Raw genomic sequence first — 127610 nt, 5'->3', positions numbered from 1 at the left:
CTCATCTCTTTGACATGTGATGGGATGGTGTTCCACAGAGTGGTTGCCACTACCGAGAAGGCCCTCTGCCTGGTTCCCTGTAACTTCACTTCTCGTAGTGAGGGAACCACCAGAAGGCCCTCGGAGCTGGAACTCAGTGTCTGGGTTGAGCGATGGAGGTGGCAACGCTTCTTCAGGGCCAAACTCCAGGCAGTGTCAGAAACTGTATGCGTAGCACCTTTTTGGCATGCACAATTCCTCATCCATCTAGGCCCAGGGGTAGTCAACACACCATCAATGCCCTTCAAATGCTGTTGGACTCCAACTTCTGTCAGCTCCAGCCGGTATGGCTAATTATCAAGGGATAAGGGGCACTGGAATGCACCATCTGGAGAGAACTGTGTTGGCTACCACTGATCCAGACATACGTGTAAGGAAGATCTTTCTTACTTACCTTTGAGTCTCCTTTATGCTCCATTGATTCCAATTGGATTTAAATAGTGTATTAATTTTATGAAATAAACAGCCAAACTGTGTTTAGCTTTGCCACCTACAACTTCATATGTAAGACCAAGAGCTAACCTAGACGAAACATGAATTGTGTAAATGCAATTGATGTGCACAGTTTTTAAAGTTTCGAGAGCAGGACAGGGTGTGGAGACTGACCAAGGTTCCATGAAAGCTTGGCTGCCACTTATTGAGTGGTCATGTACGCTGTTTCATGAACAACAACCCTCTGTTTGAAGGGCTCTTCAAGTACCATAATAACAGAGAGCAGAGGCCTTGAAGTTGCCCATCAACATTCAGCACCTGAACAGCAGATAGGTTCACTGCAACACAGTCTTCCCCACTATACTGAGATGTATTGTACTTCTATTCAAATTATAAAGTAATTATTTCTAAATCCGCACATAAATCATTATGCAAACTTTATGCAAACAAATCAGTGTCCTCTTTTTTTGGTAATGCATGGGTGATCATCCTAATGCCAATGGAAGCTTCCCTTCTAGAGTGATGAGTAAGGAATGATTTTGACTGGGATCACAGCTTTGCATTACTGATTCATCCCCCATGGCTATTTTTGATGTCAAAACCAGTGCTTTTCTTTGAGAAAAAGGGTGCCGGTACTCACCATGAAATTGTTACAGCAAGTGCCACACTTGTAATCACACACACACACACAACCACACACCCCGCATACCTGTATATCCCAAAAATTCATATAAAATTCCAATGCATATTTTTTAAAAATATATTTTATATTGTCGACTTCCCTTCCCATTTTCTGTTATGTTTTTCTTATCCCTCATTTTGCTGCACCCTGTCTTTCCTCTTTTTTTAGCATTGTCATAACACAATAATCTTTAGTTCTTTGTGATGCTCATAGTGTGAAACCTGCCCATGGATTCTTCATGCTATAGTACCGGTATTTCTTAAAATAAACAAAAAAGGCTTCCATTCCTCAAAAACAAAAAAACAACACCCAGTGCTTTTCTTCTAGAAAAATGGTGCTGGTACAGCATACCCCTGAGTACCCCCAGAAAAAAGCACTGGTTAAAACATATACTAAAAGCAAATAAAAATTATATATACTTAATATATACTAATTACATCCATACAATTAACATCTTGGCCTGTTCGGCCCTTAGTGCCTCATCTAGATCATTCCCCATCACTGTAATAATAAAATTTAAGGTCTTATATATATAATAAAGGTTCATAAATGTACCAACCAAGCACGTACATAGAGCAGCACAGGAAGACCGACCTGAACCCATTTTGACTCCCCAACTGACCAAACGTTTTCTCTGCAAGGAGGGAGGGGGTCAGGGAGCCTTCCCATTGTCTCAGGAAGTGGGTAATCACCATCTCACAGGAATGGCCGGACTACCAGGAAAGGCAATCAGATAAGGCCTTATCAGATAACCTGACAGACAGGAAAAACTACAACATTCAAATTTCTGTTGTAGACCACCTTTTCTGTGATGTAGGTATGATGTTTGTGGGGGGTGGTCTTGGGTTACACCCCTTCTGTGATGTATGTATGATGTATGGAGGGGTGGTCTTGAGCTCCAGGGCAGGGAATTTAAAATGTCTATATAAGAATAGGCGAACCTTTGTTCTGGGTCCTCCTCCTTTCCTGCGTGTGAAGGGGGCACCCTGTTGCAACAGCTTTAATAAAGATCAGGCTTACTAGCTGCTTTGCTTCTCAATATTCTCTGGTTGGCTTCTGCTATTTTCTCCTACCAATAGGGAACCCACGTAAGGACTCTATACGGGTTCTTGGATACCCCATCAGGGAAAAAGGGCAGAATTTGTTTACAACACCGCCATCCTTCCCCAAGAAGTAAGTACTGCTTGTTTTCAGGACTGCAGTCGGAGATTGAATTTTAAGGACAAGCTGAATTGTATTATTGACATCTAGAAGAGAAATCTTCAGCTCTATGGGATTGCTTGTATGGTCAGGAGTTGACCAGCTTATCTAGACCAGCTTTACCACCAGTCATGCCTTCATGACACACCGACTCTTCCCGCCATGCTTGTTCCAGTAAACAGTGCAAAGTCAACAAAGGGATTAACTGTATCCAACCAGCTTCTGTCAGTGGATGTGCATACGAGGTCTTTCAAGCTGCATAAACTCTAAATCAAGCAGCTAATTGTTAAGAGGACAAGAAGGCTTTGCTAATGCACATGCTTTGGCTATCGCACACAAGGGACTTGCTTGTAAAGTTGTTTGTCTTCCCGGTCAGTTGCCAGAACAGGAAACTGAAAAGTTGGGGAGGGGAGTTGCATGTGCTGTTTTCGTTTTGTTTTGACTTGCTTTAGGTCGTACCCACTGCTCATGCTCGGAGACACTCTGTCTTTGCATTAAACCGATTATGCAAAGAAGTTGCTTGCCCATCAGAGTGGAGGAACCTTACACACACACAGGGAGAAGATATCACATGTACCGAAATGGTGCCCCTGAAGAACAGGGGAGGGGGAGGCAGAAGAAGAGAAGATCCATTGGAGAAAAGTTAATAATAAGCAGCTTTCTAGTTAAAAATCAACTCGTTATTATGGAGGGAGGATTGATTATTGATCTCTGTCCACTTCTTTCATGTTTGCATTGGCAGAGCTCGATACCTTACACTGGGCAGCTGGTGGAGCATGGTAGAATTAATTAGTCAATTAATACCCCACCCTTCCTCCCAAAGGAGCCCAATGTGGCCAACATCAAAGTGATAAAACAAGAATAGAATAAAAGCATTTTAAAAAACAATTTAAAACATCTAAAATCATATTTAAAACAAAAGTTCAAACATCTTTCAAACAACTTAAAATATCTTTCAAACACAGATCCTCACAGCTAATAATTTCAAGGGTGCCAGGAACAGTATCTTTCCACCATTCAATGCCTGGGCAAACAATATTTTTTCCCCAATTCCTCCTGCAAGTTTATAATGAGAGAGAGAGACAGATGCAAGTCACCAGATAAGAGTTTTGGACTTGGATCAGAGAGGGCTGGATTCACATCTCCACCCAAACTACATGTTACATTACATCTGTCTACTCTTACTAAAAAAGTAGCTTAACCCCTTCCTCCCCATGCCATTTTTTTGGGGAAATGAAGGGTACTCAGTAATTGTAAGCATGTGTTCTGAAGCACATGTTTAATGTAATGCATAGTTTCACTTTCAGTCATAAAGCTCACTTGGTGATCCAAAGGGCTGCTTCCACACTTACCTTGAAGGGAGGATGGGATGCATATAGACTAATAATAATAATATTTATTCTGTTTATTGTATTTATATCTAATCTCTCCTCCACAGAAATCAAGGTGGTGTACATGGATGTTCTCATCTTTCCCCTTTTATCCTCACCACAACCCTGTGAGGTAGGCTAGGCTGAGAGACAGTGACTGGCCCAAGGTTACCCAGTGAGCTGAGCAGAGATTTGGACCCTGGTCTCCCAAACCCTAGTCTAACCACTGCACCACACCAGCACCTAGCTCTTTGGCATCCCTTGTCCCACTATGTAGATAGGTGGTTTATCATTGTGCAGATTATTGTTCAACTCCAACAATCAATAAAGACATGCAGTTATATATAAAAACAGTAACCATGTTATACCAAAATAGAGGTACCACTGTACTTAGAGAAAGTTCTTTATCAGATTCCAGTTCACATCAATAAGACGATGATGCCTCCTCAAATAGGTGCGATTCTTCAAACTTGCTGTATTATTATTTATAATAACCTGTTTCCTTACAAAAATATAATTCTCACCTTGATAATACAGTGATACCTCGGGTTAAGTACTTAATTCGTTCCGGAGGTCTGTTCTTAAACCTGAAACTGTTCTTAACCTGAAGCACCACTTTAGCTAATGGGGCCTCCCGCTGCTGCTGCACCGCCGTGGCGCAATTTCTATTCTCATCCTGAAGCAAAGTTCTTAACCCAAGGTACTATTTCTGGGTTAGCGGAGTTTGTAACCTGAAGCGTATGTAACCTGAAGCGTAGGTAACCTGAGGTACCACTGTATGCTATATAATGAGAGGGGGGGTCTTGTCGTGTGGGCAGCCCAGGACCTCCATATACTCTGCCCAGGCTTGTACCCCGGAGAGGTCACTATGTAGTTTGATTTCATTCCTGGAGGTGCACTCCATTGTCTCTTGAGACAGACAGATGCCAACCACAACATTAGAATTTGAAATATCAAAACAGAGTTAGATGAACTTGATAGTTGAAACAGACTTTTTACCGCTGATCTGTAAATGGTGCATCATATTAGTCCCTGTACTGGGATTTTGTATGTGTTTAAAAAACAGTCATGTTGTTGATCTTTTATGCGAGGATCATATTGTTACAAATGTTGGGTGCCACCAACTTCCAGGGGGTTCCGCGTCCTCACCCAAGCTCTCAATTCCTTTGGAGACTTGAGACACAGCGGAGACTGTCATAACTTTAAGAAATATGGTTTATTCGCCTATTTACACCTTTAGTCTGCATGGAGGAAGCCCAGATCTTACAGCATAATCATTTCAAGAGGGGCTTGTACCCCACAGCAGTGCAGCCCTGGAGTCCAAGGCATCTCTCCCAGCCAGCCTGCAGCCATCCTGCCCAAGATGGATCCCAATCTTTCTTCTTCCTCCTCCTTCCCAGAGCACCCTGTTAAAAACACTCTTTTCCTGTCACCACACATCTAGTTACCCTGGCAACCTTCCAAACCCCTAGTTTCTGTTCACACCTCAGGGAAAAGGGGGTGACAGTTCTCTTGCATTGCCAATGGCCCTCAGTGGCTCTGTATTGTCTCTTAATGGCCCTTGCTTGGCCAGGTCGTTTTGTGCATAGGCTATCCCAGGAATTCCTCTGCAGCTTGTATTTCTCCCTTCACGTCCCAAATAATCAAAATCCTGATCAAACCTATCCATTCGTAAGGTAATCAGCCCTGAGTGCTCACCGGAAGGACAGATCCTGAAGCTGAGGCTCCAATACTTTGGCCACCTCATGAGAAGAGAAGACTCCCTGGAAAAGACCCTGATGTTGGGAAAGATTGAGGGCACAAGGAAAAAGGAACGATAGAGGACGAGATGGTGGGACAGTGTTCTCGAAGCTACCAGCATGAGTTTGACCAAACTGCGGGAGGCAGTGGAAGACAGGAGTGCCTGGCGTGCTCTGGTCCATGGGGTCACGAAGAGCTGGACACGACTAAACGACTAAACAACAACAAAAACCATTTATTTATTTCAAATCTATAGAATCATAGATACTCTCTGTATACGTTTTTAGCCTCTTTATTGTGCAGCTAGGCTAATGGCTGATGTGGGATCACAGGGCAAAATATATTTATCTCTGCGGAAATCTGGTTAGCGCCTACAGAAGCCATAGCAGAGAGATGGCGGAACTGTAGTCTTGTATTTCCCCCCAGCATTCCTTTTCACTCCCTCGGCCTGTTAGCTCTTTTATTTGTTTTGTTTTCTTCCTTCGCATTGATGTCTGGGTTGTAAAAAGCTTTTCCTTCGAGATTAGATTATAGATCCAAAATGGCCATGGGACTTGTGAGTTCAGGAAATTGTGACTTGAGGAACTCTCCCTTGTCGTCAGAGGGCTGGGGATATGTTCTCCTCCTGGAGGAGTGTCCTGTTCCTAGGGGAGGAGGGCGAATCAGAAGGGGCCCATTTGCTTTCCCATCTGTGGAAAGGAAGTCTGACTTGGCATTCCTCCACAGAGTCCCTGGCACTGCTATTGTTTCCCAGAAAAGTGGGTGGGTGTTGCTGCTGCTTTGGAAACAGGCTGGAGCTGGCTCGAGACTGCACAATCTATGCCTATGTTGTACGTATTTTTTAAGAACAAAAAAGGAAACTGAGACAGATGGGAAGCTATTTGGTTGTTGCTTTTTGCTTTTTTACATTTTGGACCTTGGATGTGAATATTATATTCACCAAAAGTGGAGGGGACGGGTCTCTCCATGCCCGCCATTGATAAATATATACCAGTTTACGGGAGCTCCTTAAAAGCAAATCAGCGATTCTTTTGCAAAAATAAGCAGGCGGATTAGTTCAAGGTTCATTGTAGCAAACCCACCATTGTAGCAAACCTGTACAGTGATACCTCGGGTTAAGTACTTAATTCGTTCCGGAGGTCCGTTCTTAACCTGAAACTGTTCTTAACCTGAAGCACCACTTTAGCTAATGGGGCCTCTTGCTGCCGCCGCGCCGCCGGAGCATGATTTCTGTTCTCATCCTGAAGTAAAGTTCTTAAACTGAAGCACTATTTCTGGGTTAGCAGAGTCTGTAACCTGAAGTGTATGTAACCTGAAGCGTATGTAACCTGAAGCATATGTAACCTGAGGTACCACTGTAAGCGCAAGAGAGAATGTGGTGTGTGTCTCCCCCCAAAAAACCTATGGGCTTCTGCTATTGCTTGATCTGTAAACACAACTGTAGTAGAAGCCATGGATTCCTTCAGATTTTTCTGCATTCCAAATCCAGGTGTGGAGATAGAAAATGGCTCCTAGGCTAACACACCCATGAAACAATACGAGATACAGTACATGCCAGAGTGAGCAGAGCGCCATTCTTTATCCAGCGAGGGTGGGGTTTGGGCTGCTGTCTTTTGAAAACAGTAGGCCTTTTGCATATGCTCCTTCAGTCAGAGGAAAAAGAGGCCCAGCAAACGCATAATATGGTGATCCTATCTTAATACTAAAATTTGCATAGTGATTTCAAGCGTTCAAAAGATCATATGCATTACCGTATGTACTTGTAACCGTTACATCAACTCCGTAATATAAGTTCAGAATTTCTGTTCTCCATTTTGGAGACCGAGGCTGAGAGAAAGTGGTTAATAAATTTGGTAGCATTTGCGGTGCTACAAGAATCTTCATTGTTTTCTCTTGCCTGGTTTCATGGTAGAAGCAAGGTTCAAACCAGGAACTTCTCTTAGCCACTTTGTGAACTGCTGGCTATGAGTTGATGCAGATTTTAATGTATGATTTGTTGTTGTTGTTGTTGTTGTGTTTCTGTATATTATGCTGGAAGCCACCCAGAGTGGCTGAGGCAACACAGTCAGATGGGTTGGGTAAAAATTATTATTATTATTATTATTATTATTATTATTATTATTATTATTATTATTTAATCTATATTTCCAAGATAGCCCTGCAAAATGGAGACAACTTCTGGAGATGTTTTTCCTTCACCTGCAAATGCCAGTACAGTGGTACCTCGGGTTACATACGCTTCAGGTTACAGACTCCACTAAGCCAGAAATATTACCTTGGGTTAAGAACTTTGATTCAGGATGAGAACAGAAATCGTGCTCTGGTGGCACAGCAGCAGCAGGAGGCCCCATTAGTTAAAGTGGTACCTCAGGTTAAGAACAGTTTCAGGTTAAGAACGGACCTTCAGAACAAATTAAGTACTTAACCCGAGGTACCACTGTACCTTCAAAGCCCACTCAAGGCATTTACTAAAGATACATTCTGGTACTCAGATTTAATGAGCTCTGGCATAAACTGAGGGTGGATATTTGGGGAAAATCAAATATTCAGCATCTCTTCACATAGCAAATCTGCTGATGGACAGCATTCTGCAGTCAGTAAATTTCTCAGTGTGCCAGTTGGCAAATACATCGGGGAAATAATTTGAAGGATATCATTGCGTGCTCTTTGCTTTATGTCCTCTTCATATAGCAAATTTTGTAAAAGCAGGTAGATAAAATGGAAAAAGTTATCCGTCAGTTAATGTCATGGTTTGCCAAGTATATCATTAATGTTGGCCAAACTCTCCTCATGTCTGGGTGTACGTATTTGATTCCCAAAGCAACGTTTGCTAGAATGGCTCAAACATTTCCCCAGCTATTCCAAAGCATTGACAAACATGCCAATTCAATTTATTTACAGAAACCTGCCGATGATATTTATAGCTGAGTGTATTTTCAGACAAGTTGGCCGCTGCTGAATAATTTAACAAAGAATTAGCTAAAACCAAATGCCTGAAAAATATCCTCAGCCATCCTCATGGCTGGAGACAATTCACCTTCTCATTTATGACGTGGTATATTCATTATCAGTTTCTCATTTCTTCTCCTCTGCCCTGTGACGTTGATGTTTTGAATCCTCCAAAACATGAATGGGGCAGGAAACCTAAATACGTGAAGGAGGGAGAGCCATTGAACATAGTGGGACTTAATTCTAAGGAAATCTGTTGAGGATGACGCAGTAAAACTGTGTGGTGTCATTCACTGCCTGATAAACCTTTCAGGTCAGATACACAGTGCATCTCTGGAATCCATGTTTAAAACATTCCTTATGTATCTAAGAAGTGACAACCTTGTAATAATTGAGCTAATTTTCAGATGAGAACAATACAAGCGGACCTTGGGGTGGCGTTGAGGTTTCCAAGTAGACATCTGGAAGGAAAGGCGAGGTCAGCATGGTGCTGTTGGAATCAAAATACCGACCGGCTATGTAAACAAATCTGAGGGCACATGTCAGAAGTATATTGAAATGTCATAATGACGTATTGGAAAGTGTGTCTGCAATAAGGGCAATGATGATGCTTTTGCGCAGACCTGTTTTGCTTTATCAGTTGAATGATCTCAGATCACTTTGTGCCTCTGACGCAGTAGGTCACTGATTACGAAAGCACAGGTCCTCTTAAACCAGTTTAGGGTATGGTTACCAGATGTCCCCGTTTCCTGGAGACAATCCCCGGATTTACAAATCTGTCCCCGGACAAAATCCGTCCCTGGAATGTCCCCGGATTTCATTTAATGTCCCCGGATTTATATTTTAAGTGTTGTAGATTTATTAGTAGGGGATGAATGTTGTGTGATTGGTTCAATGGCACAAGACACATCATATGGGGACCAGCCGGCTGACTGCCCAGCAGCGCTCCGGGGCCAGGAAAACCCCGGAGCCGACACAGGGAGAAAGAAGAGAGGAGAAGGAGAAGGAATAGAGAGAAAGATGAAGGAGAAAAAAGAGGGGAGCCCTGGCCTTGCCGCGCCACTGCTGCCACTGAGGAGGAGAGGTAGGAGAGCATCGGGCGGGCAAGGACACATGGCCGAGCCCAAGTCCGACCCAAGCCTACTCCACAGCAGCTAGCGTTCCAAGAGAGCAGGCCGGGGCCCAGAGGAAGGCTGCACGACAGAGGAGACCACAGAAGAGAAGATATTACTTCTTTAAAGAAATAAAAAAAACATTTTTAGTAACTTTTTTTTCTCTTTTCAAAAAAAAGAAGTGTCCCTGGATTCTTTGAAAAAAATCTGGTATCCTTAGTTTAGGGTCTGTGATGCCTCAGCTAGCCCATAGCTCTGATCAAGAGAACTCTACTGCCAATGCAAATGGCTAATGCTTGAGATGGTTATGTATGACCTATAGTCATCCAGCACTGGGCATGAGCAGTAGGGTCTCTCTGCCCCACCTGAGCATTACTTAGGAAGGTGATGAGTGCTATTAAGGCCAACAAGGTTGATTGCCTGTTTGGATGGTGGAAGAGAAGGAAGTGTGATATATATTTTTAACATTTGTAAAGGTAAAGGACCCCTGACAGTTAAGTCCAGTTGCGAATGACTCTGGGGTTGTGGCGCTCATCTCGTTTTACTGGCTGAGAGAGCCGACATTGCCTGCAGACAGTTTTTCTGGGTCATGTGGCTAGCATGACTAAGCTGCTTCTGGCGAAACCAGAGCAGCGCATGGAAACGCTGTTTACCTTCCCACCGGAGCGGTACCTATTTATCTACTTGCACTGGTATGCTTTTGAACTGCTAGGTTAGCAGGAGCTGGGACAGAGCAACGGGAGCTCACTCCATTGCAGGGCTGTGAACTGCCGACCTTCCAATTGGCAAGTCCAAGAGGCTCAGTGGTTTAGACCACAGCGCCACCAGTGTCCTCTTTTTAACATTTATTTAGCAGAATTTGAATACTGCTTAATTGTTTAAAAGGGAAAAATGGCTTAAGCAGTTTACAGAAAATATAAAACATGCATTAAAATTATCCATAAAAAGTCAGACATGAAAAACAAGTAGACCTTAAAAAAATCTAAATATAAATAGTATCAGCAATTAAAAACATACATTATATAAAAGAATATTAAAATGCATGTCAGCTTTACATATCTGGGTATGCTTGCCTAAACATGAAGGTTTTAAGCAATTATTGAAAACAGCACAGCGAAGGTGTCTACCTAATGTCAATGGACAGAGAGTTCCAGACTGGAGGCGATGGCATCTAATTAAAAACTTTGGAGGAAATACTTTTAATCTGGAGCCTAAAATTTAGAAGAATGTGCACCGCTTTACAGTCCCTGGCAGACACCCCATATCATCATCTCCTCTGCCTGGTTGCCATTTACCTCACCTCGGAAGCAGGACAGTTCTGAAACAGGGGTAGCAAATTATTATTATTATTATTATTATTATTATTATTATTATTATTATTATTAATTATTTATACCCGCCTGTCAGGGAACTGCCATCGGAGCTAGAGGCGGAGGCAAGGCTCCACAGCGACGCTGGAGAAGGGCCCAGCAGGGAGAGAGGCAGCTCTTCGGCTGGGGAAGAAAATCAGCATAACACCAGGGATACAGGGGGGCCGATGGGGGAAGCGGAGAGGGGGCTCCAGGACTCCTCGCCGGAGACCAGCGGGGAGAGCACGGGTCCTCCGCTGCCTACACCCACCCTGCGCAGAATACTTCCGCGCAGGGAGAGTAGGCAGCGACTTGGCGTCAAAGAACTTCTTTGCTGGAAGAGGTTCAAGAAACGCCCACTGACGGATTCTGCTAGTGACTGAAACAGCCACGAAGTGAATGGCTGTCCAGACAGAAAAGGTTTAACCAGGCAACCTAGCCTAGAGTGGCGGTAACTTATGCACAAGCAACCCCTAAAACCATTACACCGCCCATCTGGCTGGGTTTCCCCAACCACTCTGGGTGGCTCCTGACAGAATATTTAAATATTTCAGATGTCTTCTAAGGGTCAGATAGCTGTTTATTTCCTTGACATCTGATGGGAGGGCTTTCCACAGGGCGGGCACCACTACTGAGAAGGCCCTCTGCCTGGTTCCCTGTAACCTCACTTCTCACAGTGAGGGAACCGCCAGAAGGCCCTCAGAGCTGGACCTCAGCGTCTGGGCTGAACGAAGGGGTGGAGACGCTCCTTCAGGTATACTGGGCTGAGGCCCTTTAGGGCTTTACAGGTCAGCACCAGCACTCTGAATTGTGTTCGGAAACGTGTTGGGAGCCAATGTAGTTATTTAAGGACCAGTGTTATATGTAATGGATCACAGCAATCAAGACTGGCTTTTACCAAGACATGCATAACTTTTGCAAGTCTGTCTTTGCTTAGGAGAAGTTGCATCTGGCACACCAAGCTAAGCTGTTGAACGGTACTTTGTGCCATGGAAGCCGCTTGGGCCTCAACAATAATGGCCAAATCTATAACAGAATCCCCAGGCTACAATCTTGATGCATTAGAAGAAAGTGCAGTTATATCCGGAACAGATGGAACGCCACCATTACCTACCAACAGTATCTGTCGTGTGTGAACATAAATTAGGTTGATAACTAAATAAATGCAAAGGAACACTGTTCTCATCAGAACACTACAACTTAATGATCTGTTAAATGGGGACTACAATGACTTGCCACGTTAAAGAGAATGATTAATCAAAGAACATCTGTGCATGTTATAGCATTTCCCCAACATGCAAACTACATTCACGTAACATAGTCCTGCAAGATGGCCAACTGTTTTGTCTGAGCACCATCCAGCCAAGGTTAAGTTCAGGTCTCAGTGCAACAAGTCCGTGCACTTGACACCTGAAAAATTATCCAGTGGAAACTCTCCACGTACAGAAGCAAGGCTGAAAAACTCTGTATCTGGAACGGATATAATAAACACATGAACTGCAGTACTGTGAATTTGTTTCGCAGGAAAAGACTGCTATCTTGTGGTGTATAACAATGCACAACTTTCTTCACGAAAGCGAAATGGGTCGCCTCCTAAAACAGGAAACCACCAAATGCGCAACACATGTGCTTGCAAACAATCTTTCAAGTACCCGGGTTACGATTTGCTTGCTTCTTTCAGTTCCAAAAGCATTTGTTTTCACCATGCACCAAGCAACACTGAAAATTGCTACTTGCAAGGGCTGGGGAGAGAACACAACTAGCTTCTTAGATTCATATGCATCTTCCTTTGTAGAAGACAAGTTAGAAGCAGCTAACCTTTGGCTGTTAAGCAAGGGATACAAACCCTGGGTACATCTTCACTTCAGCTGCCTTCAACACGAATATCAACTGTCTGTTCACTAATGGTTCCTCATCATCCTGGAAAAAAGTGACAAGTATAGTTTCCGGATCAAGAGAAGTAATAATCCTGTTCTATTCTGCCTTGGTATGACCACACCTCGAGTACTGTGTCCAGTCCTGGGCACCACAATAAGGAGGATATTGACAAGTTGAAACATGCGCAGAGGAGGGTCTGGAAAGCAAGCCTTATGAGGAATGGTTGAAGGAGCTGGGTAAGTTTAGCCTGGTAGACTGAAAGAAAATGTGATGGCCATCTTCTAACATCTGAAAGGCTGTCTCATGGAAGATGGAGGGGCCTTGTTTTCTCCATCTCCAGAGGCTACGACCAGAACCAATGGATTCAACTTGCAAGGAGATTCCGATTAATCATAAGGAACAGAATTGTGGACACTAGTTTGTTAAGGGTTTCTGGGAATTGCAACTACATTGCCCAGAATTCTTAAAATGACAGAATGCACTTTGTAGGTACCGTATATTGTTGACACAGTCATGCTGATCTTCTATAATTGGGACTGCACACACACACATTCAAATAAGTCACCGAGGATTCATTGGGTTCCCTGGAAAACTACTATCCAATACTCTTTCAGCAGAAACTTTGTTCACACAGGCATTATCAGATTCAAAATATTTGGCTATTTGATGCACAGAACACGGAGATGAAAACCACCCAGCTGGGTAAATTCAGAATGTTCAGAAGAGGGGCATAGCAAGATGATGTGTCCTTCTCCACTCAGTCACTGCCAAGGAGAAAACACTGGTGGCCTTTGGCCTCCCATATTTATAATTCATTTGTTTCTCCAGACTACAATTTGACCTCAGACTCGCATAAATTAAAGATGGCTGTTCAGGTTTTGCTTGAAGCTATTCTAGACAAAACACAATTCTACCTGGGGGAGAAACTTTGAACATCGCATTGCAGTGGCGTAGCATGGGGGGTGCAGGGGGGCCGGCCGCACCGGGCGCAACATCTGGGGTTAGGGTGAATCCACGGGTTAAGGGGCGCAAATCCATGGGTTAGGGGGCACAAATCCACGGGTTAGGGGGCGCAAATTACTTGCCTTGCCCCGGGTGCTGACAACCCATGCTACGCCACTGTGGCATTGACAGCACTGGCTTTGTTATCCACAATTATGGCAAGGCACCATAAAACAAGACAGTGGGAAATGTTGGCGTAATTAATTTGGAAATGTTCTCTGGGGTGTTGTGTTCATTAGTATTCCAAGCCATTTTAATCCCCTCTAGAGGAAAATATGTAAACAGCAATAGTTGCTGCTGAAAACCAAGGTGCCTGCAAAAAAGGTTATGACTTTAGGGAAGTCACTAGGAAACCAGAATTGATGGGCCTCAACTCTGCTTTTATGTGGCATTGACAATCCGAACAGTTTGTTTTTTTCTGGTATATTATTTAATTCTAGTATTATTATTTAGATTTCTATACCTCCCTTCATCGCAGGATCACAGGGCGGTTTACAATAAAAAAACATAAAAATGCATAACATAGTAAGAAACAAAAATATTACCCTCTCCCAGTTAAAGGCCATAGATTTAATTAATTAGCCAAAGGCAATTAATTAGCCAAAGGCAATGATAGGTGCTAGTTCATGGACTATATGCCTTCATGGATATGGAATTAAGAACAGGTTAGGGGGCTGGTGCTGTGTGTGTTATCATCCCCATCCCGATTTGCTGAAGGACAGTTCGATTTGCAGAACAGGGCTGGGGGACCTTCAGATGTTGTCAAAGACTCCAGCTGCCATCAGCCCCAGCCAGTGGGGCCAATGGTAACAAATGATGGGTGTTACGGGATAGCATGAAACTCTCAGCATCGTGAGTTTGAGTGCCACGTTGGGCAAAGATTCCTGCACTGCAGGGAAACCAAAATGCTTGTTTACAAAGCTATTGTACTACCAACCTTACAGTATGCTTGTGAAACATGGACCACTTATAAACGCCATCTCCAACTCCTCGAAGATTCCATCAATGGTGTCTCTGAAAAATTTTACCCTCCCTTGGGAAGACAGGCGAACTAATGCCAGTGTTCTAGAAAAAGCAAAGATCACCAGTGTAGAATCAATGATTCTTCAACATCAACTTAGTTGAACTGGTCATGTTGTTCAGATCCCTGATTATCATCTTCCAAAGCAACTAATCTATTCCAAACTTAAAAATGGAAAGCGTAATGCTGATGGTCAACAAAAGAGGTTTAAAGACTCTCTCAAGGCAAATCTTTAAAAAAAATGTACTGGGAAACACTGGCCTGCAAGTGCTCCAATTGGAGAACAGCCTTCACCAAAGGTGCCATGGGCTTTGAAGACGCTCAAACTCAGGACGAAAGAGAGAAATGCGCTAAGGGGAAGGCACGCTTGGCAAATCCTCACCGTGATCAACTCCCATCTGGAAACCTATGTCCCCACTGTGGAAGGACGTGTGGATCCAGAAGTGGCCTCCACAGTCACTGACAGACTCACTGTTAAAACCGTGTTTATGGAAGACAATCTTACTCGGCTACAAGTGATCGCCAAAGAAGAAGAAGGAACTATATGACCCTGCTGCAGGGCTGGATTTAGGTTTGATGAGGCCCTAAGCTACTGAAGCTAATGGGGCCCTTTATATGTACAGCTGTCCTTTGTCAACAACAAATTGTTGCTGTTTTTTTGTTGAATACAGTCGTACTTCATGTTACGTTTGCTTCATGATACGTTTTTTCAGGTTGCGTCCCACAGCGACCTGGAAGTACCGGAAAGGGTTACGTCTGGGTTTCGCCACTCGGCTTGCACATGTGCAAACACGCAAAATGACATCACGTACATGAGCAGACGTGGCGAATCGTGACCCGCGTGTGTGCAGACGCGGGTTGCATTCTTTTCAGGCTGCGAACAGGTCTCTGGAACAGATCCCGTTTGCAACCAGAGGTACCACTGTGTATGCTATATGATAACTTATGGACCTAATAGGTATCTAAAGCCATTTGCACATAACAAAGTGTGTATTTTATCAAAGTAATTGTTGAAACGTCCATGCAGAATGCAAAGTCCATGCAGAATGTAGGCACCCTCTATATAGAAATAAGCAAACCGGTGGTATTTTAGGGAGCAGGCTAGCAGGCGGAGCCCATTACAGTAGTTACATCACAGGAGCCTACACAACACAAAACACTGTTGCTGTATGTAGGTTTTATTTTATTTGCTTTTTATCTTATATTTTTATCCATTCTTATATTTATATCCCATCCATTCTTAAGGAAATCAGCCCTGAGTGCTCACTAGAAGGACAGATCGTGAAGCTGAGGCTCCAATACTTTGGCCACCTCATGAGAAGAGAAGACTCCCTGGAAAAGACCCTGATGTTGGGAACGATGGAGGGCACAAGGAGAAGGGGACGACAGAGGACGAGATGGTTGGACAGTGTTCTCGAAGATACAAACATGAGTTTGACCAAACTGCGGGAGGCAGTGGAAGACAGGAGTGCCTGGCGTGCTCTGGGGGTCACGAAGAGTCGGACACGAATAAACGACTAAACAACAACAACAATAACATCTTATATTTTGGAAATGTACATCCATTTTTTTTCCTTTTTTGGGGGGGGGGCAAGAGAGTGGGTCCCTAAGCTATAGCTTGTTTAGCTTATAAGTAAATCCGGCACTGTATATGACCCTGCGGGTCCCTTTCAAGAGGTTCCAGTCGCAGCACTACCTGGCGGTCCACCTGGAGCTTCCTGGCCTAAGGCGCGCCAGCACATCTACTTTAATGGCCGGAGTTCCCTTCCACCAACCTTTAGTTACAATGCTAGGGGCCGGCAGCTCGTTCTGATCAGCCGGGAGCCCCCTTTTCGAGGGGAGATCCCGCCCCTCGGCTCCTTCTCCCTTTCCCTCGACTTCATTCATCCTGTCCCTCCTCCTCCTCCCTTTTCCCCTCCCCCTAGCCGCCTCCTCCCTGCCGGCGGTGGCTTCCTGGCTGGCTGGCTAGCTGGCTCTGCAACTTCCAGCTGGAGCTGCCTGGCTGGGTCTCCGCCTCTGCCTCTGCTTGTGCTGCCGGCGCTGCCGGCTGGGGGAAAATGTCCGAGCGAGGCGGCTTCTACAAGCAGGAGCTGAACAAGACGGTGTGGGAGGTGCCCCAGCGCTACCAGCACCTGACCCCGGTGGGCTCGGGGGCGTACGGCTCCGTATGGTAGGTGGAGGCTGCTCCGGAAAGGGGGGCTGCTTTGCTGCGCATAAGCAGCAGCAGAAGGTGTGCGGTGAGCCTCGGGCAAAAAGGCTCCGCTCCAGCCGTGCAAAAGGTTTTTCCCCTCGCCGGAGCTGCGGGAAGCAAACAATGCCAGCCAGCAGCTGGGCGCTGGAGCCGCTAGGCCTGCCTGGTGCATGGAGAGCCAGCGCGCACAATGGGTGCGCCCATAGACAAGGCGTCCCCGGGATCTGCATGCGTCCAGGGTTTTGTGTTTGGCTTTTTTTTTGCGGGGGGGGGCGACACCTGCGCGGATTGTACGCACAGGCAGGTTCTACGCAGCTGCCCTAGTTAAGCCCCCCCCCTCCCGGATGTATGGGCGAAAGCCAGCCACCCTAGGCTTGTATACCCACCGGGGAGGTGGGTGCGGAGACCACCTGGGATGTTAGGTACACGTAGGGGAAGGTACGCTGGGAGGCAGGTGCGAACCCGCCCCTGGTAGCTGCTTGGTTCGAAAGCAGGTGCACAGGTGATGGATTGACATGTGTGCCTTAGTAGGCCAGGCGAAGGGGGTGGACGTTGGGTGTGCATACAGGAAAATGTGCATATGCAATGTGCAAACCGATCATATTTCACCCAGGATAATAATTTTGGGGTAGAGAACAAGAGATTCAAGGTGGGTTAGGTGCTCTGAACAGGAGCGCGTCCATAGGTGTACACACACACACACACACACACACACACACAAACACCTATATAGAATAGTAAGAAAATGCTGCTTTTTTGTCTTGCGTTTTGTGTGTGCAGAGCCTGAGTGTGTATTTGCGGTCAGCTGCGTGCAAGGTGCATAGTATAACAATAGGTAGGACCCCTTCCCATGGAGTGCATGTGTGCGTTGACCTATAGCCCTGTGCTGTGTGTCACGGGTGGGGGTGGGCTGTGCTCATTTTCCTGCCTTTTCCCTGCCCCCACCGGGAGTTCGGAGAACACACAGAGAGAGGCAAAGCTGAGCTGCGCTCTCACAATGCCATTCAGCCTGGAATTCCTCGTGGGTTGCTAAGGGTAACCCTGGGCCATGCCAGCCATTGAAAGAGGTTTCCCCAGACTATTTTTAAGACCTCCTCCTCCACCACCGAACTGCACTGCTGAATGGGACTGTGGCAGGGCAGTGCTTTTATTCGCACAGCCATTGTGGTCAAGTCCTAAGTGTGCTTTTAGGAACTGGGAGCAGCGCATGAAAATACAGACTGATTTCCCCTCCGGATGAGCGAAATATTAGACCCGGTTCTCTGCCACCACCTTTGAGTAGCTTTAAAAGCATTGCATGGCAGCTTAAGATAACCTTCCTCTGAAACGGTGTTTCCCAAACTTGAGTCTCAAGCTGCTTTCAGACAACAGTTCCCATCATCCCTGACTACTGGCCCTGCTAGCTATGGATGATGGGTGTTGTAGTCTGAAAACAGTTTGAGAAACTCTGAAATATTTTTATCCTTTTTCCAGTGACTCATGACATTGCATGCAACATTGGGGGTGGGGGCTGGCCTTGTGTTGGCTCTGTTGTGCAAGCCAGAAGCATTGATTTAGCAATAGTTATGATGTTAGCTGTCACTTGTTTAGGGCATGGTCAGAAGCAACCAAAGTTGTGGAAACTAGGCAGCGTCTCTGGGCCTGGTGAGTGCCTGGGTAAGTGATCGGTACTCACCATGAGTCCATCTATCTCAGTATTGTCTTCACTGACTGGCAACAGTTATCCAGGTTTCAGGCACGGTTCTCTCCCAATTTTATGTGGAGATGCTGGGAATTGAAGCTGTGAACTTCTGCAGCCAAGCTCTACCACTAAGCTATGGCCCTTCCCTAAAAAAAGAATCCTATGTATAGTCCACGGAGGAAAAGGATGTGTGGAGGACAGAAATGCAATAAAGACAAGAATATATAAATACTGTCTTCTTTAGCGATCACTCGTAGCCGAGTAAGATTGTCTTCCATAAACACGGTTTTATCAATGAGTCCATAAGTGACTGTGGAGGCCAATTCTGGATCCACACATCCTTCCACAGTGGGGACATTGGTTTCCGGGCGGGAGTTGATCACGGTGTGGATTTGCCAAGCGTGTCTTCCTCCTAGCATGTTTCTTCCTTGCGTTCTGAGTTCAAGTGTCTTCAAAGCCCATGATACCTTTGGTAAAGGCTGTTCTCCAACTGGAGCGCTCGCAGGCCAGTATTTCCCAGTTGTCAGTGTTTATACTACATTTTTTTGGATTTGCGTTGAGACAGTCTTTAAACCTCTTTAAATACTGTAAGGTTTTCATCACAAGCTCCTGCTTTTGTGTGGTCAGTAGAAAGCAGAGAATGGGAGTGAATTGACCGTTTCCATAATGGAGGGAAATAAGCACTGGTGTTTCCCCAAAGATGCATTGGGACTGCTGCTGTTTTGCTTCTTCATGAACACATTTGGAGCAGTGAAGTGTGTGGATGATGCCAGTTCATTCATAAGGGTGAAACCCGAAGCTGTCTATGGGGAAAACGGCCAAAGGATCTGTCCAAACTTTGCGGTTTGACAGCAAAAACGGCAAAGAGGATAGTCAGGTAACAAAGGGCCCAAAACACTGAGTCATAAACAATTTGCAGCGTTACCTGTGCACCCTGACGGGGTCCTGTGAGTGTACAGGAAATGTGCCTTGAGGTTGTGGTAAACACCTAGCCGGAGGTATCAACTCAGCGTGCAGTGATAGGAAATACTCTTGCGTTTCAAATTTCTTGGAAAGGGACTGAGTGCCGGCCTCATAATGCTTTTATGTAAGTCTTTGCTGCGGCCACATTAGGAATATGTGAGCAGCATAGAATCAGGGCCGTCTTAAGCATATCTGGCGCCGTGGTGCAAAGATCCCTCCACCACACACACACACACCCTGTTTCCCAGAGTTGTCAACCTTTTCCCAAGCCTCTGAGGGGATCACTCTCCTCCCGCGGAGGCTTGGGAGACAAGCTGCATGCCCGCCGGTCATATGGTTGATGGGGCGCAGCTGGGAGGCCTGCACGGAAAGGGGAGGCCGCCAGCGAAGCCACACAGCTCCCCCATTCACTGGGGCACCCCGAGAGGCCGGCGCCCTGGCGCAACACACCACTAAACCCAATGGGAAAGACAGCTCTGCGTAGGAGCCAACTCCAGGGGGCTGTAGGTGCTTGGGCCCAGCAAAGAAGAATGGATACAAAACCATATGGAATATGCAGAAATGGTGGAACTTGCCGGAGAATAAGAAATCAAGATAACAAACTTTTTATAAAAGAATGGAACTGGTTTATTGAATATTTACAGATAAATTGCAAACAGATAAAAAACATTTAGTAGGATTCTTGTAATAAACTGCAGTTTAACAAGAATATATATTTACAATAGATAATTAAATGAACAAGCTAAATGAATTTGGATATGCAGAAGATATTAAAAAATAATGAGGGGGAAGGAAGTCAAATTTTTAAATGTTAAATTGATTGTAAAACTAGTGGAAATGTATACATTTGAAAAGTAAAAATAAAGAACGAAGAAAAAAGAGAAGGATGTCTCACTGGATGTGGAAAGGAGGAGGAAGAGGAGCCACCGCCGCAACTCGGATGTGCAACATCACACACAAACACACACCTGCAGGCGTGTGCATGTGACATCACACGTCCATGTTATGGCAGGTGGGTACCATGTTACCTGAGGGTGAGATGGCTCCCCTGGTGAGGAACAGTGCAACATCTTGCAGCAATGGGAAACCTACAGGAAAGAACAAATACTTCTATCTGGAGTTTGGAGATCTTTTCCCCGTGAGGAGAGTTGAAAGGATCTGAAGCTTTTTAGTCTACAAAATACAGGATTAAAGGGGAATTTTTTTGTAACTATTAAGAACATTATGGAGAAAGTGGTTAAAGACTAACTTTCCCCTCTTATAGGTTGAGCAGCAATAGGCTCAGAACAGCCAAAAAATGAAGTGCTGTTTCAGAAAATGCAGTATCAATTTATGGAACTCAGGGTGCCACAGGATGGTACTGGCTGCTAGCTAAAACAGCTTTGAAAGGAGAACAGACAAATTCAAGAGGATAGTTATATCAGCAGTTCTGTGTCCTGAATAGCTAATTGGGAATGTCCATGTTCAGAGGCCATATACTAGAAGCTGGGCTTACAAGGAGAACAAGTGTTGCCTTCAAGCCCTGCTTGCGAGTTTCCCAGAGGCATTTGCTAGTCCCTGCTGGAAACAAGGTGCAAGCTAGATGAACCAGATGGTCTGATCGAACAGGCCTCTTCTTATGTTCTTAAGTTCTTATTTGGCTTTTGTAAGGATTACCGAGCAGTGATTTGAGTACTCAAAATGTATTATGTAAATGCCAAATGTTTTTGATGACGGGGGCTGCTACTCAAGTGAACACAGTCATTGAGTGGCGATTTTTGCTGGGACCTCTTGGTGTGATGCTGGTGGAACTGGGAAGCTCTCAATTAGCCTCTTTTGTCTCCCTTAAAGCATGAGGCTTGCTCAAACTATGATGCCACAGGTGTCCAGGACGTGTTAAAGAACTCATTCGCATGAGATTGCTGTTGTGTGATGGGTAAAAACAACACCATCTGAATCCACTCAGTGTGCTTCAAGCAATGGTATAATTTGGTCATGTGGTTTAGAGGATGCAGGAGGCTGAAAGCCCTGGCTGTGGGATATGACGTGGTGGAAAAGCCCAGAATTCATTGTGTTGGCATGTGCATGCTTTCGGTTTCTTGTGTGTTGCAGACAAAAGCAGCATTTTAGTGTCTCTGTTTTCACATGCTCGGTGTGTCAGTGCTACGGCAGGGAACATATTGTGCCTCAGCTGTCTAAACAGTGACTGCTGATAAGACCAGAGAGATGTTTCTTCAGACGGTTGGAACCATGAAGGCTCATGATGGTGACCAAAGAAGGCTAATAATAATCTTGCACTTGAGAATGCCTGGCCTAGAAATGTTGGGTTCCTTTTCATATACATGCTTCAGAAGCTTCCCGGTTCAGCCCTGAGCATCCCCAAATAAAAAGGTAACGTCACATAGCAGCATTTGGGGGAAAGACTTTTGGGCAGCATCCTCTGACGGAGGGAGTAGACTGGTCTAGACTAGGAACCGACAGACTGACTATAAAATAAGTGAATAATGGGGGGAAAGGTAGGATATACTGATAAGGCAGTTTTGTATGCTTGAAGGAAGTGGTCATCTGCTTGTTTGTTTGTTTGTTTGTTTGATTATTTATTTATCTTCTATATCATACTTGTCTTCATTATTTACTTATTTTATTTATTAAATTTGTATATTGCCCTCCATCCCTCACAGGGAGGCTCACAACAAAAAAAATACAAAATGAGAACACAAAATACGTAATAAAACAGGAACAAACCAATAAGCTCCCGCTCCCACAGGCCATAGAAGGTTAGTCAGCCAAAGGTCTGGTTTTATAGAGAAATATTTTTGCCTGGGGCCTAAAGATATGTATTGAAGGCGCCAGGTGAGCTTCCCTGGGGAGAGCCACCACAGAAAAGGCCTGATCTCATGTTGCTGCCCTCTAGACTCTCGTGGAGGAGGGCACATGAGGAAGGGCCTCAGATGATGGTTGAAGGGTCCTGGTCGGGAGCGGCATTCCTTGAAGTATTGCCATGGAACCCAACATGTGGGTCTCAGGAGGTCTCCCATCTAGGCACTAACCGGACACAGACCTGCTTAGCTTCCAACAGACTTGGTGGCTTCATGTGCCTCTGACCACATGTTAAGAATAGCTGCCTTATTCTGAGTTGGTCCATTGGCTCGTCTTCCTTGGTAATGTCTGTGCACTGGCTGTGGCTCACTAGAGTTTCAGACAGGAGCGTTCCCCAGCCCTAGGAATGATGGGGGCTGAACCTGAGACCTTCTGCATGCTTAAATGCCAATTCCTTAGAAGAAAAAGTGATCTCATGGTGACCACAGAATTTCCTTACCATATCTGCTTAGCCTCAAGATTATTGTGGAGGTAAAAGCTTGCATGATTTGCAATATTTGATAAGTCACAGGGATACATCAGTTGGACAATACCATGGTTTGCACTCTTAGTAATGGGAAACAACTGTGTGTGTGTGTTTACAGCCAGCCTCTCTTGTCAACACATTGACTTCTTCCCTGTAGCAATGCCAGTGATTTTGCAGAGTCATTGTGTGAATCAGAAATGAAATTTAGTTTCTGAGAAGCCAAAGTAGCCCTGTGTCGATACTGCGAATTATTTGCAGGACTGTTTTAAGAGCTTATTGATAACATCTTTCTGAGAAAAGCTGCAGAAATCTGCTGCTCGCTGTCTGCTGCAGGTTATTTGGTTCCCTGGCTTGCTTCCCTCTCGCTTGCTCCCTTGATTTCCCCTTTGTGTTTGTGTAAGTGATGCGGCTGTTGGCAAACAGGGTACGTGAGTGTTGACTTAAGGCAGGAGAACAATGATATCATTGGAAACAATGCTGATTTGGGGGTGAGAAACAGCCTGTGCTTCTCAGGGGGGTCTCTATCCTTTTTCACAGCAAGACTTACCCCTGCTACCAGCCTCTGAGTTATATTCTGCCATACAAAACTACAGAAATGAATGATAAATCTTGGCTCGATTATTATTTTAGCCCTGTGCTGATCGAGTTTTCCAGAATTATTACTTTGACCTTTGACCTTAAGGAACAATCGGGAGCCAACTTTAAACTCCATCTTTTCCTGATGTCAGGTGTGGGGCTTGTGGGTGTGGTGTGGGACAGACTGCTTCATGGGCCAACTTTGGACCTGCGGGAGGTTTAATTTGTGCCCATGGGCCAGAGATTTCCTACTGCTTTCGTAAATGTTGGCACAGGGCTATCAATTAATTGGACGGATATATGCTAATAAAAGAACATCCAGACTTTCAGCTTACAGGTAACTCTTAATTGGGCACAACAGAAAAGTAGCTCAGGGGGTTAGTTACTGGTGAAAAATCATATGATTCAGGTATCATTCAGCCAAGGTTCAGCTTCGCAGGTTTTTGTTTGGAGATGCAATAAATGGGTGCTTCGTATTTTTTCTAGATTGTTGCCTTATTGTTAGGTTTATTATTATTATTATTATTATTATTATTATTATTATTATTATTGCTTAGAATACTGAGTGGAAAGTAAAACTTCAAAATTTAAATAAAATAATAATAATAATGGACTCTTGTAAGTGTCTGTCTATCTATCATCTGTCTATCTGTCTATCATCTATCTATCTATCTATCTATCTATCTATCTATCTTTTTTAAAGGTTTTTTTTAACATATCATTTTCAACAGTAATTAAACATACTTTTACATCTTATTCAAATTTTTGACCTCCATCAATCCTGTCTGAAAATTTTCCAGTCTAATCTCTCAGTATGCATTTCTTCCCTATTACATTTCAAACTCATAACCAATATCTCTATCTATTTCTACTTTGTAACACTTCGTATATTTCTCCTTACAAAACTTCTTGTAGTCCTACTAGCGTAATTTGTTGATTACAGTTGCTCTTCAAATAATTCATATACTTCTTCCAATCTTCTGTAAATCTCTGGTCCCGCAGGTTTCGAATCCTTCCTGTCATTTTGTCCAATTCTGCATAGTCCATTATTTTCGTCTGCCATTCTTCTTTCGTCAGAATTTCTTCTTGTTTCCATTTCTGGGCTAACAATACTCTTGCCGCAGTTGTTGCATATAAAAACAATTTAACATCTTGCCTATTAATGTCCTGACCTATAATACCAAGTAAAAATCTATCTATCTGTCATCTATCTATATCTATCTATCATCTATATCATCTATCTATCTATCTATCTATCTATCTATCTATCATCTATCTATCTATCTATCATCTATCTATCATATATCTATCTAAGGGTCTGTAACAAGTTCTTGGATAGCAGATAACACCAGTGTTGCTGGGTGAACTAGATGATCCTGAGGGTTCCTTCCAGCTTTAAATTCTATGATTTCTGTGTTGGGAACCAGCCTGTGGGACTTTCCAGACCACCCTTCTCACTGGCCCTTCTCTGTGTCCTCCTTTGAGTGCTTCTCTCTGCCTGGAATGGATCTTTGAAATGGGCTAATTCCTCTTGCTTTCCTGGATTGAGAAATGTGACTAGGAGCCACTGACTTTTGCCAAATGTTACTTACTCTTCAGTCATGTCGTATCATGGACTGGTTGGATGCAGTGGAATGGTGTGAGGAACCAGCTGGGGAACACACACATACACCCCAAGGAAGAAGACTCAGAACCAGGGGGATGGTGGTGGGACAACAAGGAGTGGTCAGAGGGAGAAGACTGGGGAAAGGAGGTGTAGGAAGCTGAAGTGAGTGAGGCGAGTCTGTGTCAGAGATAAGTCAAGAATCAGAGGAAGAAGCTAAAGCAGGAAAGGGAGGAGACCAAGAGGCAGGCATGATTCAGGCTGGTGAAGAGGCATGGGTGTCTTCCCCTTCCTGCTGTGACAAACTCATCCCCTTTGGTCTCCCAGAACCAGAAGAGGCATGGAAAGGGCAAAGGAGAAGTTGGCTTCACACAGGTGCAGTCTCAGATTGTTTGGGGGAAACCTTGGAGAGGAAGGGACTTTGGCCTTCAGTCTCAGCAACTGCTTCATGGGAGCTAGACCTGCCAGAGAAGAGATGCTGTGCTCACTAGGCCTGACACCGAGTGTTGGACTGGACCATTAAGACCTGGGTTCAGATCCTCCCTGTGCCATGAAAATTGCTGAGCTGTCTGTCAGCTTCGTTTTGTTGAAAGGACAAAATTGATATGAAGTCCCTAGCTGTTTGGGAGAGAGGCAGGGTGAAAAGGTAATTAAACAATAAATAAATAAATAAATAAATAAATAAATAAACCAAACTTCCTGTTTTGCAATTAGTAAGTTCATAAACTGTGTCACATCTCTTAAAAATTTAATTTTATTTTTTTTTTTTATAATATATTTATTGAAGTTTTCAAATAAAGCATATATTAGATAAGCACCACTTATCATTGTCCATTTAACATCTCTCAATTGTTACATGGGACTCCCCCACACCTCCCGCATACACTTACATCATTATTAAATTAATTTCAAACAAATTATCATTTAACTCATCTTAATTAATAATCTTAATTTGGTTTGACATATAATTCAGCCTTAAATCTAATTTAATGGTAGACAATTGTCTGCACTGGCATCCAATTCAGCACTCAGCCAAATTACAATATTTTTGTAAATAAATCTTAAATTTCCTCCAGTCTTCTTCCATCCTTTCTTCTCCCTGGTCTCGAATTCTGCCGGTCATCTCGGCTAATTGCATATAGTCCATCAGTTGCATCTGCCATTCTTCCACAGTGGGTAGCTCCTGAGTTTTCCAATTCTTGGCAATTAATATTCTTGCTGCTGTTGTTGCGTACAAAAAGAATGTTCTGTCCTTTTTTAACACACTCTGGCCGACAATACCCAGGAGAAAGGCCTCTGATTTCTTAGTAAAGGTGTATTTAAACACCTTTTTTAATTCATTATATATCTTCTCCCAAAAGGCCTTCACTCTAGGGCAGGTCCACCAGAGGTGAAAAAATGTTCCTTCATTTTCCTTACATTTCCAACATTTGCTATCAGACGAATGGTATATTTTAGCCAGTTTAACAGGGGTCATGTACCATCTATACATCATTTTCATCACATTTTCCTTCAACGCATTACATGCAGTGAAGTTCAGCCCAGAGGTCCACAACCTTTCCCAATCTTCAAACATAATATTATACCCAATATCCTGCGCCCATTTTATCATTGTTGATTTTACCATTTCGTCATGTGTGTTCCATTTCAGCAGCAAGTTATACATTCTTGAAAGTACCTTAGTCTTAGGTTCTAACAGTTCAGTTTCTAACTTTGACTTTTCCACTTGGAATCCTAGCTTTTTGTCATTTTTAAACACTTCTTTAATCTGAGCATAGTGTAACCAGTCTCGCACTTTGTCTCTCATCTTTTCTAAACTCTGCAATTTCCAGTTGTCACCATCCTTTTCTATTATCTCCCAATATTTTGGCCAGTTGGCCTCCATATTGGCTCTTTTCCGAGCCTTAGCCTCCAGGGGTGACAGCCACCTCGGAGTTTTATTCTCCAGTAAGTCTTTATATTTTGTCCAGACATTAAAAACTGATTTTCTGACAATATGGTTCTTGAAGGCCTTATTTATCTTAGCTTTATCATACCATAAATATGCATGCCATCCAAACGCATTATTAAAACCTTCCAAATCCAAGACATCCGTATCTTCAAGAAGTAACCAATCTTTTAACCAGCAGAAAGCTGCAGCTTCATAATACAACTTTAAATCTGGCAGGGCAAAGCCCCCTCTTTCTTTCGCATCTGTTAATATTTTAAATTTGATTCTGGGCTTTTTGCCCTGCCAGACAAATTTAGAAATATCTTTCTGCCACTTCCGGAAGCACTCTGTCTTGTCTACAATCTGCAGTGTCTGAAACAAAAATAACATTTTTGGCAATACATTCATCTTGATGGCAGCTATTCGGCCTAACAAAGAGAGTTTTAGTCTTGACCAACTATCCAAGTCTCTCTTAATCTCTGACCAACATTTTTCATAATTATCTTTAAATAAACTCAGATTTTTTGCTGTTATGTTTACCCCTAGGTATTTAACTTTTTTAACCACATTTAGTTCTGTCTCTTTCTGAAGCTGTTCCAACTCAATATCTGTCACGTTTTTCCCCAAAACTTTAGTTTTTTGCTTATTTAACTTAAATCCTGCCACTCGACCAAAGTTTTGAATCAGTTGTAGTACTCTTTTCAAACTAGACTCCGGCTCCTGTAATGTCAGAACTAGGTCATCTGCAAAAGCTTTAAGTTTATATTGTTTCGCTCCGACCTGAATCCCTTCCACCAACCGGTCCCCCCTAATCATATTCAGGAGCACTTCCAGAACCGAAATAAACAGTAATGGGGAAATCGGGCAGCCTTGTCGTGTACCTTTTTCAATTTTAAACTCTTCTGTAACCACATTGTTAACTATCAGTTTAGCCTTTTGTTCTGAATATATTGCCTCAATCCCGTTCTCAAACCCCCGTCCCACTCCCATTTCTTTTAAATTCCCCTTCATAAATTTCCAAGATATGTTGTCAAAGGCTTTCTCCGCGTCTATAAAAATTAAAACTGCTTTAGTGTTTATGTTTGTTTGTAAAAGTTCCAATATGTCTATGATGTTCCTTGTGTTAGTAAACATATGTCTGCCCGGGAGAAAGCCTGCCTGGTCTTTATGGATTATCTCACTTAAAACTTTCTTAAATCTTCGTGCCAAAACATCTGCAAATATTTTGTAATCCACATTTAAAAGGGAGATGGGACGGTAATTCTTGAGTTGTGTCTTTTCAGTTTCTGACTTTGGAATCAATGTGATAAATGCTTCTTTCCACGATTCAGGCGCCTTCTTCCCCTCCATTATTTCATTACTGACCTCCAACAAAGGTTGTATCAAATAATCCTTCAATGTCTTATAGTAGTTAGAGGTCAGTCCATCTGGCCCTGGTGATTTGCCCTGTTTCAGACTCAGGATGGCCTGTTCAATCTCTTGTCGTGTTATTTTGCCATTTAAAATTGTTCTATTTTCTTCTGACAGCTTTGCTAATCCATTTCTCTCCAAAAATTGTGTAATCTCTATTTCATCTTGTGGCCCTTGAGTATATAACTTTTTAAAATACCTCTGGAAGCACTTTCTAATCTCTCCCGGGTTCTGAATGTTCCTTCCTTCAACCTCTAAGTTTGTTACTGTATTTAATCTTTGTCTCCTTTTCAACTGCCAAGCTAGCAGTTTCCCACATTTATTTGCCGATTCAAAAGTTTTTTGTTTCATTGTTTTAATCTTCCATTCTATTTCCTGATTTATCAGCTTGGAATATTGCGCCTGATAAAGTTTAATTTCTCTCAGAATCGGTTGGGACTTCGGGTTAGATCTTAACTTCTTCTCCAACTCTTTGATACTTTCCAGAATTTTATCTTTCTTTTCATTTTGCAGTCTTTTCTTTAAGGAATTCTGTTGAATCAAGAACCCTCTCATCACAGCTTTACTTGCATCCCAGATAGTTCTTTTTTCCACCGTAGTGTTCAAATTAATCTCAAAATAGTCCTTTAAGGTTTTTTGGGCCTTCTTTACAATTCTTTGGTCTCTAAACAGGCCATCATTCATCTTCCATCTAAAGGAGCCGATTGGGATCAATGTCATATCCATTCTCAAGGCGTTATGGTCGGAGCATGTTTTGGGGCAGATTTCCACCTTCCTCACCTTAGGTGCCAGACTTCTAGTTATCCATATTTGGTCGATTCGTGTCCAAGTCAGTTGAGCTTCAGAAAAGAATGTTCCTTCTCTTCCCAGGGGGTTTCTAACTCTCCAGATGTCAACCCAGTCCATATTGTCAGTCATTTCAAAAAAGGTCTTAGGTAGTCTTCCCTCTTTAGTAATGTTCTGGTTCTGTGACTTATCCATATTTGTTGATACGACCCCGTTCATGTCCCCCATCATGATGACGTTGTTGTAATCCAGATAATCCAGCATGGTCTCGTGCAACTTCTTATAAAAATCCGATTTTCCTTCATTTGGAGCATAAATTCCTAATATCAAAATTTTTTCTCCTTGATACTGTACTTCTATTGCGAGGATTCTTCCACTTTCATCTTTAAAGAGAAATTTTGGTGAAAGGCTCTCTTTTGCATAGATCACTACACCTCTCTTTTTAACTGTATCCGATGATATAAATTCTTGACCAAGCCTTTTATTTATTAACACCTTTCTATGGAGCCTAATCACATGTGTTTCTTGTAAGCATATAATGTCCAATTGTTCCTTTTTTAAAATATGAAAAATTTTAGACCTTTTTTCGGGACTGTTACAGCCATTTATGTTCCAGCTCAAAAGCTGCAGAGACATCCTGGATAGGTCTGGTTATTCTTTCTGGGGTGGTACCTTGTTCTCCGGTCCTTGAGGATCCGAGGGGGCGGGCTCCCCTGGAAGTTCTGGCGCTGGCAATCCAAGTCCTTTGTGGAGGTCTTCTCCGTGTGCTCCCAAAAACTTGTCTCTATCTTCCACTGTTTTGATTTTGATCTTTCTCCCTCTGTAGGTAAAGGATAATCCTTGTGGAAACTCCCACCTGAAGATAATTGCGTTGCTTCTCAACAGTCTTGCCAATTCCGTGTAGTTAGGTCTAAGGTCCAGCAACTGCTTAGGAATGTCCTTGTAGATTTCAATTCTCTTGCCCAAAATGTCTAGTGACTTTTCGTAGTGCAGGCCCAAAATCTTGTCCCTTTCCTCCTTTGATCTCAGTGTTATCAAACAATCTCTGGGCTTCTCTGTCCTTCTGACTCTGCCAAGCCTGAAAGCAGATACAATTTTAAAGTCTTTTTCCTCTAACTTCCAAAACTTGGCAAATTCCTTAGTTAGAAATTCAATAAAATTATCTTCTTCCACCTCTGGTATTGACCGTATCCTCAAGTTGGTCTCCCTGTTTCGCAGTTCTGTCATCAAAAAGTAAATCTGATGTTCTCCAACTTGTTTGCTGAGTGGTCTTACTTCTTTCTCAAGTTCTTCCAATCTTTGACTAGTATCTTCAGCCAGTTTACGATTTTCACCTACAGCCTCCTTTAATTCTCCAATAGACTGGGCATTCTGTGCAACTTGTCCAGTCAGCTTATTCAAGCTTTCTGTGTTCTGTTCAATTTTAGCTGTATGCAAATCAGCCTTCTTGTCCAGAGCCTCCAGTTTCTCCAAAATTTTCTCCAAGACAGAGCTACTTGTCCCTGAAGCCATATCTCCCAGGTGCAGCTCCTCTGTCTCACCCTCCCCTGCCTGTATTAGGGAGGCCGCCTCTATGTCTGGAGGCAAAGTGGAAGGCAAGGCCGGCACAGAAGATCTACGCTGTGAGGCTGCAGATAAAGTTAGAGTTGTTTGTTTAGTCCTTCCTCTTCTCCTTGCGCCACTCATTCCAAAGTTATCTGTAATCCAAGGTCAATCCAAGTTGTTCCCATGAGAAAGCAGAGTCCCAGATACAATAGTCAAACAGAGGCCGGGAAAGGGAAAGTAAAACAAAGTCACTGCTGTAAGTCCAAAATCCTCTAGAGGGAGCTTAATACGTCTTCAGGGAAAAGATCAAATCCAAGTTAGACTTATAAATTTAAATCCATGTCTATCGCCTCCACAATGTATTATTTTTAGCAGAGTAAAACTTAAAACAAAACAGTGTTTCTTACAGTGCCTTGACTGCAACAGTTTCAAAGTATCCAGTTCCAACTCAGAATGTTTCAAAACCTGAATTCAATGTATCCAAAGTTGCAAACTGGTGCTCATCCAGGCAGCTCCAGCACCAGAGATTCTTATTTATTTTATAATCCACTGGTGCCACAGAAGAAGGATATCAATGCACCCCGAATATGACCAGCAAAAGTCAATAGCTCAAAGTCTTTCACTCAGAAAACTGCTTTAACAGGGTGCCAGCATTTAGTTAACGCATAACTTTTTGTCTCCACTCCTCCTGCTCTTTGCTTAAAGTTCAGTATAGCGGGAGATGGGCTTCCTGCTTATCCTCACTCCGTTTTCAGCCAGATTTCAACTTTTTAAAAAAGTTTTAAAAGTTTCATAAAGTTCTCAAAAAGTTTCAGAAAGTTGACAAAAGTTTCAGGAAGTTTTCAATGTCCAAATTTACTCACGGGTTGTAGTTTCCAAAGTTCAGAAAAGTTGCAGGAAGAAAGGACAGCGCTGACCGGCAACAGCAACGCGGCTTCACTTCGCTGTTTGCGCAACGACCCACAGCGCCGCTACCCCCTCCGCGATCCGGAGCCCCTTACGGGGTCCCTTCAGCGTTTTGGGGGCTGCTTCTGGCGCCCGCCGGGTCCCGAGACCACAGGCTTCTGCCACCTGTGGTTTTCCTGAATGGGTCTCCGCTTCGCCGTAGCGGACGACCCGTTTACAGCGGAGCTCCCTTCTCCTTACTCGGAGAAGGCAGCCATTACCGGTCGCGCCGCCTCCGGAAGGTCTAAAAAATTTAATTTTAGGACACATCATGGAGGGACTGGCTTTTCTGGTAGAAATGTTTGCCCGCGAGTGACAAGTTGTTTTTGCGTCATCATCATTTTTTTAAACGAATTCATGCAACCTTTGAAAGAGCAGTCTCAGTTAAGTAGCTGCCGTCTGATGTCAGAAGCACTGTGTCAGATGCATACTGCACACTGCTGTAACCAAAGTTTAAATTAAGACACACTGTGTGACGTTAAAAATACCATTTCCAATGCACATTAAAAAAAGATTTACAGCATTTGTACTATTCAAACTCTCTTTTTGTCTGGGACTTAACCCGGCTCCATTCCTGCCACCCCCCAAGTGATTTGAATCATTTTGTGAAATAACTAATGATGCAACCCTATGTCCACTTTCACGGGATTCTGTTTCTTTAAGGTGAATGGAATTTCATTGCAAATGAAATGGTTAGGTTGGGAAAGCATTTTTTACACTGATGTAAAAAAAATAAATAAATCCTTGCTGCAGAATTCTAAGGGTTGTTACCAAATGCTGCTCTTCTGCTAATGGACTTCCACTGGTGCAACACAACTTCCATTTCTTCTCCTCTTCCATGCAGGTCCCTGTGCTCCTCAAAATGTTTTCCAGAGATTTGGGGGGCTCCAGAGCAGCTATTGGAGTGTGTAGGGAGAGGGAGAGGGAACTCTACTGGTGCTGTATTGGATACAACCCAACAGCTGTCATTTCCTTCCATGAATAGAACAGTTTACATTCACAGAGTGGGGCTCTCCCATCTCTCTCCATCCGTTCTGTAGCCTGTGCTTACCTGAAAATCTGTGTCTGGAGGACTCTTGTGGACAGTGTGGGACATGGGCTGCAAATGTTGGGTGGGGCCTTGGTGGCTATCTCCCACTTTCTTACCTGAAAGGAGGAATAGCTTAGGATCCAAGCCGGTGACCAAGAGGCTGTTGAATTGCTTCTAAAAACAGCTTCAGATATGTCATACCTACGTCAATAGCAGTTCGGCGTCTACGTGTCAAAAAGATCATAGATCTGCCACACATCTACTCAAACTACTGAAACTCAAGATGCAAGTAGCTCAGAATCCTCTCTGCAGTATGTGTGCTCATTTGCCACGCATGATGTTCCGCACATGGCTATCCCACTTTGCTGCGTGGAAATGTTATCCTACTTGGAAATCTGGTATGCTTTTAAGTGGCCCTAAGTGGCAAGTTTAGGGCTGAGGCATTGGGCTCAGTTGCACAACAACATAATTACATGTTTCCGCTATGTAGGTCAGCTGAAGACGTATGAGGCCAAGGCTTGTTCTTTGCTTGTGTCTTTGGTTGAGCACCAAGTAAGCCAAAGTTAATCTGGGCACACAGTCTTCCCTTTTCCCCAGTAGAGTGACTGGGGAAAAGGGAAGACTCTGTGCCCAGCATAGTTTAACTTTGGCTTACTTGGTGCTCTGCCTTATATTTGTTGCAATGTTTTGCTTGCATAGACTGTTTCTTGTTCTTTCAGCAGGTGTGGGTGAGGGACTTCTGGCCTTCAAAATGTTATTGGGCTCCCTACTCCCATCAGCACCATGTCCAGCGGTCAAATGGGAGTTGCAACATTTGATGGAGCACAAATTAGCCGCCTCTGTCCTTATATCAAGTTTCTCTCTTGTAGCTGTGGGGTGCACGTGTGTGTAAATCTCAGTTGGTCAACCTCCCAATTTATCATTCAGCCTCCAATTTAACATTCTGGGGGAGGGGTATTTATTCTGCTCTTGTTATCTGAAGCTTATCTTCTTTTTCATAAATCTTCCTCTTTCAAATAATTCTCAGTCTGTGAGACTGAGATTTATCCCTTGTTACCCATTAAGGATTTGTGTTTTCCTAATTGCACCTGGTTGTTGTTTTCTAATGCCCATGTAGCTATGAAAACCATTCGTGTAGTGAGAGTGCCAATTATTTTTTTCCAGGCATAATGATGGAAGTGGAAATGTGCGGTGCCTCACACACACTGCTCAGCAGGTTTGCAGATGTCCCATTGCTTTATGTATAAAGGAATTCTTGTACCTAATGCCAGGGGGGAAAGAGAGACCATTAAGGGGCAGATTATTTTGAAAAAGGGTGGTGCTTCAAATTTATATATTTTTGTGTCTTCTTTTTGTAATCAGTTACTTGCTTCCAAGGTAGGAGCAAACTGAAAAGAAAGCAAAGAGCTGCTCAATAATGGAAGACTTTGGAGTTGCACCTTTTTCATATCCACTCAATAACTTGTTCATTATCTTCGTTATACAGAGGTGTGTGGCATTCAGAATTCACTGCAAGCAGGCAATGGCATGGAAGAAAATAATAGGCAAACAAGACGGTGTTGGAAGCCTTAGAATTGCTTGCTCTATAAACTTGATTGATTTTGCCTAGGATCTATAATAGGGTTGCGGTTTCTTTAGTTTTGTGCCCGCTGGCTGTCATTGATCCTAAACACACTGGTGTTGCCTGAAGACACATAGGGTCCCAACTAAGCCAGTCATGACGCACAACCCAAAGTATACTTGCTTCCCCAAGGAAATGCAGATCTCTTCTATCAATGGCTCCCTCACTCTTGACTCCAAGTCTAGAAATCTAGGAGCACATGGTGGAGCATCTTGTGCAAAGCTTGCAAACAACAAAAAATTCAATCTCCCGGGCCAGCAGATAAATAAATGTCTGGTACATAAAGCTTGTCTTTCCAAAACTGCTTGCGGTGCGTAAAATCATGACGATAGCTAATCATGTGAAGGGAGTTTCATGTGTTGGTCCCTGTCACTGGCCCTGCCACACTGGCATGGATATGCAGGGAGTGGGGCTAATTATTATTATTATTATTATTATTATTATTATTATTATTATTATTATTTATTTATACCTCGCCCATCTGGCTGGGCTTCTCCAGCCACTCTGGGTGGCTTCCAACAAAATATTAAAATACAGTAATGCATCAAACATTAAAAGCTTCCCTAAATAGGGCTGCCTTCAGATGTCTTCTAAAAGTCTGGTGGTTGTTGTTCTCTTTGACATCTGGTGCAAGGGCGTTCCACAGGGCGGGTGCCACTACCAAGAAGGCCCTCTGTCTGGTTCCCTGTAGCTTCACTTCTCACAGCGAGGGAACCGCCAGAAGGCCCTCAGCGCTGGACCTCAGTGTCTGGGTAGAACGATGGGGGTGGAGACGCTCCTTCAAATATACTGTGTCCTACGTTGGGGGCAGGGCCAGTAAGGAAATATATCTGGAAATAAACTACTATCTGACGTTTAGGAGACATCTGAAGGCAGCCCTGTAGAAGGATGTTAACGTTTGATGCTTTATTGTGTTTTTAGTATTCTGTTGGGAGCTTCCCAGAGTGGCTGGGGCCACCCAGTCAGATGGGCAGCATACAAATAATCGAATTATTATTAATAATTATTATGATTGTTTGAAAGTCTTCACATGGAAAACAGGCGAAGGGGGCTTATGTTACCCAGCATTATGACTGCCACAGCAGCCAACTTGTATAATAGACAGGGGCAGCCCCCCCTCCACCTGAGGCAAAATGGGAATTGCTTCCTTCTGCCGCCTTCACAGCCATGTCCCAGTCTCCCCTTCCACCGCCACCATGCCCGCCCTCCAACACACCGCAGGAATGCCCTGGCTCTTGCCAAACCCTGGGGGAGCTGGGGTGTGCTTCAAAGTGTTGTTGCTCAGCTTCGCCCCCCGAGGGCGAGGGAAACTTGAGTGGCAATGTGGCATGTGAGAATTTGCAGCAAGACCCAGGGTGTTCTGTAAAGCATTGCCAGAACACCTCCCTGTCGCTGCTAGCGGCAGAAGCAATCGGGCCATATCTTGTACTTCTGCCGCCTGAGGCGAGTGCATCACCCTGCCTCATGGGTGGGCCGGCTCTGATAATAGCATTTCCTTGTAAAACAATTTGATTGTGGTGTTGTTGCTGTTACATGCTCTCAGAGCTTGGAATATCTGGGAAACAGATGTTTGAGCCTCAGTGATTTTGGCCTCGCCATTAGCTAATTGAAAAACAACCTTCTCTCTGTTTATTTGTGTTATTTGGATGAATTGTCTGATATGGATGTAACAGATAAGCAACAATTAAACCGGGAGCTTGCACTGTTACTTTAAAGGCAGCTAAGGGGCAGTTTCAACCTAGCAATTTGAAAGCACATCAAAGTGCAAGTAGATAAAAAAGGTTCCGCTCCGGCGGGAAGGTAAACGGCTTTTCCGTGTGCTGCTCTGGTTCTCCAGAAGCGGCTTAGTCATGCTGGCCACATGACCTCGCTGTACGCCGGCTCCCTCGGCCAATAAAGCGAGATGAGCGCCACAACCCCAGAGTCGGTCACGACTGGACCTAATGGCCAGGGGTCCCTTTACCTTAAGGGGCAGTTTGCTTTACATCAGGGGTCGGCCACCTTTTGGGGCCTGTGGGCACTTTTGCAAGGCAGGAGAACTATGGCTTGGTGGTAGCTCACATGCTCTGTGTGTTGAAAGCCCCAGCTTTGAATCACTGAGGTATCTCGAGTCACCGCAAGATTGAGCTTGAGCAAGAGGGCTGAGGAAGGCTTCTGTCTGAGATCCCAGACAGCTGCTCTCCATCAGAGTATTCAGCACTGAGCTAAATGGACCAACGCTCTGACTTTGATTAAAGACGTATCAAATGTTTGGCCCCAAATATCAGAAAGCTTTCTTCCTTCCCTGCATATTTCCTTGGCTGTTAAGATTGGCAGTGAGGTCATTTCTCGGTAGTCCCACTGCCCTCAGAGGTTTGGGGTGTGTGCAGCTGCCTGAGAGAGGGGCTTCTCTGTGGTAGCCCCTAAGCTCTGGGATTCGCTCCCCACAGCAGTGTGTCTGGGACCTTCATGGCGAAGTTTTCACTGTGTGCTAATGATGCACCTCTGTACTTTGCCTTTGACACCTGAGAGAGCTATTTTAGCACCCACTCAGTTCTCTTCATTGTAATCTGTTTTAATTGTTTTTAATGCTGTGGTTTTTAAATGGTTGCAACCCATCCTGGGACCTTATAGTGAAGGGTGGGTAAGAAATCTAATAAACAACAATAACAAGCAGTCATGTTCACATGACTGCTTTGGAGAAGCTAAGAGCAGCTTCTTTTCTGCTTGAGGAACACATTGCGTCCAGGATTATATGCATAACTTTGGTGTGTGAAGGCTGTGGTGTTCTTTGGCTCCCTTTCCTTGTCTTCTTTTTGATTAGGAAGGTTACTGCCATGAGGGTTCGTGTCACATTTTCCGTATTGTTTGCAACTGCCCAGTTTTCCTTCAGGACAAAACTTACCAGATAACCCCAGTTAGATGCTTAACCCTTGCATTACACTTTGCTCAGTTACATAATGCAAATTTACAGAGTTGGGAGGTTTCGAGCTGGGAAGGGGGGGAATAGTGTGTTACCAGGAGAGTGGTCTTGTTCTATCTCAATCTTGTTTGGATACTTCAAGGATGGGGAACCTGTGGCTCTCCAAATGTTACTGGATTACAATACCCATAATCCCTGAACATTGGCCATACTGGGTTGTAGCCAATTCTGCTTGGAGAAGACTTGAAGATCTGCTGAAATTTGGCTAATTTTGGTCCATTAATTTTAATGGGTTTAATCCAAAATTTAGTTGGAAACAACCTGCTGGCTGGGACTGATGGGAGTTGGAGTCCAAAAGTATCTCTGGAGGGCCACAGGTTCCCTTTTCCTGGACTACTGCATTATCTTAGCTTTGGGTTTCTTTGGCTATTTGAGCCCATTGCCGTTACCTTACTGATAAAAGCATCGCAAGCAATCCTGTGCATTGGGTTCAGTGCAACATTAGTTTCATAAGCTGTCTTATGATGACAATCTGTTTGTCATTTTAGCATTTGCATCAACATCCCTTAAAACAAGGATGAAAAGTGTAGTAACTTTGTAAGTTGCTTCATTCCACCACCACCCAACACAGGAATTAATAAATATTTATTCTGCACTTCCTCTCTAAGGAGACCAGAGTGCTGTATACTAAAACCAGGAAAACAGTACAAAATTGCACATATCCAGTATCCGTTTCACATTTCTCTGAGTGTATCTGGTGTGTTGCATGATATAGTAGGCAAATACCACTTCCTCTTTGTGTCACATCAGATAAAGAAGCAGTTGTGAAAGGGATAATTAATGTTAAAAGAAATAGTAATACCAGCTTTTAACCCTTAGGCTCCTTAGAAATAAGCCTTTGCAATTTCTAGGAGAAAAGCCAGAGTTAATGGTCTTATTCTGACCAGAACGTCTGCCTTCAAAACTGTTTTTTTAGATGAGTTTGCATTCTTTATTTGCTGACTTCCGCTTTCCTCTCTGAGTAGAAAGAGATGATTTGCCTGCAGTGGATCACTGTGGACTGAAACATCTGCAAATATTACAAGTTTGAGACTCTGCACAAACAATTGGCTTTGTTACTAGGACTGCCAAACCATTAAGGATGTTTTAAATCTGATTATCTGACTTTTAGGGACGTGGGTGGTGCTGTGGTCTAAACCACAGAGCCTAGGGCTTGCTGATCAGAAGGTCGGCAGTTCGCATCCCCGCGACAGGGTGAGCTCCCATTGTTCGGTCCCAGCTCCTGCCCACCTAGCAGTTCAAAAGCACGTCAAAGTGCAAGTAGATAAATAGGAACGCTCTGGTAGGAAGGTAAACGGTGTTTCTGTGTGCTGCTCTGGTTTGCCAGAAGTGGCTTAGTCATGCTGGCCACATGATCCGGAAGCTGTCTGCAGACAAACGCTGGCTCCCTCGGCCTATAGAGCGAGATGAGCGCGCAACCCCAGAGTCGTCCACGACTGGACCTAACGGTCAGGGGTACCTTTACCTTTACCATTTTTATCTGACTTTTAACTGACGAACCAGTCAATTAATAGTCACATACTATATACTCCAGGGACAAATCAGTGTTTTAGATCTGCCGTTCAGTGTTGCTCATCACTCTTCTTGGAACTTAAATGAGATGTTTAAATTCAATTTTCTTCCTTGTTTATTTTATGGACCTTCCTTCAACTGTACATTGCTGTGGCTACTGATTTAGACAGCAAGGCATCAGAAACAGCTACAATGACAGCCATAGTAAGGAGTGGAATATTTAAAGCTGCAATCTCATGCACATTAGAACTACTTTAATTGGAGTAACCCCTATTACACTCAGTAGGATTCGTCTACATGTAAATATGCATACGATCAGGCTGCCTGTGAAAGCTTTCATTTGCTTCTCATTAAGAGTGTGCTGATCTTTGTGAAATTCATTGCAAAAAAATGAAAGGGTTCTTGTATTTGTGCGGGTTGCTGTTGCTAGGAGCTACCATACAAGTATCAACAATGACATTGCAAGACAGCATGAGCAGGTAAAACACCCAACCCTTTTCTCTATTTCCAGCCCTTAAAAAACCCAGCTTAGTGCTCCACCTGCAGTCCAGTGCAGATTTACTTGCAAGCAGAGTGGCTATGTGTCCTACTTAACAGAGGGCATCCTTCTACTAGAATAGCTGTCAAAGGACTGTCCTCTCTTTGAAGGCAACCTCAGTTTGGAAACTGCCAAGTCAAACTGTTAGAAGGGAGATCAGGAACCTTGAAGTTGTCCAACATTTAGTATCAGGACAGGCACGGAGGACAATACACATTAGTCTTCCCAGTCTGCAGTGGTACCTCGGGTTACAGACGCTTCAGGTTACAAACGCTTCAGGTTACAGACTCCACTAACCCAGAAATAGTACATTGGGTTAAGAACTTTGTTTCAGGATGAGAACAGAAATCATGGCGCGGCAGCAGCGGAAGGCCCCATTAGCTAAAGTGGTACCTCAGGTTAAGAACAGTTTCAGGTCCAGAACGAATTAAGTTCTTAACTGTATTTCTCAATTTTCCTCTGTACATATCAATTAGCATACACAAACCTATGCAACTCTGCATGTTTTGCCTTCAATTCTTCTTCTTCTTCTTCTTCTTCTTCTTCTTCTTCTTCTTCTTCTTCGGGTAATGGGTGATGAGGTACCGGTATTTATTCACTTTTAGTTATGTATAAGTGGGCACCCTGCCTGAAATTAATTCCCATTAAAAAAAGGTAAAGGACCCCTGACAGTAAAGTCCAGTCACAGACGACTCTGGGGTTGCGGCACTCGTCTTGCTTTTCAGGCCGAGGGAGCCGGCGTTTGTTTTTCCGAGTCATGTGGCCAACATGACTAAGCCGCTTCTGGCGAAACCAGAGCACGCATGGCAACGCCGTTTACCTTCCCACCAGAGTGGTACCTACTTATCTGCTTGCACTTTTTGACATGCTTTCGAACTGCTAGGTTGGCAGGAGCAGGGACCGAACAACGGGCGCTTAACCCGTCGTGGGAATTCGAACCGCCGACCTTCCAATCGGCAGGCCCAAGAGTCTCAGTGGTTTAGACCACAGCGCCACCCGCGTCCCATTACTTCCAAGTAAATATGACTAAGGATAATGTTGTTTGACCCAACTATGAGGGAGAGGAAGTGGAATGGGACAAAACAATTATTTTTCAACTCCAGGTTACCTCTGTGGCAGTGGGATGGGTGCAGAATGATTCCCCCTGACACCTACTGGGCTGGAGGAGGGAAATGAGTGGGATTCCTTCAAGACAGTAGTGGTTAGTATGGAAGCAGTGTTTGCCTGACTTCCCATCACCAAAGCGTGTTCTCCTTCATGGAGAGCACTTGTTGCGGTGGGGGCTAACAAGACACTCCAAAGTTGTGGGGCGGGCTAATTGATCATTGGCCACTGTTGTGATTGGGCTTCCCTTGTTGTTGGGATGAAGTTAATGTTGCCATTCTGTGATTGACAGCCAGAAATGTTAAAACTCCCTGCACGAAGCGTAGAGCTTCCTCTTTTCGCTCCGTGCATCGGATTGCCCATCCTCCCTCCCTATATTTAGGGTTGTTCGCATTGACTTTGCTATGCCTGTCATGGAGTCACCTGCTTTTGGGGCAGGGGCCCAGTAGGAATTTTGTCCATCTGGCTGATTGGCTGGTGCCATTTGGTTTTTGCCTACTGCGTAGCAAATCGTCACAACTTGTAAGGTTGTGGTTAGGCATTGGTTTAGGGTTTGGTTGGTTGAGGGGCATGGATTGGCTGTGCCTGCCCCTCCAATGCTGCTGCTGCAAGGGTATTCCATTAAAGGAATCCAGGGCCTCGCCATGCTTTTGTCCGAACCCTGTCAAGGGGCTAGGGCCACATAAGAGCCCCTGGCTGCATTTGGGGAGGGCTGAGGGCAGGTTCCCTGCTCCGTCGCTACCCCCAAATGTATTCCCCTTTTCTGACTTTCTCAGGCTTGCGAAATGTCAGTCTGTCCCCCACTGGGGGGCAGATAGTCACAACCAATGCCTAAGCAACCACTCACATTTTTGTATTTTAATAAAGTTGTGGCCAAAAATTATGCCAAAAACCTTAAACAAAATTTCTGTGTAATGAGTTATTTGGGGTGGCTTGGGGACCTCGACACACAATGGACCATGGATGAAATACTCTTGTTTCTGGTTACCCTGTTGTGGTTTGTTTGGTGAGAGAGGAACCACAAGCACAGGCTGGAGATGTAATGCCAACGCCAGCCGCTCCATGGCTCATTTCCTTGCTCAACTAATAAAGGAGCAGAGTAGGAGCGCTCTGCCTTTGTGGACACCAGCATGCAGCTGATATGCATATTTGCTTAACTATGATTTATGGCTTAGCATGCATTCAGATGCCACCATTACATGGTCAAAATTAACATGGTTAAGGCAAGCCAAGGGGGAAATCTTGCAGTACAGATAGATTGGCAGAGTTTAAGCCCCACGCTAGGCCTTTGTTCTCTTTTGTGCTTTCTAGCCAGAAAAGCCATTTATGCATTCACATTTCATTTAAGATCATCTTATCCCTTATATGCCCAGTCAATCACTCCTCTCTGCAGGTGAGGGCCTCCCGCAGATTACTCACTTTATCAGGAGTTCTGTTCTGCACAGAACCTTTTCATGTTCTGGCACTTACACTTTGGAATTCCCTCTCCTTAAGTATTAGGCAGGCTTTGTCTATCCAGTGTGTATCTGTGTTGGAACTGTGTTTAGCTGTTTTATCACTTATGCGGATGCCACCCTGGGCTCCTTTGGAAGGAAGCGGTGCCAGATTTATGTATAAGCTAAACAAGCTATAGCTTAGGGCCCCACTCTCTTGGGGGCCCCAAAAAACTAAAAGAAAGAAAACGCTGGATATACATTTCCAAAATATAAGATAAAAAGCAAATAAAATAAAACCTGCATACAGCAACAGTGTTTTGTGTTGTGTAGGCTCCTATGATGTAAGTAATGGGCCCCGCCTGCTAGCCTGCTCCCTAAAATATCACTGGTTTACTCATTTCTATATATAGGGTGCCTACATTCTGCATGTGCAAATGGCTTTAGATACCTATTAGGTTAAGGTTACCAGATTTTTTTCAATGAATCCGGGGACCTTTTTAACTTCCTACTAAATAGATGGATTTTGTCAGGGGACTGATTTCTAAATCTGGGGACTGTCCCCGGGAAACAGGGATGTCCAGTAACCTTAATTTGAAGGCATTCTGTGCACACAATAGGCCAGCTAGATAGAGTCAGCTAGATACATAGTGTTGTGGGCCAAAAATGGCTTATCTTCTGAGTTTATGCCAATAAGACTCAGAGACAAGAGGAGTTAGGAGTCCGTTGTTTATTGCTAGGCAATAGGTTACAGTCGAATTGTTTCGCAAGGGTCGGGGCGGTAGTATTTATAACATTTCAAAAAAAGGATTTCAATTTTCACCAATCATGTACATCATTACCTCATTTCATGTTTAATACACATGCACAATAAGCGTTAGCAATTTCTGTTGATTCAGCTTTGATTCCCAGGGCTCTCTGTTAAAATACTAACTTCTGTTACATTGTGTTAGTATGCATGTTGGGAACCTGTGTTACTCGTATCTATTTGCACCATGTATCAACTTACGTTCTAGCTTATGAGCAGTATCTTTGTGATTCGTATATTAGCTGTACTTCTGCCCCAAAGGCGGAGGCAACTTGCGAAAATCATCAGTTTCATAAAGCAACGGGTTACCATAACATCTCTGTTAGAAGCACACTCAAGGATTTATAGGGGTTCACATTATCCTATTTATTGTGGATTTTTGGGCCACCACCACAACAGGACAAAAACCTTTTGGTATTTAGGCTGTGGGCTGTTAGGCTGCTGAACGGAAAATAATACAGTGGATGCTCGGGTTGCAAACGTGATCCGTGTGGGATGCACATTTGCAACCCGCAGCAGCACTTCTGCGCACGCGCGGGTTGTGATTCGGTGCTTCTGCATATGCGCAAAGCGCGATTTAGTGCTTTTGCGCATGCCGACCCCCCAAACCCAGAAGTAACCCGTTCCGGTACTTCCGGGTTTCAGCGGGTCCGTAACCCGAAAAAACGCAACCTGAAGCATCTGTAACCCAAGGTATAGTGCAACTGACTTTCGGGGTTGGTGTGTTGTGCAACAAGCACACAGAGTGCAATGAGATTGAGTGTTTGTGGGGGGGGGGAGGATCGGTTAATTTCATTGTGCATAGGTTGTACATTGACAATACAGTGGTACCTCGGGTTAAGTACTTAATTCGTTCCAGAGGTCCGTTCCTAACCTGAAACTGTTCTTAACCTGAAGCACCACTTTAGCTAATGGGGCCTCCTGCTGCTGCTGCGCCGCCAAAGCACGATTTCTGTTCTCATCCTGAAGCAAAGTTCTTAACCTGAGGTACTATTTCTGGGTTAGCGGAGTCTGTAACCTGAAGCGTATGTAATCTGAAGCGTATGTAACTCGAGGTACCAGTGTAAAGGTATTATTATTATTATTATTATTATTATTATTATTATTATTATTTGTCTTTTGCGTAGGTAAGGCTTTGGTTGTGGGAATCATTACAGCAAACGCAACATCTGCATCATAAGAAAAGGTGTTGTTCAGCTACCTGCTGATAGGAGAAGGGGGTTGACAAGAAAATGTTAAGGTTTTGAATCATCAAGGCCTACATTATCAAAGCCTCCAGCATTGATATTGAAGGTTTGTTTATTGTCAGTGGCGCCTAAGGCAACCTTTTATAGCCTTGTAAGCTGGTTGGCTTTAATTAACGATGTACATGAGAAGGCTGCATGCGGCATGCCACTGTTTGGCGGGCGTAATTAACACTGGATACACCTAGACAGGGTGGCAGACTCCGTAATTAATAGAGGCTCCTGTCTGTTCACCAGGGGCCCAGAATCCAGATCTAAGTGCTCCCTATGGAGTCTTGATTTGGGGACCTGGGAGACAGTTAGCCAAATTAATGATGCTAATTCTCTGGGTGTTTGTCGTGGCAGATGGGAGCAACAGATATCACCTAGGGAGAATGCTTGTGGTAGGTCATCACAAGAAATACTTATTTGAGGAGTTTTCTGTAAAAGGTCGCTATGTTAAGATAATGAAAGAAATAAGTAAGTAAGAACCTTCCCCACACAAATGACATTTGCTTATTTTGGAAATATATAGCCATCGAACAAGATATTCGGGTCCGGTCAACGAAAGAGAAACTGTAAGCTGTTCAGCAGACCTTAGCAGAATTGGTAGCTATCTCTTTATCTGTTCTGTTTCTCCAAGGTTGATTCTGTCAGCATCTGCAAAGGCGTGCTATTGTCCAAATAGCAGCTGCTTGTTTCCGGGTTTTTATCCACTGGTGTGGTGAGGTTATTGATGTTGAAGTCTGTTACTCAGTTTGGTTAAGTTTATTATTGCTGTTTTCTGTTTTAGAAGTACAGAAGTGTCCTTGGTCCTGTTGATGCCGGTAGGGTTATATTTAGCAATGCCGTTCCCTGTTTCTGTCCCAGCATTCTCGTCTCAGTTTTTACTTAACCCAATGCAAGACTTGGGTACAGATGTGCAGGTCTGGGTCGATTCGCCAGGCCATCGTTTTGGTGTGATGCCATAACAAACACTGAACTGGAGCAAGCACCCAGTTCACTTGCTTTATTTACCTTAACAGCAGCCGATTAAAAGGAGTTCAAAATAGTTTGTTGTTTGAATGTTTGCTTTTACTTCAGCAGCGTATTTGTTAATGGATCTTTAATGATAAATGTGTGTACAGTGTGGGGAACCCTGAATAATATTTGAGATTTGTTTTCCCCCATATGAAAGGAATGAAGGATTATAATAACAGTTAAGTTCAAAAAGAAATACCCCTAAGCATTTTGTGAATCTTTTTCTTTTGTCCATTTACTGTATTTATTTTCAGTGATTTGAACTATAAAATGAGTCAAAATGAGAGTACCTAAACATTTTCTTTTTTTTGAAAAAAAAAGCACTGGACTAAAGTATGGATAACTTGCTGATTTGCTACCAGGCCAGGTTCAAGGTGTTACTATTAGTATATAAAGCTCTTAACAACTTGGGGCCAGTTACCTACGATATCACCTTACCCTACAGATGCCCACTCAACCACTTTGATTGGTGGAATTGGCATTACCTCAGGTGCCACATCATAAGGGACACGGGTGGCGCTGTGGGTTAAACCACAGAGCCTAGGACTTGCCGATCAGAAGGTCGTCAGTTCGAATCCCCGCAACGGAGTGAGCTCCCGTTGCTCGGTCCCTGCTCCTGCCAACCTAGCAGTTCAAAACCACAAAGTGCAAATAGATAAATAGGTACCGCTCCGGCGGGAAGGTAAACGGCATTTCCATGCACTGCTCTGGTTTTGCTAGAAGCGGCTTAGTCATGCTGGCCACATGACCCGGAAGCTGTACGCTCGGTCAGTAAAGCAAGATGAGTGGCGCAACCCCAGAGTCGGCCACGACTGGACCTAATGGTCAGGGGTCCCTTTACCTTTACAGGTGCCACATCATACCTATTCGGCATTTGTAGGAACTTGATCATTTAGTGTGGCAGCACCTGCACTTTGGAACTCCTTGCCTATTGAGCTTAAGCAGATGCCTTAACTCTACTCTTTTTGGCACCCGCTAAAACATTCCTGTTTAGACAAGCCAGTGCTTAGAAAATTGAGGTAACTTTGATCTTTTGAATGTTTTAAAGTAGTGTTGTTATTTTTTTCTTGATTTTACTCTCTGTTGCAAGCCGCTATGAGGGTTTGTTTGTTTGTTTACAATCAAACAATGTATAAATTTTATGAAATAAAATATAGTAAAATTTCTTTTCTTTTGCATTTGGATTTGTTTCAGTTCAGCATATGATACCAAAACAAGGCAGAAGGTGGCAGTCAAGAAGCTTTCGAGACCTTTCCAGTCCCTTATTCACGCCAGAAGAACCTACCGGGAGCTTAGATTACTGAAGCACATGAAACACGAAAACGTGAGTGGAACAGGCTCTGCGAATTGTGAATAATGAGCTTGTAATTCATCTAATCATTTACAGTAGTTTTATTAAAATGTTCATCGGTTAGACACAACTGACTTTATTAGGTTTTGGCAAACATTATTCCGTGCCGGGCTGCCATTATCCTTCATTTTAGATTCGAAACTGGTAAGTAGAGATAGCGGTGCTACATGCATTTCTCCAGATAAAATAAAAACCCCTCTTCTTCTGTTTCAGGTTATAGGATTACTAGATGTTTTCACACCTGCGGCGTCAATAGAAAATTTTAATGAAGTGTAAGTAAAGCTTGACCTAAACTTGTTGGCGAGCTGCTAAGATAAACGGCCAGCCTGAGTTATGCATGCCTAAGTCTTGTTTATTTCTATAGAAAGCATATGCTCACCTGTCTTCTGCTGACTTCTATAGGCCCTGAAAGCAGTAGCAGGCAGTGTTGGCGCTGTGGGGCTGTGTTGCTCGCCCAACCTTCCCTCAGCCGTATTGTTTCAGTACAGTGGTACCTCCAGTTGCGAACAGGATCTGTTCCGGAGGTCCGCCTGCATGCTGAGGAATTTGCAACCGGAAGAGCGCTTCTGTGGCGCGGTTTAGCGCTTCTGCGCTTGCGCACATGGCAAAACCCGGGGAAATACTTCCGGGTTTGTCGCATTCGTATCCCGAAGTATCCAGAGGGATATGTAAGCGGAGATATGACTGTATACAAGATGGAAAGGTGAAGGGCGAGGTGGCAGCAAGCTCAGCACAGTGTAGTTGGGGTGCTAAGGCATTTACACAGCACCAACCTCACCGTCACCTCACCTCTCCACATCCCATGATGCTTCAGGAACCTGACCTGTGGGAGGTAGGTGAGCAACACAGCCGCTCAGATGCAGCTGTCGTTCACTTCATCTGAACCAGGGCTGGGGAAGGTGCTGTTTAAAATGTACAGCAAGTACCTGCAGTGTGTGTGGGGTTTGTGTGTGTGTGTGCTTTGTATGGGACAAGAATGGGGAACCTTTGGATCTTGGGACCTCAAGTCCCACCAGTCCATTCAGCGTGGCCAGTTGCCAGGGATGATGGCAGCTGTTTTTCAACACCATCTTCAGGGCAACAGGCTTCCCATACTCCGTATAGACAGAACTATTTACTGTGTCATAACAATGGTGACTAAAAACTGGCGCCTGAGCTCCCTCCCAGCCTTTTTCTTTTTGTGTTGTGTCTTTTAGACTGTAAGCCTGAGGGCGGGGGGGGGGGGACTATTGATCTTTGTAAGATGCTCTAGGAGCCTCCTCTAAATAATAATAATAATAATAATAATAATAATAATAATAATAATAATAATAAATTTATTATTTATACCCCGCCCATCTGGCTGGGTTTCCCCAGCCACTCTGGGCGGCTTCCGACAAAACACTAAAATACAAAATAACCTATTAAACATTAAAAGCTTCCCTAAACAGGGCTGCCTTCAGATGTCTTGTAAAAGTTTGGTAGTTATTTTTCTCTTTGACATCTGGTGGGAGGGCGTTCCACAGGGTGGGCACCACTACCGAGAAAGCCCTCTGCCTGGTTCCCTGTAACTTGGGTTCTCGCAGCGAGGGAACCGCCAGTAGGCCCTTGGCTCTGGATCTCAGTGTCTGGGCAGAACGATGGGGGTGGAGACGCTCCTTCAGGTATACTGGACCGAGGCCGTTTAGGGCTTTCAAGGTCAGCACCAACACTTTGAATTGTGCTCGGAAACATACTGGGAGCCAGTGTAGGTCTTTCAAGACCGGTGTTATATGGTCTTGGTGGCCGCTCCCAGTCACCAATCTAGCTGCTGCATTCTGGATTAGTTGTAGTTTCCGGGTCACCTTCAAAGGTAGCCCCACATAGAGTGCATTGCAGTAGTCCAAGCGGGAGATAACTAGAGCATGCACCACTCTGGTGAGACAGTCCGCATGCAGGTAGGGTCTCAGCCTGCGTACCAGATGGAGCTGGTAAACAGCAGCCCTGGACACAGAAAAAAAGCATGGAGCGTAACTGCTTTAAATGAGTAAACATAGGATATTGATCTCTTGCCTGTACGTTATCTAGTGCTTGTTTATTTATTTGTTTATTTGGGGGAAGTATGTTCCCCCATGCTACTGTACTCACAGTATCTGTAACCTCCTTGGCCTTCATTGCTCAACTTTCGTATACTTGGCTTAATCCTGCACTGAACTTTGTTGGTAGGAGCCAAAGTTTTGCTTCCTCCCGTGGGAAGAGTCAAAGGAAGGAAGTGTTGGACGCACTCCTGCGATTCCAGAAACCTTACGCTGAGTTCAGTTTCCCTTAGCCACGGTTTGTGACAACCGAGTCTTCATATTTTTCCCATTTCTCAATCTTGTGACCATATAAAATGCATGGAAGACCCATTCTTACTAGTGTCTGGAAGCACTGCTTGCAGAGCCTCACCACGATACCGAAAAAAAAGACTTTAGAAACAATTGGATGTGATCTGAATGCTTTGTATTTACAGGTATCTTGTCACAAATTTAATGGGTGCTGACCTGAATAACATTGTGAAGTGCCAGAAACTGACAGACGACCATATACAGTTTCTTATATATCAGTTACTTCGAGGGCTTAAGGTAAAACCTATGGAGGGAGGGTAAAAAAACATACTTGAGCTGTAACACAGGATGAAACATCTCTTAAGATAATGCCTGCTGCTCATGTTACTTGTATGTCCTTATTATGTATTCTACAAAAGCCTTGCCCAACAGAAAATACTTCTTGGGTAAGCACTCATAGGTTTTCCCATACCTGCTTGTGTTTCAAACAACATTTTAACCCCTAGTTAATTGATTTGATCAACCTGTTCATTTAATCAAAATATTGGTTAAACACTGCAGCTCAATGTGCCACACAGATGTCAGCAGTGCTGAAATCATAATTCGTGGATTAATGGGATTTCTAAGTTCCTCTATAATTGGCACATATGTTTAAGTTTTGCTGCTTTAGCGACAGGAGAAATGATATAGAGGAGCCCTGGTGTCAGAGGCAAACTGTGTTACAAACAGTGTGTCTGGAAGGGCCTTTAAACTCGCAAAAATTACAGATTGAATTGCAAAACACCAGCAGCTTTTCATATTGGTGCGTTTGCTCCTAACGTACATCACTGAACATTTGCCACATAGGTGGGAATACAGGCTAACCTTTATCTCTTTGTACCGTAGAACAAAAACACCTGTCTGAGTGGATGACAGCTAATAGCTATCATTAATCACTTGCGTTTGACTTTGTTGTCTGACCTCACCTATTTTCTTTTTATTTAACAGTATATTCATTCGGCTGGAATCATTCACCGGGTACGTTGCACTGGGGATATAATGCACTGTGAGCACGTCATTGGTTTGGCTTGTTGCTCTGATATAGTTGCAAGACTGTTTTTACCTCATTTGTTTTAGCCCTGTTTTAATGCTCTTAACTTTTTTGTTCTGATGCAGGACCTGAAGCCTAGTAACCTAGCTGTCAATGAAGACTGTGAATTAAGGGTAGGATTCATGCTATTTTGATTATTTTGGTACGTTTTGAACCAAGACTAACACAAGATTGGTGCCTGTTGTCATGCCAGCATCTGTTATTAATGGTTGTTGTGGTACCGAGTAAAAAACTAAATTGTAAACCTGACCAATTTAAAACTGATCAGGAAGCTCTCTGAATAAATGAGCAACTATGGAAGTTTTGGTCCTTTCTTTAGGGCAGTATTTCTACAGTAACTACTCACAAGAAGTGTTGCGTCCATTTCAGGCCCTGGATAACTAGATGAAATAGTAGGTGCTTCAGATATCAAGCAACTACTTGCAGTTTGGAACTAGCATTTTGAAAAGAAAGATGTGTATTAACTAACAGTGCAATCCTTATTCTGCTCTGAAATAAGTCCTGTTCAATGGGGTTTACTCCCAGATAATTTGAATTTAGGATTACAGGCTAAACTGTTACATGGTAATGGACACACCAACAGAGTGGGACCATCTCTGAGTCTAACTTGACAGTTTATAAGACCTTATTGTTTGTACTGGTGTTGCCCTATTAGGGCTGCAGGTGGCGCTGTGGTCTAAACCACTGAGCCTCTTGGGCTTGCCGATCAGAAGGTTGGCGGTTCGAATCTGCACAACGGGGTGAGCTCCCATTGCTCTATCCCAGCTCCTGCCAGCCTAGCAGTTCGAAAGCACACCAGTACAAGTAGATAAATAGGTACCGCTGTGGCAGGAAGGTAAAGAGCATTCCCGTGCGCTCTGGTTTCTGTCACAGTGTTCCGTTGTGCCACAAGCTGCTTAGTCATTCTGGCCACATGGCCCGGAAAGCTGTCTGTGAACAAACGCCGGCTCCCTTGGCCTGAAAGCGAGATGAGCACTGCATCCCCGTAGTCGCCTTTGAGTGGACTGAACCGTCCAGGGGTCCTTTACATTTTACCTTTTTAGATGCTCCTATTTCTGATTTTTTCAAGTTAACATATCATCCTACATTGAGAAATCCTGGTTAATTATATTTATATACCACTTTTCGTTCTGTAAAGCGAGAGAAGACATCTTCTATTTATTTATACATTGTAGATTTTTTAACTTGCTCTATCCCAATCAGTTTTAAGAAGAAATGCAAACACAAAATTCTTCATGTAGTGTTCAAAGCAGCAGCTGACAATGCCCATTGAGTGGCTATTACTCCACCTACTGTTGCAACGCAGCATGCAAAATGGTCTCACAGCACCAGAATTGCGTGCAGAGCATGTGGCGAGGGATGCTATCCTTGCAATACCCTCCTGCTATGGGGACCTTATCCTGGATGGAATCTATATTATGAAGCAACCTGCAACCCACTGCTGAGAAATCACAATGATCAAAACAATAGATGAATCCCCTTCCTATTAAACTGAAATATACAAAAACTCCCCCTGACAAAGCCAAAGGAAACACCAGCAAAAATTTATTTTAAAAAACTCCTGCTACACTGTTTTCAGAAGCTGTTCTTAATATTTCATCCTGATTTGTTGAAGGGCAGGATATAAATGTCCAAAGAAATACAAATATTAAAGTTCTGGATTTAGTGACTTCGGAAGAAAGTTCTCTTAACTGTGGAGCATCTACCAAACACATCCTTACTTGGTAATAATTGCTTTTTATGAATCTTTGGGATATCAGTGAGATATAAAAAAGGTGATGTAGGAGCCAGTTGTGTCTCATTTGGCCCAAGTTTCATTTCATTTACTGGCTATTCATGTGTAAAATGTAAATTTATTTTATCTCAAAAATAAATTATTAGCTCATGGGGAGGGGGAATGAAAGCATGCTGGTCTGTTTTGGGGATGCAGACCAATTTTTACCTAATTAGTAGTTGTTTTGCTGTATCCCTTATTCTTATTTGTGAGGTAAGCTCAGTATATTTTTATATGCCTGTTGCCTACCCCCCCCCAAAAAAACCCCGTCTTCATATGTTCTGCTTCTGACGCGCAATTTTTCCACCAATAATCAGAGCACAGAGATTATGTATAAGGCCATCTTGCGATGAATGGGATGGATTGTGCCTGCTGCTCAACCCTGTGCAGATGAGCACTGCCTCAGGCAGTTCATAAACATGGGCGTAACCAGGCCTTTTTTTTTCAGCCGGAACTCAGTTCCGGCACCTCTCAGGTTGGTGCCATTGAACAAGAGTTCCATTGTGAGTTCCAGCACCCCTTTTTCTAGAAACGTATGAATGGGAGTAATCGTATTGAATTCTGTGACTTGAAAATAGCTATGACTACACATGGCTCACTCATTTTGCAGGGGAGGTCAAGAAAGAAAGAAACCATTTGGAAACCTTATGAAAACAGAGAGCGTCTTGTCCTCCCCCTTCTTTCCCAGCTCTTTGTAAGGGTTTCCACACTTCTTAAAAATCACTCAGGGATCCAAACCCAGTCCTTTCGGCAGCTGATGGATTGCAGCCCTTTATGCCATTTCAGGAGTACCTCATAATTAATGCCAATATTCCAAATTAGTGAGGAACTGATCACAAATCATGCTGGAGATGGAGGTTCATCCGTGGCAGGCACATACCGATCTGCCTTTCAAGTTGGCAGGTATGGGTTTAAGCGACACCGCGGGATGCAGTGAACTCCCCAGAACCACCTCGGGTGCATTTCCAGGAATTTTACCTCATACATGCTGGCTTTCCCCTGCCCAAACAGCTGCACTGCCCCGGAGTCCAGTGGAGCTCAACCATCATGAGTCATGACGTCAGCCAGAGACCTACTTGAAAACATTTGAATTGGCATCAGTTGGTTTATGGGATGCACTTTTCAAAGTATTTAGATGTTCCCGAATCCTTTCAGTCAGAGTACACTTCCTGAACGTTGAAGTCTAATTGAATGGTAATTGACTTTGTGGATTATCCAAGTGCTCTTGAAAGTATGACCCAATCTCTCCGTGTAATGGTTATTTTTGTACTCTGTGTTTTTTATTAAAAAAAATTAGAAGAAGCTTTGAATTAATAGAAAATGCTTTTATTTTCATCCCAGATCCACAACAGCTATCCAGAGAATTATGAACTTCCGTGAGCATAAGGCTCGATGGGACTATACTATAACATGAGGGAGGGCCTTACGATCTGATCTTGCTGCTGCAATGCATTAAAATGCTTAGGTTGATACCTATACCTTGGACAACACAGTTTTCCAGTGAATGTAAATCGGTGTGGCAGGAAGATATTTAGGATGACATTTTTTTACATCAAGCCATTGTCTTAAAGACGTCAGTCTCTAAGTCACGACACGCTTAAGTCACAGGGCTTCTGAATTATCCCCTTAATATTCATGGAATATTTTAATGAGGTAGATAAAAAGCTAAATTAGGCCTGGCACAGTGAATTCATTACTGATTAGTTTCTGGATCAAGTATCCTCAAAAGATTCCGAGTCAAAGAAACAATGATTCAAGCCTCTGCATCTATAACTAAGACATACAAAACAGATGTTTTTACCTGGTGGCACATTTGTCCTCGTTTCATAGTCAAAGAAAGGAAATAATCCATGAATGACCCTAGTAATGACCTTTAAAGCCCTAAACAGCCTCAGTCCAGTATACCTGAAGGAGCGTCTCCACCCCCATCATTCAGCCCGGACACTGAGATCCACGCCGAGGGCCTTCTGGCAGTTCCCTCACTCTGAGAAGCGAAGTTACAGGGAACCAGATGGAGGGCCTTCTCAGTAGTGGCACCCGCCCTGTAGAACGCCCTCCCACCAGATGTCAAGGAAATAAACAACTATCTGACTTTTAGAATACATTTGAAGGCAGCCCTGTTTAGGGAAGCTTTTAATATCTGAAGGACTATTGCATTTTAATATTTTGTTGGAAGCCACCCAGAGTGGATATATACAATAGACAAAGAGCAGGAAAAGAGAAATCTTACAAAGATTTTATTTCTCATTGATTTTATATCCTGCCCTTCCTCCCCAAGAAGCCCAGGGCGGCAAACAGATACACAATTTAGGAAGGGGGGGAAGCATTCTAAAGCATTGTAAAAGCAATTACAATTAAAAGCTTCTAGTTACAGTTAGAAACATTCTTCCATCCTGTGATCTTGGGGCTGCCAGGAGCAGCATTCTTCAGCCACCAAATGCCTGGTGAACAGGAATGTTTTCAGATTCCTCCTGAAAGTTAATAATGGGTAGAGACCGGCACACCTCACTAATACTGGGTTAGTCTGAGAAATAGCAGTTTAAGAGAAATTATAATCAAAATAATGGATAGAGAGCATCTGGTTTGTGCTGCCTGATTTTATGTGCATGCTTTGTGTCACTGGCCGTCAAGTGAGATCACACCCTGGGAGAAAAAGGTTGCCCTCAGGAAGGACCATAGCTCAGTGACTGAGTACGGTACATGCTCTGTATATAAAGGGGACCCAGAGAGCTAGACTAGACTGAGATAGATGGATCAATAGTCTGAGCAGATATGAGGCAATTTCTTATATACCTAAATCCTGAGATACCTTCCTTTATGCTTTCGGTTAGGACAGGCATAGGCAAACTCCGGCCCTCCAGATGTTTTGGGACTACAACTCCCATCATCCCTAGCTAACAGGACCAGTGGTCAGGGATGATGGGAATTGTAGTTCCAAATAATCTGGAGGGCCAGCGTTTCCCTATGCCTGGGTTAGGACTCTGCAGTTTTGATTGACTGATGTGTGAATCCTGAACCAGCTGCTGCCTCTCTACTCTAGCACCCTCCCAAAATATACCAAATATTCCCCTTCACCACTGTCACTGATCTGCCAAGCTCTGTGTGTCAGTATAAATGCTCAGTTTTCTAGGTGACCTCGTAGTTGGTTCATACTGACTTTAGGCCTCTTCTGACCAGTGAAGGAAAGAGAAACTAGCCAAAGGAGTCAACAACCTAGAAGCGGCCTAGGTGTTCCCCCTCACTTCTGGGTTCCAATAAGAAGTGGCGGGGTTGCATGATTATCTAGCAACATCACACATGATTTTTTTTCCCCTCCAAATGATCCTGCTGTTTTCTATGATATACCTCAAGTTGGTTGTAGGAGAATCTGTTTGGGTAGTAGAGAGAAAGCAGGAAATCTCTAATTGTTGGAACTGTGGGTTAGATATGGACCTGATGTTTCTGTTGTTGGCTTAGATGAGTCAAGAGAGCCAGAATAAAGATAGGCTTGACCATTTATATAATAAAAATAATGGGAATTTCATTATTATTATTATTCTGTAGATTTTAGACTTTGGCTTAGCCCGGCAAACAGATGATGAAATGACAGGTTATGTAGCAACACGGTGGTACAGAGCCCCGGAAATCATGTTGAATTGGATGCACTATAATCAAACAGGTAAGATGGAGGGGGGCGGGAATCTCCTTGTGTTGTGCTGTGAAATATGTACCTTAAGGGCTTGGATGGGAATACCTTTGTCATGCAGATTCTCCCCAACCCGGCAAGAAAGCCCCTTCTGATTGGTTGTTTTGTGTTTTGGCAGTTGACATTTGGTCAGTTGGATGCATCATGGCGGAGCTACTGAAAGGGAAGGCCCTTTTCCCTGGAAACGACTGTATCCTTCCCCCTGCAAGTGCAAATATACTCTGGGTCTCGCACTGCTGGTGCCACGGATATGCTTTTAAAGCAGCGTTAGCCGTTTAACAAAAAAAAAATGGTACAACAAACATATTAGTAATCATTAAAGTGACTGGTTTTTTCCCCCACAGCTGGACGCGATAATGGTCATAAAGAGTAACAAACGTTGTGTCCTTATGCCACAGTAGGCTGCCTAAAATCTTTGCTTTTCTACGCTCCATTTAAATAATGACCCAGATACAAAAACAGCTTGAAAAAGACGGTGGTTGCTGGGCTGGAGAACAGAGATGCTGAAAAGATTCATAGCTCCCTTGGAAAACACAGGGTATCGGCCCAGAATGGCTGGGGAAAATAATACAATTTTATATATATATAAATTATTATCCCTCTCTCATTCAGGACTACCTGAAGACGATCTGTTCTTTTCCCGTTTTGGAGCATATTGAAAGCAACCCGTTTGGGGATTTCAACACTGGTACCAACCAACATGGGTGGGGTGATGCATCCCAGGTGCTGAGTCCACTTTTGAATACAGATTCCATAGGCTTACATCTTCTGTCCATCGTGGTTTGATGACTCATGTTGGAAGCATCACTTCCAGCGAGGTAACCATAGGAACTGGGCAGGCAGGTACCTTTATAAGGAGATGGATTTGCAAACAACAAGACCCCGGGGAAACCTTCCCCACTGCAATTATTAATGGCACTGTTAGAGAATGAGTGATACAAGAGATGATGGCTTTGGTCCCAAAGACCATGGGTGGATAAGGGCTCTCCTTATTCATTTGTGAAGAGGAAAGGGACAGTATGTACTCACTGAAAACAAGGGCTTTGCCTTTCAAAGCCAACACTAGGAACTGTGCGCATTCCTAGTGCTTGGACTATTGTCATAATAAACCATGCTCTGTAGGCTTAGAAGTGTGAAGGCTTTCAGCTTTGGCGGAATGGATAGTTGGGTGATTCCTTTTATCTTCTAGAGCAGCCTTTCTCAACCTGTGGGTCCCCAGATGTTGTTGAACTACAACTCCCATCACCCCTAGCTAGCAAGACCAGAGCTCAGGGATGATGGGAGTTGTAGTCCAACAACATCTGGGGACCCACAGGTTGAGAACCGCTGTTCTAGAGAGTTGCTAATATATATAACAGAGAGAGAGAGAGAGAGAGAGAGAGAGAGAGAGCTGTACCTTGGAAGTCGAACGGAATCCGTTCCGGAAATCCGTTCAACTGCCAAAACATTCGAAAACCAAATCCTGGCTTCTGATAGGCTGCAGGAAGCTTCTGCAGCCAATCAGAAGTTGCAAAAACCCTGTCAGACATTCGGGTTCCAAAGAATGTTCAGAAACCGGAACAATCACTTCCAGCTTTGTAGCGTTTGGGAGTCAAAACGTCCGAGTTCCAGGGTGTTTGGGAGCCAAGGTACAACTGTATGGGTAGGCTGTGATATATGTTGATATACCCATACAATGACAAGCTTTGTTCGGTATTTGGTGATGGATCACACTCTCATAACAACCAAATCTGAGATTTCTACTAAACTCTCTTATCATTTCCTAAAACGACCAATGGATCATTCAGCTAATATAGCCGAGGACTTAAAGACATATACTGTATAACTCTGTTTCAGTTTCCATTGTCTGGTGAAGAATAAGATTGCACTGTGTCTGCAAAGAGCTTTATGGCATAAGGAAAGTCTACTTCTCTAAACTTCCACCGTTAGATAACGGAGTAGATTAAGCAGAGGTTGGACACAGGTTTGGCAATTTATGTAAGCAAGTGGCTCGTCTGCTATTTCCCCATGTTTCCTGTAGCTTTCTTAAATTTGTACAGATATTGACCAGCTGAAACGAATAATGGAAGTGGTCGGTACACCCAGTTCTGAACTTCTCAAGAAAATCTCATCAGAGCATGTAAGTGCAATGTTTCACCAGGAATAATCATTGAGATCTATTTGCTGTCTCATGTTGGTTTCCTGAGTTGTTCAGGAACAAAATGTTTTCAATTTACAAAGCTTTTTAAAGCAGTTAATGGTAATCATGTGTGAGCAGTGAATTTTAGAATGTCAAAAGATGCTAGCTGTTTTTAATACAATCCTATTGTGGGTTTGGGACGCGGGTGGTGCTGTGGGTTAAACCACAGAGCCTAGGACTTGCCGATAAGAAGGTCGGCGGTTCGAATCCCCGCGACGGGGTGAGCTCCCGCTGCTTGGTCCCTGCTCCTGCCAACCTAGCAGTTCGAAAGCACGTCAAAGTGCAAGTAGATAAATAGGTACCGCTCCGGTGGGAAGGTAAACGGCGTTTCTGTGCGCTGCTCTGGTTCGCCAGAAGCGGCTTTGTCATGCTGGCCACATGACCCAGAAGCTGTCTGCAGACAAACGCCGGCTCCCTTAGCCAATAAAGCAAGATGAGCGCCGCAACCCCAGAGTCAGTCACGACTGGACCTAATGGTCAGGGGTCTCCTTTACCTTTTATTGTGGGTTTGTGAAGAAAAGGAGAACCACAGCATTTGGTTTGTAGGCAACGTAATCTAAGCAACCTATGAAAGACAAGTAAATGGGGAAGCCATAGCAAACACATAATATAGATGCCATTTTCTAAGCATGGTTAGAATGTATACATGGTTGCTTATTCCAGGGGGGTACCTAGATTAGGGGCAAAAAAAGCAGGGAGAAAAGCATATTTTTAAGAACTAAAAATATTATCATGGCATAAGATTTTGTGGACTTGAACCCATGACATTGCATTCAGTAGGCAGATTTCATACAGTGTAAACCATTGAAAAATGCAGTCACCGGAGATAATACTTTCTTGCTATGCTGTGTTAATTTAACACCTGTAGTGGGAAAGAAGCACACAGTCCTGATGAAGTCCAATTTGAGTAAGACTGAATTTGCTGATGAATTCTAGTTCATAAATGTTATGCTATAGTCTCCTTTTGAAGCCTTTTATAGTAAAGCATGGTGATTTTGAGGTTAGCATGTCCCAGGAGACTGAAACATTGGCAACATTCAGAAATTAGTGGGACATTATTGATGCCATAGTTGTGTCTATTTATTCTCTTGCATAGAAATTGATATGAAGCTGAAAGGTATGTATGTAGAATGTATGTCTAATGAATCCCTGGTGGTATGGTTAATGTTTTTGGGTCCTACAGATAGTTTTGTAGGAGCAGATTGTCAGGAAAGTGTGGCTTGCTGCAGGCATGACCCGGGTTTGTATCATTGTTGGGTGGTCCATTGTTGGTTGTGAGTCTCTAAATGACAACAGACCTATCAGACAAGGTAAAGGACCCCTGACAGTTAAGTCCAGTCGCAGATGACTCTGGAGTTGCGGCGCTCATCTCGCTTTACAAGCCAAGGGAGCTGGCGTTTGTCCGCAGGCAGTTTTTCTGGGTCATGCGGCCAGCATGACTAAGCCACTTCTGGCGCACGGAAATGCCATTTAACTTCCTACTGGAGCGGTACCTATTTATCTACTTTTTGGCGTGCTTTCGAACTGCTAGGTTGGCAGGAGCTGGGACAGAGCAATGGGAGCTCACCCCGTCACAGGGATTCGAACCACTGACCTGATCGGCAAACCCAAGAGGCTCAGTGGTTTAGACCACAGCACACTCTCAGAAAGAAGGATCATTGTCCACAATTAGCTGTAGATTATTTTAGTAACTTATGCCACAACTGTAGAATACACTAGTTTGCAATGTCACACTAAGCCAAACCATGGTTTAGTTAGTGCAACCACATGCAGGCTCCCACAAGAGATCATGGTCGCATTGTCACAGGCATTTTTGCTGTTGACACCATGCATTGAGCTAAACTATGGCTGAAACCTGGATTCATCATTTAGTGCCTTCCAGTTGTAACCAAGGTTCGACTTAATGTGACATGCAAACCAAGCCACTAAGTAATGGTTTATCACTGTCTGTTCTATGTGTTTTTAGTGTGAATCCTGGGGAACGTGTGCTATTTAATATACCGTATTTTTCGCTCTATAAGACGCACCAGACCACAAGACGCACCTAGTTTTTGGAGGAGGAAAACAATAAAAAAAATATTCTGAATCTCAGAAGCCAGAACAGCAAGAGGGATCACTGCGCAGTGAAAGCAGCAATCCCTCTTGCTGTTCTGGCTTCTGGGATAGCTGTGCAGCCTGCATTTGCTCCATAAGACTCACACACATTTCCCCTTACTTTTTAGGAGGGGAAAAGTGAGTTTTATAGAGCAAAAAATACGGTACTCTGTTTTGACACAGAACACAGCAGGGGTGGGGGTTGAATTCACTCTCCTTCCCCCACTACTGCTCCCTGGGTGATTGCTCAAACGATACTTTTGGATGATTCTCATCCCACTCCATGCATCTACAAAGTTGAATCTATTTAATACACAGCAACTGGAAATGGCCTCTTTAAAATATTCAGCAGAATTACAAGAGGACACACGAGAACAGTCTAAGTCAAATATGTCTCTGTGTTTAGTTAAAGACTTGCCGGTAGCATTTTTGGAATAAATGCCTGTTTTGCAAATTACACACTTAAATGCCATTAAACATATTGGGTGAGATTAAATGGATAATTGAAAGATTATAATAGTAGTGAGATTAAAGGGGGCAGTTGAGGGATTCATTATCTACCCATTTTGTGAACAAATAATGATGGCAAGCAATGAAAAGTATGGCTGTTAATTAGGTTGCCGTGATAGTGGCTTTATTATAAAAAGCATAAAAAACGTTAAGGAGAGAAATTAAAACTTGCAGGTACTTAGAAAAATGCCCAAGCCAATAACATGAGAGTATTGTTGTCTGCTTGCATGTTTTTAACTCAAATGTACCACATTAATTCTTGATGAAGAACTACCTGTCTTCAGGTTGAATCCTGACAAGACAGAAGTACAGTTTTGGGGAAACAGGGGGCGGGCGAGTGTGGGGAACTCCCTGGTCCTGAATGGGGTAACTGTGCCCCTGAAGGACCAGGTGTGCAGCCTGGGAGTCATTTTGGACACACAACTGTCCATAGAGGTGCAGGTCAATTCTGTGTCCAGGGCGGCTGTCTACCAGCTCCATTTGGTATACCCTACCTGCCCACAGACTGTCTCACCAGAGTGGTGCATGCTCTAGTTATCTCCCCTTGGACCACTGCAATGCAATCTACATGGGGCTACCTTTGACGGTGACCCGGAAACTACAACTAATCCAGAATGTGGCAGCTAGATTGGTGACTGGGAGTAGCCACCGAGACCATATACCACCGGTCCTGAAAGACCTTCTTTGGCTCCCAGTACGTTTCCGAGCACAATTCAAAGTTTTGGCACTGACCTTTAAAACCCTAAACAGCCTCGGCTCAGTATACCTGAAGGAGTGTCTCCACCCCCATCGTTCTGCCCAGACACTGAGGTCTAGCTCTGAGGGCCTTCTGGCAATTCCCTCACTGCAGGAAGTGAGGTTATAGGGAACCAGGCAGAGGACCTTCTCGGTAGTGGCACCCACCCTGTGGAACACCCTCCCATCAGATGTCCAGAAAATACACAACTATCTGGCTTTTAGAAGACATCTGAAAGCAGCCCTATTTAGAGAAGCTTTTAATATTTGATCTTTTATCGTGTTTTTAATGTTCTGTTGGGAGCTGCCCAGAATTCCCTATTCCTCGATAGGGAATTACAAAAGTTGTTACTTTAGGTTTTCTGTTCCTCCTGTTTCTCTGTTGTACTTAGAGCTGCTCTTGGTTGCTTGGCCATATCCTTCCCCAATCATAGCAGTCTCTAACCATTTCCTGAGGTGTTTCTGGTGATGTTCCCAGAATGCCAGTTATAAGTGTTCTAGGTTCTGAAGGGGCGTGGGTGGCACTGTGGGTTAAACCACAGAGTCTAGGACTTGCCGATCAGAAGGTCGGCGATTCGAATCCCCACGACGGGGTGAGCTCCCGTTGCTCGGTCCCTGCTCCTGCCAATCTAGCAGTTCAAAAGCACGTCAAAGTACAAGTAGATAAATCGGTACCGCTCCGGCGGCAAGGTAAACGGCGTTTCTGTGCGCTGCTCTGGTTCACCAGTAGTGGCTTAGTCATTCTGGTCACATGACCCGGAAACTACGCCAGCTCCCTTAGCCAATAAAGCGAGTTGAGCACTGCAACCCCAGAGTCAGTCACAACTGGACCTAATGGTCAGGGGTCCCTTTACCTTTACCTTTAGGTTCTGAAGAAGGGTGCTTGTGGAGCCTTGCAAGTAAGTTAGTCAAACACTTAAGGTAAAGGGATACCCAACCGTTAAGTCCAGTCGCGGACAACTCTGGGGTCGCAGCGCTCATCTTGCTTTACTAGCCGAGGGAGCTGGCGTTTGTCCGCAGACAGTTTTTCTGGGTCATGTGGCCAGCATGATTAAGCTATATCTGGCAAACCAGAGCAGCGCACGGAAACGTCATTTACCTTCCTGCCAGAGCAGTACCTATTTATCTACTTGCACTTTGACGTGCTTTCGAACTGCTAGGTTGGCAGGAGCAGGACCAAGCAACGGGAGCTCACCCCGTCGCCGGGATTCGAACCGCCGACCTTCTGATCGGCAAGCCCTAGGCTCTGCAGTTTAGGCCACAGTGCCACCCGCATCAAACACTTGCTGTGTAGTAAATCCCAAAGTCCTATTAAAAGGCAAACTCGCTTTTCAAATGCACCTAACGAATGTAGTTATTTGCTTTTAATGAAAAGCAGCTTCAGGAGGCTGTAATTTTCAGCACATGAGAGTGGCATGGGTGTGGGACGATGAAGCATGTCTGACTTGAATTATTTTTCATATGAAAAACGGAAGTGAGCAGGAAAACATGGAATAGACAATGATGAATATAATTGGTCCAAAAATATAGTTTAGGTTTCAAAGTGTGTATGAGCAAGAATGTCACTTCTGCCCTTTTTATTGCTGTGACAGTACATTTTGACATTTCTGATGCCTGTTAAAGCGATGATGACTGCGTGATTCATATGGTTGCCACTGGGAATAGAGGATATGACACCTCTTTGCTGATCGCTGCTTTTCTAGTTCACCTCTGTAGACCTGTGGAGATTCTGCAGTCATGTATTTAATAAGGTGGTTTTTTATATTCCTTGAGGGTCACTCAGGGCAGTCCCTCAGGTACACTGCTGAGTCCAGACTTCACTCAAAATACCTGCCGTCTCCATCTGCTGTCTTATAGAGAGCATTAGGACTATCCCTTTATATTTGTGCATTTACATTAGGTATGTGGGCTCAGGTGTGTTTACCTTGGAATCCACCCAGGCCAGAACACAGACAGTTAGAACTTCAGAATATATGTGAGAACGCAAACATATATGTCATTAAGGTAACATTCAGAGCAAGTAGTCATTATAGGCAGAGTTCTAATTTCCTAACTCGCTAGCTTAAGTTTCATAACAGGGGTCTGATACTTCTACATATACTTTCATTATCTCTCTCATCTGATTCCCCTCCCCACACACGCCCAGATACACTTCCACACTATCATTTCTCAGCAACATTCTACCAGTTACCCCCTAATATCAACCATCCTTCCACTTAATTCTTCTGTCACAGGGTTATATCAGGGCTTCAATAGCATCTGATTTACACCCATGTTTAGCAGAGGTGAGATGGATGAAGAGAGCTAACCAAAAAAAGTGGTTTGCCTCTCATCTTCGAGTTGCCATTTTATTAACTCTCTATCTTATAGATTGGTATCTATAAACCTTGCAAATATTCAGGGATTGCTGGTTGTGTTGAAATGCCATTATTTTTTATGCCTAGGCACCAAATGAGTTGTGTGTATTGATTCTCCAAGGGTGAATATATATATATATATATATATATATATATATTTTACCAAAAACCTAAATATCCACCTTCCTTTATTGCAGGCCAGAAAGTACATAGAATCTCTACCGCACATGCCTCAACAGGATCTGAAAGCAGTATTTCGTGGTGCTAACCCATTAGGTATGAACTTGGAGGTTTTAGTATTTACTATCCTTCTTTTTGCGCAGGTACAGTCCGCTCAGGTAGAAAATGTATGGTGTTGTCAATTTTTCAAATGTCTTCAGTCTCATATAAGGGTGGAGAACCTCAACCCAAGAGGCTGTCTCTTAACTAGCCATCGTGTCTCTCTTAAGCCTTGAGAGCCAGTGTGGTGTTGTGGTTAAGAGCGGTAGACTCGTAATCTGGTGAACCGGGTTCGCGTCTCTGCTCCTCCACATGCAGCTGCTGGGTGACCTTGGGCTAGTCACACTTCTTTGAAGTCTCTCAGCCTCATTCACCTCACACAGTGTTTGTTGTGGGGCAGGAAGGGAAAAGGAGATTGTTAGCTGAGCTGCTTTGAGTAGTGATAAAGCGGGATATCAAATCCAGGGACCGAGCAATGGGAGCTCACCCCATCGTGGGGATTCGAACCGCCAACCTTCTGATCGGCAAGTCCTAGGCTCTGTGGTTTAACCCACAGCGCCACCCACTCCCTCCTTGAGGATCCCCACCCACTTGTCCAACACCCTTCCTTGCCTTTACAGCACTTGCACAGATCAGCAGTTGTGAAGGGAGCAGAATTGATCGTGCGGGACTTAAATGCAGCCTTGGTTTGGGGATCAGATTGTGTATTGCATAAGCTGTCGGTCTGACTTCCTGCTTTTCAACCGAAACGTTGCCCAAGGTTACTCGTGGATCTCTTAATTCAAAGTCTAAGGTCTCCCTGTTTACCCTTAGCACATAGCAATCTGGTTCAAGGCTTTCTCAAACCCTGTAGCATTCAGAATTGCTAAGCTAATGGCAACCAGATGTCGCAAGCCACCTGAGATTGCTGCAGCAAATAAGGTGCTTGCCACTAGACAGCACTTAATATTGGCTGTGATCATGCTAGTTATTAATTAGTAATTAATAAACTGTGAGCGTGCTGGTAATTAAATGATGTTTTATACATTTTGTATGTAGAAACTTAACTCAGCTGAGCATCAATTATCTAGCATGCCTCTGTAAATATATCGTTATTTTCTTTCTTTAAAATATACACAAACAGGGATCTGTTATTTTCTTTTCATCATGGTTCATCTGTAATTTCATGCTTGACTGTTTGCATTTTGTGCCTGGGAACTGATTCCCAGATACGAAATGCATTGTACAAAGTGGTACCAAATAAACATATTTATAATGCTATTTTTTCCTTTGGTTAATTTTTTAAAAATAAATATTTTGCAACCTTGAGATTAGGTTGTGGAAGGCGTGCAGCATTTTACTCAAGATATTTCAGGTTTCCTGATGATGGTGGTAAAGTGAATTTTGGATTTTATTTTCTTTTAATCCTAGCTGTAGATCTTCTTGAGAAAATGCTTATACTGGATAGCGATAAAAGAATAACAGCATCAGAAGCCCTTGCGCATCCTTACTTTGTACAATACCACGATCCTGATGATGAACCCGAGGCAGAACTGTATGATGAATCAATAGAGAATAAAGAACGGATTATAGATGAATGGAAAGGTAAAGAAGTCTGTCGTTCTGCAGTTGACATGCAGAGCAACCCCCACCCCAAATTCTAGAAGACCAAAGAAAATTGGGTTTTTAGACAGTTTTTACAGAACTCTTTGATTCCATTTTTAGGACTGCATGAGGAAATGAAATCTCTTTGCCTGGTTTTGCTCAATTATCAGTGACTTGAGGGGATTTCTATTTTTTTGTTTCTTTTGGTTAAGTTTTATTTTGAAATCTAAAGAAGGAAAAGCCATTTGTTCAGAACTTGCAAACATTCGATAGGAACTGGCCCCGGCATGTACATTGTGAACTATGGGACCTGTAGCTTCTTGCTAGAATTACTTCAGATGTTTGCTTTAACCTCAGCTGCTGGATGTTAACAGCATCTTAAAATATATAGTCTCATTTCTGCTCAAGGCTAAAGTGACAAAGAATATCCCTTGCTAGCAAAACATGTTGCCTGTGACATTATTTAAACAGAGTAAGGCTTTCAATGGCACCTTGAAGTTTTAAATAATGCCACTGGCAACAATTTTTTTGCTAGCAAGGGATATTGTTTCAGGTTTAAGAAGTGAGTGAAAATGGGCACCTGAAAATTACATAAACACGCAACTCGCTTTGTGCAAAATATCCTATGGCTTGGATCCTATGTTAACAGCATTCAGAAGCCTCTCTGAAGGGTTGAAAGAACCTCTCAACAATGTGGGATAGCGAGTCGGAAAATGGAGGGCAGGATTTATTGTCTGAAATTTGACATGAGCCCTAATACAACATTCAAGTTCACAGAAGGTTCCTGTTCCACCTTTCTTCCTTTCTGATGAGCCTTCCGCACCCTATCTCCAGAGAGCATTTTCAGGGGATGCAGTAAAATTTATTTCCATGAACTTCCACCTTATGTTCAGGTTCTAGCCTGTGTTCTTTTATTGTGTTGCGTGCTCAACACATAGGGCATCACCTTCAACTCCCCCAGTGTTTCCCAAACTTGGGTCTCCAGCTGCTTTTGGACTACAGTTCCCATCATCCTTGACCACTGGTCTTACCAGCTAGGGATGATGGGAGTTGTAGTCCAAAAACAGCTGGTGACCCAAGTCTGGGAAACACTGATACATACACATTCCAAGTTGATTTTTCCTCTTTTGACTGCTGAGTCAAGAGACAATTCCACCTGCACTCTAGTTAGGTGCAGGGATCTGAACGTCGACTTGCTGCTTGTTACCAGTGTATTCAGACACTTTCTTCTTACTTGGTTGAGTTTAAACACTTGCACCCTTTCATTTAGCAGCCTGAACTTATGCATGTTTATTTGGAAGTGAGTCCCACTGAGTTCAATGGAAATACTTTACCTGAGATAGTTTTGTGGCGTCTTTTCCACAACTTGTTGGTGATGGTGGTCCTTATCCATCAATCTGGGATAAGATAGCCTGCCCGGTTGTATAGCTAAGGAGTCCACCTTCTGCTAGACCAGACTTCCTCAACCTCAGCCCTCCAGATGTTTCAAGACTACAATTCCCACCATCCCTGACCACTGGTCCTTCTAGCTAGGCATCATGGGAGTTGTAGGCCAAAAACATCTGGAGGGCCGAAGTTGAGGAAGCCTATGCTGGACCTTACAAAATAACCTCATTCCCAATGTACCCTGTGGCCCAATTAAAAGAATTTTAAGTCAATGCACACATGTGTGCTATGGAAATACTTTAGCTGAGAGAGTTTTGTGTTGTCTTTTCCACAACTTGTTGGTGATGGTGGTCCTTATCCACCAATCTGGGATAAGATAGCCTGTCCAGTTGTATAGCTAGGGAGTCCACCTTCTGCTAGACCAGACTTCCTCAACCTCAGCCCTCCAGATGTTTCAAGACTACAATTCCCATCATCCCTAACCACTGGTCCTTCTAGCTAGGCATCATGGGAGTTGTAGGCCAAAAACATCTGGAGGGCCGAAGTTGAGGAAGCCTATGCTAGTCTTTACAAAATAACCTCATAACAAATTACCATTCACTGGGTGGGGGTGGGGGGTGGGAATGTGCATTCACACCGTGAGAAAGAAGTTCTTTGTTACACACTAATTCACCCCCCCACACACTGCCTATCAACATTTATTTCTGTAAAATGCAGTAACCTCCCTTTCTTTAAATAATAGACAACCCTTGGTTTAAAGAGGTAGAGGACACAGTTGTATTTTCCCCCCTACCACTTGAAATGTTGAGGCAAGCTGGTTTTATTATTATTCGCATGCACTTCACCCAAAGACGGGTATTATATAAGGAATGTTTCAGTGAAATGCCTTCTAGCAAAACTCACAAAGAAAAGCAGAAGTGAAATCCTTACATACACTGGGCTTTCGATTTTAGAAAGATACGTTGTTTTACCAGAGATTGTTGCTGTGATGTGGCCAACCATCATTAACCACAACACATTTTGATTCTATCTCTCTTAAGTTTCGATTTTTAAAATGTCTGTTTTAGTTTCATAAAAGCTTTCGCTCCATGTTTTAGAGGTTTTGTACTGTTTTCCACCATAAACCATCTTAAAGTTGTAGAAGCAATGTTTTGAAATTTAAAGTGTTTCAAACTATGTTAGCATTAGTTCTCATCAGCATCCAGATGCTAAGATTTCCCCCTAGAGCTGCCTTATCTAGTTCTTTCAGAAGAACTGGGTGGGCTTTTAATTTAATTTGTAAGTATAGTAATGTCACTAACATAAGATCTACTGATCTTAACACCTAAGTGGGTGAAGGGGGGAAGAGATTATTGCTCAGTTTTGTGGGGTGGGGCTACATTATTTAGGACTTTAAACACTACTACAAGTACCTTGATTTTGACCCAGAAACCAGTTGTTGTTCTTTTAATACTACATCTCATCTCCATCACCTCCACCATGTCTGAGTGTGAGAGAGACCATTTTTCTACGCTCAGCTGTTCTATTTTAATTTAAGCACTGTCTGCGTGCAAGCAGAACGTTAAAGTTTTGCATCCATGAGATCATTCAAACCAAATATCGAGACAGGTAGGTACTTTCATTCAAATTTAAGGAAAGTTTCTGTAGTTGATATGTCCATGTCAATGTGGGGAAATTGTGTTATTTTGTATCCTGGGCAAACTAGTCAGACGACACAGTGTGTTCCTGATATGGACTGTGCATTCCAATTTTTTTATTTTAAAAAGCGAGACTTCTAATGATCCTAATGGAGTTAGGATCCTTACACAGATAGGGAAATGTATTTAAACGGTCATCGGCAAGACATGCAGAAATCTGTCTACTGGAGCTGATTGTTTTCCTGCAGAGTTGGGTCATTCATCCTCAGTGCTAGAGAAAAATGTGTTTTTAAGGGTTTTGTAGCGATGGTTTGTTACAGTACAGTAGTCAGCACAGACTATCCTTCAGTATATAGTTGTTGGCACAGCAAATCTGAGGTTCAGGTTCTTGGTATATTAAACTTGTATGTCTCTCTGTGTTGAGAAAGCGAACAACCACAGACATTTCCTTGAATATGTGTGTTCCTTCTGCCTTCAACGCCCTGATGCGTATCTAAATTACTAATATTTCATATTCACGTTGGGTTTTTTTCTCTCTCTCTCTCTCATTCAAGAACTTACATATGAAGAAGTGATCAGCTTCAAAGCACCCGATTTAAAGATGGATAGCCTTGAAATTGAACAATAAATCCAGAACCTTATCTTTTTTTTTGCCATGCTGTACTATGAAGACTATTAAACGGATTGCATTGCAATTTAATTTCATATACCACAAGCGTAGATTTTACTATCCAAAGATCTTGGAAAAGCTATGGGAAAGCAGATAAATAGCGCTGAAGGAAAATGTATCCGGGGTGTGTTTTGCCTTGTACTACGAATGTAATAATTACAGAACATTAAGAACTGCTTCATCATGACAAATGATGCACTGAGGGTTTGTTTTTTTACAAAAAAAAACTGTGTCTTCTCTGCATGTCTCATTCTATTGGTTGTGATGCCAAAAACGGTGATTTTAATATTATTTTGAGGTTGTACAGTTAAAGCATGAATGTATGTTGAAACAACAATAGAAGCCCATACAAACAATTTATTATTTTTAAGAGTTACCTTAATTCTATGTTGTGTTATGTTTATTTTATTTTTTAATTTATAGATAGTGCCTTTAAGAGAAGGGGCCACTGTAATAAGTTAGTCATAATAGATACCTGTAGTGGTTTTCATGACCATGCTAAGAGTTTCTGGAGTGATTGACCGACAGTTGGAAGTCAGAGAGTAAGATCATTGTTTTGTCATTAGAGTTTGCTGTCATTTTTCCTATAGTTGTAGAAAACTGCAGAGCACAGTTTTACTAGTGATCTAGCCCTAAAATGGTCCACTGTGTCAAGTTCTAATGAGTGGAATTTATCGCACACATTTGAGTTCTTTGAAGATCTAGCTCCCCACTAGAGCACTTTCTCTGTAATTTTGGAGTGCCTGTTCCTCCCCTGTCAATAAACTGTTTTGAAAACAAAACATGTTTCCTGTGCTTTAAAAATTTTTATGATGGCAATTTATTTTAATCTGGGTAAAAATGTATGTGCTGTGCATGAGCTGAAACTAGAATGTCTTTGGATTAAAAATAAAATAAAACCTGCAGCATACTATAGAACGTATAAAGAAGTGGGTGGACAACTCTGGCCGGCGTATGGTAATGTGTATATCAATATGTCCATTAAATACATCTAGTTCAGATCTGAGATTAAATACATCTAGTTCATATTACCAATATGTAATAGCAGTTCAACCTTCTAAGTACTTGCCATTTTGAACGTCCTCAAAAAGGGAGTGAATGGCTGCTAAAATTGTGTACAGTGGTACCTCGAGTTACAGACGCTTCAGGTTACAGACTCTGCTAACCCAGAAATAGTACCTTGGGTTAAGAACTTTGCTTCAGGATGAGAACAGAAACCGTCCTCCGGCGGCAGTGGGAGGCCCCATTAGCTAAAGTGATACCTCAGGCTAAGAACGGACCTCCAGAACTAATTAAGTTTTTAACCCAAGGTACCACTGTAATAAAATCTTAACATGGAGAATTTGGCAAGGTTTAATATTTCAGAATCTCTCAGTGTACCATCTTTGATCCTGGGGTTACCCTCATACACAACAGTTTTGTGGCACCCTAAAAGACTTAACAGGTGTACTGTGGCGTAAGCTTTTGTAGACTAGAGCCCATCACCAGAAGTATGATGTGCCTGCCTTGGCAGATCTGTTCACACTAGCATAGAGCAGGGAAATGTAAACAGTTGGTCACACACTCAAGAGTATGCAAAGGGCCTCCAAGGTCCATCTCATCCACCCTCCGTGCCGAAGCAGGAAATCCCACTGCTACAATTTCTGTCAAAAGCCAGCTGGAAGCAAGGAGCTGCAAAAACGGGAAGTCATTTAAAAAAAAATGGTTTGGCTTCTTCAAGAGTCCAAGCTATGAATATTGGCAGTCTTCCCAAATGCAGACGGGAACTGTCTCGCATGTTGATTATGCAACCCTTTTGTATTTTGTGCTCCCAACAACTGTTGGTTATTTGTGTGTAATGTTCCAGCAAATGTGCAGGTTATAGAATATATTCTTGTTCCAAAACGACACTAGCGTGCCCAAATAAATACAGACCACCAGCTGGAATATACTCCTACGCACGGGATTGATTTTGTATTTCTGTTATCGTTCCTTCTCACCTTGTTAACCTGATTGATCCTACGGTAATGCAGCTTTTTAAAAATCTGTTTGATCCTGCTGGCAAGGATAGCTCATAACAAACCAGTTATTTTCCAATGTGCTATTATTAAGTTGTTAGAAACCAAGGTCCAGTTCCATTGAAATGGTTTCCTTCCACTGTGTGCTGCTGGCTACCATGCAGAGAGACAATCATGGTACCAAAGCTCATTTCCTATGATGCTTCCACTTCAAAAACTGTTCTGGCCTATAAGCCCAGAGGTGTGACAGAAAACAAGGCATGTTTGTCATGTTTTTCATGACTGCCTCTCTGCCCAAAGCATAATGTCGAAAGAGACGGTCTCAGTCAACCCTAAAAACAGGTTCTCTCCTGGAACCATTTGGAAACAACGCCAAATCTCGTAAATACTGGGTCACCGCAGACACTCTTTAGTTCAGCCTGTGGCAAATCTCCCTTTTGGTGAGTTATTTGTGATGGCCACAATTTTTACCTCCCACTTACAGGCAAGGTTAAGGTGGATTAACCATGATATGCAAAACAGACAGTTATTGCTAGAGGTGAATGAGTCACACAGTTCTGCGAAGGAAGTAACAAGTCTGCCACAAATCCTGCAATTGCAAGTAAACCAGCTGCAGACTCCAATCACAAACACATATAAGGAAAAATGTGGGGAATGCACCCTTTCCCATTTTTTAGCTGCCCTGCTTATGAAAGAGATGAAAGGGTAGCAACTGAATTAATTTTGCAAGTCGCAGCAGCTACTTACATTCATGGTTCTTGATGCTTATAGAAAAATAGTGCGGTGTAATTTATTGGACTGTTCCAGAGTTGGCAAACTGTAAATAATTTGAATTATATACCCTAATTAAATTTATTCATATTCAAGGTTCCACAAGTCTCTTTCTTGTTCCTAATCCACTATTTTCACTCAGGAACTTCATTGTTTGTTGACATAGATGGGGATGGAAAATCAGGCACATGAAAAGATACCATGGATAAAATGTATCTGGAGAAGAATTTCCAGATTCACTAACAGGGTGTGTGTGTGTGCTGTGCATGAATGAAAAATAACAACAGTATAAAGACAAATAAGTTACACTGCTACTGGATTTGGAAGTTCGTGACTGAGTAGAGCTTCCAAGTCCAGATGCATTATGTCTGTATACCAGATGTTGCTTTCATGCCTTGACTGAGCACTGTGGAAGAGGCTCTTAAAACTACAAGATGTGTATTTAGTTTGAATCACCAGGGACAGTTCAATTACAAAATCCACTTTCTAGCCAACCATCTCAAAGGTGATACTTGACAATCAAAAGTGCAACCCTCACACGCAAACAACAATGTGAAAACCATAGTGCTTATTTAGGAGGAGATAAAAAATGATTTCTCTTTCCCGCCATTTCCATTCTTTATGTACAAAAATGGAAGGAAGAAGTTCCCTCCAAAGAAGAAAGGGTAAGTAAGGTGATGGACTATGTGGAATCAGCAAAGTTAACAGCCAAAATAAGAGAACTTAATGGTGATAGTTTTGTGGAAGAATGGAAGCCTTATTCGGATTACTGAAAGAAATGCTATAGTATGACGAATTCACGAGCAGGATTTGAACTATGAGCAACAGAAGGAATTAGAGATTATTGTTGTTATGGTATAAGACCCAGGTGCCACCTTGAAGAAAACATTAGGAGGGGCCAGGTAAGCCCTGAACCACATAATTGATTATATGACATGTGATTGATTTGATTGACTATGCCCATCAACTTTAGGGGGGCAGCTCCCTCAAATATTTTATGGGGGGCAAGGACCCCCTCAGCCCCTAGGAGTTGGCTCCTATGATAGAAGAGATAGAAGATATGGTGCAGCAAAGGGGGAGAAATAAATAATACCACCATGGGAAACAGGCTGGGAAGTCGACAAAACAAAAGAGACATTTATGTGTTGGAGTGTATACACAGGGCCAGATTTAGGTTTGATGAGGCCCTAAGCTACTGAAGGTAATGGAGCCCTTTATATGTCCAGCTGTCCTTTGTCAACAACAAATTGTCGCTGTTTTTTCATAGCTGTCAACATTTCCCCCTTTTTCAAGGGAAATTCCCTTATTCCGAATAGGATTCCTCGCAAGAAAAGGGAAAAGTTGACAGCTATGTGTTTTTTGTGTCGAATATATGCTATATGGTAATTTATGGATCTAAGCCATTTGCACATAACAAAATATGTATCAAAGTAAATTGTTGAACTGAAATACAATTAAGAAGAAGTAGAGTATATTTTGGAAATATACATCCAGTTTTTTTTCCCTTTAATTTTTTTCTGGGGGGGGCCCAAGAGAGTGGGACCCTAAGCTAATAGTATGCTTAGTTTATACCTAAATCCGGCACTGTGAAACTTTTGAAATGTAATAAAATATAACCTCGGGTGCGGGGGGGGGGCGGGAGAGAGAGATTTCTTTCCCAGCTAGCCAGCGACGTTGTCAATCGACCTCTCCAAAATAAAAAAATGGGAAAGGAAACGGCCTGGAGGAAGAGGGCGCATGTTGCGAGACCTTCATCCATCCATCCATCCACGCTGCCTGCAGCGCGATCCCCGCCCACCAAAGGGGGTGAATGGTGGAAAAGAAAGGGGGAGAGAAGGAGCGAGAGCCGCCCTCCTCCACAGAGGCTGGGAAAGAGAAAGAGAAACGCACGCCCAGGCGGAGAAAGAGAGAGACAGAAGGCGGACGGGCGCGCGCAAAGGCGAGGCGCGCCACCTCCGCGCGCGGTTCCGCCTCCCGCCGCGGTTGCTGCTCTCTTTCGCCGGGAGCTGGCGGCGCGGGGGAGGCGGGAAGCTGCCATGTCCTCCCCTAAGAAAGGCTTCTACCGGCAGGAGATCACCAAGACCGCGTGGGAGGTGAGGGAGCGCTACCGGGAGCTGCAGGCGGTGGGATCCGGAGCCTACGGCGCCGTCTGGTGAGTCTGGAGCGGGGCGAGGGGAGGAAGGAGGACCCCGGGGTGCAGGGCGAGGAGGAGCAGCAGGCGAAGCAGCCCCGGAGGAAAGCGGGGCGAGGGGGTGCGGGGAGACTCTATCCAAGTTCCCCAGCGATCCCGGAGTCGCCGGAGGGGGAACAATGGGCGCCTCGCAACTTCTCTGCTTCCCCGCAGACTCTGGAAAAAGGGGGCTGGGGAGGTTTGCGCGCTGCTGCTGCTGCTGCTTGCGCGCTCGACACACAGCCTTCCCGTCTGCGCTCTCAGCTGCGCCTCGCCAATTCGCCGCGCGCCCGGATCGGCGGAGGCGAGCGGGCGCCGAATTCGAACCCAGCGCTTCGGACTTTTTCTGCTCGCCCGTCTGAAGGACGCTCTGCCCGAGGTTAAGAGCTGGGGAAGTGCAGGGGTCTGTGGTCGGATAAGCTTGTTTGGGGGGGGGGGGAAATGCACATCTATACTGTGACCCACCCATACCCTCCAATATTTCACAAATGAAAATAGGGACGTCCTATTTAATCATAATCATAATATGCTTATTTATACCCTGCCCATCTGACTGGGCTGCCCCAGCCACTCTGGGCAGCTTCCAACACATATAAAAACATAATAATAATAATAATAATAATAATAATAATAATAATTAAAAAAAACATATAAAAACATAATCCTAGGGGGCCGAGGTCCCTTCACCGCCCTCTCCCCCTAAAATATTGGGGGGGGGTGAAAGGGCATTGCCATTCAAATGGTGTGCATATTCCGTGTCGTGTGATTGATGGAACTCCAATAATAATAATAATTTTATTTGCCACCCATCTGACTGGGTTGCCCCAGGCACCCTGGGCAGCTCTGAACGAAAAATAGTAAAAGCACAATACTAAAATACACACTAAAAACTTCCCTGAACGGGGCTGCCTTCAGATGTCTTTGAAAAACGACCAAGCTGTTTACCTGTTTGACATCTGCTGAGAGGGCGTTCCGCAGGGTGGGCGCAACTACCGAAAAGCCCCTCTTGCCCTGCACATCTTGAAGCCCACGTCTATGCAATGTGGAAATGTGCGTGGAGAAATGTATCTTCTCTGCCGCCTTCTTTTTTTCACTTTTATTGCCTTGCTTCCTGTGGTGTTAGAAACTTCCTGTTTAAGGGGGGGGCGGGCGATAGGAAGCAAAATTTTACTCTTGGCAAATGGGTTTCCAGACATCGATATGGGTGCCTTCACAGGATTCTTTCATTTAAAAGGCTGCATGGACTTTCTGCCCCATTTGCCTTTCTAGGCTTCACCAGCCGATTCTCTGCTGGTGTTAAAATGCCAATAACCTCAGGCGGACAGGGAAGGAGGCTGGTATTTTATTGCCTGCAACAGGCTGTGTGAGGGCTGATCTCCTTACTACTTTACCTCTAGCATCGGTTGTGTTTCTGACACAGGAAGGTGTTGTGAGTAAAATAGAGGAGGCTGACAGCTGTCAGATACAGAAGGATGCGCACAGGGAAGAACTGTTTGACACAGATAAGCTCCCTTTTGTTGAGTGCTATTTGGAGCTCCTTCTGTTCCTCATATTCCGCTGAGAACGGCTGTCAGGCTTGGCCATCCGTGCATAAACAGTGGTGAAGTAATCTGCGGTGAGGTAGAGGGTATTTAACATGTAAGACAGGCACATTTTCTCTCCCCTGTTGTTAGAATCCTTGTGTGGACTTGCCCCAAAATGTGGAATTGAAGTGTAGAGTTGGAATGAAGGAATCTCAACTGAAGCATCCATGGCAGATGGCCATCCAATCTCTGCTTAAAATCTCTCCAAGGAAGGAGAGTCCACAACCTCCTGAGGGAAATGGTTCCACTGCCAAACAGCTCTTCCTGTCAGAAAGTTCTCCCAGAAATAACATAAATACCTTAAATAATGCAGATTTAACCCACCCCCAGAATGTCAGGAGCACAGGAAAGTGCCATATTTCTGAGTCAGGCCCACCCAGCTCAGTACTGTCTGCAGATCTGGAGGTGGGAGCATTTTCTCCGCCCCCATCATTCTGCCCAGACACTGAGGTCCAGTGCCGACGGCCTTCTGGCGGTTCCCTCGCTGAGAGAAGCCAAGTTACAGAGCACCAGGCAGAGGGCCTTCTCGGTAGTGGCACCTGCCCTGTGGAACGCTCTCCCACCAGATGTCAAAGAGAACAAACAACTACCAGACCTTAGGGAAGCTTTTAATGTTTGATGCATTACTGTATTTTAATATTTTGTTGGAAGCCGCCCAGAGTGGCTGGGGAAGCCCAGCCAGATGGGCGGGGTATAAATTATAAATAAATAAATTATTATTATTATTATTATTATTATTATTATTATTATTATTATTATTCCAGCCTAACTGAAAAAGACAGGGATTGAACCTGGGACTCTCTGCATGGGCTCCGCCTCTGAGCTGCAACCCTTCCTTTATGTGGTTTGTATGCCAATCCCTGGGACGCAGGTGGCGCTGTGGGTTAAACCACAGAGCCTAGGACTTGCCAATCAGAAGGTCGCGGTTCGAATCCCTGCGACGGGGTGAGCTCCCGTTGCTCAGTCCCTGCTCCTGCCAACCTAGCAGTTCGAAAGCACGTCAAAGTGCAAGTAGATAAATAGGTACCGCTCCGGCGGGAAGGTAAGCGGCATTTCCGCGTGCTGATCTGGTTCGCCAGAAGCGGCTTAGTCATGCTGGCCACATGACCCGGAAGCTGTACGCCAGCTCCCTCGGCCAATAAAGCGAGATGAGCGCTGCAACCCCAGAGTCGGTCATAACTGGACCTAAGGGTCAGGGGTCTCTTTACCTTTACCTATGCCAAACCCCACGAACGCCATAGTAATTGCAGGGGGGTCCAGGAGAATTACGCCAGTTGCATGTGAATGCTGCACCTCCTTTGGGTCTTGCCAGTGCTCACACTCTTCCTTCTCTCTCTGCTTTTGCCATTTCCATTTCGTAGCGAGGAGGAAGAATGAGAGAAACGAATGGAGCCAAGACTGTTTTCAGTCTGCTTGATATATCCACCTGGGCAGGCATAGGCAAACTTGGCCCTCCAGAAGTTTTGGGGCTACAACTCCCATCACCCCTAGCTCACAGGACCAGTGGTCAGGGGTGATGGGAATTGTAGTTCCAAAACATCTGGATTAATCCTTTAAAAAAATGTTTAGTTAAGCCAGGGGTCCCCAAACTAAAGCCGGCCCGAGGGACTTGTTTATCCGGCCAGCAGCGACCCTCGCCGCCTGCTGCTGCTGCCCGTTCTTACTGGCGCTGCGCGGCTGCCCCCTTCCGGGTTGGAGGAGCACCAGAAATTTGTGCAAGCGTTATTTCCAAAGCACATCCAGGTCGGAGGAGGCCCGTGCACATGCACACAAGCTATTTTCGGTGCTCCTCCGACCCGGACGTGCGCCAGAAATCACATGTTTGCATGCATATGGGCACATGCTCCTCCGCCTCCAGCCCACAGCGTGATCAGAGCTGGAGACACCGGCCCGAGGCGCGGTAAGTTTGAGTTAAGCTTTACCTGTCTTGAATATTTACTACAGTAGTACCTCAGGTTAAGAACTTAATTCGTTCTGGAGGTCCATTCTTAACCTGAAACTGTTCTTAACCTGAGGTATCACTTTAGCTAATGGGGCCTCCCGCTGCCGCCACACCACCGGAGCATGATTTCTGTTCTCATCCTGAAGCAAAGTTCTTACCCCGAGGTACTATTTCTGGTTTAGCGGGGTCTGTAACCTGAAGCTTCTGTAACCCGAGGTACCACTGTATTATGGTTCCTTAGCCATGTGTCTTAGTTCCTTTCCATATGTTGACATTTTCTAGGAGTGCCCCTGGGTCAATTTTTCACATACCGGGTGTTAACGTTGTTCGCTATTTTTATGTCTGTTTTGCGTCGCACCTTAATTTACAAGCTGGGATGACCTTCAGTGACAATGTTGTCTCCTGCCTCCCACCACAGCTGTTTTTCTCATCTCCTGGCCCCGCAACACAGCAGTCCTGAGGTGGGAAAGGGGGTTGTTAGAGGGATATAAACTTACATCTAGCTTCATGTGTTTTATCACCTGAAACATCATAATAAAACTGCCATAGTGATTTAAGCTGTTCCTGTCTTATCCTCACAACTGTAATTCCAACTGCGATTTAGCCTGGTGCAAGTGTGAAGAACCCGAGGACCTGCAGATGTTGTTGGACTACAACTCCCATCATCCCTGACCATTGGCTATGCTTGCTAGAGCTGATGGGAGTTGGACTCCAACAACAGCTGGATGGCCACATGTTCTCCATCCTTGTCTACATAGTCTTGGACTCACTGTGACTGGGGGCAGTGAGATCAGACTGCTGTGCCTTTCTTGTTAGAACTCATAGCGATGGAATTCATCCTTTGTGTGCAGCAGGTCCCAGGTTTTCCAGTTGAAAAGATTTAGATGGCAGGTATTGGGGAATATTTCTGTTTGAGATAAAGAGAGCCTGTTAATAATAATAATAATAAAAATAAATTTTATTTATATCCCGCCCTCCCCAGCCAAAGCCGGGCTCAGGGCGGCTAACAACAATCAAATAATCAAATAAACCAACATTCTAAAAATATTTCATTATAAAAATTAATTAAAATCAAGTTGATGGCAACCATTAAGCAAAACTCTGTGCAGGTTGCCAGAGGAGGGAGTCAGGCTGCGCCCTGACCAAAGGCCTGGTGAAACAACTCTGTCTTGCAGGCCCTGCGGAAAGATGTCAGGTCCCGCAGGGCCCTAGTCTCTTTTGACAGAGCGTTCCACCAGATTGGAGCCGCAGCTGAGAAGGCCCTGGCTCTAGTTGAGGCCAGCCTAACCTCTCTGAGGCCTGGGACCTTCAGGCTGTTTTTATTTGCAGACCGTAGGTTTCTTTGTGGGGCATACCAGGAGAGGCGGTCCCGTAGGTACGAGGGTCCTAGGCCGTATAGGGCTTTAAAGGTTAAAACCAGCACCTTAAACCTGATCCTGTACTCCACCGGGAGCCAGTGCAGCTGATATAGTACCGGATGAATGTGGTCTCGCAGCGAAGACCCCATAAGGAGTCTCGCCGCGGCATTCTGCACCCGCTGGAGTTTCTGGGTCAGTCTCAAGGGCAGCCCCACGTAGAGCGAGTTACAATAATCCAGTCTGGAGGTGACCGTCGCATGGATCACAGTGGCTAGGTCAGGGCGAGAGAGATAAGGGGCCAACTGCTTAGCTTGGCGGAGATGAAAAAATGCCGCCTTTGTTATAGCTGTAATCTGCGCCTCCATAGAGAGGGAGGTATCAAAGATTACACCCAAACTCTTAACGGACGGTGCTGGCACTAACTGCACCCCCGCAAGAGATGGGAGTTGCCCCCTCAATCCCATATCGTCCCGTCCCAGCCAGAGGACCTCTGTCTTCGAAGGATTTAACTTCAACCGGCTCCCACGTAACCATCCAGCCACAGCCTCCAGGCATCTGGTCAGTGTGTCTGGGGCCGAGTCAGGATGGCCATCCATCAACATCCATCTAATGTTCCCATTAGAGTAGTAATAAGAACACAGAAAGAGTTCTACTGGAACAGACAAGTCCTGTCTATTCAGAATTCTCCTCTCCTAACTACCTAAGGTAAAGGTAAAGGTAAAGAACCCCTGGACAGCTGAGTCCAGTCAAAGGCAACTTGGTACCTCAGATTAAGAACTTCGTTCCGGAGGTCCGTTCTTAACCTGAAACTGTTCTTAACCTGAAGCACCACTTTAGTTATTGGGGCCACGCCGCCGGAGCACGATTTCTGTTCTCATCCTGAAGCAAAGTTCTTAACCTGAAGCACTATTTCTGGGTTAGCGGAGTCTGTAACCTGAAGCGTCTGTAACCCGAGGTACCACCGTATGGGCTTGCGGAGCTCATCCCGCTTTCAGGCCGAGGGAGCCGGCATTCGTCCACATGTGGGTCCGGGTCATGTGGCCAGCATGACTAGACTGCTTCTGGCACAACAGAGCACCATGATGGAAACAGAGCACGCAAAAACTCCATTTACCTTCCCGTAGCAGCAGTGACTATTTATCTACTTGCACTGGCATGCTTTCAAACTGCTAGGTGGGCAGGAGCAGGGACCGAGCAACGGGAGCTCACTCTGTTGCGGGGATTCGAACTGCCGACCTTCCGATCGGCAAGCCCAAGAGGCTCAGTGGTTCAGACCACAGCGCCACCTATGGAAAGCCCACAAGGGGATGTATAACCTCTGTTCTTTAAGGGAATGGGTTATTATTATGTAAATATACGAGCAGGAATTTATAAATCGGCAGCTGATGGATAATGAAAATGGGAAAAGTAATAATTAAATAATAATAATTGTTAATTGTATATAAGGAATGAAATATGAATTACAGTGGTACCTCGGGTTAAGAACTTAATTCGTTCTGGAGGTCTATTCTTAACCTGAAACTGTATTTAACCTGAAGCACCACTTTATCTAATGGGGCCTCCTGCTGCTGCCGCGAGATTTCTATTCTCATCCTGAAGCAAAGTTCTTAACCCAAGGTTAGCGGAGTCTGTAACCTGAAGCGTATGTAACCCAAGGTACCACTGTAGAAATAAATATGTAATATCAAGCAGCATCGGGGGAAAGTAGGGATGCATCTAGGACAAAGAACAGGAAGTCAACTTTGGGGGGAAATTGTATTAAATTTTATGTAACTTGGCATTGATTTGTGTAAAATTTGGAAAACGAATAAATATTATTTGGCAAAAGAAAACAAACCCCACGAGCCAGACATGATACTTGGCTAGATATAAAAAATAATATGTCCAGGAATAAGGCAGTTTTCAGGATTACAATACATTTCTGAAACTGCCTGCCCATGCTCTTAACTTATGAACAAGCTAACTACCATGCCACAGTTTGGATTTGGATTTCATATCCCACTTTATCACTACCCAAAGGAGTCTCAAAGCGGCTAACATTCTCCTTTCCCTTCCTCCCACACAACAAACACGCTGTGAGGTGAGTTGGGCTGAGAGACTTCAAAGAAGTGTGACTGGCCCAAAGTCACCCAGCAGCTGCATGTGGAGGAGCGGGGAAACGAAGCCAGTTCACCAGATTACGAGTCTACAGTTCTTAACCACTACACCACACTGGCTCTCAGTTAAATTTGCTGAGTTCTGAAAGCAAGTTTGAAGGGAGCCACATGCACACATATCCATCCTTTTCCACTCTCACATACCCACCCTCCTGTTGAAATGCACACACGGCTTGGCAGGCGTTGGGAACACACAGAAACTGAATTGTGTCACCCTTGCTTGGGTGCTGTTATACGGCATATTCCTCATCTGCATCAATAAACATGCTTTGTCTCTTTCCCAGGATGCAGCTATACCCTTTTGCCTAGGTTCTGATTCATGGAATTTTTGTCCTCCGTTTCCTTTAAGCTCAGCTATTGACAGGAAGAATGGAACAAAAGTGGCTATTAAGAAGTTGTACCGTCCATTTCAATCGGAACTTTTTGCCAAACGAGCCTATCGGGAATTGCGTCTCCTGAAACACATGAAGCATGAAAATGTGAGTATAGTGGCACTAACAAACCTCTCTTCCCACATTTTAGGAAGTTAGCTGCTGCACACTGTGACAGAGTTGCATGGCTTTAAATTCAAATTATTTCAAATGTGTTCATACGCACCTGGATTTTTCTATAAAGAAAACCCGGATGGTTTCATATGAAATCTGATGTATGTTTGTACAGTGGTGCCCCGCAAGACGAATGCCTCGGAAGACGGAAAACCCGCTAGACGAAAGGGTTTTCCTTTTTGGAGGTGCTTCGCAAAACGAATTTCCTATGGGCTTGCTTCGCAAGATGAAAATTTCTTGCGAGTTCCTGCGGGGTTTTTTTCCTCCCCCCCCCCCTTTTTCCCAAGCCGCTACGCCACTTATCAGCTGATCCACTAAGCCGCTAAGCCGCTTAACAGCTGATCCGCTAAGCCGCTTAACAGCTGATCGCTACGCCGCTTATCAGCTGATCCGCTAAGCCGCTTAACAGCTGATCCGCTAAGCCGCTAAGCCGCTTATCAGCTGATCCGCTTAGCCGCTTAACAGCTGATCCACTAAGCCGCTTATCAGCTGATCTGCTAAGCCGCTTATCATCTGATCCGCTAAGCCGCTAATGGGCTTGCTTCGTAAGACGAAAAAACCGCAAGACGAAGAGAATCGCGGAACGGATTCTTTTCGTCTTGCGAGGCACCACTGTAATTTTATTTCTCGGCCTGCCGCATGATTGTAATAAAACCTATGAGCGGCTTTCAAAAAACAAAAAGAACATTGAAGCTAAAACAGTCAAAAGATGAAAACATTCAAAAGATAATTAAAATCCATGGTAAACAAAGGATTAAAACACATTTGCAAGTATGCAAATAATAATAATAATAATAATAATAATAATAATAATAATAATAATGTCAAGATGCCAATATTATATGTCCAGAAATTGCTGTTCCTATCCCGGCCAACCTCATGCCTCTTAGTTTATGCATATGAGTGCATATGCATAATGTTTTCTTCATATAATCCTGCCATTATATCAGTCAATGTGTCCTTTGTTTTGTTTCAGACTTGACTATTGTTATCGTTTGCAACTTTAATTAAACTCTTATTAGCAGCTGTTTGCAACAGTCTTCTATGTTGTGCAATTATCATAATGCAAAATATACTTAACTGTTACAAGTGAGTGTAATATATGTGAATATATCATCACAGTAATATTAAGGGCAGTTCACACAATAAATTGCTTTCTATATGCAAGCAGCCCCAGCTGTCTCTGGGTACAGCAGCTTGGATCGTAATAATAATAATAGTAGTAATAATAATTATTATTATTTTTATTTATTTATTTATTTATTTATTTATTTATTAATTACCCGCCCATCTGGCTGGGTTTCCCCAGCCACTCTGGGCAGCTTCCAACAAAATATTAAAATACAATAGTCTGTTAAACATTAAAAGCTTCCCTAAACAGGGCTGCCTTCAGATGTCTTCTAAGCCTTCAGATGTCTGTGAAAGTGTGATCCTAAACAAATTTACCGAGAAAGGCCCATTGAGTTCAATCAAGCTTACTCCCGTGTAGTCCTGATAAGTTAAATCCAAAAAGTTCACAATAGTAGTGTTTCCGATCTCCTCCTCACCCCTGGACCCCAAAGCATTCCATGAAGATCCTCTCTGGGAAGTTGAGTGGGGGCCACCTAAAAATATGGAGGTGGAGGGCGGGAATGGGAAACATTTCTTTCTTGAACTTCCTAAAGGCTGAAATCTTACGCATGGGACTGGCAGCCTGTGACCATGGTGCTCTTTATATTTATCAATGTGAGAGCATGCGCAGAAGCGTCAAGATAAGGATAAAAATGTAATTTGTGGTCCACCTTCGAGAGCAAAAGAAGAAGGTAAGAGCTTTAGCAGAAGGATTGTGAGTTAAATTTAAGTTGATATTTCGACAGTCTTGAAATCTCAAGAGAGATAAGCGGTATCGTAAGAGCACACTAGGAGGAAGAGGTCAGCGCAAATGCTGACAGAAGATGTATGAGTATATTAGTCTGTGCACATGTTTTTTTGCCCCATCTGGAGATTACCTTTAGGTGGGGGAAATATCATATGTGAACAGACACTGTGTTTTGAAAGGGATGGAGATGGAATGTTAAAGATAACGTAGAATTAATGTAAAGGAAGAAGGGAGTAAAGTAAATTAATACCACAATTTTTGTTAGGATTTAAAATACAAACTCATTTAAAACAGTGATTTCAGTCCAGAAGTATACTGAATATACTTCTGTATTACTAAAATTCTTGTTCTTGGCAGATTTGCTTGGGATAAGCAAAGTGACTTATCCCAAACTAAGCATCCATAGGATTGGTACCTGATTTCTTATCCTAAATATTGGAAAAGAGTTGTTCAATTAACTTTCTGTCATATAATGTTTAACGAGGCTTTTTATTGATGATGTTACTGATAAATACTGTATCTTCAAGCTGTTTAGGTTTGGGGTCTCGTCAGGTACTGATTAACAAGTAGATTACTCTGTGGAGTACAGCATTGTACAACATTGTACAACGGGGAAAATGACCCCCATCTGCATTTAAAGCAGTTTCATACCACTTTCAACATGCATGGTTTTCCCCAAAACAGTCCTGGAAAGTGTAAATAGTTAAGGGTGTTGAGAGTTGTTAGGTAACTCCTATTTCCCTCACGGAGCTACACTTCTCCCAAGGGAATTCTCCCTAAACGGCCTCAGCCCAGTATACCTGAAGGAGCATCTCCACCCCATCATTCAGCCCTGATACTGAGGTCCAGCTCCGAGGGCCTTCTGGCAGTTCCCTCACTGCGACAAGTGAGGTTACAGCAGGCATAGGCAAACTTGGCCCTCCAGATGTTTTGGGACTACAATTCTCATCATCCCTGACCACTGGTCCTGTTAGCTAGGGATGATGGGAGTTGTAGTCCCAAAACATCTGGAGGGCCGAGTTTGCCTATGCCTGAGTTACAGGGAAGCAGGCAGAAGGTCTTCTCGGTAGTGGCGCCCGCTCTGTGGAACTCCCTCCCACCAGATTTCAAGGAGATAAATAGAAGACATCTGAAGGCATCTCTACATAGGGAAGTTTTTTTTAAAAAAAATGTTAGTTTTATTATGCTTTTATGTTCATTGGAAGCCGCCCAGAGTGTCTGGGGCAACCCAGGCAGATGGGCAGGGCACAAGAAATAATAATTAAAAAAATTATTATTATTGGAGTTTCCTGGGAAGAGGAATTGTCAAATGAATTTGGAAATCGGAGCTCTGTGAGGGAAATAAGGGTCTCCTAGCAACTCTTAGAAGCTACATTTCCCAGGATTATTTAAATGTATAATTCAAATGTTTGTGCACAAAACAACAATGAGAATACCACACTGTTACAAAAAAAACCCCAAACTCTGTTAAAATTGTTAATAAACAAGACACTGTTTCCAGTAAAGAAATGAATTGTATCTTGTCAGGATTATGCACTGGAAAAGCAGCAACCTGGGCAGATCTAGGAAAAAAGAGATATTAGCTGAGGGGGGGAAAGAACCACAGCAAAATAATGACCCTTAGGGATTATTGCTAGCAAACAGTGTCTGTGAGTGAGCAGGATGAACCACATGAATGGGGATACTGAGACTCGTCATTATAATCCTATTTTCTCTTAATATCAACATGCAATAGGTTTTCTAGGATTCCTGTAGGCAGAGTCAACAGGAAATGGGGACGTGGCAAGAAAATTTATGATCATTCTGCTGACTAACGGAATGAAAATTGCAGCCAATGAAAGCTATTTGGGAGCAAAAGTGACTATATAATTGGATTGCTGAGGTCAAGAAAATTTGAAATAAGTGGTTGTAGTGATGCATACAGTGCCATACAAATGAGGGCAATACAGATAACATTTTGTGTATGCCCGTCTCTAAATGTTTTTGTAAGCAGCACTGTAGAAACACAACATGTTGTGAAATTTAAAATGTGCAAGTTGGAGTGGTTTTGGTAAGGCAAAAACTATTGATGATATTCCATGTCTGCCAAGGCAACTTGGCTTCACTGATCTGTGGTTTTTGATGCATAACATCAAAAGATGAGATCCGTAAAACATCAGAGAGATGCTCTCATTATGTTTCAGTTCATTCAGAATCTGAGAGTGCAGTTGACATAGCACAACTTGCTTCAAAATACATTTGCTGTATAAAAATATACTGCGTTGGTTTTCAGATAAGCTTTGTCAAGCAGTAGTAAACAACATATATATATATAGCTCTCAAATGCAGCAGTTTCATTTTAGGAAAAGCGGGTGTTTTTACTGTGCCTCTTCAGTGAAGTACAGTCTTCTTTCTCTTCCCACCAGCTATGTAATGGATCAAAAATAATCAGAGATCATGGGTTATAGTGTCCTGGTTTGGCTAAAGTGCTAAACCATTTAGTACTACATGAATGAGCCTTGCTGTTGTTCGTTCCCATCTCCTCCAGCAATGATTCTGCAAGGGGGAGACTGGCGGTTTTTGCTTTATTTTTCAATTAACCACAATTTTAGTGTTATACTCAAACCCTGAATTGTGGTTCATCTTAATTACAGTTTCTTGAAACAAGCCAGCTTCATATATCACAATTTGAAGTTTATTTGTTTCAGTAAACTATAGTTAACAATAACTGCGGCTTATCTGCATTAGAACATAATACTAAATTGAAAGTCTCCCATTGGTCTCATAACTACAACAGAAGAGGAGAAGGGAAACAGCAGCCGAAAAGAATGAGCCTTGCTCACATAATACTAAACCAAACATATCCTATGCTACTACCACACTAGTCTTGAGTGCCCCTCAAGCCTCAGGTTGTTGGGGAACTATGGTGAGGAGGTAGAAACCTCCATTCTGCAATCACAACTTGTTCTGGGTTGTTGGGATCCAGCCCTCTATATCTGTTACATATAGAATTACTGGTATACAGTGGTACCTTGGTTCTCAAATTTAATCCGTTCCGGAAGTCCGTTCCAAAACCAAAGCGTTCCAAAACCAAAGCACGCTTTCCCATAGAAAGTAATGCAAAATGGATTGATCTGTTCCAGACTTTTGAAAACAACCCCTAAAACAGCAATTTAACATGATTTTTACTATCTAATGAGACCATTGATCCATAAAATGAAAGAAATTAACAATGTACTGCAGCCACACAATCAATCATTCAGTCGCTGAACTGCGTTCCACACAAAAACAAAAGAGCTGCAAAAACAAGAACGCAAAATAAATATCAAAAACAGACAGACCTCAGTGTAACACTCAAATCGGAAGTGTGGCTCTCAAATCGGAAGTGTAACACTCAAAACAGAGCACGTTCGGCTTCCGAAAAGAGTTTGCAAACCGCAACACTTACTTCCGGTTTTGCAGTGTTTGGGTTCCAAGTTGTTTGAGTACCAAGGTGTTTGAGAACCAAGGTACCACTGTGCCACCATTTATTTCAGCATTTCTCTTGTGAATAATAACTTGCATAGGGTTATATTATTATTATTATTATACCTTCTCATCCATCCCTTTTTGTGATTGTTAAATGCCAGGGTTTTTAATTATTCCCCTCCCCCTTTCATAGGTAATTGGACTACTAGATGTCTTCACACCAGATGTGTCGCTGGATAAATTTAATGACTTGTAAGTTTACAATTCTCTTGAAAAGTTTGGATGATATATAAATATTTGTATTTAGGTTCTAAGAGGACTGGTTGCTTTGTGGCCCTTTGGCAGTCACTGTGATATAAAAGCTACATTCTTATTTAATTTGCTTCAAAGTGTATCTGTAGAATTACTGTCTTCCCTAAGTAAAAACAGCTAGGCCTGATTTATGCATTAGCAGGAGCACCATGGCAACTACCTTTCCACGCAAGTATGTACTAATATTTGTCATGTTAAGGACTCGTAAGGTGTGTTAGCTGACCAGATTTTTACATTAAAAAGTATATTGGCGTTTCTCACGAGTCAAGAGTAAGCTTACTTTGAATAAGTGGAAGTATGTTACTTCTGTCTGCTATTCCAGCTGGTAGACGAATTTCAGCTCCACTGCATTACAGCGGTACCTCTGGTTGCGGACAGGATCCGTTCCGGAGGTCCGGCCGGATCCCGAGGTTTTCGCAACCGGAGGACTGCTTCTGCGTATGCACATGCAGCAAAACCTGGTAAAATACTTCCGGGTTTGTCGCTTACGTATCCCGAAGTTTACGTAACCAGAGGGTTATGTAAGTGGAGGTATGACTGTATTAGAGAACATGACCTTTCAAATAGAGATAGTAAAGGGTAAAGGGACCCCTGACCATTAAGTCCAGTCATGACCGACTCTGGGGTTGCGGCGCTCATCTCGCTTTATTGGCCGAGGGAGCCGGCATACAGCTTCCAGGTCATGTGGCCAGCATGACTAAGCCGCTTCTGGCGAACCAGAGCAGCACATGGAAACACCGTTTACCTTCCCGCCGGAGCGGTACCTATTTATCTACATGCCCTTTGACGTGCTTTTGAACTGGTAGGTGGGCAGGAGCAGGGACCGAGCAACGAGAGCTCACCCCGTCATGGGGATTCGAATTGCCGACCTTCTGATCGGGAAGTCCTAGGCTCTGTGGTTTAACCCACAGCGCCATCCGTGTCCCACTGAAATCAAGATATAAAACCACAAAAGTCATAATAAAAATAAAAACAACCCAATAGGGCCCCCCATTTTTTTTAAAAGGGTATAGGATGTCAAACAGATCAACCAAAGGCCTGGTTAAAAAGGAACGTTTTTGCCTGGCGCCTAAAGTTGTAAAATGAAGGCACCAGGCAAACTTCCCTGGGGAGAGCATTCCACAGATGGGGAGCCACTGCAGAGAAGGCCCCGTTCTCATGTTGCCACCCTCCGGACCTCTCAAGGAGGAGGCGCACAAAGGAGGGCCTCAGAAGGTCATCTCAGGGTCCAGGTAGGTTCATATGGAAAGAGATGGTCCTTGAGGTCTTGCGGTCCTGGGCCATTTAAGGCTTTATGGGTCAAAACAAGCTCTTTGAACTGGGCCCGGAAACTAATTGGTAGCCAGTGCAGTCGGACCAGGATCCATATAATATGCTCAAACCATTTTGCTCCGGTGAGCAACCTGGCTGCCGAATTCTGCGCCAGCTGAAGTTTCCTAACCGTCTTCAAAGGCAGACCTATGTATGACGCAGATAGAGAGAACAGGGTGGCATGGGGGCTACACCTGGTTCTCTGCTTTTGGTATACATAGATGAGCTGGTGTACAGGTTTCTCCCATTTTCTTCTTAAGTGCAAACCGCAAGCTTTTGTTTAAAAGCCTGCACACAGAATGCAGCTCCAGCAAGCTACTCTCGTTAACTACCTGTATGTTCTAGGAGCAATTAGCGAGCTATCTCCAATTGGCTTTGAAATATTCATGAGCTTTCAGCAAATTAGCTATAATAAAATCGCGGGGTGAGCACACATCTATGTTTTCATTATTCAAGATTACCCACACACTCTGAAGATTATTAACCTTGGTTCCGTGCGTATCTGAGTTATTGATGAGGGAGCTTTGTTTGCTTCCTTTGCACTAAATATAGACGAAATGTTCCGGCTTTTCCACCTCCCATTCTGCCTATTTAGTCACTTCGTATGAATTGCATTGCTCCCACTTTGAAACTTGAATAATTGAAGAGTATAGGGTGGAATTTCCATCACAGCCTAAGGCACTGCCATCACATCATTTTATACATGTTTATTATTGAGTAAGTGCCATTAAATTCAGTGGAATTTAGTAAACATCTATATGAGTAGGTTGCAAGTCAGTGTGAGATCTAAAGCTAAGGGAGATTTTGATCCAAAGCATTATGGAAGCCCTTATAATTGTATTGAACCAATCCAATTTTATCATTTAATGTCTAATATAAAATTGTGTCTGGCAACTAATGGCATTAACTACCAGTCAGTATTTCTTGCTTGACTGCAAGCGGCATGTTTACAGTCGTTTTTTGAAACCATAAACTGATTCCGGTGTTTGGTTAAATAAATCTTGCCTTAAACACAAGCTTGCAAAATAGCACCTAAGTAATTCTCAGAAATGATTGTTTTGTAATATTAATGTTTTTATTTGAATTGGTGTGTTGTTTTGTCAAGCAAAATGATTTCTTTTCTTTTTTTTTTTAGCTACCTTGTCATGCCGTTTATGGGAACAGACTTGAGTAAAATAATGAAGCATGAGAAACTAACTGAAGACAGAATCCAGTTCCTGGTCTATCAAATGTTAAAGGGCCTAAAGGTTAGATTTCTCTCCCCCCTCATCCCCCTCTCTCTCTCCCCGTTTTTTTTTTTTTATATATATACACTAGACTTTTCCTAAGATCTTGTGGTTAGGAAATTGGGATTGGGCTGCAAGCTCCTTCACACACAAATTCCCAATTCCTTTCATGGTCTAGTTAGCTATGGTGTAGCGCATTCTTCCCAATCTATTTCTCTTCAGATATCACTAGACCTGGCACCCCCAAACTCGGCCCTCCAGCTGTTTGGGGACTACAACTCCCATCATCCCTAGCTAACAGGACCAGTGGTCAGGGATGATGGGAACTGTAGCCCCAAAACAGCTGGAGGGCCGAGTTTGGGGAAGCCTGCACTAGACTATAGCTACCATCAGCTCTGAACATCTGGTCAGGGGGCGGGGAGAGGCTGGTATAGTGTCACATCTGAACTGGTACTAACTAGCCAGGATTGCAAATTGGAGGGAAATTCAAGGTTTGAAGTGGTCTGCAAGCCCTAGTTGTGTGGGAATCTACCTAATGCTCGTGCAATAGTGTTACATTTGAATCGGTGAACAAGTTTTCCTCATATTTATTTCTAGACATATTTATAGGTCCTCTTTTAGAGTGCAGTTTTCCCAGCTGACATAAAATGCTCTTAAAAGCAAGCCATTTTAAAACAGCAACATATCACACCTTAAACAGCAACTTAGACTCCAGTAATTAAGACATAGCACTAAAAGCATTTTTAAAATGGCTCAGTAACTTAAGCCAGCATCGCTATAAGATCTTAAGGCAACCTGAAACAAATGCATTTTTTTAAAAGCTTATAATGTTGGGCCTTTTACAGCCCAATAGGGAAAGAGGTCCACAATCTGGAGAGGCACCACAGAAGAGACCCTGTCTTTCATGCCAATCTACTGATTTGACGTGCAGGTTCGGAGCATCAAATTTAAACTGTACTTCTTTCCTTAGAATTACAGTTACTGCAGTTCAGCTGTGGAGACAGGTTTCTGAATATGGACCCCTAATAAATAGGTACCTAGAGCTGTATGAGTGTAGCCCCATAAAATAAATTCCATGTTCACCCATCAGCTATTTGGAAGACATAGCACAGGAATGAATTTAGTCCTTAAAGGTAAAGGGACCCCTGACCATTAGGTCCAGTCGTGGTCGACTCTGGGGTTGCGGTGCTCATCTTGCTGTAATGGCTGAGGGAGCCAGCATACAGCTTCCAGGTCATGTGGCCAGCATGACTAAGCCGTTTCTGGCAAACCAGAGCAGCGCATGGAAACGCCGTTTACCTTCCCGCCGGAGCGGTACCTATTTATCTACTTGCACTTTGTGCTTTCGAACTGCTAGGTTGGCAGGAGCAAGGACTGAGCAACGGGAGCTCACCCTGTCACAGGGATTCGAACCGCCAACCTTCTGATCTGCAAGCCCTAGGCTCTGTGGTTTAACCCACAGCGCCACCCACGTCTCTGAATTTAGTCCTTATTCTTCCTCAACTGTATCTTTTAGAGGGTTGGTCATGGGCACTATTGGATCACTTGGCTTGCTCCTCCCCGCTTGACAGAAACATTATATTATTACTGACTTTTGATTCCATTGTGAAAGGGCAGGGCCCACTTTAAAACGCATGCTGTCTAATCTTATTACCATGGCATGCTTCAGAAAAAAAAAGTCTCGTCCTAAGTGAAATGTGATTGCAGACTGCATCTTGACCTAGATTTATTGGCTAAAACCCAGGGTTCTTACTGTTGTATTTGTATCCATCCTGAGAGCAAGAGAGCTGGCCTACAAAGTTTGAATAACTGAGTGAAAAGGGCATGCCAAAAGAGAGGAAATGGGGTGTTAATATTAATGGCAAATGGATTCCTTTTTTAAAAAAACCATGTAAAAAAGACAACAAAGAGAAATCTGTAGTTTGCCTGCTAGATGGAAATGACAAGAGTGAAGGATTAAGAATAAAGTGTGTCTTGTGATCAGATATATCCCTTAGTTTTGTTGGACTGTTGGCATATTCAATACCTTGAATCCAACTTAGTACTTCTGAGTCCAGATATAGGCTGCAGTCCTGTATTTAATTTAAAAAGGTAAAGGACCCCTGGATGGTTAAGTCCAGTCAAAGGCGACTGTGGGGTGCGGTGCTCATCTCACTTTCAGGCCAAGGGAGCCAGCATTTGTCCACAGAAAGCTTTCCGGGTCAGGTGGCCAGCATGACTAAACCGCTTCTGGTGCAACGGAACACCGTGACGGAAACCAGAGCGCACGGAAACACCGTTTACCATCCTGCCACAGCTGTACCTATTTATCTGCTTGCGCTGGTATGCTTTCGAACTGCTAGGTTGGCAAGAGCTGGGACAGAGCAATGGGAGCTCACCCCATCGCGGGGATTCGAACCGCCGACCTTCTGATTGGCAAGCCCAAGAGGCTCGTGGTTTAAACCACAGTGCCACCTGCATCCTTTGTACAGTGGTACCTTGGGTTACATACGCTTCAGGTTACATACGCTTCAGGTCACAGACTCTGCTAAACCAGAAATAGTGCTTCAGGTTAAGAACTTTGCTTCAGGATGAGAACAGAAATCGTGCTCCGGCGGTGCAGCAGCAGCAGGAGGCCCCATTAGCTAAAGTGGTGCTTCAGGTTAAGAACAGTTTCAGGTTAAGAACGGACCTCCGAAACGAATTAAGTATTTAACCTGAGGTACCACTGTAGTTAATTAGCTGAGAGTGAGCACTGTTGAACATAATGGAACTTACATATGAGTAGAAAGCTATGTATAGAATTGCACAGCTAGTGTGTTTTACTGTTTATTTGCCTGTTTCTCTTGCTGCTTTTCTTTCTTTCTTTTTAAAAAAGGTGCAGTCTAGGAATCAGCCATGCTATTAGGGCCTTACACAATGGGTTCGGAGGCAGGACACTCTTGCCTGGTGGGTGAGAAAATGCAATGCAGCTTCCCTGCCTTACACAGTCTCTCACGTTTGTCTGAACTGGCCCTTTATCTCAGTAAGAAACGAAGGCAGAAAAGCATCACATAGCAAGAAGATAAAGTTATTCAGGCAGCCTAGAATATATATTTTTTAAGCATTTCAGTTTCAGTGAGGCATCAGAGACGAAGGAATCACTATAAGGAAGGGGGAAATAAATAGTTTGTCTGGTTGCCACAATTCTTCTATACCCTGCAATAGAAATAGTTACAGGTAGGTAACTGTTGGTCTGCCATAGTCGAAACAAAATAAAAAAATTCCTTCCAGTAGCACCTTAGAGACCAACTAAGTTTGTTATTGGTATGAGCTTTTGTGTGCATGCACACTTCTTCAGATACCTGCACTAGAAATGATTGCCTTCATTGTTCATAGGGCATGTTATTCATCCTCTGATGAAAACCCTATAGCGGCCTGTCTCTTACCAAAATATTTGTTTCCTTGTTTGGTGTAGATTACGAGTACAAGTCTAGCCGCTATCTCCATTTGAATTCTAAATGTATCTTGGATCTACACAGAATGTGCTAAATTGAGTAGAAGAAAAACATAATTGTGCAGTTGTGCAAAACATGTCAAACAACCTTGCAAATGAAAAGGAAAAGAAAGGTCCTCTACTTTTCGTGACTAACAGAATAGACAAAGTCCTCAGGACGCAATTCCCAACTAAGAGACGTTAACTCTTAACGTCTAGCTTTTAACACTTTTGTACTGCGTTTAGTTTTATTGGGAATATTTGCACCACATCAGAGCAGTGAAACGTGACCTGTACAAACGCTACTTCCAATTCCAGATGTTTTCTGTATAGACTTACATGTCAGTGACTTATTAAATCCACTTCACATGGAGGCACAGTGAGCTTATAATGTAGCCATTGGTTCCTTGCTTTCCACACACATCATTAAATGTCCAAACTGTTGTCTGGTTTTGTGTTCAACCTAAACAAACATAGTTATCTAGGGGGGAAATCAGTAAGGAGATTATCTACCTTGAGGGACATTTCTGTGCCTGATCAGCAATCACACAAAGCCCACTTAACACTGTCCTTGGTTCACCTTTGAGCTATTGTTTAGCTCAAAATGCTGTGTGTGCATTTCTGTTTTGACATGATTTTGCGGGAGGCTTATCAACTCGCATGCTGCTTTTGATTGCAGGCAGTTGCTTCTTATCTCAGGCCTAGTTTGCATACCCCTCCTGGAAACAGCCCAAACCACCATGCACAAAACAAGAGCATTTAAAGCGGCAATTTACACCGCTGCTTCTCTGTGTGAATGAGTCCCAAATGCGGGTTCTTGGTAAGAATAGCAAAGCAATATAGCCTCTCTCTGTTGAATTGTTTCCTCGGCACTTTTACCTCATGGATATTGGCTTGTAGCCTAAGATAAGGAAGCTTATGGAAGGAAAGTTCCCCGTTGCCTCCTTCCCATTTGCGGGTGGCGCTGTGGTCTAAACCACTGAGCCTCTTGGGCTTGCCAATCAGAAGGTCAGCAGTTCAAATCCCCGCGACAGGGTGAGCTCCCATTGCTCTGTCCCAGCTCCTGCCAACCTAGCAGTTTGAAAGCATGCCAGTGCAAGTAGATAAATAGGTACTGCTGCGACAGGAAGGTAAGCAGCGTTTCCATGCGCCCTGGTTTCCGTCACGTTGTACCAGAATCGGTTTAGTCCTGCTGGCCACGTGACCCTGGAAATCTGTCTGTGGACAAACGCTGGCTCTCTCAGCCTGAAAGCGAGATAGTCACCTTTGCCTGGACTTAACCATCCAGGGGTCCTTTACTTTTATGTTTTTACCAGTGAATCCTTCTACAAGGCCTATGGAGATGCTGGGGACCTTGCCTGAACAATGTGGAATAGTTTGCAGTGGGGAGGAACGCCCAAGAAACCTTTCTTCCATGAACATCCTTCAGTTTAACTTCCCTTAGGATCCAAGCGCATTTTTGAGCAATTTCCCCCTTCCCCAGCAGTCCCCATTAATACGCCCCATCCCATGTTGTTCAGGTTTTTGTATCGATCGGGAAGGGAAGAATAGGAATCTTTTTCTCATGTGAACTTTCTTAACTGTGCAAAATTCTGGGGAAGTTGAGGAGCCTCTATAGTACTTCGACATTAAATGAGTGAGGCTTGCTCCGGCAGTAACCTGCAACTCTCGCTCCGAAGTGCAGTTCTTGATTTGAACGTGGCACACAGAGCTTGGACTCCTTAAGAATATTCACCTTCAGATCAACGAGAGAGTTGTGGACTGGTGCCTAAGCAGTCCTCACTCCTTTCAAATTGGCTTATATTTTGTTGATTTCGAGGTCTAATGCTTAAAAGTCCAAGCTAAACGTTTATTCAAAAATAAGTGCTTCTGGGCTTAGGTAGAATTAACTTCCTTGCAAATAAATGCATTTAGGATTATAGACAGAACTTTCTCTGGGTATATTCACTGAGTGCAGATGTGTTTTATTAGTTCTGCATAACAGGGACATTTAGGAGAAGGCGTACCCTAATTGGAACGTATTTGTTTCTCAGAAGAGGGAGTTGGCTGCTGGCAGGAAATTCCTATTTTTTCCTGTTTCTTCTTAGGCCATTACGATACTCCAATTACTTAGAAGTATTTCCTTTGCAACTCTCTCCTGCTATATGACTCCATGAGCCCGTGATAAGATTTTTCTTCTGCTGCTGCCGCTACAAAAGGTCTCTTTGATATGTTAGGGACATACACCCTTAATAGAACCTTAGAGGTTTGCCTAGGCCCCGGACAAGAGCCTCAAAGAAATAAAGATTAAGATACATATGGCTGAATGTGTGTGGGGGGAACACTGAGCAGTAATTGCAGCCGCAACAACAGCCATCTGTAAGGCAAAACCAGAAAAATAATCCAGGTAGAGAAGTATGTTACAGAAAAGCTCACCAATAGTCTCTCTCATTTATTTTATTTTTCTCTGGTCTGCTTCTATTGTATATGAGGTTGGGTATGGGGCAGGCAGGGACGCGGGTGGCGCTGTGGGTTAAACCACAGAGCCTAGGACTTGCTGATCAGAAGGTTGGCAGTTCGAATCCCCGCGACGGGGTGAGCTCCCGTTGCTCGGTTCCTGCTCCTGCCAACCTAGCAGTTCGAAAGCATGTCAAAGTGCAAGTAGATAAATAGGTACTGCTCTGGTGGGAAGGTAAACAATGTTTCTGTGTGCTGCTCTGGTTTGCCAAAAGCGGCTTAGTCATGCTGGCCACATGACCCGGAAGCTGTATGCCGGCTCCCTCGGCCAATAAAGTGAGGTGAACTCTGCAACCCCAGAGTCGGTCATGACTGGACCGAATGGTCAGGGGTCCCTTTACCTTTACCTTATGGGGCAGGCAAAGATGCAGGTGCCACTTTCCAGCTGATATATGGTGTGCTTGTGCTGACAATCACTGTAGGATTTGCAAAGGCACAGGGCTTTGCTAGCACTGACAACCAGCTGATCAACATCACCTGCAAAGACCTGTGTTGTTGCCTGCACTATTGTTATGATTGCTGTTTGTTGTTGCTGTTGTTATTTACCTGAAGTATACCTGAAGGAGCGTCTCCACCCCCATTGTTCACCTGAGGTCCAGCTCCAAGGGCCTTCTGGTGGTTCCCTCACTGCAAGAAGCCATGTTACAGGGAACCAGGCAGAGGGCCTTCTTGGTAGTGGCGCCCGCCCTGTGGAACGCCCTCCCATCAGATTCCAAGGAAATAAACAACTATCTGACTTTTAGACGATATCTGAAGGCAGCCCTGTTTAGGGAAGTTTTCAATGTTTTATCGCTTTTTTATTATCATTGTTAATATTCTGTTGGGAGCTGCCCAGAGTGGCTGGGGAAACCTAGCCAGATGGATGGGGTATTATTATTATTATTATTATTATTATTATTATTATTATTATTATTATTACAATTAATATACCACCCTTTATCAAGAGATCCCAGGGCAGTGTACAACATTAAAAACACATTACAGAACATCAATGATAAAAACATAATAAAAAGCGTACTGACAGACAGCCTAATAATAAAATTGGCTTTTTAAACAGTGCTAATTTGGAAGGCCGTGGTTTCCTGTCTGTGTTGATATACAAGAATAGCATCTGTTTGCGGCAAATAGATATCATACTTGGAGTTAGCTGTAGAAGGCTTTCTGGAGGGCAAGGCATGTGTTCTCACAGCACTGGGTCTGGAAGACTGGCCCCTCCTCCAATTCTGTCTTCGGAGCAACTTAGCCACAAAAGCTCTGCTCTATATGGTAAATCTGGCAGCCCTTCCCTTGAGAAAAAGAAGACACGCAAAAGGTATTCTCTAGAACTTCATGCAGCTAGGATGACGGATTTTGTAGCATTCGGTCATCCATCAGTTTTATTGTATCTAGCTGAAGGCGACAGAGAATAAAAGGAAAGCTTTCCTCTAAAATCATACAACATAACCTGTATCACTTTACAACATAAAAAGAAATTTACAGCATTAGAAATTGAGATTGGAGTGCATTCACATAGCTGGAACGGAGCTTCTTGGCTACCAGCGCAAATTTGGCTCCCGGCTGTGTAATATATAGATGTTTATCTGCTAGGGGTTCGACTGTCACTTCCTGTGCGGATCGACCTGGGAGCCGATTAAGAATTGGGGATACAAAAAATCTCTCTGGGCGTTGTATACAGGGGGCAAATCAGCAGATAGTGTGTAATGTCTTCTACCTGATTGCATCCATATATACGATCCATATGGGGCATTCCCCGATATCTCCCCTCTATATATGCTGAGGGCATCCTGTTCTACAAAGGCCCTGCGTAGTTGTGGGAAGGTCAGAGTCTCATGGCAACGGGGCCTTGAGTGACTGGTCTTAATTTGGGGGTACCAAGTACAGTAACAGGCAGCAGTGATGGATGCTCTGGCTTGGTTGGGATCCTGGTCAAAAATCCAGTTTCTAAGGTCACGTGGGCTAAGAAGAGAAGAAGAGTTTTGGGTTTGATATCCCGCTTTATCACTACCCTAAGGAGTCAAAAAGCAGCTAACATTCTCCTTCCCCTTCCTCCCCCACAACAAACACTCTGTGAGGTGAGTGAGGCTGAGAGACTTTGAGAAGTGTGCCTAACCCAAGGTCACCCAGCAGCTGCATGTGGAGGAGCAGAAACGTGAACCCGGTTCACCAGATTACGAGTCCACCGCTCTTAACCACTATAGCACACTGACTACACAAGTAGTTCTCCATTTGAAGATTATATGCCCTAACCTTCTCTTGGCACTTTTGTGCCTAGCCCCCTGTCCTTAGTTGCTCTAACCAGCAGAGCTTAGTAAGAATATGATCATTAAAGGTATTTAGCCTGTGCCAGTATCTCAGATGGGCAAGATCAGGATCAGGCATGTCCAAAGTCCATTTTGGAGGCCTAATCTGGTTTTATCCGGCCCCTGTGGCAGTTTATTTATTGGGGTCAAATCCTAAAGAAAGCTCAACAACTTCAATCCTAAAAAAAGCTTTGGTTGGACCTATGTTCACTTCATCAAATCTGGCCCTCTTTGAAAAAAGTTTGGGCACCCCTGGGCTTGATCAATTCTGGCTGCAAGCGATGGGAGGCCCAACTCAACTCTGCCAGTGTCCTGCAGGGAAGTCCCCAAATCTGCTTCATAAATTTATTTTGTGGGACCTCTGTTTTAGATTTAACACCAGTTCCCCATATCTCAGCCCCATAGAGCACTTGGACGACGATTTTAGAGACAAAACTCTTAATAGCTGGGTTGATTAGTTGCCCATTATTTGAATGGAAGAACCTATATAACTTTCCAGTAGAACAGCCAGATATTAGCTTAATTGCTTCCAGATGGGGTTTCCATGATGACTTCTCATCAATAAGTAATCCTAGATATTTAAATCTGGGTACTTGCTCTAGGGTGTGACTGTCTAGAGTTCACCTGGACTTGGTAGTCCTCTTGCCAAATACAATGACCTTGGGTTTTATCGTAGTTAATTTTTAGATGCTCTTTTTTTTTACACAGTTGACAAAATTTAACCTGCATCCTCCTGAGATTTAATTCTAAAACTAAATCATCGGCGTAGAGCAGAATTGATGATTCCCAGGGGTGGGGGCAAAAAAGGGGGGTGCCATATCAGGGATGAGATTATTTATATAGTAATTAAGTAGGAAGGGTGATTTTGTAGCATTAAGCTGTGCAACCTTGTGTGATTAAAAGTAGAAAAAGAAAACATAATTAAACGAAGAAATCAACCTGAGCCCTCTCTTTTTCTTAGATCTTGACACGGCTTAAATTTATGCAATAAATTAGCAAATCCTGCTTTTCTTCTGTAAAGCTCAGGGCAATGACATCAAGTCCTCCAGCAAGTTTAGCCACTGAACAGATGCAGGCATACTTAGGTTGATGCACTATATGCACCTTCAGACTGATCTTTGAGATTAATAATAATATTAATATATTTATACCCACACATCTGGCTGGGTTGCCCCAGCCACTCTGGGCGGCTTCCAACACATATAAAAATAATAATAAAACATCAAACATTAATAGTAACAATTTGATCCAATATAAAAAGTCACAATAACAATTATATATGTTGAAAACATTTCCTCTTATGATAGTCCCTCTTCTATTTGGACAGCTTGATAAGTCAAACCTTGGTTTAGTGTAGCAGGACCAGAGCAGTTGGAGCCTCTTCCCGGGAGACCACACATTCATGCTAAGCCATGGTTTGGCTGAGTGTCACATGTGAACTCAGCCAATGACATTCTTACAGTTTCATAAAATGACAACGTGTTTATGTAAAGTAGCTCACTCACACTTTTTTATGTATTTGTAAAACTGAACAACTCACAGCTTTGAGAAGACCGTGGTTGGCAGGGGCAGAAATCATGTTGGAGATCGTTGTAGGAGAAATATAAATGTGATTAATAAAGTAAACTTTACTGGCAGGCAAAATCAGCAGTAGTTTCTAGTTTCCGTTGGTCAGAATTTAAAGTCATATAGCATCACAAACCTTTTCAGTGTGATCTATGTTTATCAATGTCCGATAAATAAAGTGCAATTTTGTTTTTTTGCAGTATATCCATTCGTCAGGCATAATTCATCGGGTAAGTAAAGAATCTCATTTCCGGGTTGCTGTTTTTCTGTTCTGTAGTTTTAGATGGCTCTCTCACAGAAGCAAGCCAAAGGCATGAGAATGATTTACGAAACAAACACCTAGTGTGTCAGCGCAATGTTAACTTAATGTTTGCCTTGATCTTGATTACAAAATCTGTTCCGCAACTGCTAAAATGAAAGGATTGTTTCTGATTAACAAAATACAATTAATGGGTTGCATCCCAACTCAGGCTTAAGAGTACAGCCACTGAAATCCGTGGGACTTAAGCTAATCATGAAGAACTTAAGTTCCACTGCTTTCAATGGGTCTACTCTAAGCATGGCTAATTCCAGAACGAACCCCTTGACAGTTACATCCATTAGAGGGGGGAAAGTTCACACATATTCACACGCTATTTTTCATCATATCGATGGTAAAAAGAAAAAGAGCTATAAAGAAGAGTAACTGTTTTATTACGTGGTTTTAATAATTATCTGCTATGGCTAAGAAAATATGCATTTCTTGTTCCGTGGATATCTGATATGTTTTGGCTTCTTCTGTATGTTCTTAAAATACTATTTAAAACGCCAAGCTTTTGTAGCTAAATCAGAAATGATTGCCATTTTAGAGTAAATATCACAATGTGGGGAGTGATATTCCTGTTGTTAAGTACAGGAAAGCTTGCTGTGTGTAGGTGGTTTCTTGGGAAGTGTTATAATAAATTATAAGCATGCACCCTTGTATTATAAAATAAAAGGTGCCTAAGTTGAACCTGTGTCATTAACCTAGGCATTTCAGGCCTAGAATAGCATTAGTCCTAGATTAGATCTAGGTTTGATGTGCCCTGACCTTAGTTACAGGATAAGGCTGTTTTCTGGATATGTGACAATTTCCACTTCAAGTTCTGACAATATCAGAAATCAAGAAATAAAAAAATGTCCAGTAGCACCTTAGAGACTGTTGCAAACAAAATCTGCCCTTCTTCCCTTATGGGGTATCCAGAAGCCCGTATAGAGTCCTTAAGTGGGTTCCCTATCAGTAGGAGAAAATAACAGAGGCCAACCAGAGAGTATTGAGAAGCAAAGCAGCTAGTAAGCCTGAACTTTATTAAAGCTGTTGCAGCAGGGTCCCCACTCACGCGCAGGAGGGCAGAGGAGGACCCAGAACAAAGGTGTACCTGCCCTTATATAGACATTTTAAATTCCCTGCCCTGGAGCTCAAGACCACCCTTGCATACATTATACATACATCATGGAAGGGGTGTAACCCGAGACCACCCCCCACAAACATCATACCTACATCACAGAAAAGGTGGTCTACAACAGAAATTTGAATGTTGTTGTTTTTCCTGTCAGCCAGGTTATCTGATAATGCCTTATCTGATTGCCTTTCCTGGTAGTCCGGCCATTCCCTTGAAATGGTGATTACCTGAGACAATGGGAAGGTTCCCTCACCCCCTCCCTCCTTGCAGAGAAAACATTTGGTCAGCTTGAGAGTCAAAATGATTTCAGGATGGTCTTCCTGTGCTGCTCCAGACATGTGGTCCACATATCTATGTACGTGCTTAGTTGGTACATTTATGAACATTTATTATATATACATATAAGACCTTAATTTTTTTATTACAATACCAACTAAGTTTGTTCTTGGTATGAGCTTTCGTGTGTATGCAAACTTCTTCAGATACACTGAAACAGAAGTCACCAGACCTTTATATATAGTGAGAGGGTAGGGAGGGATATTACTCAGAAGGGTGGTGGGAATGAATGATTCAGACCAGGTCTCTCCATGGTTTTAAGTTTGGTAATAAGTTGTAATTCAGCAACTAAATAGAGACATTGGATTCTTATCTCATTATACATGATAAAGTTATCTTTGGTCATCTCACCCCTTGCTTTTTCCTGTAAGACCAACTGCAGTCGTTAACAGTCGTCAATAGGTCTACCACACCTATCGGCCAATCACCCATTCCCCACCCTGCCCTAAACAATGCCCTCCATTGAAATAAGTACTGGTTTTTATTTTTATTTTAAATGTGTTCTTCCTGAAGAGAATTTCATCTCAGATTTGTTTGTTTATAAATATATTTGTAGGACTTAAAACCTGGAAATCTAGCAGTAAACGAAGACTGTGAATTGAAGGTAAGAAATGTGAACACTTTGGACTTACAGAAGTTTGAAGATATAGACATGGATGTGGGGGAATTTGGTAGTAGGACTACCAAATTCGGAACTAATGTGATAGGAGCCTTTCAAAAGGAGGGTGGCGCAGGGTAGTACAGTGGTACCTTGGCTTAAGAACTTAATTTGTTCTGGAGGTCCGTTCTTAACCTGAAACTGTTCTTAACCTGAAGCACCACTTTGGCTAATGAAGCCCCCCCACTGCCGGAGCACAATTTCTGTTCTCATCCTGAAGCAAAGTTCTTAACATGAGGTACTATTTCTGGGTTAGCAGAGTCTGTAACCTGAAGCGTATGTAACCTAAAGCGTATGTAACCCGAGGTACCACTGTGTATAATTATTTTGTGGTAGTTTCTTTGAATATCTTCTGAAGTAATAGAATAATGACAGTGTTTGGGTCATAAGTTCACAAGGGTTGGCAGAAATGAGTTAAGCAAGCCAAGAAATAGGTTGCTTAACTCTGGTTACCCATTTCACCCCATCCAGGAAACTATAGTTGACAGGTTTGATATAGCCAGTGTATTGATCCACCGTTTGAAGTTTAATACAGTGGAACCTCAGTTATCGAACGTAATCAGTTCCAGAAGACTATTTGACTTCCGAAACGTTCGACAACCAAGGCGCAAAGGGCTGTCAGAAATTTCAATGGCGAAAATTGAGAAGCGCGCCTCGGAAGCCGTTCAACTTCTGAGGCACATTCGAAAACTGAAGCAATTACTTCCAGGTTTTCAGTGTCCAGGTTCTGAAACATTCGGCTTCTGAGGCGCTCGAAAACCGAGGTTCCACTGTAGTTTCCCAGATCAGAAATTATAATTAACTGAGAACGTTACGGCTTTGCCTCCTCACATGAAGGGATCTGTGTGCGGCCACAAGGTCTGTTCATATCTTGGCTTATTAAGTCGAGATACGATTGTCCAAACTATCCCGGTGTGTCTTGAAGCCTGAAATAACGTAATTCATAATTACTGGCTAAGGTAAGGTTGCTTGCACCATAGGCAATTAGCTGCTTTTTTAGAGGGCCATGCACGACCGGTTTCATTAGTAATTATTGGACTTCACCCAAGATGCTTCACCCAAGATTGTTTATAAGTGGACGGCAGAGCTGAGCATTTGCTTGCGTGGAATAAACTTTGCCAGAGGTACTTTACTTAGCTGCATGAAATAATAAGCAGGAATTACAGTGCTAATGGGTTGAGGTATTGTCACTAAAGTGTCAAGAAGAAAATCTGTATTTTTTTTAACCAACTGGAAATGCTCTTAATTCAACATTCTTACTGTCTTTCCAAAACTAAAATTGCTCGTTCTGTGCATGCAATTGGGTTATTTCCCCTGCAATAAAAGCTCTTGAGCCAATCACCTCAGCGTGGCTGTTGAAGCCCTCCCAAAACCAGCAGTCGGGGAGTCCTCAATATCACCTCTGAGACCGGCTGTGTCAGCTCAGGCAGGAAGACTTCTGGGCAGCAAGATGGGCGGTAAACCAACAGAATCCCTAATCCATCCCAGTTGCCCAGGGCCAGGAACACATGTTCCCAACTGGACAGAGAGCCTGGAGGGAGAGAAAGATAATTTCTATAGACCAAAGCAACTTCACTTCCTATGTTGATGCTGCACTGAGTGGGCATAGCTGGGTGAGACCAACTTCATCCTAGGTCTCAGTGATGCAGACCCGATTGGCTTCCTCATTCATAATCAGATAGTGGATAAGGCAAGTCTTACTCAGAGCCAAGTTGGCATTCGACGGCAGCCACAGACCTGAGGGCTGGTTGATAAACAGTAAAGGACTTCTGGACAGTTAAGTCCAGTCAAAGGCGACTATGGGGTTGTGGCGCTCATCTCGCTTTCAGGCCGAGGGAGCCGGTGTTTGTCTGCAGACAACTTTCCGGGTCATGTGGCCAGCATGACTAAACCACTTCTGGCGCAACGGAACATAGTGACGGAAACCAGAGCGCACAGAAACGCCATTTACCTTCCCGCCGCAGCGGTACCTATTTATCTACTTGCACTGGCGTGCTTTCGAGCTGCTAGGTTGGCAGGAGCTGAGACACAGGTTGGAAGAGGGTCTGGCACACAGCACAATCACTAACCACCTGTCCCATGTGCCCCTTACCTGGCCTGCCCCACCTCTCACACCAAATCTTCCTGAATCCTGAACCACTGCAACTGGGGCCCCCACTGCTCTCCCCAGCCACATGCAAACCCCATGCAAATTTAAAACAGTTAAAACAATTGTAGCATTGGGCCTGTCTCTGCTTTGTAGCTGATGCTGCAGCCAGGAGATGTAGACTGGCTGCAGGTGCAGAGGTCAAAGAGGTCAAAGCTGCTTTCAGCTGCTGGCACTGGCTTGCCTAACAGTGAAAGACTCAGCTGGTGCAAGACTAGCAGGGAGTGGGTAGCTGTAGATCAGGGATCGGCAAGGTTTACCGGCCATGGGCCGGATCACTCCCACAGAGATCATCCGTGGGCCGGACTGGAGCAGCGTGACGCCGAAAATTACATCTGCGCAGAAGCGATTTTCAGCATCTGGACATTCGCAGACACAGTTTCTGGTATATGCGCAGGTGCGATTTTCGGCACCGCTTGGCGAGTCCCCACACTGTGCTGTGCCGGTTTAACGCAGTGCTCGGGGGACTTGCCAAGCAGGCGGCTCGGGGGCTGGTAAAATGGTTTTTGTGTGCCGCATCCAGCCCACGGGCCGCACGTTGCCGACCCCTGCTGTAGATGGTGAGGGGATTGGAAGTCTCTCTTCTTACTTTCTCCTGCTTGTCTCCTTGCCACAAACAGCAGTCGCTTGGTTCCTGGATCTTTGAACTGCCGAGCTACATTTTATATTCTGTTAGGGCTAAAGGTAGTGTTGGGTATATAAATATTTGCATTTGAACACTGGGAAGCTGCAACAGCAGCAAAAAAAACCAAGCCCATAACCTGAAGACGATCAAACTGTTCCATGCACACTGCTGAGTTGTGGCATTAATAGAATGGCATTGACTATGTAATTGCAACTTTCTCGATAAAATAATAGGTTTAAGTTAAAAGGGAAGTGGGAAAAGAGTGATCGATCCGACTGATGTGTTAAGTATTGCTGCCTTTTATCATTCAATTGTGCAGTTCAAAAAAACAACCACAAAACCACTTCTGTAAACTAGAATTGCCACTTACTCTTGCCAGAAAAAAAACAACTAGTATGCAGAGACAACGTCCGTGATCCCCTTCATATAATGAATAGTCTCTTTCAGATAAACCCCCTGTTCCTTGGGAAAGTGCTTTTCAGTGTGAACAAGGATATCAAAACCAAGTAGACATCTGCATTTCTTTGAAACAAAGCAGTTGTTTCACTGCAAGTGGTTGTGTCGCCAGCGCCGAAACTTGGGAAGGGTTAGCAATGATGTCAGATTCAGCGAGAGAGAGATTGTTTTCAATTTGCATTTGTTGTCAAAGAATGTGTGCCTAAGTCTGTGGTTGCTGTTTCTTGATGGAAATAAATAGACCTGGGCGACGTATCAATATATCGCCCAGGACCGGTTTGACGGCCAGACCACAACAGCGCCTTTACCCAGCTGTATATCGTGAAGGAAACCACCACGGCTCTTGAGTCCCTCCGCCACCAGTGCCCGGTGCATGGAGAGAAGAACAAACTGCATCAGCCCCAGCCCTGCCAAGGCATCGGGGTGAAATTGCCGCCGCTCCCGCTGAGGGAGCTGAGGCAGTTTGCCCCCGGCGACTTGCGTGGTCGTGGCCAATGCAGCTCATTCCTCTGCACAAGAACAAGTATTTACAGTGGTACCTCGGGTTAAGTACTTAATTCGTTCCGGAGGTCTGTACTTAACCTGAAACTGTTCTTAACCTGAAGCACCACTTTAGCTAATGGGGCCTCCTGCTGCTGCGATGCTGCCGGAGCACAATTTCTGTTCTCATCCTGAAGCAAAGTTCTTAACCTGAAGCATTATTTCTGGGTTAGCGGAGTCTGTAACCTGAGGCGTATGTAACCTGAAGCGTATGTAACCCAAGGTACCACTGTATTTATTTCTTGGATTGGAGAGAGACTGGCAGGAATGGCATTTAAAGAGTGCTTAGAGGGTACTCTCCACTTAGGTGATTTTCACTTAGCAAGCGGGGGAACCAGAACATAAACCTGTGTCATTGGGGAGTCGCCTGTAAACTTTGGAAGATAGGCGAACTAATGCCAGTGTACTGGAAGAAGCAAAGATCACAAGTGTCGAAGCAATGATTCTTCAACATCAATGTCGTTGGACTGGTCATGTTGTGCGGATGCCTGATCATCGTCTTCCAAAGCAACTACTCTATTCCAGACTTTAAAAAGGAAAGTGTCATGCTGGTGGTTAAGGAAAGTGGTTCAAACACTCTCTCAAGGCAAATCTAAAATAAATGTGGTATAAACAACTGGGAAACACTGGCCTGCGAACGCTCCAATTGGAGAAAGGTGTCATGGGTTTTGAAGACACTCAAACTCAGGACGAAAGGGAGAAACGTGCTAAGAGGAAGGCACACTTGACAAACCCTCACCATGATCAACTCCCACCCGGAAACCAATGTCCCCACTGTGGAAGGATGTGTGGATCCAGAATTGGCCTCCACAGTCACTTGTGGAACCACTGTTAAAACTGTGTTTATGGAAGACAATCTTACTCAGCTATGAGTGATCACCAAAGAAGAAGAAGACATTATGTAGATTTAGCAGTTAAGTGGTTCCCCATCCTATGAAATCAGACCTTAGCAAAATATGAAATAAATAAATAATAAATAAAATAATAAATAATGAAATTAATTGTTTCAGCAGGAACCTTCCTGCTTGACACCCAAGGTTAAAACATCACATTTTGACCTAAAAATAGACTACAGCTGACACAGAGATAGGAAACTTAAGATTTACAAAATTGATTTATTTTATTTTATTAATGCAAGGAAGTTTGAGTAATTGACGGTTCATGCTTTAAAAACACCGTTCAGTTCCCAAGAGGAGACTTTGCTTTGTCGCACATCCATCTTCTAAGAAATCAGCAATGCTCCACAGACCTATTATCTGTGACAGAATTGTAGTGTAAAACACTGCTGTCAAAACAAGCAGACCTTATTAACCCTGAAACATTTTAAGAGTGAAGCGTAAGCCCTGTGGAAAAATTACCGTCTCTTAACCGAAGGGTTGAAGGGCTTGTGACTGCAGCCAGCCTTTGTAATCATATTACACAGATCTGGTGTAACTGCGTTTTAAATCCTTGCAACTAACTGCACCCTGTGCTTCAGCGACAGTTTGCAGAGCACCAGGCAAAATGATGCTTATTGCATATACAGCCTCAGACTGCTATCCTTTTATTTTAAAGTAGCCTCTGCAAGTTATGAAAGGATCCTGCCCTGGGACTTCTTGCAACAGAGAGGGCAACAGTGTTTAAGATTCCTTTGCGTGCTTAACGGCCTGGTGCTGTCAACCACTGGTGACCATCTCATAGTGTCTGTGAGCACAAACCTCCATAAATAAGTATCGAACTGGGTGCAGTGGGAAAGCGTGTACACACAACTGAAGTGATGGACATGAGGCAGGAGTTGATAATGCAGGTGAGCTGCGCACAGGTGAGCTGCATGCAAGCTGCCGGCCAGCCCTGTGGAGCCTCCTTTTATTGAGACAAATATGCAAACCAGGCAGATACATTTTGGGCTGTGACCTTTACACATCTTCCGGTCCCGAGATTGTGGGGTGGTACAAAATTATTTTGGCACCTGTTTCCACCACGTCATTTTCTCCTTGCACAGTGTATGACAAAGGAGACAAAAGGTCTCAGAGACAAAGGTTACAGACAGGGCACCGCAGACTACTGAGACCACAAAAGGTTAGACAGAGGCAACAGTGTTCAGACAGGCATGGCTTTGTCTGTGAGGGGTGTGTGTGCTCTGCACCCCATGGTCACGCGTGCAGGCAGACTGAGGCTGCCTGCGGGTGGGGCGTGTGCTCCCTCCGGACCCCACTCCCCACTCCGCGATCATCCCTACACACAACCTCATAGATATTGGTGGATACGCATGGTTCCCATCACCCAGAGTATGGTCTTTTTAAAATAAGAGACTTAAGAGTAGAAGTATAGAATGCACCTTGCCACCACTCCTGGGACCCATGACTAACATTTCTTTGCCTAGTTGGTGCTAAGTAAGCAATGGCGATCTATCGGCAACATCTTTTAATGCGAGAGGAAGTGAGGTGATCTCCACTAATTCTCCCTGCACCACCTTCCTTCCACATTCTGGCTTTTCCACAGGATCCCACAATACGATACGATACTCTTTATTGTCATTGTCCCATACAGAACAACAAAATGGGGGGGGGGGATCTACATAAGACATTCGAAACCAACAAGCCTGCTATCCCAACCTGGTTAGCCCCCTAAAAACTCTGATACCCCATTTTTAAAATACAATACACTCCCATAGAGACTCCTTATACTGCGTTTAAAACCAAAATCGCATTTGGATAGAATCTGTTTCTCAGGCGGCTGGTCCTAGTCTTTATAACCCTGTACCTTCTTCCAGAAGGCAGAAGCTGAAAGAGATCATTTCCGGGGTGTGCACTATCCTGCGCTATCTCTGCAGCTTTCTTATGGCACCTGGAAGCGTAGATTTGATTCAAGGTGGGAAGAGTGCACCCAATTATTCTCTCCGCAGTCTTTACAACCCTGGACAGCATTGTTTTTCCCCTGACCGTGCAGCTCCCAAACCACACACAGAGACCATAAGTTAATACACTCTCAACAGTACAATGGTAAAATGCCATCAACAGGTCCTTTGAGAGATTGTTTTTCTGGAGGATTCTCAGAAAATATATCCTCTGTTGTGCTCTCTTCATCAGGTCTTTGCTGTTTTCTCCCCTCTGAAACGGGGGTGCTAGGGGCTGCAGCAGGAAAAGGGAGAAATTTTGCCCCTTATTTCTCAACCCAATTATCATAGCATGAATCTTAGCCCCATAGGTCTTTAAACCATCATTCAAAGTGATTAATTTTCCTTTCGCTTCATATATTCTGGCTTTGAAAACAGATGCTGGGACAGAGCCCTCGATCCAGACCTCTTAGCGAAGAAGAAAAGTATTTTTCTTCTCGCTTAACAGAGCGCAACAGCACCGTTTCCTCCCCAGCATTATAATGGCAATCAGGAGTGTAATTTTGCATGTTTATTACCAATGTGATTTTTTCAATTGCAGTGCTAGAACATCGGTTTAACGCGTTCTGCTTCTCTGCCATCCCTGTTTTCAATTTGTTTATGACTAATTTGGAGTTGCAAATTGAATGCATCTTTGGTTCCCCTGTAACAGATTCTGGATTTTGGGCTAGCAAGGCATACAGATAGCGAGATGACTGGCTACGTGGTTACCAGATGGTACAGAGCCCCAGAAGTTATACTTAACTGGATGCATTATACACAAACAGGTAATTGTCGTGTTTGTGCTCAGATTAACACTGTAACTTGAGCTCTTCTAGGGGCATCATTACACAAAGCCACTCTGTGCTTATATTTGTCTCTCGGAATACCAACCAAAGGGGTATTGCTTTGTACATAATCCCCTGATCTCTGTTGTGCTAATTGCAATTCTCAGTCTGTTTATATCTGGAACAAAAATGAGGGCAGCTGTTAACTTCCGTGGAGGCCTTCCAGGTGTCTTGAGAAACAATTCCAGCTTCCCCTCGGGAAATCAAGGAATGTTTTCTACCATTCATGGGTTCCAAGGTATTGCCATATGGCAATCTAGCTACCTCAGGGTATGCCTGGCTTTCAGCCTGCCTTCTCATGGTCTCAGTGTCCTTATTAACTTCCTAGAACAACTTCAGTCCCAGGCAATAGATACAGTCTGGCAGATACTCCTGTTCCTATAGCCATCTGCTTGACCAAACCATCATCATCATCATTGTTATTATTATTAAGCTGTTCCTGCCTCCAGTATTGGTCCACCCTTTCCTGTAGTCCAGCGGTTCTCAACCTGTGGGTCCCCAGATGTTGTTGGACTACAACTCCCATCATCCCTGAGCTCTGGCCTTGCTAGCTAGGGATGGTGGGAGTTGTAGTCCAACAACATCTGGGGACCCACAGGTTAAGAACCGCTGACCTAGAGCATGGGTAGGCAAACTAAGGTCCGGGGGCTGGATCCAGCCTAATCGCCTTCTAAATCCGGCCCGGGGACAGTCCGGGAATCAGCGTGTTTTTACATGAGTAGAATGTGACCTTTTATTTAAAATGCATCTCTGGGTTATTTGTGATGCATAGGAATTTATTCATATATTTTTTTCAAAATATAGTCTGGCCCCCCACAAGGTCTGAGGGACAGTGGACCGGCCCCCTGCTGAAAAAGTTTGCTGACCCCCGACCTTGAGCTCCATAGAGAAATGATGAGGTGTATTAAATAAATGAAAACCTAATGACAACAGTGGATGGCCCTGTGGCGATCACACAGGGTCCCCGGACGTTTGACGGTCTATTGATCCCTTCCCTGTGCCACCACTGTGATCGCCTCTTCGCTGCCACCAACCCGTTTCTCTTGGGTACACACGGAGTCCAGACAGTTGTTAACATTAACAAATAATCAAGTTTATTTTTATAAGCATGAACAAGTTTAAGGTTTCAGTTAATTTTTCTTGTCAGTTTCTTAATCTTAGTTTCTTTACTGACCTATACGTTCCTAACAAATTCAAACTGATTATCCCAACTATCTATCTGACTCCACCTAACAGTTCCTCTCACTCTCTCACAACACAACTCGACCAACCCACAGACTTAACCTCCCTCTTCCTTCTCCAACTCCCAACTCTCAACTGACTTCCACACAACTCCAACTCTAACTCTAACTCCTCCCCTTGGGTTCCCACTGGCCAATTACATCACACTCATTTAACCCTTTCCTTATGATGCACCTAGGAGGCAAACGCCACAGGCCCCAACTCAGAATCACAACTTGCTGCGTTCGTCCATAGTTGCTCACTCTTGAAAGTAGAAAAGGAACATTTGTAATCCAGTCCTCCACAGCTGCCCCAAAAGCACACATTGGGTTGTGTCAAGGAGCTACTCCTCTTGCAGAAACCAAATGCACATTTTGCAATTGCAAACTAAAATACTTTATGTGCCTTGCCTCTAAAAGGATTTGTTTTTCTGCATAAAGCACAGGCATAAGCTGAACTTAAAAGGTCTCGCACAGCAATTTAACGTAACCATTTTCTGTATTTCAGTTGACATCTGGTCAGTGGGCTGCATCATGGCTGAGATGATCACGGGAAGGCCTCTCTTCAAAGGCAACGATCGTATCCTTTCACGGCGAACACTTGGCATTAAGATGTAGAAGTATGTAAGAATCTGGGTGTCAAAAGTGTGTGAGTTCAGAAACACTTTAAACAAATAATTATCCCTTTAGCTTCTTGCTTCCAAATGTTTTTACGTTTGTGTTTTGGCCAAAATTTGCAAAGAGGGAAACTTAATAGTACATCACGGCTGCTTTGCATTACTAATTGCAAGTAGAAATTCAAATTTGTAAGACTCCCTGGCACGCAGGGCTGGTTTTTTCAGTTTATCATATATACTTGGTTGCCAGCTATGCTTTACAACTTCATATCTGTCCCTTCCTTCCCTGCTGTGGGACAACATAGAAGCTCAGCAAGTATTACTGAAAGTCAGGGACAGCTAAAGCTAAGGAAGGCTGCCGTCAAAACTTGCAGAAAGTTCTTATAACCAGTTTTGAAAGATAAGTGTAAAACTATCTGAGCTCTAATGTGGCTTATAAAAGCTTGTGGAAACATGAATGAATGAATGAATGAATGAATGAATGAATGAATGAATCTTTATTTGCATCAGCCATTGGCCATAGCAATAAAACAGCAATACGATATACAAAGAATAGAAATAAGTCAATTCTATAAAATATATTTTAGGGTTTTGAATTAATAGTCAAATGGTGGATCTTATTCTGATTGCCCCAGCTAAAAGCCTTGCAGCCTTTGCTGTCACCTGCTCATCTTGATCTGCCAAGAGAAAGGACCCTGTGGCAGTGGTTGGGCGACCCGGAATGGACAAAAAAAGAGGGGTGATAATCTCATTCAAGTCTTTGTACAAACATGTTTTTCTGTGATACTGTCAGGTCCAAAGCTGAGCTATGAAGTGTCCTCCCCATTGCTATCTCTGAATGGTATTCAGAGGTTATCCTTAGCCAGCTGTGGTTTTGAGAAGGTATAAGAGACAGATAGACTTTGGTATGTGGAAGCCAAGACCATCTAAAACACCTCTCCTTTTTACACGTGTTGTATGTTCCAGTATTAACAGCAAGAAAAACCAGATCTGTTACAACATGCTTTTTTATTTTGACATACATACTGAAGATTTGACTCCTAACTTTGGCATTCAGACCTGGACCAGCTCACAGAAATAATGAAAGTAACAGGCACACCAACTCAAGATTTTGTTCAGAAACTGCAAAGCCAAGATGTAAGTAGCTCTTGATTTCTCTGATTTCTTAAGGACAAAGTAGAGATTCAGAAATGTCATGTGGATTGCACCAGTTCAGGTGGGAGACGGCATATATGCTTTTTCATAGTAATTTTCATTGTACCTTTGTTTTGGAAGATCGTTTTTATTATTATGTAGTAGTCTGAGACACAACTGAATTTGTACTCCATGGATAGCACTGAGACTAAATTTGATGTCATTTCCTTATTGTAAATGTTAACATCCTGTTTTGGCTTCTTTCAAGGCAAAAAACTATATCAAAAGCCTTCCAAAAGTGCAGAAAAAAGACTTTGCTGCTATCTTGAAGTATGCAAATCCTTTAGGTAAGTAAATATAGATGCACGTCACGAATAATGAAGCTGTGTGGTGTAGCATGGCAGTGAACAATTAAGTTTAATTGAAGTTGGACAGATACTTTCTGTCCTTTTCTAACAAGCTTTTCCAATAATTTTGCTGCTATCTGAAAATTCCTCTGTACAAGATATTTATCCCCACCTGAATTAATCCATCTCCCATTAGGACGGCCAACTTTTAAGCAAGGTGTGTTGTAAGAGAATGTTACTGTTTCATTAAAAGGTAAAGGACCCCTGACAGTTAAGTCCAGTCACAAACGACTCTGGGGCTGCGGCACTCATCTCGCTTTACTGGCCGAGGGAGCCAACGTTTGTCCGCAGACAGTTTTTCCAGGTCATGTGGCCAGCATGACTTAAGCTGCTTCTGGCGAAACCAGAGCAGCCCACGGAAATGCCATTTACCTTCCCGCCAGAGCAGTACCTATTTATCTACTTGCACTTTGATGTGCTTTTGAACTGCTAGGTTGGCAGGAGCTGGGACAGAGCAATGGGAGCTCACCCTGTTGCGGGGATTCGAACCGCCGACCTTCCGATTGGCAAGCCCTAGCCTCGGTGGTTTAGACCACAGCGCCACCCGCATCCCTGTTTCATTAGTAAGGCAGAAATAAATATTTTCAAAAGCTATGCGACAGTTTCCATACTTCATCTCTTTGGTTTTATTGTAATATTGCACCAGTAGCTACTCAGAGAAATAATGTGAAGCCAACTTTATATCATATTATTTTTATTATATAGCTATATCGAGTATTCCAGAAAGTCAACAAAGCTGCAAAATCTCTCTTGTTGTTTTAGCAATCCCTTCCCCTTCCTACCCTAATGGCCTCATGCTGTCCCTACTTTTGTGATTTGTAAGGATACGCTTTTCCTTCTAGGCATACCTAACAATAATAATAATAATAATAATAATAATTTTATTTATACCCTGCCCTCCCTGGCCAAGACTGGGCTCAGGGTGGCTAACACCAAATACATAATACATTAAAAAAAAATCAAACGATTGATTAAAATACAGTTCAAAATCACATTTAAAATCAAATCAGGTGGGAACCCACGAATCACAACCATAGGGGTAAGGAATATTAAATGTTCACCAGGCCCGGTCACCTGTGCTGGTCCCATGTGGGCCGATAGAAGGAGCCGAGAGGCCACTTACATACAGGGTCCCATAGAAAGAGGGAAGAAGGAAGGGGGTCAGACTGGGTCCCGACCAAAGGCCTGGGGCAACAGCTCCATCTTGCAGGCCCTGCGGAAAGATGTCAGATCCCACAGGGCCCTGGTCTCTTGCGACAGAGCATTCCACCAGGCTGGGACCACAGCTGAAAAGGCTCTGGCCCTGGTCGAGGCCAGTCTAAGCTCCTTGAGGCCCGGGACCTCCAAAGTATGATTGATTATGGACCTTAAGGTCCTCCGCAGGGCGAACCAGGAGAGGCGGTCGTATAAGTACAAGGGTCCTAGGCTGTATAGGGCTTTAAAGGTTAAAAGCAGCAGCTTAAACCTGACCCTGTACTCCAGTGTTCCCCAACCTTGGGCCTCCAGCTGTTTTTGGACTACAATTCCCATCATCCTTGACCACTGGTCTTGCTAGCGAGGGATGATGGGAGTTGTAGTCCAAAAACAGCTGGAGCCCCAAGGTTGGGGAACACTGCTGTACTCAACCAGGAACCAGTGCAGCTGGTATAGCACTGGATGAATTTGTTTCTATCCCAAGGAACTGAGTGGCCTCTGAAAATGCAAAAGCCACTCCTGATCTATATGATCGTTCATTAGCATAGTTAAGCTCAGTATTATTTCCTTAAACCTGACCTGCTGCCGGAAAATTAAAATCATTATGTTCCGTGCTGGGTCTTAGTGCTTTCCCTCTCCTTTGTTGATCCAGCTGTGAACCTTTTGGAGAAGATGTTGGTGTTAGACGCAGAGAAGAGAGTGACGGCTGCAGAAGCTTTAGCACATCCTTACTTTGAAGCCATTCATGATCCTGAAGAGGAAACCGAAGCAGAGAAATACGACGACACTTTTGACAACATGGACCTGCCCCTGGATGAGTGGAAATGTACGTTTGGTACATTTTGGCAATCTTCAGGCTAGGACAGAAAACATATATGGGCTCTTGGGAAAATAGGCTTATACAGTGGGACCTCGGGTTACATACGCTTCAGGTTACAGACTCTGCTAACCCAGAAATAGTACTTCAGGTTAAGAACTTTGCTTCAGGATGAGAACAGAAATAGTGCTCCTGCGGCGCGGCGGCAGCAGGAGGCCCCATTAGCTAAAGTGGTGCTTCAGGTTAAGAACAGTTTCAGGTTAAGAACGGACCTCCGGAACGAATTAAGTACTTAACCTGAGGTACCACTGTAATTAAAATATGCTTCAGGTGAATTTAGAAATCGGATGCAGTGAATTTCTATATGTGTCCTCCCCCCTCCAGCCTTCATTGGTTCTGTATAGTTTTCCTTTCCATTCTACTTCCGTTCCCCCATGTTCATCACCTATTTATCAACATTTGTATTGTGCAACAAATCAGACTGCTAATCCACATATTGCCTACTCCACTGTTTCCCAAACTTGGGTCTCCAGCCGTTTTTTGGACTGCAACTCCCATCATCCCTAGCTGTCAGGAGCAGTGGTCAGGGATGATGGGAACTGTAGTCCAAAAACAGCTGGAGACCCAAGTTTGGGAAACAGGTCTCAGGCCAGGGATGGGGAATCAGGTGCAATTGGACTCTGACCCCCATCAGCCCTAGCCAGCATGACCAATAGTTAGGATGATGGCAGCTATATCCAGTAACATCTGGAGAGGCACAGGTTCTCCATCGCTGGCCTAAGAATGGCAGACGTAATGTAGAAAGCCATTGTAGAAAGTTTCCATTAGAACAGCTTCCTGTCTTAAGCCCTAATTCTGAGCCCTAATTCCTGCAATTTTAAGAAGATATGCCTGAGATAGGATCTGGCATCTTCTATTTGCAAAGTCTGTGCTTGACAGCTTGAGTTATGGCTCTCCACTCAATTGTCATGTTTCCTCTTGCATGGTTTTGGTTTTGCTGCTGTTGATTCGTCAAGCCAGTCTGACCTGTTGTAATACCTTTAATATGTTATATAGATATAGATAGCTAGATAGATAGCTAGATAGCTAGATAGCTAGATAGATAGATAGATAGATAGATAGATAGATGATAGATAGATAGATAGATATAGATAGATAGATAGATGATAGATGATAGATAGATAGATAGATAGATAGATATAGAGATAGATGATAGATAGATAGATAGATAGATAGATAGATAGATAGATAGATGATAGATAGATAGATGATAGATAGATAGATGATAGATAGATAGATGATAGATAGATAGATAGATAGATAGATGATAGATAGATAGATAGATAGATAGATGATAGATGATAGATGATAGATAGATAGATAGATAGATAGATAGATAGATAGATAGATAGATAGATATAGATATATATATAATATTATAGATAATAAAGAAGATATAGATCAGGCATAGGCAAACTCAGCCCTCCAGATGTTTTGGGACTACAACTCCCTAGCTAACAGGCCCAGTGGTCAGGGATGATGGGAATTGTAGTCCCAAAACATCTGGAGGGCCGAGTTTGCCTATGCCTGATATAGATATTATTAACATATAATTAATTATAGCTAAATCAGAGGCTCTCACACTGTCAATGATGGGGGTGGGATATTTTCCCTGTCTGGTGGTACTTCACAATAAGAAATGGGGATGTGAGTCATTATTCCTCTGAATGTGAAAGCAATTCTTTTTCTTTCTTTTTTCCCCAGGCATCACATTCAAAGAAGTGACAAACTTTAAGCCTCCTCAGTTGCCCGAGTCGAAAGAGACAGCAGTGTAAAACCACAGGGACCAATTTCCTTAGAAATCAAATGAAGGAAGGAGGGTGTAAAATTTTAAATATATATATAATTTAATTGTACAAACCTTTTTATAAATAAACTGGATGTAATCTGTCTAACCTGTATTCTGAGGGAATATTTGCATTCCGGACTTCAGCTAGGAACCTAATGCCATCATAAGCAGCGCACCATGACTGGGTGAATATTTTGTTTCCGCCGCACATTGCTTATACCTGAGAGTATGTATTTCCTTCTCTCACAACCCCAAAACTCTCACAACATATTACAGGTTCTCTGTATTGCTACCATTTCCGGTGGGCTGCTCCACACTCTACGTTTTTCATTTAGGAAACATTGCCAGCATGTGTTCACATGGATACCCGAACCCTTTTTCTACCGTTAAGCGGTTTACGTCAATTCCTGCCGTAGCAGCAAGACCAGGACTTGCTGGCATGGACAAGAAACCAATTGTGTGAAATGAAGTTCCTCAACCACTTTTCAAACTGAGACGGTGTTAAAAAAAAAAAAGTATGTTATGTTCTCGTTGCCAAACAGTCTACTTTAAGCATTCGCAGAAAGGTTTGTTTCGAAGAGAGAGAGGCCAATGGAGGGCATCAGTTTTCTTGACAAACAGCTCTTTGGGAGAGGGAAAGAAAGTCACAGAAACATAATCAAAATTCTTGTTTTGAAAGGGCAGGGGAGCAATTTGCTATTGCAGAATATGCGCTCTTAAAACTCCCCATAGGTCGACTTGTGCCAGGTCAAATCCATCAGCCTCTCTAATCCTGCCCTAGCCAGCAGTAGCTCTCCAAATACTACGATTGAGATACTTCCTAGCCTGGCAGCTGATAAGCGATTATGCCATGGAATAAATCTGGGACTTGTATCCAATGGTGTCCCTCGCACAGATCCATTGGATCCCATGGAGGCCTCTGGCAGAGGAGGGAGACCCATTTTCACCAATATTCCCCCACTGTATCCTCATGTTGTTGTTGTTGTTGTTTAGTCTTTTAGTCGTGTCCGACTCCTGGTGACCCCATGGACCAGAGCACGCCAGGCACCCCTGTCCTCCACTGCCTCCCGCAGTTCGGTCAAACTCATGCTGGTAGCTTTGAGCACACTGTCCAACCATCTCGTCCTCTGTCGTCCCCTTCTCCTTGTGCCCTCCATCTTTCCCAACATCAGGGTCTTTTCCAGGGAGTCTTCTCTTCTCATGAGGTGGCCAAAGTATTGGAGCCTCAGCTTCAGGATCTGTCCTTCCAGTGAGCACTCAGGGCTGATTTCCTCAAGAATGGATAGGTTTGATCTTCTTGCAGTCCATGGGACTCTCAGGAGTCTCCTCCAGCACCATAATTCAAAAGCATCAATTCTTTGGCGATCAACCTTCTTTATGGTCCAGCTCTCACTTCCATACATCATTACTGGGAAAACCATAGCTTTTACTATACGGACCTTTGTTGGCAAGGTGATGTCTCTACTTTTGTGTCCTCATGTCTGCCCCTAAAACCTGCTCCAGAGGGTTGAGGGGTAAGGATGGACCTAAGTTGGTTCATGTCTGTTGTGCATGAAGTCCATCCCATTTCGGTGGATTTTATGGGGAAATCCTTTTAAAAACTCACTTTAAATAAAAATCTTAGGGTTTTGTTAAGTAACTCTTTACTAGGAAGCTTGAAGGCTGCCCTATTTCTTCTCTCCTCTCCTCAATTTCAAGCCTACCAAGGACAGGAAAGGCGATAATCACTCCCACTGGTACATAGAAGCAGCCATCTTGTTTTTCTGTACAATTACTCAGGAAGGGACAGCATGGCTGCTTCCTCAAACATCTTCACACAAATTTCTTTCTTTTTTAAAGGCAGCACTTGGGACCACATCATAAAACTTAAGTTAACTGGTCCATGCAGAGGAAAGCTTCATATAACTCTGAATTAATCCACAGATCTACATTCTGATCTGGAAGTTTTCTGGGAGGCAAGGATCACCTATGTTTGTGCTAAACTCTGGGGTGATTGAAATCCTCAAGCACCCCGATTGGAAGACAGAAAGCTACGTTATACTGCCTTGTAAAATTGGCAGGTGCATGTTAACAGCACTATTGTTCCTACAGAGTCCTCGAAAGTGCGAGAGGTGGTGTGAAGGGTTTTGCAGGGAAACCTGCCCGTTCCATTGGCTCAGGGTCAACCTCATGTTTCGCTATACAGTGAAACCTTGGTTCTTGAACTTAATCCATTCCGGAAGTCCGTTCGACTCCCGAAACGTTCAAAAACCAAGGCGCAACTTTCGATGAGTGCCGGCGCCCCGGAAACAATAGCCAACAGCCACATCGGATGTTCGACTTCCAAAAAACTTTTGAAAACCGGAACACTCACTTCTGGGTTCTCGGCATTTGGGAGCCCATTTGTTCATCAGCTAAGCCATACGAGAACCAACGTTCCACTGTACTCTGGCAAGTATATCAAAGTATTTTAAATGAGAACCAGTGAAGGCGATGAAGGTCCTGTGTAAGTGCCTGGAGGCAGTTGGAGGATGGATGGCGGCTAACAGATTGAGGTTGAATCCTCACAAGACAGAAGTACTGTTTTTGGGGGACAGGGAGCAGGCGGGTGGGGGGGCTCCCTGGTCCTGAATGGGGTAACTGTGTCCCTGGTCCTGAATGGGGTAACTGAAGGTCCAGGTGCGCAGCCTGGGAGTCATTTTGGACTCACAGCTGTCCATGGAGGTGCAGGTTAATTCTGTGTCCAGGGCGGCTGTCTACCAGCTCCATGGTATGCAGGCTGAGACCCTACCTGCCTGTGGACTGTCTTGCCAGAGTGGTGCATGCTCTAGTTATCTCCCGCTTGGACTACTGCAATGCATTCTACGTGGGGCTACCTTTGAAGGTGACCCGGAAACTGCAATTAATCCAGAATGCGGCAGCTAGACTGGTGACTGGGAGTGGCCGCAAGGACCACGTAACACCGGTCCTGAGAGATCTGCATTGGCTTCCAGTACGTTTCCGAACACAATTCAAAGTGTTGGTGCTGACCTTTAAAGCCCTAAACGGCCTCGGTCCTGTATACCTGAAGGAGCATCGTTCAGCCCGGACACTGAGATCCAGCACCGAGGGACTTCTGGTGGTTCCCTCATTGCGAGAAGTGAGATTACAGGGAACCAGGCAGAGGGCCTTCTCTGTAGTGGCGCCCACCCTGTGGAACGCCCTCCCTTCAGATGTGAAGGAAATAAGCAGCTATCTTCTCTTTAAAAGACATCTGAAGGCAGCCCTGTTTAGGGAAGTTCTTAATATTTAATGCTGTATTGTTTTTAACACTTGATTGGAAGCCTCCCAGAGTGGCTGGGGAAACTCAGCTAGATGGGCGGGGTATAAATAATAAATTATTATTATTATTATTATTATTATTATTATTATTATTAGTTGGTTTTCTCTTGGAAAGTTTCCTTACAGCTGTGACATACTTATTGAATAAGCTGTATGATTAGATATGAAGGACCCTCCATGAAAGACACTTTCATGCACGCAAACCTGATTTTCCTGTTCTCCACCTATGCTGTTGTTATATCAGCACATAAAGCTAGCATTTCCACCTAGCGACAGACAGTTCCTAATCTCTTAAGCCAGGAAACAATGTTGACACTGGCTCCTTTCAGCCTCTGAGCTTGATTCTCTCCTAAATTTATTGATAACTAAAACATCCATTTCCCCTTGACTTGGATTTTTCTTTTTCATTGCCAAATGCACCTTGAAATCTGTGACATAAATAGCTTGTTTTTAAACAGGACATTTTGAGGCTTCTCCAAAACCACTGTTGTTATGGATTCCTATTTACTCTTCCTCATGATTTGCTCCCCTCACCCAAATGCAATTTAAATACAGCTCTTTGCAGTTTCCTAATCAAAGACCTAGTGATGTATGGAAGTGAGAGCTGGACCATAAAGAAGGCTGATCGCCGAAGAATTGATGCTTTTGAATTATGGTGCTGGAGGAGACTCTTGAGAGTCCCATGGACTGCAAGAAGATCAAATGCATCCATTCTGAAGGAAATTAGCCCTGAGTGCTCACTGGAAGGACAGATCCTGAAGCTGAGGCTCCAATACTTTGGCCACCTCATGAGAAGAGAAGACTCCCTGGAAAAGACCCTGATGGTGGGAAAGATGGAGGGCACAAGGAGAAGGGGATAACAGAGGACGAGATGGTTGGATAGTGTTCTCGAAGCTACCAGCATGAGTTTGACCAAACTGCAGGAGGCAGTGGAAGACAGGAGTGCCTGGCGTGCTCTGGTCCATGGGGTCGCAAAGAGTCGGACACGACTAAATGACTAAACAACAACAACAGTCAAAGACCATCTCTGTGTTAGACATGGTCCGCTCTCCACTGCCGCCATCGAGTTAGAAATTCTGATAATTCCGAATACTCTATCATTCTGTACTTTTCTGATTTGAGAGCAATGCTCATTCTGCTTGCAAGCAGTTCCTCCTCTTAAGATTTGGAAAGCATGGATTGTGATTAATAAACTGGGATAATTCCGTCGGCTTCAAAAAAGGAAAAAAAAATGTGGAAGGTTCTTTGTTGACGTTTAGGTATCACTAGCTATAACTTGCCTGCATCCATGCACAATTATAAGAAACAACCGAGTTGTTTGGTTAGTCGGATGAGACGGGTCAGCAAACTTTTTCAGCAGGAGGCCGGTCCACTGTCCCTCAGTCCATGTGGGGGCCAAGTCTATATTTGGGGGTGGGGGGAATGAATGAATTCCTATGCCCCACAAATAACCCAAAGATGCATTTTAAATAAAAGCACACATTCTACTCATGTAAAAACACACTGATTCCTGGACTGTCCACGGGCCCAATTTAGAAGGAGAGTGGGCCGGATCTGGCCCCCGGGCCTTAATTTGCCTACCCATGTGTTATGTACTGAGTTGAATAGGATCCAAACTGCAGCAGTCTGATTGGTCCTAGAACAATAGGATCCAAAAGGCAGCAGTCTGATTGGTCCTAGAACAATAGGATTCAGAATGCAGCAGTCTGATTGGTCCTAGAACAATGCAGCAGTACGATTGGTTGGCAGGAACCACCCAATCATGCTCCAGATAGAAGTGAATCCACAACCTGATTGGCTTACAGTAGAATTCCGGAATTAGCCAATCATGTGCAGCCCATTGTGTAAATAATGTATATAAAGCAGATACTTTGAGGGGACTTTCATTCATTCCTCCTCACCACTATGAGCTGAATAAAGAGCATGAAATCACTTTGCGACTCTGAGTATATTTCACCATGGATTAGGATGACTGAGGCTGAAGAGTTTCAACTCAAGGCAAGGGATGTAGCAACAGCTGCCTTTGTGTCTATTCTATTCCAATGAATAAAACCTCACAGCCTTTCTCAACCTTGGGTCTGCAGATGTTGTAGAACTACAACTCCCATCATCCCTAGCTAGCAGGGCCAGAGCTCAGGGATGATGGGAGTTGTAGTCCAACAACATCTGAGGACCCAAGGTTGAGAAACACTGGGTGACAGGTGCCATCTAGTGGTTAGAGAAAATAAGACTAATCTTCGGAGATGAACATCATTAACGTAAAAGCAAAAATACTTTATATATACCGTATATAGTTATTTTCGTTTCTTGAGAAGAGGGAGGAACGCCCATTGACTTTAATTATTGGAAAGAACCACACTTGAAATTAACTGGCTTTGTGTCTCAACTAGCAATCTGTCAAAGTGGAAACTCAGGTCGGCAGGGCAGAGCTGATGTAAAAGAGGATCTCCCTACAAGTGCCATTTTTGTGCATTTTGGGGTTTTTTTGAAATAATTTTTATTTGATTTTACAAGTATAGGATTATAACAATGCAAATTACATATCCAGATTTAGAGATTTCCCCGAATCTCTGGACTTCCCACCTTCCCCTCCATTCTTCCTATTTTCCACCTTCTCGACTGCATATTATTTCATAATCCATATTTTGTATCTCTCCATACCGTCCATAATATTTGCTATAAATATTGATTTCAGCTGGTCTGCTCTGAATAAAAGGTAATTGAATACAACCCAATGTTTTTACCGACTGCGCCTGCATTTTCGGCTGATAATATGTTAAGTGTTCTAAGACATCCTGATCAATGTGTCAGTGTTAGAAATCTGTATTTATCTATCTTATCTAATTATAGAGATAAATTTAATATTATCTTCTAAGTCGCTCCTTAAAACCGAAACAGGAACGACATCATCATAGGTTTAATGGGAGCAAACACAAATTACATGAGTCAGCTTTCAAGTCTTGAAGACTCGTTGTTAAAGAAAACAAAAAAAAAGGAGGAATGTAGCTAGTTATTAAAGTATTTCCTGAATCACTGATGCCTCATCTTCTCTATACCTCTGCTGGCACCTGATAATTACCTTACCGAATATATATTCTTCATGTATCAATTCTTGGACTGTCTCCTATCATTTTCTTGTCCCTCTATTGTAAATTACAGTGCCTGCTATCTTCTGTATAGTACCTCATTCATGGCTGATGAATGTTAAATATTTGCAGCCATGGCAGTAATAGCAATAATAGCTATGGTAATAATAACTGTAGTAGTCATGTAGCATATACAGTAGAACCTCGGTTGTCAAACGCTTCGGAAGCTGAACAATTCAGAACCCAAACGCCTAAAACCTTCCGTTTTCGAACGTTATTTGGAAGTCAAACAGCTTCCGAGGCACGTTTCTCCATTTTTAAAAAAAGGAATTTGCCGACCGGCAAAATTGCGCCTTGGTTGTCGAACGTTTTGGAAGTCAAACGGCCATGACGTTCGACAACCGAGGTTCCACTGTATAGTATAGTATTATATTGTGATATAATAGTAATACAGTGCTACCTCAGGTTAAGGACTTAATTTGTTCTGGAGGTCTGTTCTTAACCTGAAACTGTTCTTAACCTGAAGCACCACTCTGGCTAATGGGGCCTCCCGCCATCACCACGTGATTTCTGTTCTCATCCTGAAGCAAAGTTCTTAACCCAAGGTATTATTTCTGGATTAGCGGAGTCTGTAACCTGAAGCGTATGTAACCCGAGGTACCACTGTAGTAATAAAAATAATAGAAGGAATGATATGCCGTCGGTGCAGGTTAGGGGGCTGTTCAGTTTTAAATTCTTGCCTAGTTTTAAATATTAAGTAAATAGGCCACATATATTTGTTTAGGCTGGTGGTTTTCAACCAGTGTGCTATGGCACCCTGGGGTGCCTTGAATGATAGTCAGGGGTGCCAAGAACAACACTGGCCTCCATCCCTCTTTCTTTCCTTCCCTCCCCTGATGCCCTCTCGTGTCTCTGCCTCTCAAAGGCTTGCATGGCTGTTTGTTGCAACAGCCCTGGCTATAAGCTCCCCAGGTGAATGGTGCCTCTGGGGCTGGCCAGGGAGTGCTGGTTACCAGGAGCCAAGGCGGCCTCGGAATATGCAAGAGAGCGGGCGAGGGAGCCCAGCCAGCCAGACTGCCAGCCAGACTGCCAGCCAGCCAGACAAGTCCCAGGCCCCTGTGGGGCAGTGTGAGGAGGCACCTCTCTTTGGGGCAGGAGGTGGGCAGCTCAGAAACCAGGGGCGGCAGCAGCCCAGAGGACTCCCAAGGAGAGGGGAGAGGAGGCTGAGGGGATACTCCACAAGGGAGGGTGTTCAAAAAAGGGTGAGAGGGTGCCAGCTCTGCGGGCAAGGGGTGACATAACTGGGCTCCTGAGCCCCACAGGGGTGCCGCAGAAAGAATGCAGTTGGTCAAGGGAGTCATGGACTCAAAAAAAGGTTGCAAACCTTTGGTTTAGACTGGCAGTGCTCAACTCAAGTCCTTTATTTCTGGTTGGGTTTGGGTTTTTTTCTACCACGGATTTCTGAAATTAGACTGCTTTGGAAGAATTAACTCATGTGTAATGCTCTCATCTGTCTCTCTCCATATGTAAAGAGTGTGTGTCCGCGCACAGTTTTGTGTGAGTGAGTGCTACCTGAAGAAAGTCGTATTTTGGAAACTTAGGACATATTTTTGAACTATACTGCTTCTATGCCGGTCTCTTAAATCTTTCTGTTGATACTCACAACTAGAACATCTTTTATTGTTTACCAACACTCCTCCCCTATTTTATCCTGCATAAACTTGATATTACAGTGGTACCTCTGGTTACGTACTTAATTTGTTCTAGAGGTTCTGTTCTTAACCTGAAACTGTTCTTAACCTGAAGCACCACTTTAGCTAATGGGGTCTCCCGCTGCTGCCGCGCCGCCACCACACAATTTCTGTTCTCATCCTGAGGTAAAGTTCTTAACCCGAGGTACTATTTCTGGGTTAGCGGAGTCTGTAACCTGAAGCGTACGTAACCTGAAGCGTATGTAACCCGAGGTACCACTGTAATTCTCTTGATAAAGGCAGGCGGAATAGGGTTCCAAAATGGGATGGCGGAAGCAGAAAATGCCCCTTTCCAGGTTATTGCCATACAACAACCCGTGGAATGCTGTGCCACTAATAAAATCTCTGCTATGACCTGATTGTGTTAGGCTCTGTGCGGGAGACCCTCTGCTTTCTCACAGAGCCAACCTCCAGAAGACTGGAATAAAGGTCTTCCGTCTTGTATTCTTCAACAAAAGGAAGAACAAACAAGAGAAAATTGCCCGCTTGGCCTGAGTCCCCGGGGGCAGCGAAATGGGAGACTTAAGAACAGTAGAAAAGGAAAGAGGTGACGAAGTTATGATTATAATTCAAACTAGACAGTGAGTGTCCGCTTTTTGTCTGTTTTAAATACATACATCCAGGGGTCATGGGAGTAGCCAGGGGTAGAGAGGGGCAGCTGCCCCCCAAAAAATATCAATAAAAAATACATAGCTAACGGAGGTTCTGCTCCCCCCTTAACAACAAGGCCTGCCTCCCCCAACAAAAATCCTGCACAACTAATGGGACTTTTGACTTCTTTCTTTGAATTTCCATTTGCCCTCCCAAGCCCCCATCTCTGGCTACTGCAAACCACTTTGGAGATTCTTCTCAGTTTCAAAAGTGATCTGTCACACTGCATTGTGGGGGGGGGGCGCGTGTTTAGAAATGCAAGTCCTATGCCCCCTTATTTTTGAATTATGGTGCTAGAGGAGACTCTTGAGAGTCCCATGGACTACAAGAAGATCAAACCTATCCATTCTTAAGGAAATCAGTCCTGAGTGCTCACTGGAAGGACAGATCCTGAAGCTGAGGCTCCAATACTTTGGCCACCTCATGAGAAGAGAAGACTCCCTAGAAAAGACCCTGATGTTGGGAAAGATGGAGGGCACAAGGAGAAGGGGGCGACAGAGGACGAGATGGTTGGACAGTGTTCTCAAAGCTACAAACATGAGTTTGACCAAACTGCGGGAGGCAGTGGAAGACAGGAGTGCCTGGCGTGCTCTGGTCCATGGGTTCACGAAGAGTCAGACACGACTAAACGACTAAACAACAACAACAACAACAAGGCCTCTTGTGAACATAGTGAAAAGTGAGAAAGAACTGGGAAAGGAGCAAAGTGTTTGCAAGCCCCTTTCAGGAAATCTGCACGTTCCTACGGTCTTGCCGAACCATAATCTGTCTGAGAACCAGACAGTCCCATCGTACTGAATTTGTGTGCTTTGTGAAGTCTGTGGCGAATTACAAACGCCTGGAGTTGCTTCACAAGTGCCAAGGCCAAGGAACAACTTATTTGGATGAAAGTAAACAAGAAAGGCATGCAGGCTCTTTGTGGTCCATTGAGAAAGTCAACAGGGTCATCTTGTCTGCCTCCCAGCGCTTTCTTTGTCTGCCCGTTTGAGGCCAGCTTCTGATGATTGCGATAAGGAAGGGCACGCACACATCAAGAGCTGACAATCCTGTCTGGCCTCCGGCTGATATGAGAGCAAACTCAATCAGTATGAAAGTCAAACTCCCCAGTGAACACAGACTGTATTCTGGCAGGCCCAGCCACTTCTCCCTTCAACCCTAATTGACATCTCTCCAAATCATCTGGCTGACTACAGAAGGTGCCTTAGAGAGGATAACACTCCAGCTGTGAATATACAGGTTTTCACTTTTAATTGCTGTTATTATTCTGCACAAACTACGCACTGTTTGCATTATTTTTCAAAGCATATCAAAGATATGACAAACACAAGCATTTGATAAAGGGACTCTCGTTTTCTGTAAGGGAGGTAAAAAGTTGTGTTTTTTTAATTTTATTTCAAAACCAAAAAGAAACAAGTACAAGCATCAAATTCAAAATCCATATTTGTTTTCTAACATAAGCCTATTACATAGATTACCTGAATTAAAATATACATGATTACTCTAGGCTTCCCTTTGCTATATGTAAATACATCGCAGTTAGGAAATTTATATTATAAATAATATTATAGATTCCCACATGCCCCCCACTCCCCTTCACCCATGTGTGATCTCAATATTTTATTTCTTCCATCTTGTTGTGTTGTTATAATTTAATAATTATTCAATTGTTTCTATTGTTATTTTCTTGCGTACCCCTGCACGTTTTCGCATTATCTATTAATATTTCATTTCCGGAACAATATTTTTTCATGTATTCCTTCACTCCATCCCACTCTTTGATTATTCTCTGATTTGAGTGGCCTCTAATAATTGCCGTCATTTTTGCCTTTTCTACCAATTCACAGTTTGTTTTGCCATTCTAATAATGATAGGATTTTCTCCCCCTTCCAGTTCTTTGCGATCAATATTCTGGCCGCTGCAGTTGCATAGAGGAATACATTTTTTTTATGTCATTAGATATTAGGACTAACAAAAAAGGAGGTAAAAAGTTATCATCCATCTGTAATTAGTCAATTTAACAGAAATAGCAGCCTTGTTTCCCACTGTCCTCTCATGGTAGGGATAGCCTCTCTTCTTCAGTGCAGTATTTTGTATTTATTTTCAGTATCTGTATGCTGCCCCATAACTTATAGCTTATATATGCTGTACATATGAACAAAGCAAGTATTCAGTGCTATCTCAGTGATATCCAGCTAAGTTGTACTCAGAGTAGACCACTGAAGTCAAGGGACTCGTGTCTATTGATTTCAATGAGTCTGCCTCATATTGGATATTACTCCAATGTCGGAAGTATCCCTAAATATCACCTAGCCCACGCAAGAAGTGTACTACTACAGCATCAATGATAGCCATCTAACCACCAATCCATCTTAAACAATGTCCAATAAAGGAGAATTCACCACTTTCCAAGGCAACCTGCTATGTGGCTGAACAGCTCACACCATTTGTTTTTGATAGCAAAAATATCACGGAATCCGATTCTATACAAATATCAAATTTTAGAAACATTTGCTATCTGATAAATCACATCTCTTAATTCCTGTCCAGTATTTTTCACAATCTGATTACAAGAGTGAATCCCCTTTATTGAACAGACACCAATTTTATTTAGATTTATATTCTTAAAGGAGTCCAGGGCAGCTCATTTTAGTGCCTGTTTTTTCACGTACATA

The 127610-nt window shown here is 43.6% G+C and overlaps 2 protein-coding genes and 1 long non-coding RNA gene across 4 annotated transcripts; 2 read left to right on the top strand and 1 right to left on the bottom strand.

The window, feature by feature from the left end:
• The first annotated feature begins 7420 nt into the window (after positions 1-7420).
• MAPK11 (mitogen-activated protein kinase 11) lies at positions 7421-69318 on the top strand. Of its 2 annotated transcripts, none has more exons than XM_083575330.1 (12): positions 7421-7449; positions 46175-46304; positions 46545-46603; positions 48802-48913; positions 49604-49633; positions 49772-49819; positions 55024-55138; positions 55284-55355; positions 57205-57284; positions 63238-63316; positions 64670-64843; positions 68421-69318. In XM_083575330.1, the coding sequence occupies exons 1-12, from the start codon at positions 7436-7438 to the stop codon at positions 68492-68494; spliced, it is 987 nt and encodes a 328-aa protein (XP_083431456.1). In that variant the 5' UTR covers positions 7421-7435; the 3' UTR covers positions 68495-69318. The 2 variants fall into 2 exon arrangements, with proteins under 2 accessions (XP_083431456.1, XP_083431455.1); XM_083575329.1 differs by lacking the exon at positions 7421-7449 and adding an exon at positions 16691-16944.
• LOC310744301 lies at positions 56123-57176 on the bottom strand. The gene is made up of 2 exons (XR_014539511.1): positions 56490-57176; positions 56123-56401 (listed from the first exon to the last, which is right to left on the bottom strand). It is a non-coding gene; the product is annotated as an uncharacterized lncRNA (long non-coding RNA).
• Positions 69319-73160: 3842 nt separating the features above from the next.
• Positions 73161-116256, top strand: MAPK12 (mitogen-activated protein kinase 12). Its single transcript, XM_083575331.1, has 12 exons — positions 73161-73456; positions 80863-80992; positions 86557-86615; positions 89122-89233; positions 99229-99258; positions 101342-101389; positions 108738-108852; positions 110641-110712; positions 111807-111886; positions 112152-112230; positions 114137-114310; positions 116066-116256. The coding sequence occupies exons 1-12, from the start codon at positions 73341-73343 to the stop codon at positions 116134-116136; spliced, it is 1086 nt and encodes a 361-aa protein (XP_083431457.1). The 5' UTR covers positions 73161-73340; the 3' UTR covers positions 116137-116256.
• The last annotated feature ends 11354 nt before the right edge of the window (positions 116257-127610 follow it).

The sequence above is a fragment of the Podarcis filfolensis genome (genome assembly GCF_964270895.1).
Source record: "Podarcis filfolensis genome assembly, chromosome: 10".
Lineage (NCBI taxonomy): Eukaryota > Metazoa > Chordata > Lepidosauria > Squamata > Lacertidae > Podarcis > Podarcis filfolensis.
This window is presented reverse-complemented; position numbering and strand designations above follow the sequence as displayed.

Excerpts from the sequence above, each read along its gene's own strand:
- MAPK12 (XM_083575331.1), top strand. The coding sequence starts at position 73,341 with ATGTCCTCCCCTAAGAAAGGCTTCTACCGGCAGGAGATCACCAAGACC. Across the intron at positions 73,457-80,862 it reads GGAGCCTACGGCGCCGTCTG|CTCAGCTATTGACAGGAAGA; the intron begins GTGAGTCTGGAG and ends GTTTCCTTTAAG. Across the intron at positions 114,311-116,065 it reads GCCCCTGGATGAGTGGAAAT|GCATCACATTCAAAGAAGTG; the intron begins GTACGTTTGGTA and ends TTTTTTCCCCAG.
- MAPK11 (XM_083575329.1), top strand. The coding sequence starts at position 16,832 with ATGTCCGAGCGAGGCGGCTTCTACAAGCAGGAGCTGAACAAGACGGTG. Across the intron at positions 57,285-63,237 it reads AGAAAATCTCATCAGAGCAT|GCCAGAAAGTACATAGAATC; the intron begins GTAAGTGCAATG and ends CCTTTATTGCAG. Across the intron at positions 64,844-68,420 it reads GATTATAGATGAATGGAAAG|AACTTACATATGAAGAAGTG; the intron begins GTAAAGAAGTCT and ends CTCTCATTCAAG.